Source organism: Ambystoma mexicanum, chromosome 7q (genome assembly GCF_040938575.1).
Source record: "Ambystoma mexicanum isolate Mex_15411 chromosome 7q, UKY_AmexF1_1, whole genome shotgun sequence".
Classification (NCBI taxonomy): domain Eukaryota; kingdom Metazoa; phylum Chordata; class Amphibia; order Caudata; family Ambystomatidae; genus Ambystoma; species Ambystoma mexicanum.
Window position 1 is genome coordinate 419,186,959 of NC_090941.1, and position 144,179 is coordinate 419,331,137.

The window sequence follows — 144,179 nt, forward strand, 5'->3', positions numbered from 1 at the left end:
ATGTTGCCTTTGATGGTTCTGGAGGAGAATGGGCCAACCTGTTTTGAAAGGACCTTCATAGAGTTGACAACTCCAGTGACTTCTTCAGGGGAGACAGGAGCAAAGGAAGAGAAGGAGGAAGGAGGAGGGTGAGTGGTAGGGGCATGGGGGGAGGGTTGTGTTGGAAAGGTGTGTGATAAGAATATTCAGTATATCCAGTGTTTTTGAAAAAAAGTGACAGGCGAGTGCATTACAAAGGGACTGGGAAAGAGTTGGGGCAGACGATACTGCAGATGGGTTGGCAAGTTCCCTGCAGATTTTGCAGAGTTCAGCTATAATGCAAAGCACAAGAATGCAAGTAAACATATACTCACCTCTTGCACTATTCTTCTCAATGGGCGCATGGACCGCATGGCTACGGAGGACCGGGAGGCATGACTCTGCTGGCACTACCATCCTGCGTTGAATCTGAAGGTGGAAGTGGTGCTGGAGGCTCACCATGCAGTGCCCTGGCCTGGGGGTCAGTGGCAGCAGCCATGTAGGACACTGATAAATGCACAAGTAGACTGAGGGCTTGGAGGTCACTATGCACAACCTCACGGGTTGTGTGTAGTTCTTCCACGATTGTCTGCCTCAATGATAACATCTCTTGAGGGAACAGGGATTCCCTGGGTGCCCAACCCTCTGCAAGCAGGGATGCCTGCAGACACTGCAGATCTGCCCGTCGCCCCCTGCTGTTGGCCTCCATGTGCAGCCTGGGGAGCGGCATGTGGACTGCATGACCTGCAGCTGTTGTACCATCTGTGTTGCTAGGGCATCATGGAACTGGCCACCCTATCCAAACCCTCAGCCAAACTCTCACAGGCAGCACCCTATCGGTGTGCGGAATGCACCATCTTCTGCTTTCACACTGTCTGCCCAGCCTGCACATGCCCCCCACATGTGTAGGGCCCACCTGCCTGATCCAAGGAAGCATGGCCCTTACTGTGATGCCACTGTCTCTGGCTGTAGGACTGCAACCCTCCCTTGGCCATCTGCCCCAGAACCCGAAACCAATACATGGAAGTGTGGCCTTGCAGCCGTAACCATCACAGACAGGCGTGACACCCCGACTGGCTTTGTTAAGGCACCTGACCCACTGCAGACTCACAGGCCCCGACTGCTCCACCCATTGGTGCACTCACCTCTGCCATCATTCAGGACTGCACATCTGGTTCAGCATTAGAACTATTGGAGTCCAACGAGTCAGAATTGTTTGCAGCACGGTTTAGGGTGGTCTGTAGCACCAGTGGATTCTCACGGCCTGCCACGCCACATCCTCCACTGGTGGTCTGAAGCATCACAGACTCTTCTTCCTCCTCCTCTGCATCTGATGCGTACTCACATGCACATGAAAAGAAAAAGACATGTAGAGTCATGTGCAATGTGTCTACTGTAAACATGTGTATCACATTGCTGCCATGCAACAACATCCAGGCCATGCCACCATAAGAAAAACAGCATCCACACACTGTGTACAAGAAACTATCTGATTATGGCCTATTCAGACTGGCAACAACATTCCCTGCTCAGGGCCATGCTGCCAGTGGACAAATTGCCAACAAACAGGGTCTTTAACAAGCACATTATGGCCCATGGCACAGCAAACTGTTCACTAATACCAGTGAAATGGGCATTCCCATGTGGCTTTGTGACTTGCAATTACATGACATGGCAACAAGCAGACACACATATCCACAACCAAGTCCACATCCATCACATGCCACACCAATGTGCACATGGTACAGGGACTGTACACAATGGCAACATTCCGTAAATGTGTGAAAAAGGAAACAGTCCCAGTTGATGTATGGCTGTAAGAGTACCACCTAGCCAATGTCTATGAAGTGGAGAGAGTAAGTCAATGGAGTTGTAGATATGAATAAGGTACAGTGACCCACAAAATGGAGGGGGGCATCAACCTGTGGAGTGTGTGTTGAGTTTGGGAGGCTAACGGGGATCAGGCCTCACAATTGTCTCAGGAGGCATTGCCATTTGGGCAGCAGGGATATGCATAGTCCATACATATGCACAATCACTCAGGGCACACCATAAGGCGTGTTGGTTGTCATGGGTGTTCTATGTAGCATGTGTGGAGAGAAAATCTATACCCTGCACGGCATGAAGTATTACTCATATTTCGGACACATGCACATGTCTTGCAGAGCAGAGTCACTGACATCAAGGATGCAGCTAACAATAGGGCACATTGTGGTATCATGTTGCAGATGTTTGTGGGTTTGCTAGTGGGGGATGAGTACTGTCACATGGCCATGTTCAACTGATATACACCACATGGGTTGTATCCAAACTTGTGTACACTGGAGAAGATTCATTAACCACGACATGGTCATTCGAATTCAGCCAGATACGCACCATAATTATACATCTTGGTGATGCTTCACTACACATACTCAGGATGCACAATCTTGGTCACTCACCGGACATGTCCTCTTCATTTCACAGGCCTCCCATGCTTTGTACCTGCTGCAATAAAATGAATTGTCTCATAATCTTTTCATGCTCAGTCAGCTCCTCCTCCTCTGGTGTCCCCTGCTCAGTTGCCAGAGCAGAGGCGATGTTGGCACCCAGCTTGGACGGGTGAGGTCATTCCAGTGCTTCACTACCTGTGCAGCAGTGCGCTTCTCAAACCCTAAGGCATTGATCTCATTCATGACATGCTGCCAATGCACCATACAATGAGCAGGTGTATGTGTGCTCCCCGGTTGCTGGTATATGTCATGATGGTGCATGGTCACGTAGTCCATGAGGATCTGGAGAGTCCATCATGGAAGTTCCTCTTCATCAATGTGCCAGTGTCCTGTGTTGAGCCATGGGGTTGAGCCTGTTCATGCTGTGCAGGCTTTGCCTTCTTGCCACAAGGTTTTGGTGTTGCCACTGTGTGTCTGGGACCACTCTTGGGTCCAGATGCCGGATCACTAGAGACCTGGGGCATTGCATTACCCCCTGTCGCTGGGGCAGCTGCTTCTGCTGCACGTCCCTTACCCTTGTGGGCTGGGACAGCTGCTTCCACTGCACGCGTCTCTTACCCTTTCGGGCTGGGCTGGCTGCTTCCACAGCAGGTCTCAGAACCCCTCGGGCTGGGACAGCTGCTTCTGCTGCACGTCTGAACCTGTAGGCCCTTTTAATGAGGTAAGGCTTTATTGGATTGATGGGGATGCAGAATTTACTCTTACACCAATAATAAGACCAACCCAAGAAGTTGGCAAAATATAGCTGTTTTAATAGCAATTGTCCAAAACAGGGAGTACAACGGATATCAACAGACATCTCACAGCATATCTCTCAAAGTTTTACATGAAAAAAACACCTTTATAGCAAAAACTCATCATCATTGACAACATACTACATGGCAAACTAAGAAAACTTATCTGGGATTGTGTTGGTCTATGGGAAATATCTAGGTATACGTTCTATGGGGGATAGGATTATGATTGGGTATCTATAGTTAGGTGGACAACTATGCCCACCCCTAGTGCAAGTAATCTTCTTTGTCATCAAATACATGTTTCATTTGCATGAAAACTATAGGGCTCTTTCCTACGTGGCCCTCTATAAGTGGTTGGTTACTTTGACCCTTCTGGAATAATCCACTCGCTAGCAGCATGCAAGCTGGTACCCCAGGTGCTCGTGAGTAGACTTGACCATGCCTCCCCACTCAATTAGCCCATCATTCATCATCACTCCAGTCGTCTGCCATTCAAATTGTCTTTGAACTCAGCCTTGCAAAGTATCACTGCGCCTGAGAATAGAAGGGAGTGCGAGCACGTTCTTATCTTCAGACTCGATGTAGCTTGCCCAAAGTCTATTTCCATCTACCCCATGTGACAGGAGACCATGTTTTAGCTCCTTCTTCACATTTAATACTATTAAACGAATAAAACGTGCCACTCATAGTATTTTTCCATTGCACCTCAACAGCAGCTCGCCTCACTTCTCACGTTCATTTTATCTTCTCAAATAGATAACCAGTTTCTTGGCTGCCTCATCCCTTGAAACTGGGCCAGACAAGCCTTCTCGATTCTTCCTCCATCTTCAGCTGCTTTTCTCCGCTGTGCCACACTTTCAATCCTTCTGCTATTGAGGTCCTGGTTTGCTAAAATGTGACGTGGAACATCCAGATTCTATACACATGTATATAGATTGGTGGCACTCCCTGTAATCTATTCACTATGTATAGCCAGCCTTCATAGTTACTTATTCTACTTGCATTGCAGCATTGTACAGTTATAAAGCGACTTATATTTTCTTCAGTGTTCTTTGCACGTGTAATCTTCATTCCGCACATGAAATGTTACTCAACTCGTAATCTTTGTTCCGCACATGAAATGTTGCTCGACTCTTTATTTCACCATCAGATTCTATAAGGTCCATTTGCCTTCTCTCTTGACACCTGTTCTTGGATCGTCATCTTTGCTTCATGTGACGTCACCAATCTCTGCTTTCATTGATCTTTACACTTCATCTGGGTCTTCTGCTAAGAGGCTGTCAGCTCTCTGAGGATACATGAAGAATAGTGTTCTCAATGGATACCTTGTCTCAAAGGCTTTTCTTGTTGTGAGCATCATTACTGGTGTTTTGATTGTCACAATTTCTGGTTCCTACCCTATAGGCAAGATGGGGGCGGGATTTCTGATAGAGGCATTTGGCTCATCCTCTGCACTCCCGGCTCTGATTGATTCATCAACCACTCTCCCATCAGTTTTCATGTCTAGGCATCCTTGTCTAAAAAAGTGCTTTTTTGGAGTCCATATATTCATTATTCCTTTCAAAGATGCTGCTGATTTTACATGGTCGTCAACACTCCAAGTCATGTGGGTACATTGTCCATTCGGGTTACAATAGATCCATCATCTCACATAATTCTTGTGGTTCTTTGGATACAGAAACATTGTTTCCTCAGGTGCTAGGAAGCTTGCTTCATATATTTTCTGATTTCTTCATCTGTCAGTTCCTTGGGTTCAAACCCAGGCTCATCATCGCTCATGATCTTCATTCCTACTGTTTCCTTCTTATCTTCTTGCACTGTGTGATTAATATTCTGATCACAAAGAATCCAAACATGATCATCACTAATAGTGCTCCACGAAACTTTAAAATATTTGCCATCCATTGCGGAACCCATAAGATGATTGATGCAAACCAGCTGTCATCTGCAATATCTTCCACTTCATCTTCCATCATGGTATGCAAGTTTGTTAGCAACGTTATGGCCTCTGTCAAGGTCCCATTCTCGTCATCATGAGAATGTCTGAATGTGCAACATGATTCTTTGATTTTGGCACAAACACCTCCATCCATGGCTGTAATCATGTCCATGACATATCTGTTCTGGAGGGTCATCAATGTTATGGCTCTCAATTCTTCCTTGATAGCATTGAATCCCTTTATGGTAGTGTTGATCATTTGCAGGAGCTCCCATTGAGTGATTTTAAACCACTTTGCATTTGCCATCATCTGGATCCCTGGCATAAAGATAGTTCTAAATACTGCAGCAGTTTGACTGAACAACCTATGTTCATATGCAATAGAATCAAATGCTTCTATGGATTTCACTGAACAGTAATTCTCCCTTTTTGTTCGATTGAGAAATCCAACTGATCTCCTCTTCCTCATGTGAACATCTGCTTTTGGAAACTCTTTGGAATCACCAACGCTGGAACATGATTAAGAACTATGGAGCATGTTCCTCCCCAAACCCAGGGCAATTTCATATAGGCTCTGTATCCACAGGCCCAATATTGATCCATTAGGACGGCTGTCCCTGCTTGCATTTTAGAAAATAAGCTGTAGTCTTGCACCCTACACTAGCTCTCATGTACCTTTTGCCTTTTCTCTGGAAGCACCATGTCACATTTATCAATGGTATCACTGTCATTAGACCTGATTCATCTTCCACCCATGTCAGCAATTTGGCATGTTCGGTCCGTGACTTTAAACACTCATCACTCACCTTTTGTACTTCTCGCATGTAATCTGACTTCAATAAATGAGACGGACAGGACATCAGTCCCTCTTCTCATTCTTTCTTTGTTCTCACTCATTCAGAGACTAAAGTCTGAGCTTGTTCCCAGCATCCAGGTGCCCAAGGCCTTTCTTCCTTGTCAGGACAGTCCATTCTCTTCATTCCATCTATGGTCACTTCATCCTGTCCTGTCCCTGAATACGTAAGCATCTTGTTTTTCCATGCAGGCTCTTTTTCCATTTGGGTAGTCTTGATATAGTCATCCTGGAATGAGAACGACCATCTCGATCTCCATTGCAAAGTGGCCCAATTCCCTTGAAACTGGCCTTTGTCATGCATGCTGCAATGTGAATGAGACATCTGGCATCATACTCCGGGATTTCTTTAGCAATGAAAGTTTGGGCTGCATTCCTGGCATAAGGCAAGAGAGCACACATGTAGCAACTCTCTTTAGATGTTCTCTCTCCCACTTTTTTCATGTGCTGATACCACATGTTGTTACCCAGGTGTGCTGTACTATCTAAGTATGTGTTTATCCCATCATCATCTTCCTCTGTGCTTCATCTGTGTCTCGCTCTTGCAAAGTGAGTGCTAGCATAATATTCCAGAAGCATATCAGTAATGGTCCTCCCTGCAGGGGAGATCATCGGTACATGTGCTTTAGCAATAGGCAACCTTACATGAGCTGCTGGTGTGGGAAAATCACAAATGGGCTTGGTCTTTCAGTAATGGACAACTCTGCGTGAGTCACTGGAGTGGGAAGAATCAAAGGGATTTCTACATTGCTTGGAACAATGAAATAAACAGCATGGACCAAAAGAATCAGGAAAACAACAATACATTCTGAGCATGCATATATAATGCACCAATACATTAATCCCCACCAATTATGATTCTCCACATGTCGGTGAGTTCACTCCCTTTCCAAAACTGTAACATGTTCGACGTTCCTCACTGTGCCTGTATACTGCTTTAAGGAAAGAAAAAAACATTTTAATCAGGCAACTCTATTAAATGGTCAGGTAACTGCAGGATCTATTCAACTATCGGCACAAGCAGCCTCCTGATTGCAAGGCCATTTTTAGGATCATGCAGAAAAGTGTGTATAATAACACTGTGCCCAACAAGATCAGGATAACCTTGAAGAATAAAAACAAAAACAGCGAGAAGGAGCCTATCGGCATTGGCATCTGTCAGGACTATTGAATGAACCAAACAGAAACTCAGTGAGGAACACATCTGGAAACTGCTCATGTTTCCAGTTGTCAAATATGAACTCTAGTTTTGGCATATTTATAGGACGTCAACACTTTCTAAAGTCCAATTCAAAAGATTCCTGTGACTCAAGAACTGAGTTTACACTCCTGCTATAAAATCTATAAAGTGTGTCCGGAGTGAGCCACAGTCCAAATGCACACTTGCATTTATTTAATCAGCAACCTTAGCTTCCTTCTTCCTCATCCTCAATCGGGTCTGCACATGCTGAACTCACCAGCATAAGGCTTTACATTGCTCAAATGGATCCAAGTATGTCTCCCCTAGACTTTTACTACTGAGGGAGCAATGTTTTCCGCCAAGTAAGGACCTCTAAAGTGTGGCTCATGCCACTTTCTGGTGAAATTCTGTATTAGGACTGGATCTCCAATAAAAAGTCTAGGAACATGTAGTAATTCCAAAGCTGTGGCTGCTGAATGGTGTTCATCTGTGTCCTGAGACCGACCCCCCTGGCTTTTGAGTTGATCTGAAATGACAGAGATACTAGCGGTCATACATGTCAAATAAGCATGTAACTCATTTCCTAACATTTCTGCAGTCTTCTGGGCATCACTTCTGCTCCTCGATGGAGGAGACACAAGCATTCTCATTTGCCTCCCTGTCCCTAGCTTGTGGGGTGTGAGGTGGTGGTCCAACCCAAGCTGATTCCTTAACGCATATAATGCGAGGGGCTGGCAATACAGCAATCTCTCTCCTTGTCACTCTCTTACGGTGGCTACTATCTATCAGCCTCCTCATCAGATCACCTCCTTTCTCTCTGAGTGGGCTGACCTCTCCTCCTCCCTCCTGGCCTCAACAACTCCACTGCTCCTTCTTGGTGATCTCAATATCCATCTGGACTCTCCCTGTTCCTCCTCTGTACTCTTTCGTGACCTCTGTGCTTCCCACTTCCTTTCTATCCTCCCCTCTGGCCTGGCTCACTCTGCAGGGTACACGCTTGATATTTTTATCTCCTCTGACCTCCCCCTCTAAATCCCTCTGACCACTCATCGCTTCTGGAGCGATCACTCCCTCCTCTCCTCCCATCTCTCCCTCTCTATCCCCTAGGAGAAGCCATCCCCAACACTGTCACCTATCTTCTCGGACACACGGCCCATGAAGCATGTGTCAGTTGAGGCTTTTGCCGCCACCTTCTCCCAACCTTCACCTCTGACTGACTCACATCCTGACACAGCCCTTTCCATGCTCTACTATTCTATCTCCGATACTCGTGTTGCTCTTGCTCCTGTCATGAGGACCCATTTGAAGCTCAAAGCCAAGTGCAATTCTCAAATGTAAGTGCAGGGTGGCTGAGAGGAAATTGAGGACTTCTTGTTCATTCACTGACATACTGGCCTGCCGCCTGCTCCAAAGGCAATACTGACTCTCTGTCCATACTAAGAAGAGAGCACACATCCAAGCCTGTTTCTCTGCGGCATCTAATGACTCGGCTGAACTCTTCAAAATCTGCAAGGAGCTGGTCAACCCTGCTGCAGTCTCTACCTCTCCTGTTGCCCCCCAGGCCCTTTGCATGGCCCTTGCCTCTCACTTCATCTAAAAAATCAGGACCCCCTGTCCAACCTCTCGTCCCCTGCCCCTCTTCTCCCTTCTCCTTCTGCGAACTCTGGCCCTCCTGCAACCGCCCGCCACCATCCCTCTTGTCCTTTCACCTTTTCTCCCCTGACAAGATCTCTAGACAATTCTGATCTATGAAAGTCTCATCAAAACAGGTTCTTCCCTGTTACTCCAAAACCATCAAGGAACACAATGACACCCTTGCTCCTGCCCTGGCCAATTTCTGCAACCTCTCCTTTGCCTTGGGAGCCTTCCACTCCACTGTGAAGTACTCTCTTATGCACAACTTATGTAAACCCACAACCATCTCTTCTTGCCGGGCAAACTATTGCCCGATCTCCATCACTCCTTTCCTGGGCAAACTCCTGGAAAAGCTGGCCATCTCGTAGCTTAACCTTCGCTCTGATTTTGATGGCTGTCTCTACGACCATCAGTCTGGCTTTAGAGCTGCCAGAAGCACAGAAACTGCTCTCCTGAACATCCATGAAGATCTGCTCTCCAACCCTGACTCTAACATCCCCTCTGTCCTCATCCTACTCAATCTCTCCTCTGCTTTTGACACAGTCAACCATACCATCTTGCACAATCGTATCCATGACAACCTCGGTATCACTGATCAGGCTCTGGCCAGGCTGACCTCTTTCCTCTCTGTTCAGCACTCCCAGGTCCAACTTGGGTTGTTCCTTTCCTCTATCTCCCTCTCTACCTGTGGTTTTCCCCACGGATCTAACCTCTCACCCTGGCTTCTCAACCAATACCTGGCAACTCTCGCACATCGCATTGCCATTTTCTGCTTCAATTTTGAGTGCTATGCTGATGACACTCAACTCATGTTCAGGCTTCCCTCAGCCACCTCTTCTCCTTCTCTCATCTCTGATTGCCTGTCTGCTATTCAGGAGTGGTGTGCCACTAATGATCTCTGCCTGAATGCTAGCAAGACTTAGGTCCTCCTCATCGACACACCGTCACCCTCCTTTCCTGTTACTCTCTGGCTGGCCTCCCTTGGCCCTCCTCCTACTCCCACATGTGAGGCTAAGAACCTGAGGGTCATCCTCGACTTCACACTTTCCTTTTCTGCCCACATCTCTGATGTCTCTAAAAAGTCAAACTTCCAACTGCACCTCCTCAGAGATATTCTTCCTTTCCTCTCCTTCCCCCAGAATCTCACTGTCTGTCGAGCCCTGGTTCTCTCTAGGTTGGATTACTGCAACAACCTCTTTCTAAATCTACCTGCTTCTACTCTCCGCCCTTTGCAACTCATCCAGAACAGGACTGTGAGACTTGTCCTTGGCCTCAAGCCCTGGGATCGTATGTCTCCAGCCCTGACATCTCTTCATTGGCTCCCAGTGGCTGTAAAGATTAAATTCAAGACCTTCTGCATTGTTCACAAGGCTTTCTGGGGCCTGGGACCAAAATACCTTCATCTCTCCTTCCACAAACACCGTCCCCTTTCAAGCTCTTCGCTCCTCCACCTCCAACTTCCTCAGGGTCAGTTGTTTCTCAAAGAAACAAGCTGGGGGTAGATCTCTATCTTTGGCTGGGGCCTTCCTCTGGAACAGCCTTCCTGCCACTCTAAAATTTGCGGAGAACAATCTCTGGTTCCGGAAGCCCCACAAGACCTTCCTCTTTGCTTCTGCCTTTGCTCCTCTTTTCCCCTGCTGATCTGTTCTGCTTCAGCATCAAGCACCTTGTTAACTTCGGATTTCAGGCCCAGGTACTTGCTCACCCTGCCATGCACCTGCACTGCATCCTGGCAACCCTTTCACTTTGGTCTGTATCTGTAACCAACAGCCACCCCCTTTTCTGCACTTATCAGGCACCCCATGTCTGTATCTTAAACCTAGAACTTGCTACTTGCTAGCTGCACTACCACGGTTGTTGTTTTTTATTTCCTTTGCTCAGCACGTTTCACTTTTTCCCCTCCCCCCCTGCACTTTCCCCCTTCCCTCTCCCCGCACTTGCATGTTCTCAAAGCCACAAGGCGTAGTAAGATTCTTGTTTTTGTTCTCCCTTGCTCCCCTTGCTTGCCTTGTCGGGCTCTGAAACACTTGTGTATGAGCGCGATACAAATAAAATATCAATATCAATATCCCTTCTTCAGTGCCAATTTGAGTTTTGCAATTATTCTTTAAGGAGACCTTTGCGTCTATCACAAAGCCAATTTGCTTGCGGGTGATAAGCAGAAGAAAACGTGTGCATAATGTTCAATAATAAACTAATCTGTTCAAAAACCTCATTAACAAAATGGGGCCCATTGTAGGATCTCAGCACCTCACACACTTTCCATCTGGGAAAAAATTCTCTGACTTAAAACTTCACTGTGCAAGTGGCATCAGGGTGCATACAAGGACTTGCTTCGATCAACCTGGAAAAGGGACAAACCACCATTATAATATACCTGTATCCACTACATACTTGCAGCATGCCAACTTAATCAATATGTAAATGCTGAAAAGGACCATTTGGTTGAGGGATCACTCCTCTGATTTTTTGCAGTGTATGCCCAGTGGTAAACTTTTGACATTGGATGCAATTTACTACATGAAATGAAATGTGTTATAACAGGTATGGTACAAACCAGTTCTGCGCAATAGATGCTGAAAGGCTTTCCCTTGTTACATGCACAGGATAGTGCAGCTGTTCAAGTGCTACCTTTAACAATGCTACTGGCATCATCACCTTTCCAGTGCTTTTTTGTTGTCATAATGCTTCGGAGGGGGATAAAGAAAACTTCCCTTGTTTCCAGAGCTCTTGCTCTTCCTGCAGTGCACTGCTATGAACTTCCATCAACTGTGTTCTTGATAAATGATTAAACCCTTCATTTACAATAATGATTGTGACTACATTCTCCTTTACATCTGGAGTATCAAAACTTGAAATATATGGCGAATATGCAACCCTTTTGGCCTCTATGTCTGCAGGTTCGTTCCTGCGACAGATAAAGTCAGTTTGCTTAGTATGTGCTGCCCATTTAACTATTGCAATCGCTACTGGGAGTTGTAGTCCCTTAATAATCCTGTCCAATAATGCTGTGTGTTGCAGTGGAGTGCCATCTGCTTGGCGGTAGCCCCTCCTTTTCCAATGTGCTAGCCTTGCATGCACGGTTGACATCACATAGACGGAGTCACTGTACACTGTAACTTCCTGCCCTGCGTGTATCTCAAGTGTGACAATGAGTGCAATTAATTCAGCTGGTGCGCTGAAAATTTAGATGGTAGTCTTGCACTTGCCACAACCTCAAATTCACAATTTGCTCTATGTCTCTCCACAACTGAGCCAGAATGCCTTTCCCCACTAGTATGATCGATTTTCAAATAGCCATCAATAAAGAGAATCTCACCCCTGCTTACGTATTTTCCTTTACGCATGGGATGTTATAAATGAATTCTTCATAGTTTGTGCAATCATGCACCTGCTCACCCTCTGCCACAGGCTCACCTACAAATGTGGCAGGGTTCACTATTTTCCACTTGACTATTTTGATTGCTGCATTCAATATAACCACCTCATATGCAAAAGTTCTCTGAGATGTTAATATACCATTAGGTCTTTCCAAAAGGGCAAACAAAGCATGCTCTGCAAAAAGGGTCATGGAACACCCCATCACAATACTGGTAGACTTCTCAATTGTGAATACGGCTGCTGCCAGCGACTGTTTGCAAGGAAAGTGCCCTTTCATAACTGGATCCAGAATCCCACTATAATATGCCTAGGCTTATACCCCAGTGTAGTTCTCTGTGTAAGGACTGCTGTCATTACTGTCCCATTTGTCTGTAAAAATAAAATAACTCCTCATCATAATTGGGAATTCCTAAAACTGGAGCTGTTCAAATTGATTTCTTTAGTTCTTCAAACCCTTCCTTCATTTCCTCATTCCATTCTATTTTTACCTTATTCATTTGAGCTTTCTTTAGAGCCTGCAAAAGGGGTCTTGTGTATGAACTATAATCAAACACCCACGCTCTAATGTAGTTGCATGATCCCAAGAACTGTTGCATGTGCGCTACCATTTCCGGTTTGCTGTTTTCACGATCGCATCAGCTCTCTCAGGTGTGACCCTCTTTCCCTCATGTGAGATCAACTGGCCTATGTACAACACTTCTTCTTGACAATATTGAAACTTCTCTTTGTCTACCTTATATCACTTGTCTGCCAGGATAATCATTAACTGAATCATGTCTTGTCTCCTGTCATCTTCTGTCATGCTACAAACCAAAATATCATCTACATAGTGTATCACAACACTTTTCAAATCAATATTGCATAGATTCAACTGGAGGACCATATCAAAGATCGATGGAGACTTGCAGTACCCTTGGGGAAAATTAGTGCTTTTCAGTCTAGTTTGGCAAAACGTAAATTACTTAAGGTCTAGGGAGTCCTTATGCAGCGGGATTGAGAAAAACACATTTTCCAAGTCAATCACAGGAAAATATTGTGCTTCTGCTGGGATACTGAATAATATTTTTGCCGGACTAGTAACCAAAGGAAACTCTGCCTCTACAAAATCATTAATCGGTCTCCTGTCTTGTATGAATCTCCTTGACCCCCCTTTTGATTTCTTGATAGGATACAATGCAGTATTACACAGTGACTTTGGGCCGAAATAGTCTTAAAAATTCCCTCATCTGCCTCTCGAGACATTGGGTACTGACTTGCTCGAGGTGTAATTGTTCCGAGCTTCAACTTTATCTCCCCCTTCAATAGGCCTACGTCATAGGGGCCTGTAGTCCATAAAGAGTTTGGTAAGTTTTCCAAGACTTCATCAAAAAATGCTGGATACTGCCTCATTATTACCATTCGTGTTGGGATCTCTCTTTTCTCTATTCTGATCCAATATGTAATATGCATCTTGAATATTACTTCATCATCTGATGGATCGTCTATAAACATGTCTTCATCAGTGACGTCAGTCAGTCTATACCCTTCCCCAATGGCACTCACTGTTCTCCATGGCCTGCCCCTGTCAACTGTTCCATCAAACATGGCCATTTCCCCTCGTGCTATGGATGCATTTAACTCTAGAGATATAGTCTGTCCCCCCTCTTCACCTATAGGTATCTGTGGCCTGAACAAGAATTCATCAGCATTCTCAAAATCTTTTCCACTAAGCCGGGTAGCCATGTCAATAAAATGCGTACCCCATAAAGAAAGACTTCTGGTTCCAATGGCATTAGTCGCACAGCCATTTGCCCTGTAAAAACCAATTTAAATTTGCCCACATTTATATAATGTATCCCTGTAGTAGAGCCCATATGCCTTCATTAGTAAAAGAAATCGTCATATTACACTTCGTCATTAAATCTCGTCCTAGAATGCTAACTGGTTTCTGCTGTGAAGATAATAATGGAACAGACATATCACACTCTGATCCATCTGGTGTTGATTATTCACCTTCAATTACCCATTGCTTGCTGTTTTCCCATTACTTCTCTTCTTGTCAATACCTCCCCTTCTGTGATGTACTGTGACAATTTCTTCTAAACTAATTTGGCTTCCTCAAGTTTTCTAGCATCTTCCTTCTTCCTGTTTTTTTCTTGGAACAGCCGACGGTGATGCACTATGGTCAACTGTATTTCTGACCATGGCTTTGCTTCCATTCCCACTAATTTCTTGAGCTGTCTCTGTACTTCCTCTGGCAATCCCTGACATAAAATGTAGTAAAATACTGCCAATATTTTTCCCCATGGTTCCCGCGTTTCATTAGTCCACTGTTCCTGAATACTTTGAATGTAAGCAAGCGGATCTTCATCATCTTTCATCTTACGTGCCATAATTGCGACCATGTCTGACGAGTCAGGATACTGCACCCTTAGCGGTCACCAGACATCTGCTGTACAATTTTCAAATGGCATTCCATTGTGCGCTGTGTTCTGTGCCATGACATCTGAATAACCTCCTCTTGTCAGATGTTATCAGCCCTTTCCCCAGGAATGGCTGCTAGCAGACCCTTAATGTCCCATATTGCTAAAGTATTTTCCCCAGTCATTTTCTCTAACTCATAGATCCATTTCCCCTCACCCACCGTTAAAATGGGAATTTTACATCTCAAGTTATCATATCCATTTGTGGCCAGGGAATGTACTGAGGTCTGGCTCCTCCTTTCTCCAATAAGGGGAACTGTGTGAATCCCATCCCGCAATCGTCTCCCATCGTCTGCCCATCCATAGTGGAGACAATGGTTCCTGATCGCCTTCTACCTGGCCATGACCTCAGCCTGCTCACATATGTTTGTGACTCTCCTTTCTCGCTATGCGTTCGTCCTCTAGGATGCTCTGGATATGCCATAGGCTCTGGCGTCCTACCTTTAAGCTGCTCTAGATCAGACCAGCTCACTTCCTTGTCTGTCTGCAGACATCCCTCGGACCGCATGAACCTCCTCCCTCTTCCCCGCAGAAGTTTCTCTCTCTTGGTCTGACATATCTAGCCCCAGGTAGTATGGCTCTCATCCCCTTCACCCTTATCTAAAGTCAGCCTGTCTAAGGACAAGGCTCTATGCTCGAGACTAAAGGGGTCTGTTTCTTCTCTGCATGATTGGAAGACTGATCTCCCTTCCCTTGGCTTCCCGATTTGCTACCTTATCTCAGGTCTTGATAGGCTTTATCAATCCTATCTCCTATGCTCCCTATGTAAACATTATCTTCTAGGGCTACCCTAGATGGCCCTGATATTGCTCCCTGTAATTTGTGGAACTCCTCTATATTGACCCATGATATCACTGGACTTGCCTCCATTAACTCCTTCTGATAGTGATCAATATCGCGCTCGCACTGACTCCTTTTTCGTTCCATTTCTTCCTCTAGCTCTCTTTGCTTTCTTGCTTCCCATCTAACTCTTTCCTCTTCTTGTCTTTTCTCTTGCCTTATTTCATTCGCTCTATGCTCTTCTTCTTCCCTTTGCCTCTGCATCCTTTTATCCCTTAATGTCTGCGCTTCCTCCTCTTCTCTCTTCCTTTCTTGCCTACCTCATTCTTCGATTGCTTTCTGTCTGTTTTCATATTTCCTTTGCTCCTCTGCCCTTTCTTCTTTCTTCTGCTGTTCTTCCTGATACATCTGTTTTCGCCTCTGCCTACTCTTTCTTTTATGTTCAACCTCTTGCAGTCTCTTCTCTTGTTCCCTGTCTTTTCTGTCCTGCTCGTCTTGATCTTCCCTTTGCCTGACTTCCTCAATGCGTTTCCCATCAAGCTTGAGCAATACCATCCATTCGTTCTGTACGAGCGTTACCTTGTCAGCTTTATTCTTTTTACTCCTTTCCATTTCTTAATCTCTCGTTCTATGTCTGTAGTTACATTTGATTGTTCACTTTTCTCCTCCTTGTTCTGCAAGATCTTAAGGATCTCCTCCTTTTTTCAAGTCTCTTCTGGATTTTCATCACTGCTATAAGCAGGCGGTTCATATATTGGATTACTATACCCTTTCACCGCTTTTAGTTTTTTTAATGTATACAATCCTACATTTTCTGCATTATCACTGTTTACTTCCAGCGAGGTAAGGGGAGCAGAAGGCTCAACTCCTTCCTCGTCACGATGGCTAAGCATTCATCCCTCAGGCAGTGGGTCCTCCGACTCCTCCTGGTACATTTTCCAGAGTTCAAAAATAGCTAACCTTTTCTCAAATGGTTTCCCCGTGTACGCAGCGTGCAAGTATGTGGTCAAGTGTTGCAATACTACATTCGAAAGAGATCCCCCTTGTGGCCATGGCATGAACATTTTACCTGCTGTGCCCTTTGCTCATTCCACACTATATTGTTTGAGCTTAGGCATGTGGTTTTGGAAGGGTTTTACATAGGTGCATCAGTGGAGTAATATCTCCCATTGTGACAAGTCTAAATTGACTCTCAATACTAGGGGTGTACCGAACTTCGGCTTCGAGTACACATTCGGCCGAATTCCGGTTGAAATCAACTATTCGGCATTCGGCCGAAATTGTACTTGAATCAGCACTCGAAGCCGAAGATACTACACCCCTAATTTAGTCACGTGTGTTCAATATATCAAAACGCACCTGGCAGTCACGGGTCTTGTGTTTAAGAGATTTCAGCTCAGCCGCGATTTTGTGAAAACACTCAAGGTTTCCCACCCAACTGAAGTGCAGTGTACAGGGTCACATGCTTACACGCACTTTGCATTTCTTCTATTGAAATGTCTTCATAGACTGTTTATAAATATTAATTGCAAGTGAAAACACTTCAACCAAAGAGGAAAACGTGAATGTATGTTTGGCACGACATATGGAAACTAATCAAGCGTACTGTCATCAGCACTGAGTTTTCTCTGCCATCTAAAAGGCTAAAGGCAAGGATTATCCAGTGCCCTTTGGGGTGATCAAACGAATCCAAGAGCCTTAGGAATCGGGGATTAGGCACCATTGAAATTAAACGAGACTACAAGTCCCAGAATGCATTCGTTTAAATTTTTAGTTTTGTATTAAGGGTGAAGCTGGAAGGTCTGTTGTCCCGAATTGTGAGATATTAAGGAAGGCCAGCTGAGGTGTGGATGGAAGAGTCCCGACTCGGGATGCAGTGAGGGTGTTAGGCCAGAAAAGACAACAGTCAGGCAGGGAGCCATGCAGGAAGTCAGCCCCCAGCAGGCTGACCCCGGCACCTGAGAGTAATCTGCATGCTGGAGCGCTGCGCAGGCCCACGAGGTGCCCTGACCCCTGTCCACATAAAGGCGTGATTTATTAAGTGCAGGCTATGGCAACAGGGCTTCTGTCTTCTGCGGCAGAAGCACATTACTGCGCTGGAGATTAACATGATTTCACCCGGGCCCTTTTCCAGACCAAAGGAAACTATTTTTTTAAATTACATTTTTCTGCCTTTAATTTCAAAGGAAAGGAGTACAAGTACAAAGGAGGAGACGCAAAGTCGCAGGAGCAGATTAGGCTGTTTCACTCAGGCGTCCTAGCTATTGAAACTGGCTCGCGGCACCTTGAAGCGCTCTGCGGGTGGCCTAGACGCTAGCCTGCAAGCTGTAAAATACAGCTCAGCAGGGGCCTGGGAGCAGAAGGGGGTGGGAGTGTTTACAGCAACAGTCCGGTTTAAAGATGCACGTTAAACAAAGACTTGCACAGTATCGTCTAATTGCGCCCAGTATGCGTGAATGGCAGGTTTCTTTTCATTGTAACATCACTCCAGTGTTCATTGTGTTCAGCGGCTGTAATCTATATTAGAGGACTGCCTGAAAACACCACAAACTTGATGCTATTTTCAAATAGTGTTTGACTATTTGCAAAGCAATGCAATGTTCTTGTATTTGTGTAAACATAGAGGCTCGAAAAAGTGGGGTTGGGGGCACTTACCTGCGACTGTTAATGATTAATTGCATCTGATAATGTGTGTCAGGATCACAACAAATGCAATAAGCGGAGCTCAACCAGCCCCGCAAACAAAAGCGGAACCATGCTCTGTGACTGGGTACGAGCTTCACATTTCTTCAAGGTAGTCGACTAAGGCTCAAGTTTTGAGTGGGCGCCTCTTGGTTTTCAGTTTTCACCTCAGTTTGCTTTCCATTTTCTTTCTGAGACTGATTTGTCTCAAAGGAAAATTCATTTGCACAAATATTTTTCCCTCTCACCTTGTTGCTACGAAAAATTGGGTAGTGTGTAGCGTCATGCAAAAGTGGATCTTTGATAAAGCAAAAAGTATTCAGAAAACAATAAAGACACCCAATCCCTCTACAATACCGAAGGTCAGAGCCTCCTCCCACCCTGATGCACAAGCAGTGTGCCCTGTACTCCTAACATCTTTCCCCAATTGCTAGAGGCTGCTTTCTCCTGCATGTACCCCTCTCCCTCATTCCCCCAATTCAATAGAGGAATTGGGGGACCGAGGGGTGAGGCGTCGCTTAAACCACACCATATACCCTCTTAGCATGACCAACCTGCCGCACCCCTCATCCTCTAAAGCTTAGTTACAGTTATGATCCATTTATAAGCACTATGCATGTCCTTCATCGAAGTTCTGTTAATACAAGCATTTTCAAAGCCAACAGTTTAGGCTTGTTGTATATATTGACATTTCTAGGAGTAAACCACTATTCGGCTCACTATCCGGTTCCGGCCGAATACTTTGGCCTACTATTCGGTATTCGGCCGAATGGTAAATGTACTATTCGGTACACCCCTACTCAATACTAACCGTTGTTTACATAGATACGTTTCAGAAAAACAACAAATATGAGTGCGCTCCAACCTTCGCCGCTCGAAGCCTCTATTTTTCAATGATCCCAACCTACTGTTCGGTCAGCGCCAACAATGACCTAAATTAGGCAATAACTTTTTTTATCTCTACTTCAACTTTACACAGATTATTCTTGTCGCACTTCAACACCTTTTCCTTTCAGTACACAACACACAGACAGATAGACTAGTTAACGCTTTTTACATATAAACCATGGTACTCTTTTTCATCTAGCCTCTAAAATATTCTGATTGGAGATTGAGTCATTCCCTATTGTAAACCTGTTTATGTGCCGCCTATTTATACCCCTATAAGGGTTTGAAATGACTACTTCTAGACCTGCCTTGAGGTAGGAAACTGTGCTCTTAAAACGCTCTTCGTTATAATTTAAACACTCTTCGTTATACTTTAAACAACCCCCTTTATATTTCTACATTACCACAATCCCATCCCCTTATTTTGACATTCCCCTCATTCAACTCACCATTTTCTCTTCTGCTCAAGGCCTTCAGTATCGTCTCCCCTTCTTCAGTCAGCCACTTTCACCTTCCGTCCGCAAGGCGCCTGTAGACTCAGGAAATTGGCAAAATATAGCTGTTTTAATATCAAGTGTCTAAAACAGGGAGTATAATGGACATCAAAGGACATCTCACAGCATATCTCTCAATGTTTTTCAAGAAAAAATACACTTTTGGGGTAAAAACTTATCATCATTGACTTTATACCATGTGGCAAACTAGGAAAACTTATCTGGGATTGTGGTTGGTCAACGGGGAACATCTACGTATACTTTTGATGGGGGACAGAATTATGATTCACTCTCTATAGTCAGGTGGACAACTATGCCTACCTCTAGTGCAAGTCATCTTCTTTGTCATCAAATACACAATATTTCATTGGTTCTCAAATTATAGGGCTCTTTGCTACATAGCCCTTTATAATTGGTTGGCACACGTGTACCCTTCTGGAATATTCCACTCGCTAGCAGCATGCAAGCTGGTACCCCAGGTGCTTGTGGGTGGACTTGACCTTGCCTCCCCACCCAATTAGCCCATCATTCATCATCACGCCTGCTGTCTGCCATTCAAATTGTCTTTGAAATCTGCCTTTCAAAGTATCACTGTGCCTAATAATAGAAGGGAGTGCGAGCACGTTCTTATCTTCAGTCTCGATGTAGCTTGTGCAAAGTCTATTTCCATCTACCCCATCTGACAGGAGACCGTGTTTTAGCTCCTTCTTCTCATTTAATACTATTATATGAATACAACTTGGCACTATGAATTGTGCCTCTGAGACGGATTACTGCATGTATGCCCCCAACGTCGCTCTCCATTTGTGCATTGAGACATGTCTTGAATTCAAATGTCTCACATCTTACTAGGTTGTGAGACAATTTGGAGCGTGCAAGTGCGGTAAACAAAAAGAGGGGCCTGAGGGAGGAGAAGTGCAGGACGAGGCGGAAGGGTAATGCTCAGTGCGGAGAAGGGTTAAGTGAAGTGAACAGGTTTACTTGCACATATTAGGAGTGGGTGCACAAGGGAGTGCTAGAAAAGAAGAGTGAAGGAGCACAGGCAAGGAGTGATCACAGAGTCCACCAAGCCTAGAGCAGCAGAGGCAAAGTTGTGTGAGAAATTACAGGGGGAGAACCTGTTGGAAGATACTCACCAAGAGCGGGGCTGGCCGGAGACCTCAACAGGTTATATGGGAGAGACAGGAGAGTAGGATGGAAGGGAAGAGGGGGGCAGAAGTAGGCCTGGGTGCAGGTGACGGAGAAGCACAAACAACTTCAACACCACAGCAATGCAACCACCTGGAATCAAGTGTGCAGGATAAAGGAAAAAGCTTAACTTTCAACATACAGCAGAAGAAGCAAACAACTAAATGCACATTTCCTGGAAAGGGGAAAAAACCTTGCTCTCAACATACAGCAGAAGAACCAAAACACCTAGATGTGAATTTCCTGGGAGGGGGGAAAAGCCAAGGGTTCAACATACATCAGAACAGGGCAAAACAGACAAAAGTGAATTTCCTGAAGGGCCTAAGTTCCTGAGATAGCCAACATATAAATGTAAAACTCCCACTTTCCCCAACTCGAGTTGGACAGAGATTGGGCAGAGATTGGCTGGAGCGGTAAATGCAGAGGTAATAGCTTTACTGCTGCATTATACCGCTCCGCCCAGCTCCTGATGACCCCAATAGAAAGCAGAACATGTTGCTGCAGCAGTAAAACAAGGGAAAGACCCTCTGAGAACACCAGCAGCCATGGACCAACACAGTCAAGGGTGGGCGGGAACCAGTTGTGGGCACAGAGAAGAGGAAGCCAACCCTGCCCTGGAAAGGGCTCATGGAAGAAAGGCACCAATGTGTGCAACTTACCGCAAAATAGAAAGCAGAAAGAGAAGTTGCGGCAGTGAAACGAGGGAAAGACCATCTGCGAACAACAGTGCACCAAAGCCCAATCAGGTCGCGGGTGGGACGGAACCTGTTTTATGTTATGTCTGAAACACATACGTTAGTGTTTGGCTAAAGCACACTTTAAAGATGTCATTCTCGGTATACTTTACTTACAGCAACGGGCTGCTTTATTGACCCCTAAATTGTTTATGTGCTATTTACTCAGCTGTTAAGCACATTTCAAACTTGGCTGACCAAACATTTGAATTTGAAGTGTCATTCATCAATGCCATATTCTCCTCTTACTTCCTCTGCCATTAGTTACCAAAAGGTGTGTTTTTACAGTTTGGCAATATAGAGGGTGCTTCCACTATACAAACATGAGCTGTAAAAGAGAGGAAGCAATAATCTTAAATAATTGTAAATAATGTGTTGCTCAGATAGATAAACTATAATAAACTCATTGATAGAGCTGCTACCTTCACAGCTGACTATGAATGTCCCTGGACATGTATGTAAACAAGGCATAAGGATTTCTGTTTTCTTTGTTTAAGGGCTGAATTTCCCTGATATGTCTCCAAAAACATCCAGAAAAAGTAAAACGTTCAAAGGTAGGCTCTTTGAGAGTGGTTTCAAAATTGCACCCAGGGAGATGGAGACAATCAAACTTGCAGTAGGAGGCCTCACAGCTGGGTTACAGGTGGGATCTGGCTTGCTGACCTGTAATATTTGGCTAACCAAGGATACACTCAATGTTACATTAAATGTACACTTAGGGACTCAACCACAAAAAGCTCCCCACTTACCCACCATACTAGAGCAAAGAACTGTGTAGACAACTAGTCATTATTGAAATCAATACTCAGTATTCACAGTGTGATGCATCAAAGGTTCAGAAGGAAAGTCAAGTAAGAGGAACCCCTCAGCATGATGCTGAGGGGCATTACAGTGTTATGATGTGATATGCATGCTGTGCTTATCCTGTGTCGTTCTAGAGTCCCCTATGGATTCTAGAGCGGCACAGGAGAGCCATTTGTTGTAGCCACTAAGGCAGGTAGTGACACTGCTGCCCCGGTGCTCCGGGTTCCTTTCTGTCCCAAAAAACCTCTTACCGTATTGAGCCCTCATTTCTCTGGGACTTCATTTCCTTAACAAATTGGTGGCAAGCTGGCAGATGAGGGGCATCTTTGGAGTGCTCTGGGACGGAGTGTGAGGGACCCCCATCGAGCAACCACAGCTGGCCTTGGTTGTGCACCTGCTGGGATGGTGAGCGATGGCTGGATTGTGAAGAGCACCCATGACAACGTGGTTTTGGAGGAGCCCGAGCTGTACCATTGAAACAAAGGTACAAGGCTTGTTATGCTACTACTGATGAGTGTGTATCAGTGCACACTAAAGGGAAGCACCTCAAGCTGTGAGCATGCTTGCCTCCATCTTGGTTTGTTTGTTTGTTTGTTTATTTATTTATATTGCGCACCAGACTCAAAGGTATTGGGGCGCGAAGGCAGAAAGAGAGTTGTTCAGTTTAGGTTACATGTTACAGATACGCAGGGAAAACAGCTATGGTTACATTTCTGTGGACATGCAGTGTCAAAGAATCATGGAAGTGTGTACAGTAGGTTTACAAGAGTACAGAAGTGGCAGATAAGCAGAACAGAGTAAATATACAAAATATACATGAGATCCCAAATGACATAAGCGCAAGGTTAAACATCATGGTCTTTTAGCCTTTGGATCAGGTTGGATCTGAATTGCTGGTAAGGGAGATCTTCCCTTAGATCTATTGGAAGGGAGTTCCGCAGTTGTGCCGCTTTAACATCAAAGCTACTCCCGCCAGATTTGGTGAGTTTGAATCTGGGTACTAGCAATAGGTTAGAGTTGGCTTTTCGTAAAGGGCGAGAGGCTGTCTGTCTGGTGAATCTGTCTATAAGGTATTGCGGGGCAGCCTGGTTAAGGCATTTATGTGGCAGGGAGGATGTTTTGAGGACGATTTTGTCTTTAGTGGATAGCCAGTTGGTGGATCTCCTAAGGTCTGATATGTGGGCATTTTTAGGGAAGTTTAGGGCGGCTCTCGGGGCATTATTTTGCAGTGTTTGAATTTTGGAGGTGATATATTTGTTGCTGCCTATGTAGAGGGCGTTGCAGTAATCTAGTTTCAACAGGATTAGTGCTCTTGCTAGAATGGCGCAGTTATTGAGTGAGAGGAATGGCTTGGCTGCTCTAATTAGCTTACAAGTATAAGAGGTGGCTGAGGCCATGGAATTCACTTGTTTAGCAAAGGTAAGCGTGGAATCTATATAAAAACTACTTTGGCTACAGTGAGGGTGTTGTTATCAATTATGAAGGAGTCATAGTTGGTGCCCAGTTTTTTTATATTGGAAGAGGTGCCTAGAATGAGGAGTTCGGTTTTGTCATCATTCAGGCATAGACCGTGAGCGGCCATCCTTGCCTGGATGATGAGGTAGACTCTATTCACAAAGGCCAAATCCTTGTCATAATCTCCCGTCAGCGGGATGAGGATCTGTGTATCATCTGCGTAGTTGGTGTAGGTGATACCACGACCGTCTAGATCATCAAAAAGGGGCTTTGTGAAAATATTATGAAGGGTGGGCGATACGCAAGATCCTTGGGGTACGCCGCAAGTAATGGGTGCGGGGTCAGCAGCTGCTAGGGGAGAGAAGACTTGCATTGTCCTGTTGTCCAGGAAAAACTGGATCCATGCGACAGCTTCTTGGGAGAAGCAGGCTGCCGTGACCAGATGATTGCATAGTATTGCATGGTCTACCAGATCGAATGCGGCAGAAAGGTCAAGGAGTAGCAAGAGTGAGGTTGTGCCATTATCTCTTAGTAGGTCTATTTGTGTCTTAAGATCTAGGAGTGAAGTCTTGGTCCCATGCTGTGCTCTGAAACCGGATTGTCGGACTCCTAGGAGGTGGTTTAGTTCCAAGTGGTGTTGAATTTGTTGTTAGGCAACTTTGTCTAGGATTTTCAATAGGAACGGCACAGTGGTTATAGGGCGGTAATTGGTTGGAATGGAGGGGTCCAATGTTTGCTTTTTGAGGAGGGAGAGGACCCATGAATGTTTCAGGTTGCTGGGTATGGTGCCTGATGTGAAGGAGGCGTTTATAAGTTTAGTAATGAATGGTGAAAGGTCGCGGGTGGCATCTTTTATGATTTGGGCTGGACAAGGGTCGCCCTGGCAATTAGAGGGTTTGAGGTAGAGATGACTTTCTCGACTTCTTTGGTGGAGACTTTGTGAAAGTAGAAAGAGGGGGTGTCCAGTGGTTTCAGAGTCGCTAATGGGTTTGTGGTTGCCTTGGAAGGGGGGCACTGATAACAGTGTTAGGGGCAGTTATGGACACTTTTTTATTATTGATTTTCACTTGAAGCACGGTTATCTTGTTGGCAAGGGCATTTTGGCATTTTGGCTTTATCACCCATCATTAAGAGTGCACTCACACTGGTGCCGGTACCCGCTGAAGTTGAAAAGGGAGAACTTGATCAGCGATCTGCATTCCTCCTAGCGCATTCTTCCTCGTGCCAGTGCCTTCTGGTGAATCAGCAACATAAAGAGGAGCCTGCAGCATGGACACACAAAATAAAATAAAATAAGAGAAGAGAACAAGAAAAACACCATATATTTCGCTGCCACTATCTGCACTGGTCTGTACAATAAATTAAAAGTATAAAGACAAAACATACCTTAGACACTGGGATTTGCAAAGGACTTGGAAAAGCAAAGCATAGACGAACAAGAGGCTGTTGTGGGTAGAGACTATTTGCAAGGTAAAGAACATCAAGTACTGCAGGTCTTCAGTGGGCTGCAACCATGCAGAATGCACCAGCTCCATGGTCATTCCTTGCCTCCCCTATACCTTGGGAACAATGGGTTGACTTGTTTCAAGTATATCCTCATGCCAACGGGGGTAGCAAGTCAGTGATGACTTGAAGGAGGCATCACTATTAAACTGTTTTGATACTGAGGTCTTGAGATTTTTCTGCACCCTCCCTTACATTTTAAGTCAAGAGGGAGCAGGGAACTCAGGTGCACCAACAACGACCAGGAAATATGATTCGGCATTGGCCAAGTCCGAGAAGCATTTTGGGAACAAGACAAATGTCATTCTTGAGTGGTTCAATTATTTTTCAAGGAAGGAAATCAAAAGTGAGTCAGTGGACAATTGTATTGCTGCACTGAGGGGCCTTGTTGTTTCTGGCAACTTTACAAGTGTGGCAGATGGATATCTCAGAGATCAACTTGTGCTGCACACCGCTGACCCATAGAATCAGCATAGGTTGTGGCAGACTAAAGAACACATGTTGGAACATGCCATCCACTTGGCAAGAACAATAGAGTTGGGCAAGAAGTGCATGAAAGTCGTGCAACAAGAGTCAGTTGCTTCAGAGGTGAAGAGGATAGAGGAATGTAACAATGATAGTGATGAAGCAACAGCTACATTAGTGAAGAAGAATTCAGCCTCTGCAATACAGTGTACAATAAATGTTGGTGACAAATTGAAGAGCGAAAATTCCGCCGACAAAAGCGTGCATTTGGCTCCACTGAGGATTTGTAGATGGATGTTGGAGATTATGCAATACAATGCCAGAGTTGTGTATACCCCAGGGAAGGTAAACATTATCGCTGCCTGTTTCTCTAGGTTGCCGTGAACTTGTGGAGCTGTACAGTCAGTGCTGGAATATGCTGGGGAGAGTATCATCGCACACATTCAGCCGGGAATTGTGAAGGAACAATGGATTAAAGATTTGGCGGAGGAATCAGAACAGTGTCTACTCAGAAGAGCTGTTCATGATGGGTGGGAGACTGTGGGAACCTCACCAGGTGAATATGATCAAGTTTGTTATGAAATTGCTGAGAGCACAGAGTGTGTGCTCACAAGGGATCTCATAATTCCATCGAAAATCCATGAGAGGCAATATTCTCAGTTTGGCACATGAAGGGCAGTTAGGAAGGAACCTTACAAAGAGAAGATTGAGGGAACATTACTGGTGGCCTGGGACGTTGGGAAAGGCTAAAGAGCTGTTGAATTTGTGCCATTCTTGTGCCATCAGCGACAAAACAAAAAAGACAAATGTCACGCCTCTTCAACTACTACAAAGTTCCAGATTCTGTATGGAAGAAAATAGGGATGGATATAACAGGTCCATTTGAGGGTTTGGACACCACCAAATTATACATTGTGGTACTGATGGAGTACACATCAAAATGGGTTGAATGGTGTGCTATGGAAGAGAATGCAACCACCATAAAGAGGGTAAGGTTTTTAGAAGCAGTGTTCAGTAGAGAGGGAGATCCGGAAGAATTGGTCACCAATAATGGAGCACACTTCATTTCTGAAGATATGCAAAGATTTCGGAGAGATCAGGGAATTGAACATAAGTGCATATCATTGTATCGTCCTGTGGCAAATGGTCTTGTTGAACGCATGAATGGTTTCATGAAAGGGATGATTCAGTTGGCAGTGGCAAATTCTTTTCCCTGGAGGGACACACTAAAGGAGTCATTGGGCCTCATTATGAGTCACACGGTCTGGAAATAACGGTGGTGGTAAACCCGCCACCACCGTTGTTTCCGGACCGGGTGATCTCGAGTTCTGGAGGCGGGAGGTGTTATTCCCGCCAGGTCACACCTGGCAGGTTTAACACCACCCACCTGCAGGCGGACGTGGAAACACTGGCACCATCACGAAATGGTGCCGGTGTTTCCACTTCCCATTCCCATTGAGTCCTCAAGATGACTTTGTAAATTATTGAGTTATATCCTTTGCAGTTGCCCTTCTGACAGTTTGCTTCTTTCATTTCCCTCCCCATCCTCTCTCCGCTCCCCCTTGTTTGTTCCTTCCATTTCTCCACTGTCTGGGGGGGGGGATGTTATGATGTTATATGCTGTGCTTCTCCTGTGCCATTCTAAAGTACCCCATGGATTCTAGAGCGGCATGGGAGAGCCGTTGATTACAGCCACTAATGTAGGTAGTGAGACTGCTGCCCTGGTTCTCCGGTGGTCTTTTCTGCCACGATAAACCTCTTACCTTATTGAGCCCCCATTTCTGTGCGGCTCCATTTCTTCAACATACAGCAAGTCAGTGGTGTAACCATTTCTGCATTGCCATGCTTCCGGGAGAAACAGGTGTTGCGTTAATCAAGAGTGGTTTGTTCCATATGCAATCTCTAATGGGAAGCGATCCTTAGGGCCCTGTGTTATGTAGATGTGTGAGTATGCATAGAGCTGTAATAGCTGTAATGTGCTCATATCCACGACCAGCCACAGCAATATTAAAAAAGTGACATTTGATAGGCATCTAAGCCTATGCGCATTCATAAATAAAAAATGATACGATTCTGACAGTGGACAAGAAAGGCGGTGAAGTAAAATAATGAGGCGTGTGACAGGTCCTCGAGAAAGCCCCAGATTTACCTTGTGACAGAGGCTCATACTCGAGACCCTGGTTAACTAACACAGGACGTTGGGCCAAGAATTGGCAACCACCTTCACAGAAACAGACCTCAGCCTATCCGGGATTGTGGATTTATGCAGCGGTGACACAAATACTCACTTCCAAAGAAGAGATCCTGTCGGAAGAGAAAAAAGTGGCAAATTGGGGCTCTCTGGTAGAACAGAGTGACCAGACTAAAGAATTATGAAAAGAGAAGCCCCCCTTCATCAAACAAAGCAACAAGTCTGTCTTGTTGTAAGCATAAAGGGTTAGAATTTCGTTGCTAAAAAGTTTTATTTTGGGAAAGGTGTGTTTTTTCTTTAATAAACCTGAGTTGTTAGTTAAAATAGCTTTATAGATTGGTGGAGGTGTCATTAACAGATTGATAATGGCCACTCTTGAGGCCTATATGGCTATTAGCACATTGTGGTAGCAGCAATATATGTTTTGGAGTTTTAGTGGTGAAGCTTATCAAAATGTTACTTTAATAGTGAGTGAAGTAAATAGTCGACTCAGTTAGTAAATAAACTGATTTGTTTTGTAATAAAAAGGTTATATTCATAAGTTAACTATTTTAATTGTAAATATAGTTAAACTGGAATGGGTTTAACATGAGAATGCATTAGGCATTGTGATTATTATTATTATTATTATTATTAGTATTATTATTATTATTATTTAATTATTATTATTATAAGAAATGTAATGATTGTTGCCATGTTTTCGCTTTTTCTTTGGTATGTTAAATAGGATGTTGGAGTGAGAAAACAGGACCTTCAATAGAAAAAGTGTTGTGTTGAAAGACATCTTGCCTAGAATTTGCATCATTGTTTCCCTGTTTGCTTTTGAAGTCAGAATGTTTACAATGCAGTCAACACCAGTAGTTATTTGCTGGACTCTGAACTGGCTGAGAGGAAGGAGGTCAGTAATGATCTCCATGTGCAAACTGGAGTTATTAAGCTGCTATGTGTTTCAAGCTGCTACATGCAAAGTACAATTATTCAGAATTGTACATCTTTTTGCGATCCCGCAACCAGATGCCATTGGCACCCATGCGGCCTGCTATCCGCTAAATTGGCCGTTCCATTTTAGATCTGTCCACTCTTCCACATCGCAGCACCTCTGCGCTGCTGATTGGCTGCCTGACTCGCATTTGACCCAATTGGATGCAGCCGGCAGCCGAAGTCGGCCTCACGACACAAGGCCTGAGACCAAGGCTGCTGACAGAGCTCAGGAAGTCAGCATAGCCTTCTCACCCCGAGCAGGATCTCGCGTGCATCCCGCGCTGCAGGAGCAGCCCCCCCTTTCCCCACCTCAGATGAGGTAAGGCCTGGGGCAGTCCCTTGAGCTGCCTGCCACGTTCCAACTTGTGCTGCTTTCTTGACGAAATCTAGTAGCTGGATGCTATAATCAAGCAGCACCATCACCCTGGCCTGCAAAGTACAATTATTCAGAATTGTACATCTTTTTGCCAATCCCGCGACCAGACGCCATTGGCACCCATGCGGCCCGCTATCCTCTAAAATGGCCGTTCCATTTTAGATCTGTCCAAACTTCCGCATCGCGGCACCTCCGTGCTGCTGATTGGCTGCCCAACCCGCATTTGGCCCAATTGGATGCAGCCAGCAGGCGAAGCCGGTCTCACGACCCAAGGCCGGAGACCAAAGCTGCTGAAAGAGCTGACTGAACATGCCGCGCTGCAGGCTACACCAGGTCCCTGAGCTCTGCAACTTTTCCTTCCAGCGCCTACGCCCCTCCATGTGCACATTTGCAGGTACTACTATACGGTGTATCCATAATCACCCTTTGGCCTCTGTTCACAGGCCCCTTGTTTTGCTAATAGTGTAACTCGCCCAAGACGCTGTGCCCATGAACCGCCGTATATGCCTAACAAATTACAGCAAGCATGTATCTGCTATCAGGCGGCATAGCCATTTTGCCGGTACCCCAGTAATTTGCTGCTGATTGCTTTAGAGCACTACCTTGTATTCAGATAGCTCACCAGGCTGTAAGCCCTAACTCGACTGAACCCAAAATGCATTCTTGTAGTAGTGATGCCCTAACTCGTTTTGCTGACACTTCTTAATTGCACCTTCGTAGGTTTACCCTGATGTTCCGTCTGTACTGTTTTACTTAGCTGACCTATCCGAAATTGTCTTTGAGTTGTGATGCTATACCCCCTATTAGCCCACCCCTACAAGCGCCTCGCGGTCATCACACCGTATTGCATGTAATGCACCTATGACGGTAACTGTTTGTAAGCTCCTGTTAATATTGTGATTCTTGTGTGATTCTCCGACAACTGCTTTGTGCTCCTGCTTAGGTATACTTTTATGCCCTCATTCTGTCTGTACCGCCTACTTAGTGGCACCAGCTAAACTGCCCTTGAGTTGTGATACTGCGGCCCCATTAGACCACCCCCTTAAGTCTCGGCGTTCTCACACCTCAATATATGTACTGCATATCTAGCTAGCACAACATTGCACCCCGCTACTGTATCCCCACGCTGCCCACCCTGCGTGATTGCGTGATTGCTCTGCAGCATTTTCTCTAGACGACCTACTTGTTATGATCATTCATACAATACTGCTCTTCGCCTTATATGACTAATTGCTTGTATGGTCCTGTTATCTCTTGCCAATATATCCCGTCTCCAACAGATACTCTCCCCATCCATCTTGCTCACCCCACGCTATTTGCACTAGCCTTGGCTACCACACTCTACTTCACCTTCCATTTAGTACATGCACTGAACTACACCACAACGCTGTCACCATACTTACGTAACACCACAATTATGGATACGTCCCCCCATCACATTAATCCCTACCTCAACAACCCAGCCCTATGGCTCCAACACTTTGCCAGACCTACCCCAAACCAACCTTGTCCACTTGTTCTGCGTAACACCAGACTGGGCTCCAGACTCACCCGTGCCTCTCATACCATCTGAGACCCAGTTGCCAAAATAAACACCCACAACCCATTGCCAAGACCGTGTCCTCTCCTCACACAATGACCACCATATTTAACAACCCCTCTGCAAACACTATCAAAGGGGCTCTAATTAATGTTAGAACCCTCACAACCCACACTCCAGAGGTGGCCGATCTCATCCTAACTCAGGACATGGACTTTATGGCTGTCACAGAATCTTGGCTCTGTGATGCATCTGGACCTTTGCTCTCCCTAGCTATTCCCACAGATTACAATATCATTAGACATGACCGCAATACTAATGAATCTAAAGGTGGTGGCATTGCCATCATCCACAAAAACTCCCTAAATTTTCGTCTTTACACTGCACATCAAACTTCCTCTATGGAAGCCCTCACAGCCAAACTCGCTCTCACCCCTAACCAGACCCTCTCATTTCACCTACTCTATAGGCCTCCTGGGCCTCTTTCCACTTTCACAGAAGACCTTTCCAACATCCTGACAGACAATACTAAAATGAACTCCCAAAGTATTGTATTAAGCGACTTCAACTTGGGTCTGGCCGACCCTAACGACACTGCTGCCCTGATGATTGACAACTTGCTTACTAACTCAGGCTTTACTCAGCATATCAACTCACCCACACATTCCAAGGGCAGAATCCATGATTTGATAGATGATTTAAACTGTGGAATCAATGTGATTTCCAACCAACTCTGTGCAAGGACTTACCACCATTCAATCACCTTCAACATCCCTGCCAAAACCTCCAGTCCCACTCCCAATGTCGCACCTGCTATTCCCACACATAATAAGCGTGACATAAGCTGTGACAAACTTCTCCCTCTCATCCTTACGGTCCTTATTGAACAAGCACGTTCATGCACAGACCCTACCGTCCTGGTTGACACCTTCCTGGAGAAAATCTAAACCTCAAGCTCACCTCAACTCGTTGTTCACACCCCAACTTAGAACTGTACACAAAGAAAAACGTATCCCTGAGTCTCATTGGAAAAGTAACCCCTCAGAAACTAATAAATCTGCATCATCCTAGCAACGTTAAATTATAAGGAAGCTATACTTCAGGCTAAAAAAGACACTTGCAACAAACGTATTGAGCAAGCCAAATCCAACACTAAAGAACTTTTCAGAATCTTAAAAGAATTCGAAACCCCTGTCACGGCACCTGATACATGCATCAAAGATTGCACTTGGTGCACTAATATCCAAAATGCACTCCTTGGTAAAATCGCCACCCTACAAGTCAAAATCAATGACAAACAAACTAACTTACAATACAATCTGCAACCAAACTCTCTCCCTATTGTAAACAACCCTATCCCAGATTCATTGACTCCGTTCAATTTCTCATCACTATCTATTACGGAAGTGGAAAACATTATCAATAGCTTTAAACCGTCCAACTGTCAAGGGGACCTCTGCCCGGCACCCATCATTAAGGAAGCAGCCCATGAGCTAGCTCCTTTTATCACTACACTCATTAATTCCTCCTTTAGCACTGGGATCGTACCGAACAACTTGAAGGATGCTTGGGTTATCCCACTCCTAAAAATGCCAACCTTGGATGCTAATATACCTACTTACTACAGGCCCATCACCACAGTGCCCTTCCTCCTAAAAATCCTTGACCGAGCTGCCTACCGACAGATTCAAGACTATCTCGTATCTAATAAGCTCTTAGGTCTAAGGTAATCGGGGTTTCGGCCACAACATGGCACTGAAACTGCCCTCATCGACCTCAAAACGCAGATCGAAGACCTCAGAGATAAGGGTAAACTTGCTTTACTACTTCTTCTTGATCTCTCCGCTGTGTTTGATCTTGTCAACCATCAAATACTGTGTCGACACCTTAAACTAGCTGCACCTTTCTCTGATAAAGCCACAGCATGGATCAGGTCATTCCTGGACAACAGATCGATGCGTGTATTCTCCCCCCTAGCAGCCGCGTCACCTTCACCTGTCACCTGCAGGGTACCATAAAATTCTTTTGTCTCTCCTACATTATACAACGTGTTCACAAAACCTTTATTTGATATTTTGGACTGTCTGGGTGTCACATACACCAATTATGCTGATGATACCCAGATACTCATTCTAATCTCAGGAGACTACGCATCTGACTCTCTCTCTGTGAACACCATCTACCAAGTCATCCAAGCCTGGATGGCGCAGCACGGACTCTGTCTGAATGACAAAAAGACAGAGCTCCTCATTCTCGGCTCCCCCAAAAACTATCCAAACTAGCCCCTACGTTCAATTCATTCATTATCGATGGTAACATTATCAAGGCCTCCAAGGACACCAAAACACTAGGGATTTGCATCTAATCCACCCTTTCACTGGCAAGACAAACGAATGCAGTTTCATCTGCAGCTGCATACACCTGCAAGCTTATCACAGCTAGCCGCCCCTTCTTATCACCAGCCAACTGTGTCACTCCTGCCAGGACTCTTGTACTGTCAAAAATTGATTATTGTAATGCCTGGTGCGCTCTATAAATAAAATAAATACAAATACGTGTTTTCAACATCACAGGCGTTTGGCTCCTTTCTTCTTATCCTAAATGAAGTGTGTTACAAAAGCTGTGACATTATGACACATTGCACCTGAATGTAACCATAATGTAATGTTGTGAAAAAAATAAAGCCTCACCTAGGCCAAACTCCTCTAACATGGTGCCCTGATAGGCTACGTTGGAAGCAGGCACTGCAGCCTTCCTGAAAAACTGTATAATCCGCAGCGGCAGAACACTGCGAGAAAGAGAAACATTAACCTTAATGTATTCCGGGGTAGTAGACTGTACAGGACGTAGTGGGGCACCTAAGCATCGTGCATGGCAAAATAACACCAACGACTCATTACGTACATTTTCCTGTAGCTTTATGAAGACCATCTTTATCAGACTTGACAGAACAGGGCTAGCCCTGTGGTGGAAACCCCCGCAACTTCATTGCTATTCTGCTCGCATGTTTGTTTTCATTAATGTCTGCTCCAGTTCATAAGCCGGTCTAAGGCAGGATCAGAGGCCTCTCCAGTCTGTGTATGAACGGCGCAAAGCTGCATTCTTCCTGACAACCTTGCTCTCTACAATTTGCAAACACATTCTTCTGGGGAGTTGTAATTACCCCAAATGAGCTTTACTGTTGCAAATTACTTCGACCTCCCTCCCCCTCCCGATTTATCTTTTGGAAACACACTTTGGAAAATGGCCATTCTCATTAAAGTAATTGTTAATAAGGAATCAGTCGAACACAAACAAATTGACATGAGAGTACACGACCGCCCGTGTGAAAGGCGCATAATAGTTGCAATTCTTGTGCGAGGTATCCGGTTTCCAGAATCCACACTCTGGCAAGATGCTTCACTTCTGAAAATACAGTAAAAATGGTTCAGAGAATAAAAGGCGCCTCCCATGTGCTAGAGTCTCCTTTCAAAAGATGGCGTCACTCCATGCGTAGGCATGGAGGGCTCTGTTGTCCACAAAAGATCACACATTATTCATCGTTACCCGAGTGGAAGCCTTATCAGAAGCTCCAGTTGTTGTAAAGAAAATTGGAATTAAGCACTGGGAGGCTTTTAGTTATCTCGTACTTTTTTTCCCTACAAGATTTAGAGTATACGGGCAGGCCTTTGTGATTCCCTGAAATGGTAAGTTGGTAGGCTGTGTAGGAATCACTTTTTACCTTTTGTGGTTCCGTTTGTTCTTAGATTAGATTGGTATTGGTATAACTAAAAAGCTTTGATTAGGCGTACATTCTTTACATTTTCTATCTTGACGTTTGACAAAGTAAGAATTGTGACGTACAACGTGCGTAAAGGCCTAATAGGTGGACGATGATCTAGTGTAAATATACCACTGTTCTACATTAAGCTTATTCGATCATATAAGCCAAAAATGTAAATCCCAACATTTGTTTCCCCCTCTCGTTTGTCTTTATCATGCTATTTCTTTCATTCTCTTTTTCCTGTTACTCGTGTTCTCTCTCTTCCTTTCTTTCTCTCTCACTTTTCCAATTTCACCATTGCTAGTACACCGCTTCTGCAGCACAATCGTCAACAGCCACACCTAAGACCAGATGAATCTAGCCATCTTTGAGTGACTTTAGACATACGGAAGTGTGATGACTGGAAGATTGTCATTGAATCAGTACCTCTACATATGCAAACATTGATAGCGCCCCACCAGCGTTTGTAACACCTTTGAAGTGTTAACTACTACAGTTCGGTACATTAGTAAATAAGTAGAACCTAAATACTTTTTTTTTTTTTAAAGTGTCTTTATTGGTGTTGTCCTTTCACCATTGCATGAGTGGCAGAACCTGTAGACAATACATTTCAGTGTCCATCATCAGGGCTGGTTCTGTCAACATTGACACAATAGCACTGGTGAACTTGCCTGATATCCAAAGGGTCTAACAATGAAAGTTCCCAGAAAATTATATTCTTGGGAGAACCGATCTCCTCTAAAGAGGTTTTAACAGACAACTGTGAATCAGTATCTGTTATTGCATTGGGTAACCCTGCAGAATATTTCTGTTCAGCCTGCACTGCCATTGCAGAAGGGGAAATACCCTGTCAGACCTGGTCACACCCCAAACAGTGAGGCGTAACTTGGATCACTTGTTATGGCAAGCACAGGACCCACATCTGGTGATATCCATCCTACACAGGGTGACTTAGCAAAAAGGAAGTGTGATGGTGAGAGATTTTGAATGAATCATGACCTCACGCATTGCTTAAAGAAACCATTCAGACTATTGTTTTTCAGCCTGCCATGCCATTACATAATGGGAAAGACCGTAGGCAATAAAACCTGGTACAAACCCACAAGTGGCTGTCCAGCACAAACTGTTATGCCAGATTCCTTCTGCACAAGACTACAAGAAACCTCAAAGAAGTGAAGTAATGTTCTAATTTTGAAAGTATTCTATAATAAGGATATTGCAGTAAAGATATTGAGGGGGTAATTCATGGAATCAAGCGCAGATGTGGCGCACGCAGCTGGCGCACAGAGGGAGCGTGCACCAGCTTGCACCAGCCGCGTGCACCAAAACCAATTTTCATGTACCGCGTATTCATGGATTTCAACATCCATAACCAGCCGTGGGGCAGCAAACCTGCAGCAGCGCCGTCAATCCCCCCTTGTGCCAAAAACAGCTGCCCAAATCCCCTACATGGCGCATGACCCCGACTCATGTCCCCCCAACAAACACGTTGTCACAATACAGCTCCATGTTACAAATGCAAAACCCAAATCACACCCCACTCTGCACCACCCCAGTCCAAACACACCACCAACCATTGTACCCGCTCCTCAGTAAATGCCCCATGCCATGACATTCAGAAAGGCACACGCATGCACCCAAAGACATGTCCAAGAGAGACACACAGCAGTAACACATGACTGAGCCAATGCTGATCGACACATGCACAAAACCAATGAACGTAGACCACACCAATAATTAACATTTGTGAAATGTATTAAAATAAATAAGAAATGACAAAATTAAATGAAAAAATGAAACAGAAAAAGTCATGAAAGTTCAAATCATAAATTATGCACAATACGTGAAAAAATAACAAAATGCAAACTGCAAAGTGGTCCATCTCCAAAGTCCAATAAACTCAATCCAAAATGAAAAGTATAACAAACCATTCCTTAATAGGATCATGAAAACAAAAGTATGTACAGGTCCTGAACTATTTACATTGAAAGTCCGAAGGGTCCATTATCCCATGAAAACAATGAAACCTACAAAAAACCCTGTGTAAAACACACCATATACAAAAAGTGGAGCAAAGTCTGTATACTCCAAATCATAAAAAACCAAATGAAACCTAAACCTAAAAAACAATATACAAAGGTGGCGGGCTAGTCCGAGGCTCATTTTTTGATGTTCCGGGCCAGGGCATAATCGAACTCCACGTCGATGTCCTGGAGGCGGGCCTGTTCCGTGGCCTCGAGGGCTTGCAGGGATCTTGCCATGGACTCCTCCAAGTCCCTGCGAATGCCACACGTGCGCAAAGCCACACCGACTAGGACAGGCTCAATATGGTCAAGGATTGCCACGTCGGCAAGGAGCAGACGGCCAGTTGTAGATGCATCCCCTTCCTGCGGTTGGGCCTGGACAGAGGCATCCTTGCTTTTGTGGGATGATGCAGTCACAGGATCAGGGACAGGATTACACACAGGCACCTCTGCGGCGACCTGTGCTGCCTCCTGCCCCTGCCCCTGCAGTGCACCACTCACACCAGTGGAACCACCACCTCCAGGCCCCATGCATGGAGCTGATACGGCCTCCTCCTCAACCACACCCCCCACCAACCTGGATGACTCTGTGCCGTCTTCCTCAGTAAGCCCCTGTGGGGGCTCAGCTGCACCTTCTGCCTCCAACCTTGGCTTCTTGGACCTCCCCTCGGCAGCTGCGACCATGGACGCGGCACCAGACTCCTCACTCCCGGAAGATATTATAACCTCGGAGGGGAGCTGGGCCCTGCGTCTCCGGCTGGCGGTGGCATCCCTGCCACTGGGCTCCATAGCACCGTCTCCGCCCTCTTCATCAGTCGACGCTGCAGACAGGGAGAGACAGAACACAGGCATTAGGACACAGTACAATGGTCTGCTACACACATAACAGTTGCACATGAGTGTCAGTGTCAGACTTCACAGATGGCATCACACTCCCCAACACTCATGTCATTTGAAACCACACACATGCACAATTAAACTGGGATTGTGCAACAGGCATCTTCATCTATTCACATAAACATGCATGTACATCCCAAGGGTGACAGGAAGTTGCAAGCATCATGGGGTATGACAATCACATGCACACATGCCACTACACAGACATGCTTATGGCCATCTCAGCCACCTGTCACAGTGCAATCATCACCAACTGTCTCACATCAGCCAATCGGGCACCCTGATGTGCGTGTCACATGCATCCATGGCATCTGGCAGTCACACACATTCTAAACAGACACACGCACATGCACATCATGCAAGTAGATGAAGTTGGGAAGGGCACCCATGTGTCACACAACAAACATGGCATAGTACACACCCAGACATGCAAACATGCGTGCATCAACACATGCAGGTGTGTATCATGCATCGGAATACATGCACCACTGATGTGCACCACACATGACTTGGCACACATGCAGCACGGTCATGTCCCTGCACACAGACATCCATGAATGGGCCATGTCACACATATGTCCAAGCTGCACACCTCTGTCACACCTCAACATGTACTGCTTGGAATGAGAATGCACAGACACTTACCGCTCGACTCCAGATGGGTCTGCCTCTCGAGGACCTGGTGGTGAAGCACTGGATAAATACGTTCCAGCACCCTTATCTGGTCAATGGTAAGCTGGACCCGGCACCCCACTGCATCCACTGCGTCCAAGAGGCACCAGGCCTTCCTGAGGGTCCTGGACTTGAAGTCCTCCCAGCGCTTCTGGACGTGTTTCAAGTTGTGGGTTGCCACCCCCTCCGCATTGATGGCAACCATGATGTCCGACCAGATCCTCCTCCGTCCTTCCTTGTCGACGCACAGTCGTCTGAAGAGGGCATTATAATGCCCCAGGACTTGCACTACCAGGATGCCAACTTTTCTGGCTGAGATGCTGACATCCCTCTGCCTCACTGGCTGGGGGTTGCCAGTGATCCCAGATGGAGTTTTCCCCAACATGGCAATCCCCGAGGCAGGTGTGAGTGGGAATCTGGGTCCTGGGACTGGGCTGTGGAGCGATGGAACCCCAGTCGGAAGTCTTCTTTTCCAACAGGGTGGTCGCAGCAACTGGACCCCTGGAGATGGCTTATGTGCAGGCAACAAATAGCAGGGCACGTGGGCAGCAGGCAGGCAGGCAGCAGAGATGGCTCGTGGGAGGCTGCTCGGCTCTCTGGGGGGCAGGAAAATGGCCTTCTGGGCAGGAGCGTGGTCTTCCGTGTGTTGTCGCATGGCCAGCTTCATACAGAGTGAATCTGCACGTGCAAAAACAGCAAGTCAGTCTGAGATTGTGTGTAATTCGAGGAGAGGGCCTTAGCGCGTAATCACGTAAGTGACGTGACGCGCACGGGTGTTTCCCTCGGCACGGGTTAAAAGTGAGCACGGGCCATCAATTCACTGTACGTGGTTTTCGTAGAGATTGACGTGTTTGTTTTGCTCCTTCTTGTTGTTTCACACGCCATCACTTCACAACGGATCAGGGACGTACCTCTTCTTTTGGCGGGGGTTTTGCCTTTGCCTATTTTTCTTTCCCACGCTAGTCAGACGGTGAGTCGCGCACGCTATTTTTCCCACTGTGGGTCCACCTGTGTATCGCGTACCTGTTTTTGAGGTCATAGTAGCCTGTGTGTCCCACGCGTATGTTTTTTTTGTATCCCTGGGTGTTACCGCATACTGCGGGAGGTTAATTTTACACACGTGGGCAACCGGGGGTTGCGTGCACAGTTTTATTGTATATTTGGGGTGCCTGAGCATTGCATGACCCATCATTTTCCCCCAGGGGTCACATACAGCCTTGCAGGAGCACAGGGATGCTGTTTACATCACGTACCCCGCCCCTTCACCCCAATTGCCCAGGACAATTGTTGTGTGAACATCCCATTGGCACTTATACATCCGTGCAATGGTTGGGAGGCCACAAAAGGTGAGGGGCACCTCAGTTGGGCACCCTCCATGTGTGGCCATGGTCAGGGACGTGGCCGGGGTGACCAGGGAGAGTCCAGGGTCGCTAAGGTGGCTGCAGAGGGTTAAGAAGCAGGGGTGCGCTACTTGGGCAGGATGTTCTACCACGTGTTGGTGCAGTCATGCCACCACCCCCTGCGGCTCCGGGAGATGCAGCTGTTGTATCCGACACTGGAAACCATGTGACCCAGCAGTCAGTTTCATCTACTGTCATAGGCCCAACGGTAGTGGTAGCTGCAGGTGCGGCTGTGGCGACCACCACCCAGGCTCTGGGTCGGCCAGCGCATGATGCGTTGGCACCGGAGGACTCCTACGCTGAATTCCAGGTGGTCAGGAGGCACAAGCAATGTGCGCGCAGGGATGCTCTGACCAAGGCACATGTCCCTGGTGAGTGTTGTCATCTGCTGCCCCAAGCAGCCGGGTGTTGGCAAATGCATGGACAGATGCAGCCAACACCACCCCGGCTGTGAGTCTGCCAGCCAGGACAGTGTCGGTCACAGACCTTGCCACTGCGGCAGTTGCTGCACTGGGTCCTGGCAAGAGCACCCAGCAGCCACTTACGCAAGTCAGGGCTTCTGTCCTGGTTCCACCAGCCACTCCCTTGGTCCAGTCCACCATTGCCACTGCTCCTAAAGATCAGGGTGGCATTTGCCAGTCATGGTCCGTACCACTGCCCAAGAGAAGGAAGGTTGCTCCTGCGCAAGACACAGCTCCGGCCTCCAGCATGTTGAGTAAGAAGCCTTTCCAACAAGCAGGAACTGGACTTCCTTGTGGGCTACGAGTTGGAACACGAACACAATATACTAGTGGTCCCAAATTGCCATACTACGCATGCCCAGCGTTGGGAACACTGGCAGCATATTGCGGATGGTGTTAATGCATTTGGATATCAAGTGCGCACAGCTCAGGACTGCAAAAAGCTTTGGGATGACCTCCGATGCTGTGAAAAGCAAAAGCGTGCCTCCAATTATGCCATGTCTCAGGTGACTGGCAGTGGGCCACCACCGGAGGAGGAAGAACTCAATCCACACGATGAGATCGTTGCAGAGTTCATCCAGGCAGAATTGATCCAAGGATTGGGAGAGATGTTGGATTATGATGCATCATCCGTGAGTGTTGTTGCATTTTCCTCCAGCCCATGGGTTGTTTGCTTGTGTGATGTGTTTTGCTTGACTGCCACTTCATGCTGTGTGTACATGGTTGTCATGTGAGAGTCATGCAATGCTTCACTGATGCATGCCTGTTGTGATGCATGCTGCACATGTGAAGCAGACGGGGACTGTCCAAATCACCACACATGCACCCTACTCACATGCTAGTTGCTAGTCACCCGGCTGCCCCTCCAGTCCATGTTCAAGCTCACTGACCTGTCTGAATGTAGCCTGTGGTGTCTTTCCACTCAGCACACAGGCTATGTCATTGCATTACTGACGTGCATGTGTATTCAGCCTGCATGCGGGTACTCCATGTGGGTATGCTTCCTTGCCCCTCCACTCCCCTGCACCTCAATTTCACCATGGCACTGGTAGGTAACATGTTGGACTAATGCAATGGCCTGTTCCACACCCTTGTGTACATGCACACTTCCTTTTACAAACCTGCAAAACACATACTGTGGGGTACATCCTTTTTCCTTGATGCAGGGTGTCTCACTCAGACTGTCCAGAAGGCAGATGCTCCCCGGGGACATGAGTGCCCATTCATGCTCCATGTGCCCCTATCTGTCCTTGGCAGGATGATCATTGTAGTACTTTTCTAGGATTACATACGTATCATGGCATTTGGTCATCCATTCCATGCTCACTCTGGCTTAGTCCTGCATCACGCACATGTTTAGGGTGTCATTGTCTGTGTGGGGCACAGGCCTCCCCCTGTTGCAGACCCCCTGACTCTGTTCAACTGGTGTAGTGCCTTCTGCATGAATGGGTGTACTACTGAGGGTTCATCATGTGTCCTGCTTACTGTCCCATTCTCATCTGCTGTGGTGTCAGTTGACTGAGATAATGCAATTAACGCTAGCCAACACTGTCTGCCAATACACACTTCTCTGGTCAAACTTTCATTGCCATGCAATGTCTCCCTGCATTTTCACTAAGAGGGGGGAGAAGGGGTTAACTGTAGCCATGCAACCTATGCATGCACATTACACATGATGGCTGAACTTGCCCTTACGCTGCCGTCATGTTAAGTGATTGACATCAAAACGTACTTGTTGATGTAGATTTTTGGTTATGTACACATGTACTCCACTGCAACCACCCACTTCTGAGCCATGTTACACTGTTCTACATTCCTACTTACTGCTGCAATGTCAAAGTGACCTGGCATGTATGTTCAGATGTTCATCCCTTCACTGTTATGAAACACACTAGCGCAGGTGCATCCTGTGACACATGTACTCTGTATTAGAACACCCTAGCAGGTGTTTAGCACAGTTGATTGGTCAATCTGCGGGCTATACTAACTGGTATAGCCCGCAGATTGATTATAGCCCGCAAATCTGGCTGTAATTACCGTGGAGCTGCCTGCACGTGTGTATGTGTACACTTTCACATACGTCAAAGCAAGCAGCGTTGAAGCTGCTTGCTTTGCTGTATATGAAGGTGTTCATATACACCATACAGGTGTATATGAACACAGGTGTATATGAACACTTTCACATACACATATGCAAGCAGCTTCAACGTTGTGTTCTTCAACATTGCTGCTACTTACTTTGGTGTGTGTGAAAGTGTTTATTTACACATGTGTTCTCAGCAGCATTTTTGTTAAATAACTAATATATCGTTATTTTACAAAAATGCTGCTGCGATTTCAGCATTGTGCCCATTATGTTAAACCGGCACAATCCTGATGGTGCTCTGTTGTGCACTATGAGTATGCCCAGGCCCACTTGAGAATACTGGTGGAGCCTCACCATAGTCATGTGACGCACTCATTCATGGTTGTTGGTACATTCACTGCACAATATGCTGAATCAGGCCCTGAAGGGTGTTCTAAAAGCATCATGGACCGGCAGCTGGACCGTACCGGGCGATATGGTCCCTCATACCTCGTTGAAGGCCCTCGCTTTGCTCGGGACATTAACTATGTCTTCAGAGCCCATGAAGCCCTGTACGGGCCGAGCTGCAGATCGATGAAGCTATATTGGTGATGATGATTTAGTGATATATGTCTACATGCATATTACATGTGTCATGGTGTGTTTTGATTCACTTGCAGCTGTGGCCATTTGGCTGTTCAAACATGCTCATGCTATGTGCCATCGCTTTGTTGCTGTCTGTCATTTCTGCCTGTGATATGTGCCTGCCAGAGGTTGTGTGTGATTCAGGTGATATACTACATTCAGTACATGTGTAGGCTTCGCAATTTACACGCATCCTTTTCTGCTTTTGGATGCCGTTGCATATCAATGCCACTGGATGCATGCTGGAGTTTGAGTTGTGTGTGATATGTGTGCTTCATGTGTTGGCTGTCGATGTAGTGATGTCTATGTGTGTGTGTGTGTGTTATATGCTGCTGACATGTGTGCTCATGTTTGTTTTGTTCACGTTACAGGTGATGACACAATGGAGCCAGAGGATGAGGATATCATTCCAGATGCAAGGTTGATTTTACATCAACAATCTGGCACAACTGGGGGTCATGGGGTGGTAGGCCACGAGAACCCATTTGTACTCCAGACCGTCTTGTCCAGGGGTGGCAATCAGTCAAGCTCTGATGAACACTCTGAGCATGTTGTTGAATTGGATGCGCATCATGACAATTCCTCGCTGGTGAGTGATCCTGATGTGGATGATCTTCTGTCCACGACACCTGCAATGAGGGGCCAGGCAGTGTTGGAACATCCATCGTGGTGGTTCTGGGTGCACGGTCACACTCCACACCAGTTGCTGATGTGCCTGGGGCATCATGTCGATGGAGAGATGCATTCCTGCAGCCACGGGCAGTGTCAATACAGCAAGGACCATGGCTCCTTGGGTCCCGCAGGTGTAATGTCCGGCAACACGGTGACCGTGCTGGGGAGCAGTGAGTGGGAGCATGCAATGTATGCCAGTTCACAGCAACAGGGGCCAGCTATTGAGATGATTGCTCAATGCATGGAAAGTGTAGCCCAATCCATGCTCCCGGCAGGTGGAGCTCCAGCAGCAGGCAATGCAGTCCATGTGCCGCTCACTCAGGCTGGGCATAGCAGCCTCAAACATGGCACGCCTGGCTATAATGGTGTCTCTGCGCGAAGCACTTGCTGCTCAGGCAGAGGCACACAGGGAGGTCCTGAGGGAAGAACACTATTACCTCAGATCTGCTCTGGGTGTGCTTTCGATGTCCCAGAGGCAGCAGTCAGAAGTGAGGATGGAGCAGCTTGAAAACACCATCTCGGCTGAGCTACATGCAAGCCGGGAGGTGCTCCAAATTTCATATGAGGCCATGCAGGCAGAACTCTGTTTTACACCTGCTAACTTGCAAGAGGAAGCACGCGTATCACGTGAGGTGCTGCATGCTGACCTACGTGCCATTGCCACACAGGACCGGGCTTACCAGATCCACCTGCTTGCTGCCATGGAGGGGCAAGCTGTGGATAGGCATGGTCAGGCAACTGTGCCACGTCCACCTTCTGATTTACATCCAGAGGATGAGTAGAATGATGTCTTATCTTCCACACAGGTCGGGCCGTGCAAGCTTTGAGCCCATGGAGTTTTTTTTTATCTCAACATCATTGCATTTGGGTGTTGAGGTGCACCCTGTACCTCCCCCCTCCTGGGTGCCCCCTCGACCCTCGGGTTATATGTGGCCATTTTTATTTTTTTAAAAATATTATTGTTTGTCTAGTGTGCATTCATGTGACGGTGTGGTGCTTTGTGGCATTTGAAAGCATCCACTGTGTGTTCCAGCTGGGCCCATGCAAGCTTGTCACGTGTATATGTTTGTGGTTTCGGGTCCTGACACATATGCCACTCCTACCTCCCCTTTCCATGGGCTTGCAAGGATGGATTGGTGTGACAGCAAATTACACAGGGTCATTGGACTTTTGTCATATCTGTGGCTAGTCTGCAGTCCTACTTGTGTATACACCCATAGTGGGGATTATGGATGTTTTGCTCCACAGCATGTCTGCAATCAATTTTGGTCAGTATATTTTTGAACTGTGCTTTTTTAAGTTAATTGTGATGTTTTTTCATTACTTGCCTCTATACGTGCTTGATGCACTTCATGCTGCAGATGGTAGCCTGCACCCTTTAGCTGTCAAAGCGACACTAATAATGGGAGGGGGCCATGTGGTGACAATGTCAAGTTGGTACACTTGGCCTACAGTGATTGGTCACTGTCTGACACTGTCAATTTAGGATACTATGTACATGATGTGTTCTGCTGGTCAATGGATGTTCCTGTGTTGGGTTTACTTTTCAGGTGTCAAGGGATTGGTGTGGTTTATCACACTGGGGGGTCCACAAGGGCAATGTTCACATGCGATGTGTACAGGACACTGAGGGTCACTTCATTTCACATGCATGTATTGAGTGCATCTCCCTACTGACACACACACTTACAGAACACACCACCACACATACAACCACCCATCCATGCCCACACATGCACACAGATTGCCTTCTCTGCCATTCTGTGTCCCTGCAGTGCATGATCACTTACAATTTTTGGAATGTGTACATGCCTCACAAGGTAATTTTTGTTGCTTGTCCTTTTTGTATGATGCTTAATCTATATCCCCAATGCATTGGCCGCTCACTATGCTGTGTGCTGAGCGGTGTGTTTCAGGGGACACACATACAGCACACAGTTTTGGGATTTGCGAATTTGGATTGCCCAATGTGCATGCCAACAGGCATTCTGTCTTTTGTTGATGGTACCGCTGGTGGCATGCATTTGTGTATGACTTTTGTATGGGAGGTTGTTGGTCTGTCATTTCATCTGATTTCATGTCAGGTGTAATTGTCTCAGGCCTGTTTTCATTCATCACGTGGCACTTTGTGACAATTTTGTCATGTGTCGTGCATTTGGTTTGCTCTTTTGCTGTTGCATGTCATGTTGTGGCTGAAGAGGGTCATGGGGGATGGGAGGGTTTGGGTGACATACAAGTGATTTTCATGGCCTGTTTTGCATGGGGGGTTGGATATGCACCTTGCATGCGTTCCTTTTGGTCACGCGGGATTGGTTATGTTTAAGTAGCTACGGATGCACACAATGTAGCACTTCCATGGAAACATTCTCAGGGTGGTAAGGTTGTGACAGTTGACTGTACCTTTGTCATCATCGATTGTCACCTGGTATGTGCCAGGCCTGTGTGCACTCCACAGGGGTGGAAGTTTAGGTGAAAAATGTGGCCACAAGCTGGGTCCGGGCTGCCTCACCACATGCCCATTCCTCTCCCATGTGCAGCACCTGGGCTTGTGGCTGGGGATGTGGGGGCACCACCATGTCCACCGGTACACCCTGCTGTGTTGCAACATTGTGCAGGACACATGCTTCCACAATGACCCTGCACACTACTAGCGGTGCATATAGTAGCTGCTCGCCAGAGCAGTCAAGGGAGCGGAAGCGTGACTTGAGCACTCCGAATGTGCACTCCAGTATGGCCCTGGTTGCAATATGGGCTGCATTGTATCAAAACTGGGGGGGTTTGGTGGGGTTCCGTATTGGCATCATCATGTGGGTGCTCAGAGGGTAGGCACGGTCCTCTGGGGAGGTGATGATGGTTGTCATTAGTTGGGTTTGTGTATTTGTGTGTGTGTGTGACATGCATGAATGTGCACAGACATTTCTACTCACCAATGAGCCATGTGTTGCCATGCTTCCCAGCTTCCAAGGCCAGGCTCAGGGCAGACATTCTGTATATGAAACTGTCATGGGTAGACCCAGGATAGTTTGCATAGACAGAGGCGATGATTCCCATTGCATGCAACCTGTATGTTGATGGAATGCCAGTGCTTGCGGTTGCGGTAGATGTTCTCAGTGGCACTAGGTGGCCGTAGGGCCACATGTGTGCAATCAATGGCACTGAGCACTTTAGGGAATTGTGCCACCTTGTAAAAGTCCTGGACCATGGCCTACCTTTCTGCAGGTGTTCTGAGCATGTATATGTTCCTGCGGACTGAGGGGTGCACAGTCATGATTGTCAACACCTGGTGTAAGCAGTGTGACTGCGTGGCCTGTGCGATGCCCCCAACTATGGCAGTTGTCCGCTGAAATGACCAAGTGGGCAAAACATGCAGGACATTGAACACCTTTTCCAAGGGGCTCAGTGCTTGGGAGCACAAGGTGGGTGATGTGAGGTCATCCTCCCACTCAGTGACCAGGTCTAGAATGATATGAGGTGGAAACCTATACCTGCCATAGACCTGGTCATCAGGCATCACAAAAAGGCTGGTCCTGGGCAAAGAAATGCCGGGCCTGGCTATTCTCCTCCTCCTGCCTTGTCCCACAATCACTGCTGTGAGAAATGGGACATTCATTGTAGCTATATTTGGGTGTTTGTTGTTTACACACACTTTTATACTGATCGTGGGTGCTTCCGCCTGCTTTCGTGTGGCGGACGTGTTTACGCCTGTGCGTGTCTTTTGTTTTGGTGTGCGTAGGTTTTCCCTATTCGATTCCATGAATACGTGTTGTTCATGAGCGTGTGGGCTTTCCATGTATTTCACAGCAGTACTTTCCCAATTGTGCCCTCATTTTCTCACGTTGTTCCCCATTCCGCATGTTCCGCCCCTTTTTGGTGTGTGCACTACATGTTGTGCGCTTTCGATGTGCGCATCGCACACGCGTTCGTGATGTCACAGTGACGTGTAAGGTAGGCACGGATTAGGCACACGTCCCAGGAAAAACACGTGCACAGAATTCCATGAATCATTTGCGTGCGGATCGCACGCATGCATTGGATTTTTCAGCGTGCACAACCGAATTTGCCGCACAATTGTCCCATGAATTGGCCCCTGAAGTTCTACATGTATTGTTAGAAAATAAAAACATGTACTTACACGGATATTATAGTCCACTATGTATTATAATAATAGTAATGTAACAATACATTGGATACCACTCTTAACATAGGGCGTCCCCCCACTTAAGAAAGCCCACAACACACCACTGATTCGGATTCAACACGCCCTGTCATTCATCATATAGAGCCACATTGATCCCTTCCCGTGTGCTAAGAATGAGCCAAGAACCAGTAAGAGGTAAAGGGAGAATATATATTTATTTACAATTCATGTTCTATGAATCTTTAAAGAGGATACCGGCAACCTTCTCTAGGGCACACAACCAAACTTAAACAATAAACATGGAAATAATACTTGATTAAGTCTGGAGTGAAAAGAAAGCACAGCTTTAATATTAGAGCATGTTACACATTGTACATGCCATCCATTGATTAATTTCCAGCACTCTTTAAAATGCTTGCAGTTTTGGAAACACAGATTAGAACAAATGCATGTGGCAAATAGCCCCCTGTTTCCCTTTCACCCAAAATAATCTAAAATCGTTCTGTTAGCAGTGTCACTCACTCTCAGGAGACCGTGTACATTGTTCACTGAAAATTACCCCAGTTTCACTTTGCAAAATTTCTTTCCCCCAGCACCAAAAACCCAGGCATCAATGATATGCAGCACCCCTCTGCTTCAAAGCCAAACCGAGGGAGTGAGGACAGTTTAGGAATTTCTTTTGGGGCCAAGGGCACCCCTTTGTTTAAATACAATGTTTAAGGAGTGGTGAGAATTGGGAATTTCGTCTTAAGGACAAGGACTTTTTTGTTTTAAAGGCAAGGTTTGGAAATGGTGACAATTACAAATTTCATTTTTGTGGCCAGGAGACTCTGATTACTTTATTTAACTATAAAATGATTCCCTCTAGAAGATAGGGTGAATGTTTTAAACTCTTCCAAACTCACCTCTGCGTCAATCTATTTGGGAGTTTATTAAATCAATACACTGTCAAATATGCTAAAGGTCTACACAATCTGACCCCAACCCACTATGAAGGGAAGATATTAAGGCAGGCAAATCCCCCACACACTTGGTTTTAAATGGATCAGTTCTATTTACATGGGACCTCGGTTTTGGGAGGCTCAGGAAGGAAACTTGAATCCTCTTTGGACAGCATAGGGTCTGGTCACTTCAGTCAGAGCTCATCACCTGCTTTCATCCTTCATCTAGCTTCTCCTTAAGGATCAGAGCCTAGTCAGCTGTTGGCTTCCCCAAATTCACTCTCCCAGGCAAAGTTTAATTAAGGCCTCTCAATGTTAAGACCTCAAGATGTCAGGCAGCTGTCTCAAGATACCCCCTTGAGGATTAAGGGCAGGTCCTGGAAGATGTTTGCAGCTCTCCCCCAAGGAGGTTTTTTAGGCAGATTTTTCCCTTGTATTATCCCTGACTTCATAGAATAAATGTGTTTTAATGTACAAGCCACACAGTTACAAGGTGCCGGTTTATTACAGTTACGAGTTGCCAGTTTATTGGTGCTAACGTTCCCATTGGGGGATCATTCTCTCATCCTCCTCCCAAGAGCCAACCCCTCCCTACAGATGCAATAGGGGAGTTCTGTGATGGAAGTGAAGTGGGTACACCCCTTCTGTGATTTACACATTTCTTTACCTGTCAGCTTTCTACCCAAAAAGTCCCTACAATGCAACATTTTGTAATTTACCAATACATGCCATGTTGTGTAGATATTAGTATTCCACTCCTCATGGTGAATCAGTGAAGCTTACTTTTATTTTGGCATATTATTGCATGAGCACGCTATGGTTTTTCCCCTTTCTTTGAAAACGATCATAGTTGGGAATATGAAACTTCATAATCAAATATCTAATTTAAACAGCCTGTATCTTTCAAGTTTCCAACATGTACGGGCAGCTAGAAACACTTTTTTGATTATCACAGGGTTTTAAACAATTGAACACAGATAAAAATAGCATCAGCACTATCGCCTTAACAACAGCTTTCAAATGAAATATGTTCCAGTGCCTGTGTAAGTATTATGATCTCAAAGGTATTGAATAAAAATAAATGTTAAATTAAAGTCAATGACCACATAATTTACATGGACAAATGGTGGATTCAGCTCTCCATTTCCCTGAACTCATGTGGTTCAGGGCTGTGCATTAGGCTGTTGGTTCAGGTTTACACTAAAATCATTAATCACTCTTGTGGAGCCCAAAAGTTGAGCTAAGGCATGCAGCAAATATTGTATCTTCTCTTTATGCCATGCCATCACCCAGTGAAGCCAGAAATTAGTTCACAAAATGTCTTCAATTTGGGGTATTTTTTCGAAGTTCAGCTTCACTTCATCGCAGCCTCTGTTTATACAGCCCACCAACCAATACTAGTCATGCTCTGGCTACATACTTCTGACTGGGCTTGAAAGGGTCACAGCAATTGTTGATCAGCTGGGGACAGCTGAGCAAAATCAGGAGTGGGGGAAGTTTGTTTTGACTATCCATGTTTGAAGTCAGCCCCACTGTCCATTAGACATGTCATTTCTGCTAACCCAGAGTCCTCCATTGTTTCGAACATATCAATTTGTATTAATCAGCAATTTAAATTGAAGGTCTGCTGATGTATTGCCGTTTCAATGGAAATGCTGTGTTTATTTCTCAGACAGCAATGCACCCTTTCAATTTGCAATCTGATTATACTTTTCTGCATACTCCTATAGAAAGACATACACTTTCCTCAATACACTGCTCTTTGTGTCATCTTCAGCAAGACAGTTATTTTCACTCACAAAGCCCTTTTGTTGTGTAAATCTTGTATGCCTGTCATGTATATTTCAATGTGTCTTGCCATTAGAACAATGTATTTCACAATAAGGCCTATCCTGGCCTTACAGTTCATTTTTACTGGGCAGAAATTATCCCACACCTCCCCCGCCCCCAATGCTTTTGTCTGTGGATTCCCATCTGGGTCAGAGCAAGGAAGAGAGGGATATTTTTCTTTCATTCCCTTTCCCAAGGAGCCCGTCCTGCTCCTTTTCCTTTCGTAGGAAGTGGGCGTCCTGCACTCCCTGCCATGATTTTGGCCGTGGGGTATGGGATGAAATCCCTCCTCCTTTTATTTCCCCGGTCCCTGGGGTCCTACCCAGACTCTCCTCCTGCCCCAAGGCTGGAAGTGAATTAAGTTAGTCATTGTGGAGATTGGAAGAAAAAGAGAGGTTCAGTATTTGGTACAAAACGTATTCCTGCGGAAATGTCACAGAGAATTAAAGACACAGTATTTGAGAAACACATAGAATAATAATGCATAGCCCAAAAACAAATATGCACTGCAGTTTAATGACAATTTTAAACTATACTTTCTTTTTATTTTTCATTTTTCATGGATATTTATTAAATTACTCTGTTATATATATTTTGGTCTTCATCCAGGGATTTCCTCCTCTTCGCTCATTCCTCAGATAGTTCCTCAGCTTAACCTTCTTTGGGATCCTCAATCAGTCATAAAGCTTGTCTGGGATGACAGCTTTTCAACTGATTGTTGTGGACCCATTTGCATTCCGTCTGTTCTCCTTTTAGGATGTGTATCCAATGCCAAAATGGAAGGAATTTCGATTTCTTGGTCTGGTTCCTCTGCAAATTGTACACGTAAAACTTGTCACCTACCTCATAATCCTTCTTTGTGGTCGTCCCTTCAGCCAACTTTTCTAAACTCATGCTGGAGGTGCTTCCTTAAATTTTCAACCTACTTAGGAGTGGTGGACGGATTGATCAGTGTCTGCTCCTGCGTTCTGTAACACCTTTTCTCATCAAGTCATAAGCTCAAATGGAGACAGGTTAGTTACAAAAGATGTGTAGACCTAATGGCCGTCAGGACAAGTAGTAATTGAATGTCCCACCTGGGTCCAGAATCTGACATGAACTTCTTCAAGATGCTCAGAATTGTCTTTTTGTATCTCTCTACCCCCTACCCCGCTCGAGGCCAGTCAGTTGGAAATTTGGAGTTTTCATTTTACCCCTAGGATCTCCCACATCTTTGCCATCACCTCACTGGTAAAATGACTTTTTTGATCCGACTCAATCCCTTGGAGGAGACCAAAATGAGACAAGATGTGATTGATCATGAGTGTGGAAGCTGTCTCCCCCTTACAATTCGAGGCTGGAAGTCATTCTGCCCACTTTGTGAAAATGCATGTTATAGTCAACATGTACTTGTTTCCTCTAGAGGAGTGAATCACTGTTTAAAAGATATCGACTTGCAAACCTGACCAAGGCATTATCATTCCCCTTTTTTGTGGAGGAGCTCTGGGTGTGAGTGAACTGGTCTGGAATTGGGCACACTCAAGACACCCCATTAGGTAAATGTTGAGGAACTGGGCAATGTGTGGCCAGTATGCAATCTCGCAGAAGATTTCTAATGTCGTATGAAACCCCCTATGACCGCCAGTGGCTGTGTAATGGGCGTGGTTCAACATCAGGCTTTGGAATGAGGTAGGTACCAGCCACTGGTTGCCTCCACATAGGGCTCTCTGTACCAAGAAACCTTCTTGTATCAGGAACATCTAGGAAAACTTCATCAACACCAGGAGATTCACTTTAATGGCATAATCTGATTCTGTTAGAGGGAAAGTCACAGGGTTTTCAATGTGTCGATGTGTCAATAGAATTTTCTGATAATCGGGTCATCTTTCTGTGAAGTGATCAAACCTGCATCTCTGGAATTTTTACTCCACTGAGCAGTCCTGAGTTCTGGTGACAGAAGCGACTTGGATTTCACCAGTAGAGATTCTGTTTCTATGAAATCCCCCTTCAGAGTTCTAGTTATAGCCAGTTGGTCAGCCAGGTCATTCCCAGTATTATCTGGCCCTCTATTATCAAACAACCCCTTATTTTCTTCCAATAGATGATAATCTCATTAGAGGTCACAAGATTATCAGTTGACTAGATCAATTTTCCATGTGTTAAGGGTTTGTGGTTGGCACACAGCATGCCTTGATTCTTCCTGTTAATCAGGTGCTCAACAAACCCATTCCTGACATAATCAGAGTCAGTGATTATGGCCAGTTCTTTGAGTTGGTGGTGCACTGCAGTGAGGATGGCTTGATAAACGGCCATCAACTCTGCCACCTGACTATGTTGGGAACCTATTTTGGACCCAACAGAGTGCCGTGGGCTATCATTCACCCAGGCATTACCAATGCCAGACACTAGTTATTTTTCCCCATTGGGATCAACATGTTAGAAGCACCTATCCACATATACTTTGTGTATCCCCTAACAGGTGTCTTACTCATAGACCTTGTGCAGGGAAATTAAGTATGCCTCAATATTGTTGCTGGTCATTAAACTTTCGTCCTCAAGACAGTTTTCTTGAGCAAAATCATGCAAGTCCACCAACCCTTGTGCTAAAGGACTCTTCTTGTTTTGGCCATATATGACCTCCACAGGAAAACCTTTCATGGAAAGAATCCAGGAATTACTGATGTTCCTAGCCTGGATTCTGTCCCTTTGTAAATATTGCAAGCATTGGTGAGGAGTCTAGATGATGATAGGCTGCCCTGGAATTAATGGGTGGTAGTTTATTAATGCCCACACCGTTGCCAGTAGTTTCTTTTCACAGTCATCAAATTTTTCCTCCACAGAGGACAGAGTTTTGCTTGTGTGCGAGATGTCTTTGTTGACCAAATCATGCTTTTGGTACAATGCCTCTGTTAGTCAAATATCTGAAAACCCTGTCGCCAAGAAGAACTTGTTCTTTATGGGGAAAGCCAAACAAGGAGCCTGGGAAAGGCATCTTTCCAATTGTTAATTTGCCTTGGATTGTTCCAGACCCCACTCCCACTTGAGTCCAGCCTTTAATGAATGGATCAAAGGTCGAGTGACCTCTGTATAGTCTCCAATGTTCTTTCAACTATAATTAGTGAGTCCAAGAAGGCTTCTTAATTCTCAAAGAGTAGTATGGTCTTTTCATTTCAATAATGTATCCACCTTCTTTGCCTGGGGATTAAGACCCTCATGGGTGATCATGTGCCCTAAAATGGTCACTAGGGCCTTACACCACTGTGCCTTCTGAAAGGACAGTTTTGCTCCAGATTTCTGCAACAGGGTTAGAACATGGCAGATTTCTGCTGTATGTTCCGCCACAGTTGAGATCCTGATCAGAACATCATCTACATAGGCCAGGTTTCCCCTCTTGCCCAAATCGGGCATGACCTTATGCAGAAAGATGTTGAACTCATTGCCAGAGTTTCTGTATCCAAAAGGGGTTTGGGTCCACATGTATTGCTGCCCCTCCAGAAGGTAAAGTCAAGCTTGTATTGGTCTTCCAATCTACTTGGTACTATGCAGTATCCAGTAGTGAAATCAATGGTGGTGTACACCTTTGACCCTTGGATCTTTGCCAGCCCTTGATAAATGTAGGAGAGTGGCCATCTTGACCTGTGGACCCATTTGTTTAACTTCTTCAGGTCTGCACATAGCCTCCATTGACCATTTGGTTTTAGTTTCCACAGTAGGGGGTTGTTAAAGGTACTGTGGATTGGACAGATTATCCTACAAGATGCCCAGTTCTTAATCTTTTTGAGTGATTCCATGGACACGAGAGGTAACCAGTATTTTTTAACAAATACTGGAGCTATCTCGGGGTCCGTGGGTATGCTGGTTGAATGAATAGATGTTTGTCCACAATCATATGAGTCTACTGAAATGATATCCTAGAATTCCAGGAAGACTTGTTTCAGATTTTGTCTCCACTCCTCGGTCTCACAGGCATCTGCAAGATTGATCCATTCTTTAAACAACAATCTGCATTAAACCTGGAAAGACCTTGGGCTTGGAAATGTCAGCGATATCCTCCAGTTGGTTGGAGAGATCTTTTTATGGTGTTAACATGGACAGGAGATTCCAGGGATTCAAGGCAGTGGTCCATGACTCTGAGTACTACCTCATCCCTCCTGATATCGCAGCTACTTCTTCTGCCCCAGAAGGGCAGGAAGAGTACATCAAGATATTCTCCAATGGCTGGTAAAAACCTTTTCTGGAGGAATACTGTCGCTGATGACGAAACAATCATTTGGGATTGGTCTAATGATTTCATTACCTAAATCAATAGAATAATGCTGGGCACCAACCGCCATTCCAATAAGCGTGTCTGCGCCCAAACTGATACTTTGAGGGTCACTGTTATCCACCAATATTCAAATTTGGTGTTGGATTTAAAAACAAACCTTGATGTTGGAGATGGGATTTCAAATTTATATAGGCGTCCTAATGTTTGATATTCTGTCCTCGCTTAATTTGGAGCGGAATTGTCACGTCTGTCCTGGGATGGTAACCTCTTCTCACACTTGAACTTCAACCGCATATGGCAGCAATTGAGCTGACCGCAATGCTTTTTCACTGTTTTCAAAGTGCATGGGTTCCCGCCCAAGTTATGACCAGGCTTCATTATCAATTAGTATTCAGTGAGGGGGATGTAGTGGCCGCCCAGCCTATGGGGGGGGATAAGAATGCGGGTGTTACCAGATGGTAATCCTGCGTCCCTGAACCTCCTCTGAACGGGCAGCTATTATCTCCCCTCACTGGGAAATGAGGTGTGTCTTCTAACACCCGCCCACACTTCTCTCTCCATTGCGTTCACTCCCGATCTGCGACAGGCCACCATGGAAAGGCAGAAGGGAGAAGGGACTCCCTTTTCATCGCAGCAATTTTGTTTGTTTACATTTTTATTGTTTTCAATATCTGCCATGGAAAGAGTAAACAGACTTTGTTTTCCCTTCCATGGTGGCCATTTCTTTTGTTTACTTTTTCCCTTTTTCTTAAAATGGCTGCCATGGAAAGGGAAAATGGACTATTTGTAGTCCCTTCTCCCTTTCCATTGCGGAAATTCTGTTTGTTTACTCTTTTATTGTTTTCAATGGCTACCATGGAAAGGGTAAACAGGCTTTGTTTTCCCTTACTGCTGGACATTTTTTAAATGTTTTTTTTTTAAATATGTTTTTATTTGCATTTTTAACATCAAGACAATAGCAATATTGGTTACTTCAACAAAAATCCCTTGTATTATTTTCATGTAACATATATATAGGAAACATAAAGAGGGGAGAAGTGCAAAGCAATGATGAACTTTAGTCTTGTGTTTCTGATTCCCCTCCCTCCCCTCCCCGGCCTCCCCCCACCCCCCTCCACTCGACACGGTCGCTTTGTACACCACTCTAAATAAAAGTTCAACACCACTTTAGGCATTACAGCATTGCATGGGCTCTGCAAGTTGCTACTAAAAGAAAGGAAGAAGCCCCTACAGGGCTTGGGGTAAGCAATCGTCCGGTGGCATAGGGCGATGCCCTGATTCCTTTGGTTGGCTGAGATGGTAAGCAAGTGTTCTTAGTCTGTGGGCTCCCAATATGTCGTGTAGTATTCTAGAAAGGGCAACCAAATCATTTCGATATTTCTACGAGATTCATTTATCGCTGCCGTTAGGCTTTCCATTTCGTATATTGCGTGGGCCTTTATTAACCATTCTCTCTTTGATGGTAGGACCATCGATTTCCATTTTATGGTCAGGCACACTCGGGCTGCTAATAGAAGATTGCGTGGTAGGTACATTAGAGATTCGTATGTTTCATCATCTTCCGACTCAACTCCAAACAAAACTAGTGTGGGCGTTGGGTTTCTGAGGACCCCATCTATGTCTCGAATCCAGCCCAGCACTTCCCGCCAGTACACCTGGACTCTGTCACAACCCCACCACTGGTGCCAGTAGTCACATTGCTCTCCGCAACCCCTCCAGCAGTAGGGAGATGTCCCGGGGAACATTTTGGATAGGCGAAGGGGTGTGTAGTGCCATCTCATCAGTAATCGCACATTGTGCATTTTGTATTGCATGGAGACCGATGATGACCATACCGCTCTATATATTCCTTTCCATACCTCCCCTTGGGTACCTATGGATAGGTCGGTTTCCCATTTCACTTCTGAAGGTGAGCGTGGACTGTGACCCCTCGTGACTAGTGCTCTGTACAACTTTGATATGAGACCTCTCGATGCTTGGGGGGAGCTTAAGATTTGCTCGAATGGTGTCAAAGGGCGCTTTAACGAATTGCCCCACCTTGGGTCGTGCATGGCACTTCGCAACTGGAGGAAGGACAAAGGGGAGACACTTGTGCCCTGCAAGTCAGCCTGTAATTCCTCCCGGGTTGTAAACACCTCATTTTTCCAAAGCTGTCCCGCCCGACTTAGACCCGCTTCGTACCATGACTGTGACTGCTGGACTGCTCTCAGTGAGTTTTGAATAGGTGGGGACCAGATGCAACTCAAAGGAGAGGGCCATGTTGGGATTCCCTGCATGGCACGGGATGGACGCCAGAGAGACCATAATACCTTCAGAATGGGGTGCTGTTTAATCCTTTGTGTCATGGCTGATCTTGGGACCCACAACCACTCTCCCAGGGTGACCGGATCAAAGATGTCGTTCTCTATTGCCACCCACTGTTTCTCTGGGTTTTCCCACAGATGATCTGGGAGTATGCGGAGTTGTGACGCTCTATAATATTCCCCCAGGTCTGGAAAGCTCATGCCCCCCATCTCTTTGGGTTGGATCAGTGTGGAATATGGGATCCTTGCTCGTTTGTCTGCCCATAGAAATCTTAACAGTATGCGCTTTACCTCTACTAAGAAGTAATCGGGAACAATGACTGGGAGGGACTGAAATAAAAATAGGAATCGTGGGAGAATGTTCATCTTGATGGCAGTAAAACGCGCCGCCCATGACATGGAGAGTTTGCGCCATCTGGAGATGTCATTTTGGATGGCTACCCACAGTGGTGTGTAGTTGGCTTCGAAAAGGTCAGCCAGGGAGACCGTTATATTAATCCCCAGGTAGCGGACTAAGTCGGTTTGCACCTTGAAATCCCAATCTGTCTTTAAACGTAGTGCTAGGTCAGTATTGTCTTTCAAGGGGACAGCTATGGTTTTTTGTAGGTTGACCCGAAAGCCTGATAGGGGACCGTATCGCGACAACTCTTGGAAAAAAGCGGGGATAGAAGTAGAGGGTTCGGTCAGATATAAAAGGATATCGTCGGCAAACATCGCCAGTTTGTTCTCCCTGCCGCCTCGCGGGATTCCTCTGATGCTCGGGTTGGACCTGATGGCTTGGGCGAAGGGTTCAATGACCAGGGCATAAATGAGAGGGGAGAGAGCCTTGTCTTGTACCTCGAGTAAGGTTGAAGGTTTGCGATGAGATACCATTGATCGATACTTTGGCCCGGGCAGATCGGTATAGTGCTTTCGCTCCTTGTGTCCATGCAGCTCCCAACCCCACCCACTCTAGAACAGCTCTCAAGAAGGACCACTCTACACGGTCGAAAGCCTTTTCGGCGTCTACTGATAACAAGAGGGGGTCCTCGCCGGCCTCTCGGAGAGTTGCCATGAGGTCTAGGGTTTTTCTAACGTTATCTGCCCCTTGCCGGCCTCTTACGTACCCTACCTGGTCAGTGTGAATTTGTTGCGGGAGAATCTGGGCGAGGCGGGCGGCCAATATGCTGGAGTAAATTTTTGCATCTACATTTATGAGAGAGATTGGCCGGTATGATGAACACTCTATGGGGTCTTTACCTTCTTTGGGGATTACTATGATAATAGATTCAGTGAAGGAGTCGGGAGCTCGACCCGATTCTAAGATGGAAGTAAATAGTTTGGCGAGGAATGGCGCAAGTGTGCCGGCGTTTCCCTTATAAAAGGCTGGCGTGAAACCATCCTGTCCCGGGGCTGAGCCAACCTTGAGGGCTGAGATCGCTCCCTGCACCTCTGTTGCCGAGATTGGGGCATTTAGCATTTCTAGATGTTCTTCCGTGATGGGTGGGCGTGACATATTGGTTAGGTATTCTTTGATGTCGGGGAAGGTGCCATCAGTCTCAGCAGCGTATAGGTCTGCATAAAAATTGGAGAAGCGAGACACTATGTCATGGGGATTTGTGAGTGGGATGCCTTGTTCATCGTTTACTTTGTGGACTGCTCCATCTGCCCTTTGTTTGCGGAGTCTGTTCGCTAGCATGGTGTGCGCTTTGTCCCCCTTTTCAAAGAACTTCTGTTTGAGGTATTTAATCTGAGTGAGGGCTTTGCCTTTCCATATATCTTTTAGTTCCTCTCTCATTTTCCTAATTCTCATTTCTGTATCAATATCGCTAGTGGGGAGCTCCCTAAGGGAGCGTTCCAGTCGAGTGATCTCTTCCTTAAGTTTTTTCTCCTTGAGTAGCCGGAGTCTTTTTTTGGCGGCCCCCTCTGATATAAGAATGCCCCTTAATGTGGCTTTACCTGCTTCCCACACTGTGTTCAGTGACATACCGTCAGTGTCGTTGATGTCAAAGTATTCTGTGATGGCTTCCGAAAGGAAGTTTTGAAAATTGGGTCTCTGCATAACAGGTCGTTACATCGCCACCGGCGGTCCAGGGCTGGGAGTGGGCCCAGGTCTAATTCTAGGCCGCACAGGTCGTGGTCTGACCAGGCTACTATTTGGATGGATGTACTTAAGATGTCACCCTCGTTTTCCGCCCCCAGTAGTAGGTAATCAATCCTGGAGAAGGAGTGGTGTGGTGGAGAATAAAAAGTAAAGGCTTTTTCCCCTGGGTGAGTTACACGCCAGGTATCTATTAAATGATGTTCCCTGAGCTGACTTGCGAATCTGTCGCCCTGTAGCGTGCTTGGGGGTAGGGAATTTGGTCGAGCTGAGTACCAGTCGCATTCACGATCTATAGCTATGTTAAAGTCACCCCCGCAAATTAGTGAACCCTCCCTCCATTCCTCAATGAAATCGAACAGGGGGTCAGTGAAGCTTGCTTGCCCCTGGTTGGGGGCGTAGACTGCGCACAGTGTGATGGTACGTGTTCTCAGTGTCCCCTTGAGTGCGACATATCTCCCGTGCGTGTCTCTGTGTATATGAAGAACCTGCATTCCCAGGGACCTACGCAGCAAAATGCCCACACCCCCCTTCTTCTCCGGTCCAGATGCCCAGAATGCTTCCCCTATGTCTCTCCCTAAGATCTTTCTTTCTCCACCTTTAATATATGTTGTTTCTTGTATGAAGAGAACATCTAGTTTGGATTGCGCAAACTGACAAGCCCTTGACATTGAGGGAGCCGAAGACTATGCCCTGTGAGTTAGCCATATTCTAGGGTTTGGATAGCATTTTTCGTATTGTGGCTTGCTTGACCCCTTTGTTCCATATTAGAGTTAGTGAATAGCTGCCTTGTGTTGTGGTACTTTTGAGTTGGTTCTTTGTGCTTCACGAACTTGCTTTGTCGAGTGGTTAATTGGACCCCCCCGTCCCTTCCGCCCCTTCCCTAGTGTGGAGTGCTATACGGGACATCCTCACCCCACGGAAAGGGAAGAGAGTAAAGAAAAAAGAAAGGAGATGCCCTCGTTCAAAGAGGGCCACTTTAGGAGAACCCCTCTTCAAGCCCTGGGTGTAACTTTGTTCTTTGTGCAGGGACAGAATGCATAGGAGACCGTAATGGTGGACATAGACCTAGAGTGTCTCCCAGCCCCTAACCCCGTCTAGGCAAACAAACTTTAAAGAGAAAAAAAACTTCCATGGAGCTTCATGGCGACCATTTCGGCCCAAGTTAGAGCCCCTAAACAGTGTACAGACACAAGGTGCAGTGTAGGCAGTTCAAGGAGTGTTCAAACGTTTGAATTTCCATTTCTGTTGCGCACGGCCTCTTCTCGAGGGCTTTTCAGTTGGATCTCGGCGCGGGCGCTTCGGTTCCCTTCGGCCCTCTGCGTCTGAGTCTCTTGCTGGACCTTGTAGGTGGCGACGAGCTCGTTCCGCCTCTTCCACCGAGGTAAGCCTGTATTCTTCGCTGTCAAACTCAAATGTGAGGGAGAATGGGTGGCCCCATCGGTACTTAACGCCTTTCTCTCGGAGCCAGATCGTGAGGGGACGACACCCTCTTCTTTTTGCGAGGGTCATCGATGAGAGGTCTTGGTATATCTTGACTGTTGAGCCACGGAAATTGATTGTGTCCTTCGTTCTTGCTTTTTGTAGGATGTCCTGCCTTTGCATATAGTAATGACATTTGATTAGGACCGATCGAGGGCCTCTCGCTGAGCCCCCTGCCCTGTGCACCCTGTCGAACTCAAGGGTCGGGGGGGCGGATTCATCATAGAGAGACAAGATTAGGGATTTCACCGTGCTCTCCAGGCTTGACTGTGTCTCTCCTCACTCTTCTTCCAGACCGATTATGCGGATGTTGGAGCGTCGCTCCCGATTTTCAAGGTCGTCCACTTTTGATTCCATGTCCCTTTCCTTCTGCTCGAGGTCTAGTAGTCTAGCCTCGTATTGCATGGTGGCGATGTCTCCTGATTGTTGGTTATTTTCAACCGCTTCCAGGCGGTCCTCAACTTTGGCCACTTTCGTTTGTAGGTCTGATACTATTTCAGTTAGGTTATTTCGCATTGATCTAATCTCCCCAAGCAGCAGACGGATGTCCGACTTTGTTGAGCTGTCGCCGTCATTGCCTGGAATATCTGAAGTGCTTTGGGCTTCTTCCGCTTCCATGGTTGCGTTATTACTTTCTCAGGGTTGCCAAGGTTTGTGGATCCAGCTTTGATACCTATGGAGGCTCCAGGCTATTGTTGCAGTGAGCAAGGACCGCCGTGCCGAGGTGTGCTTATACCCACGATCGTGATTCTGTGGTTGGTTGGATCTTCGGGTGGAGACACTCTCAGCTCCGTGGTGGGCTGCCCTGGACTTCGTGGCACGTTGCCTGCGTTTTTGCCCTAAGTGACTCCGGTGCGGACTCAGTATCGCCCCCACCCCCCAAAAGCACTGCTCGGGTGGGTCGGGTGCCTCGCTGTACGGCTGTCTCTGCGCCCCGCAAGGTGCGTGGAGGGCCCTTGATGGTCCTTAGGTTGGCCGCAGGCTCCGCTAGTGGTGACGAGCTACCACAGGGTATGGTACTCGTGGGGGTCCGTGATGTGGGAGCGGCGGATCGGAGCTGTTGGGGTAGACTTTGTGGTCACTCTGTGTTTGGGATTGCGGGAATGGCCGCTCTCTTGATGCTTGGTGAGGAGGGGGGAGCCTCGGTTGGGTGGAGGAAACACGGGCCTCCTTCCGCAGGCGGCTTGGTGTCTGTGGCCTACTGCCGTGTACGGCCCCCTAGGAGAAAACCTATAGTGGCTGTGTGCCTGGGCCCTCGAGAGTTGCTGAACGGAGGTGCGGCGTGGCCCGAGCGTGCAAGTGTTGAGGTGTGGCGTGGGTGGAGGGATATGACCCTCGCTTGCGGTTCACGCCGTAGAGTGGGACTGCAGAGTCTTAGGAGTTGGCTCCGATGGGGGGGGGGGACTGGCTCCCAAGCGGAAAGGCCCGCTTGGGGCACTGCTTACCCGCACCGGGCCGCTCACTCCGGTTGCTGCCTGCCTGGCCGGTCGCTTAACCTCCTCCGGTAAGCCGGGCGCTACGGACCGCTGTGGCTGTTCTCGTGGCTGCCGCACCTCGTTGTAGGGCTGGAGTTCTCCCGTTCGCTGGGCGCAGGATGCTACTGGTGGGCTGGTTTCAGTCCTTGTCGGGTTTCTTCATACGCGCGCGGCGCGTATCTCAGATGACGGCGCCATTTTTTTTTTTCTTTCTCCCCTCTCCTCGCTTTTCTGAGTACGGGCCTTCTGTGCTGCCCGGGGGCTTCCGATCGGAGGCTGATTTCTGCTTTTCCTCGCAGCCTCGTCCTGGGTTATGGCTGGGTGGGTGCCAGGACGCCTTATCTTCTTCGTCTGCTGGTTTTTCCGTGCTTTAGTTTCCCCTGCACTGCTCGAAAAGGCGATTTAGTCGGGCTTGAAGAGGGAGACGGTGGCTCAAGCGACCATCGCGTCTGCGCCCCCTGGTGGTCTCCCCTTTAAATGTTTTTTTATGTTCCAAAACGCCAGAGCATTTTGGAACGGAAAAAAATATATTTAATACCTTGGTTTTATGGCCCGGACTACTAATAGCAATAAGCCCCTGGCAGGGGGCATTACCACTTCAGGTAGTGCCCCGGGGCCTTCGTTCGGCCTCTGCTCGGGACTGTAACTATGGGCCCATGGGCATTACCTGAAGTGGTAATGCCCCTCCTGCCCGGGGCTTATTGATTAATTAGGTCCAAATTGATTGTGAATTGGTTGAGAATGTCACTGCCTAAAACTTAAGGAGGAAGGTAATGCCATGGGGCCTTCGTTAAGGCACTCATTTCATGCAGGACTGTAACTATTGGCCCCTGGGCATTACCTGAAGTGGCAATGCCCCGCTGCTCAGGGCTTATTGATTAGTCAGGTCCAAATTGATTGTGAATCTGTTGAGAATGTCATTGCCTAAACAAAAGGATGAAGGGACATCTCTCATGACGCAAAAATTATGTTCTATGCTTTTATTACCAAAGGATATTTTAAGCATACACCTGCTAGACAGTAGATGTTTGGAAATGTAATTCCCATCAACATTTTGTAGTTGTCTGGGAAGTGGTGTGAGGGGAATTTGGTGACCCTCCTTGCTTCCTGAGTGTAGTTGGTCAAAGGCCTTTTTGGACAGGGGGTGGCTTGGGATCCAGTATCCAACAGAGCTGATAATTCACACTGACCATGCACCTTGACCGGCACATCAAATCTGCCTTCCTTCACCTCTGGGGTCTAAAGAAAGTGTGAGTTATTTGTCAGCTCAGCGGTCATTTTCTTGATATTGCACTCCGACACTGTGTGACCTTGGGTGATTTTCTGCATCGGAGATTCGGAATCTGTAATGAAAACTTTAAAACTTACAATGGGAGGATTTGAGGAATCCTTTTTCTCCACGATTTCTTTGCTGACACCCTTTACCTGGAGGTAATTCTCAGAACATGTTTGGAGGAAGGCCACCTCAGTTTCTACCTTGTCTGACTCGCACTGTTGGAGTTGAATAGTTTCCTGATCTGGATCAGTTTCCATACCTTCCTTGTCCAACTCAAGGTTTTTTGGCACCCATTTTTCTTTAGGAGGGATTCCCTGTTCCTGAAAGAGAAAGTTTGCTTACATGAATACTCCAGGGATTCTTCTCTTTCAAAGGGGATGATCTTAAGTTCCTCCACAAAGCAGGTTCTTCTTTGGCCGCTCCTTAACCTTTGCTCTTTGGCTTCTAACTTGCTGGGAGTAGGAGAATCCATTTCAGGCTGAGAGGATTCCAGGGGTTCGGTCTGGGGAGAAAGGAAACTTCATCCAGGGCTTGGCATTCTCCCCTCCACACATTCCCCCTCCTCATGGACCTTTGGCTTGACAGACACTTTCTCCTGTCATTTCCCCCTCCCCACGGGCATCAAGCCTGGGTTTTGGAGAATTCTGGGAGAAAACAGGTTTATGTTGAGGGTTGGACTGAGCCCTCAGCATGCACCCGAGATCATCTGTCAGTTGCTGGACCTTTCGATCCAGCTTTGAGACTTTTTCTGGGTTGGAGGGGTTTCTCGAGTCATACCTCTGCTGCTCCCAAAAAATGTAACTGTCCCTTCTCCTGGAGTAGATCGGGTACTGGAAATTTCCCCCATAATTTTCCATCCTGAGTCTCGTTTCACCCGGTTTTAGGGATCCATTGTCCTAGAACCGTGAAGAGAGAGAGGAGGATTGTTCTGGAAGTTATGCTTTGGGGGTATTTGCAGAGAAGGTTCAGCTTAGGATGTAAAGTGATACGTATAGAGGGAGGCTCCTGGGGCAGTACTTACCTGGTTGGGTCCCCCCATCCTGGGGGAGTGTATACATAGGTGTAAGGGTCAGAGGGATCATTGTTCTGAATGCTTGACTGACTATCATTCGATTGGGCCAGGGCAAAGTGTCCCTTCTGCCTTCCATGTTGCTTGTTGGTAGCAGGGTTATTTTTAGGCCCCCCCATCTCCAAGTTCAAGGGAGGCATAGCTCTCACCTCTACCAACTTCGCAGCAGCAGATGTGTTAGATGATTTGGGGAATTAGGGGTGTTTTTACTCTCAGTGGGCTTCTGAACCTCATAGATCCTGGTGGCTTGTTCAATTACCCAATCCAGGGTCCTGTGCTCATAAAAATCATACACCAACTGAGTAATAATGTATTTGGGGAGCACATGGAAATAGGTGGTCACAAACTCCCTACTTGGTGTGTTCACCTGCCGGAAAGTCTGCACAAATGCACACTTCAGATCCTGCACAAACTCCCCAAGTGCCTGATCCTCCCCACATAGCAAATTAAATGCAGCCTTATGGGCCTCTTGTGGGTTTCTATGTATAGATAAATGTTCTAAAATAGCTCAGGGGCAATATGTTTGCCTTGAAAGCAAGACAATGCAGCGGAACACAGGTTTGAATCTCGATACTGTGCTTTGAAAACACTTGTTCGTATTAATTACGTTATAAATGAACAATTATACAAAAGAAAAAACATTCTCAGGTGAGAATGTCTATTGTGCAAATTGATGCAATTCACATAGTTTCTGTTCTAGAATGATGCCATCATTTACTCATAAAGTTCCACGTGCTCTAACACCGAATACTTGGCATTCTTGTGCTATGGGTTAAGAAGCTCTTTAAGATCTTGATCTGTTTGATGGGGTCCTTAAAAAAGCTCTTTCTATGTATTGCTTCCTTTTCTTCCTCTGCACCTGAGCCCATTCATTTTCAGACTCGGAGATGCTATTTGGACTGCATTACTTGTCCTCTAGGTGCTCCCTATCTCTGTAAGATTGGGAACATCTCCCAGACTCATAGGATCTGGACTGCACTCACCTGGACCGCAGTGAACTCTCAGTGTCACTTTGCCGGTGATAACTTTTAGGCCCAGGATAAAACACAGTTTCTTCAAACTTCCTTCCAGGGAGTCTGGGGAAATCCCCCCTCTCCTGAATGTATGGGGTTTTCTAGTATGCCCTTCCTACGGTGGAGCTCGGGTTCCTCTCCTTCAGTGAAGTGGGTGAGGTGGTCTCTTTGTAGTCTCATCTTCTGCCAATCTAACTCCCTGCTTTTCTCATCAAAGGAGTTTCCATGGTCTGAGGTACTCACAATGTTCCTTGAAGTCTCCCAAGACATGCTGGTTTGGCCCCATTCTATATGGTAGATATGAATACTCATCAATATTGTGACTGGCCTTCTGAATCAGTTTGGTTAAGCCTGGGTAATTTTAATTGCATCATGTCCCCCTGTTCTTTATCAGTGGCATGCATGAGGTCAGTTCCCATTGGTGCATGGGAAATGGTGGGTATCTGGCCTGAGGTCCCTAATGGGAGGGGTATCGCTCCTTGATCAGAAGTTCCCCATATCCTGATTGGTCAGGGTGCTTCAAGGCCTGTTTATATTATTACATTTCCTTTATAAAATGCTTACACCTACTTCTTTCTCTCTGTCCTTATTTCCCTTGGGTATTCAGAGAGTTGGCTTTTTAATTCTGACACCAAGGCCTGACTAGTCTGTAGCACCCTACTTTGAACCACCAATCCACCCTTCCTTTGCTATAATTCCTCTAGAAATGCCTATTCTTCTTTCAGGGAGTCCTGTATTATTCTTTCAAAAGACTAATCTCTTTCTCCGACGCACCCCTACAATGCGCTGGCTGTAACAGGTCAACTACTGCTTGCTTCACACTCGCCACAAGATCCATGTTCTAGTGCCTCATTCTGGTGATTTCCTGAGAATCTGACTGACCGTCTCTGCATCCCTTTCCAATTTGGGTGCATCTTTGTCTTTACTTAGTTGTAAATTATGTTGCTTCAGAATATTTAATCCTGAAGTGCTTTGTCAAACGACTGTTGTGAGTCCTTCTCTTTGATGATGAACTGACTGTCATACCTTTTTAATTCCCTAATTTGTTGTTTAGAGGCCCATAATATCATCTAACAACGTTATATTGACCAGTTTGATCATTCAATTCACATTGAGGTCGCTCACAGTTTCTTCACTCTCTTTGCATGTGTCTTTCGGGGCATAAAACTCTATTTCTCACTCTGCACTGACCTGTGTGTGGGTTTTCAACTCATTTTGTAATTATTTATTTATAGTTTTAATATTTATTTTCATTTTATTCATAGAAACACGTACCATAGACAAATCAAAGGAAAAATAAGGAAAGCAGAATAATAATAAATCTCTCCATAAAACAGCACAAATCACAAACAGCGCTCCTAAATGATATAAACAATTCAATTTCAATCCCCAACCCCTCACCCAGCCAATGAAGAAAATACAACAATAATGAAAATAATACTGATCAAGAAAAGAAAAAATGAAAAAAAAATAATCTTAACCAAAGAACAGCACAAACAAAAACAAAAATCTTTATATATATGTACAATTAAAAACCAATTACCCAGCCCCATCCCACCCACCCACCCAATGATAAATTACAGATACCAATGAGACTAGTACAAGTCCAGGAACCTCCCCCATAATTTCTCGAAAAGGGTATCCTTCCTGACCCTCCTGTTGATAATCTTTTCCATGTTTGCAAGCATATTCATTTAATCGAACCAATCACTAACTGATGGAGAGACCCTAGTTTCCACCCACGTAAAATCATTTTCTTGCCAATTGCAGCACTTCTGAGAAGCCATTTCTTCTGAACAATTGATAAGTCCTCCAACAACTCATCCCCACCCAAGATCAACATATTAAAATCAAAGTCAATTCTCTCACCAAGCACCTCCTCACAAATTACACACATCTCCTGCCAGAAATCACACACTCTTAAGCAAGACCACAACATATGTTCCAGAGAACCCACCTGGTGTACACAGCCCCAGCATTCATCAGTCAGAAAGACCTCTTTTAAATAAGTGTTCAGGACTCCAAAAGACCCTGTTTAAGATGTTAATTTGTCTTGATCTATCACCCAGGTTAATAGAACATAGACTGACATTTTTGCACATGCCTTGCCAATGTTCAGTAGTAATCTCGCAGCCTAGCCTCCTACCCCAATCTTCTCAGAGATTGACATTTTCCTTATACTTTGTCACAATCAACATGTAAATCCTGCTTGCCAGCCCTCCCTCTCCCTTTTTGAGTTTACTAGTAAAGAAATCTAGATCCAGACCATTCATCCATTCCACCTTTCCAACTGCTCTTTTCCATTGTCTATAACACTATTCAAAAAGCCAAGAATCACCCATTTTGCAGCAACTTCCTTAGCCGTTAGACATTTTCCATTTTTCCCAAGATCTCCAATCCATTTCACCCCTTCCAGGAACCATTCACGCCAGAATAGCGTTCTCCCATTGTCTTTGATCGCAGAGTTATACCAGATAGAGGCATTTGGCGCCTTTAAAGCGTCCACCCCTAACAGCCCAAGTAAATCTTTCCAACAGTTATGAAAAAACTCTGTAGCAAGGTTTTTATTACCACCCGGAATTGTCGTTGTGGATAGGGATGCCTTAGGGGTCAGTGGACCCACACGGTCCGCCTCTGTAATTGTCCAGTCGTCTGGTTCATCATTAAGAAATGCGACACGGAATTGAGCAGAAAACGCCAGATGATACGCCTGTAAATTAGGTACCCCAAGGCCAACTTTATCCAAGGGTAACTGAATCGTCCAGATTTTAAGCCTTGGTGGCTTTGGATCCCAGATAACATTCTGTATCATCCTGTCTAACTATTTCCAGTAGTGTGGGGCAACTTTCAGAGGTAGCATACCAAGTACGTATTTAATTCTCGGAGCAGAGGTCATTTTAAGAGTGTTTACTTTACCCCATAACGACACATTTAGTATTGTCCATCTCTCAAAATCCATCCTGAAATCTTTACAAAGTTCCTTAAGGTTTTCACCTACCATGTCCTCAACCATAGGCATCAGCCAGTTTCTCAGGTATTTTAATCTTTGTTCACACCACCTGAAATGCAAAGCCGTAAGTGATGATTTACTACATGAAAAAGTTAAAGGTATTATCTTGGATTTTGCCCAATTAATTTTATCTCCGGATACCTCAATAAATCTGGGGAAAAGTTCCATCAAAATGGGCAAAGAGTTCCAGAGATCCCACTGGATCAACAATAAATCATCTGTGTAAAATTAGATCTTCTGCTCTACTTCCCCGTAGCTCACCCCACTAAACCCGCACTCACATCTGAGAGCAATGGCCAGAGGCGCAGTCGCAATAATGAACACAATCTGAGAAAGAGAGCAACCCTGCCTCTTGCCTCTCTCTAAATTGAAAGACTCCGACCTAAGCCCATTGGTTTTAATGTCAGCCATTGAATTAGCACATAAGAGAATAATGCAGGTTCATTTTGCGTAAAACAGCGTACAGGTAATTCCAGTTAATGCAGTCAAATGCCTTTTCAGCATCCAGAGATAATACCACAATATCATCCCTAGAGTCCATGGCTTTACGAAATAGTCTGGATTTGTTTACGGATGTTGCTTGAAGTTCATCTAGTTTGTATGAAACCGGACTGGTTTTCATGAATTCATTTTGGAAAGAGATTTCCGAGTTTCATGCAAGAATCTTGGAGAGAATCTTGTTATCAGTATTAATCAGACTAATGGGGCAGCAGCTTGAAGGAAAGTTCTCATCCTTCCCTTTCTTGAGAAAAACCGAAATCATGGCATGATTGGTGGTAAGAGGCAAGAAACCATCCCTCCGCGATGACTCAAACATGTCTTTCAATAAAAATAAGAGCAGACTCAGGGAGGATCTTATAAAATTCGACTGGGAGCCCATCCAGTTCTGGTGATCTCCCTGTATTCAATCTACTTATTGCTTTCCTCAAGTCAACGATCATCAAATATTTCTCAAGATACAATCGATCTTTATTTGAAATCTTAGGAATATCAAGGTTCCCAAAGAAATGTTCTCCCACCCCAGATATGTTAGGCTCTTTGAGATACAAGTTTGTGTAATGGTTTTTAAAAATCTCATGAATCTCTTTGGGATCTAATAATGTGGTCAAGCGATTAGGACCTGAGATCAATTTTATGGCTCTATCATTGTTCATTTTCCTGAGTCAGTGTGCTAACCATCAATCACACTTTTCCCCTTTTTCAAAATACAAATACCTCAAGAAATATAGACCTCTTTCTGCCCTTTCAGTCAAAATAGAGTGCAGTTCATTTGTCAACTTCCAAAGCTCTCTCAACTTACCTGGGTTACTTTGATCCACCATCAATTCTCTTGAGAGATCCTGGATCTTCAAATCTAAATCTTGTCTTCCTCTCTCAAGTTTATTTTTCTTACTGTTGGATAACACTAATAGTAATCCTTGCATAGTGCACTAAAAGCTCCCAGACAGTCTTTGCATTTAGTTACCCAGTTTGATTGTCTCTCACAAAATAATACATTTCCGAAATAACTTTTTCGAGAATATTTTCATCATATATAATTGATGTGTTCATTCTGCAAGTGAACGTCCTACAAAGTTTGAAATCTAGCTTCAAATGCATGATCACTGGTGCATGGCCTGTTAGTAAAGTATTACCAATTCTGCTAGAACGATGACTTTCAGTTAGTTTACCAGCAGTAAGCAGCATATAAAGTCTAGAGAAAGTGTCATGGGCAACAGAATAGAAGCTGTATTCTTTATCGAATGGATGCTCCAGTCTACAGTTATCCTTCAAATGATGTTCTGTAATTAGAGCAAGAAGCAACATGTGATCATTGTCATTTTTCTTATGCAATCTGTACCTACTTTTATCCATAGCAGGATCCAAAACTGCATTAAAGTCACCACCAAACAAAACATTTTGAGAATTCAGATCTAAAATCATTTGAGCTACCTGTATGAAGAAGGACCTGTCGTCCACAGATGGTGCATAAATATTACAAAGAAGCATGACTTCCCCCTGAATTTTCACAAGCAAAACAATTATCCGTCCATCTTTGTCCAAACATACTTTCAAAACCTGTAAAGGCTCATTCTTATGAATTAGAATCGCTACCCCTCTAGATCGGGCACTAAATGATGAATCAAAACCTTTCCAAATCCATTCTTTCTCCAAGCTGCTAATTTCATCTTTCAATAAGTGAGTTTCTTGCAGAAAGCAACTGTTGACTTTCATGTTGTCCAATTGGTTAAAAAGAAAACATCTTTTCACTTGATTGTTTAATCCATTTACATTCCATGTCGAAAAACACAAAGAGCTCCCAGACAAACCAAGCATTCCCTGATCCATACTCACACATTCAAGAAAAAACACTAGTCTCAGTATTCAATAAAACCCCCCAAAAAAAACTCCACCCTCTTAAGAAAACACTGGAGACCAGCACAGCCCTCAGTGAAAGAAATGTACCAAATATTTTAACAAACCCTATGCCCTAGGCACCTCTCCTAATCATTAATAAACTGTATCAATGGAATAAAGACCCAAATTTAAACGTGTACTCCCTAAACACTCCTTGCTGGGACCTGATACCTACTACTTAAAGAAAAAACAATGATCTAAACGGATAACAAGTTCATAAGTGAAGGCAGGCCTGCCCTAAAACCCAAACAAACAATGTGTCTACATTTAGATAACCAAGGTTAAATGTGCAAACCCCACATTTGACTAAAGGTTATAGCCCAGATATAATGTAACAAGGACATACAGAACAACAAGTTAAGTAAATCATCATAAAACTGACAGGGCCCGGAAGTTCATCCCTCCCAAGTTTCATATGCACCAACACAATCATAGCTAAGAGACCAAATTCACTATTTGCTTTGAGAGAACAGAACGCTATCTATACCAATGAAATGTTCAAACCTGAAATAAACATCCCATACATCTCCCAAACCGATCCCCAAATCACCTTGTTGAATTCAGAATGTAAATTATTGAACTGCACAGTCTATACGAAAATGAATAAAGCGTAATAATTAACAAGTATACCCCAAATACACAGGTGATATCAACCAGTATGCATGTGCACGGTTAGTTTAGAACTTACGCCCTTTTGAGCCCACATCAGCCAGACAAACCAAGTGTAGAACAGGATAATCTTCACCATGAACGCAGACGAGATCTATTAGTTATATACCAGCACAGGCCATGACAGCATACTCATTTCTCCCAGTCAACGTTTCATATAAGATAAGCAAGTAACACATCATACAGTTTGGGACTAATGTCGGACACTAATAGTGTAAACACCATAACATGATACATATCTTGGGAAATCAGGGATTAAAATGCCCGTAAATATGGCAACTGAGTTAAGTTATAAAGAAATAATGGACAAATCAAAACATGGAGGTATATGGCCAGTTACGGCACATGAAATACACATCTAAAAGCTAGATGAAGTGTCATGGCCTCAGATAAGCATATGTTCAAAAGGTCCCGGTTAAAATATGGTAAGACCGCTACACAAACAAACTAATACAGAGCCTAACAGACCAACTAAAGCACCCCCCCCAAAGTGTGCGAGGCTCTGATTTCGAAATGTGATGCAAAGAGGAACAAACACAGACATTTGTAATTCGTACATTCTATTTCACCGAGCACAACAAAGCATAATAAATATTTAAGAGCAGTCGACCATGCATGTAAGACTATACATGAATTCAGAGCTGGCACCAATTCTGACAGCTCCTTCATATAAAAGTGATGTAGAGATAGGCAGAGTGGTGTTAACATATTTTTAAATAAATGTTACCGCATGTGACCCCACATTTCTTGATAAGGAAGCAGGGCACATTGAGTGCTAGGTAGCACTGTGACTGCAATAATATTTTAACTGAGTTATAACTAACTTTACAAAAAGGCTGTGAGATGAACAGCGTTGCAGGAAGCAGGTAACCTTGCAAACCAGAGTTGCCTAGAGGTGATGGTGGACCTGTGTATTAGTGGCATGTATGTTAATTAGCCAAGGCTGATGTGACCACGAAATGCAAATTCAATGTCATGATTTCCACCATATTTTATGCAGTTTCATTGTATACTAGTTAAAAGAAAGCCCAGGCAGCCTCTGTATTTTCATTTCGGATGAAGGGAACTGCTTTTCTTTTTGCTTTGAAAGTAAACAGTAGGAAATTTGGACAAGCAAGACACATCAGTACATTTGTGGGGTGAGGGGAATCAACGAGGGAACAAGGTATAGAGTCATATTCCTTCCACTTTGAAATTTGGGGCGCCGAACTGCTTCCTCTTCCACTTGAGCCCAACAAGCAGAGAGCAACAGATGTAGAGCCCACCCCTACCGAGTGGAAAGTGTTTGGCTTTGACGCATCAAGTGCCGGGCAGGATGGGGGTCGGGTGCATGGCCAAGCTGCGCACTGGTGAAGTTGTGCCCTTTTCACACTCAGCCTACTCGCACACAGGTCCTGGCATGCACAACCTGTTCACAGCCAAACACGTAGTTCAAGTTCAGATCGTCCAGCATGGCTTCCGGACCGTGGAAGACATCCTTCTCATGCCGAGTGGCCATTACGAGCAGCGCAACACTATGCAACATTAATCATTAATCACAGCGTACGCAGGAGCGCAAAATCAGATGATCATGAGATGCTTAGACATCCTTTACTCTAACTCTGCATGAAAAAAAACACACACAGACATAAACAATGGAGACGGTTCACCATGTAACACTGTTGACATTTGAAGAAGGGTCGTTTAACCGTCTGGATTGATCAAGCGCCATTTTAAAGGCACTTTATCATGAAACCTTGTAAAAAAAAAATGAATATATATTTTTTTTTTTTACTTGAATTCTTAAAAAAAAGACATTTTTATTTTTACAAGGGTTTTTCCCAACTTAGAGAATCCCAAAGCGAAAAACGAGTGCTTCTGAGTCCAGATTCCTTTCCTCACAGTCTCTTTTCTTGTTTGGTTTTTACGCGATGCAGATGCCTCCCTCTTTGCCTTTGAGCTTTAGTCTCCTGATTTCAGTGACTCTCCCGCTGAACCTAGCTGGTTTATCAATCTAAAGGCTGCTTCTATTAGTTTCACCAATGTCAAGGACCAACATGTTGTCTCTCCTGAGATTAGCCTGTTCCACAAAACCTCTTCCTCTACTGTTGTTACCCCTTGGAGTCGAGGTTGAAGGTACGTGGCTCTGCTTTGTTTAGTCATCGGGCATTGGAGCGTCAGATGATTCAAGGTTTCCACTTTGTCCATGTTCTTGCATAAGCGGCAGCTGTTTTCCATTGCCGGACTGCAGATGGCTAAAATTTCGTGCGTCATTAGTAAATTGAGTCTAGCCTTCAAGATCATACATCGCATGCCTTTGTTTGGAAATTTCAGGAAATAGTTTTGCGGTTTTTTGACTTTGTTAAATGTTGGCGGGAGGTGGGCCAGTAGTTTGTTAGTACTGGCTTTTTCAATTGTCGAAATCCAGTCCTCCATTCCATTTTCCATTTCACCCGGTCCGGATTGGATATCAGATCTTCTTCTTTACAGGCTATTTCTGTCAAGATGAGTTGGAGTCTTGTAGCCCACATCTTGAAAGCCTTGCATTAGCCACTCTTTAGTTCTTCTGCGATAATGTTGTAAATGGTAGGGTGTCCGACATCAAGATTTTTCTCCATAATCTCATTTTGCTTTGTTGTACCAGCGAGGCTAGCGAGACAAGGCCTAGTTCCCACCTGATCGCGGGCATGGAAGTTGACTTCGGTAGACCCAAAACAGACTTCCAGACGTGTCCTTCCAGCTTCTGCCACACGCTTCTGGGGATGTTTAATGAAGCTTCCATGCCGTAAATGATCGATGGGACCACCTTCCCTTTATAAAAGTTGATGGCCGGTAGCATAGAGAATTTTCCAAATTTTCTGTCCACCGCTCTCGTCTGTGCTGTTAACATTCTCACCTTGCTCCATAGGTGTTCTTGCATTGCTTTGTCTCTTGCTGAACCATCAATGATCACCCCCAAGTATTTAAACTCATTCACCACCTCAATTTTTGTTTTGTTCAGGTAGCATTTTGGTGGTCGCGCCGACTTTTTTGTTGATTTGTCGAAAACTAGCATTTTGTTTTTGCTATATTGATTTTCAAATAGTTTGTTTCCATATATTTTTCCAAGTTTGTTAATTTGCGCTGGAGTCCAATTTGCGTTTGATCGATGATGATGGCGTCATCTGCATAGAGTAGTCGTGATATTTGTGCTTTACCTATCCTGGGGGGGAAGGCTCTGATTTGTTCCTCCTCCGATTGATAGTCCCCCAAAAATGTGATAAACAAAGCCGGAGCTAAGGGGCAACCTTGCTTAACGCCACGCTTCACCTGGATCTCCTTTGACAGGGCACCTTGTTTGTTCAGTTTCACCCTGATTTTCGTGTCGGCATGGAGTACTTTGATCGGGTTCAAGACTGCAGAGGGGCAATTCCAATGATTTAACTTATCCCAGAGTTTTGCCCGATCTATTTTATCGAAGGCTTTCGACAAGTCTACAAATGTAAGATACACTTTTGGGGCGCCTTCTCTCACTTTGGCCTTTAGTATGTTGATCAATAGGATGTTTATAGAGGTGCTCCCGTTTTTCTGGAACCCTGTTTGAAAGGCATCGTTGCATCGAGCTGTTTTGGCCCAGGTTCTAAAATGGTTCAATAACTGTGATGCAAAAATCTTCCCCACGATATCTAGCAAGGCTATGGGTCTATAGCTTTCTGGATTTTCTCTGCCACCTTTTTTGTAAATGGGGACGATTATAGCCTTCAGCCAGGTTTCGGGGATCATGTTAGTGTTCCTACAGTGGGAGAAGATTTTGCTGATCACGCCCGCCCATACTTTTGGTGATTTTTTCAGATCTGCTTTGGTCAATCCATCCTGACCGGGAGCTCTTGAGGTTTTTAGTTTGAGGATGGCGTTTTCGATTTCCGCCACGTTCGACACGTTTACCCACTCTGCTGTGGCATCTTCGTCACTCTCCAGTGCTCTCTCTTGTGGTAGGTCGAATTGGGCCGTTAAATATGACACCCATTTCTCCTCTGACACTGAGTTTGCAATTTCTGTGGCCGTGTTCGAGTTCGTAGTTTTAATTAGTGCCCAGAAATTTCTTGACTTTTTTGTGTTGAGGGCTCTCAACATTTTCTTGGCATCTTGTTGGTATGTTTGGAGTTTGTGATGTTTTAACCAATGTTTGTACTTTTTTGCTTCCTTTTGCCACTGCTCCCATGCTTCTTTGGTGTTTGTTTTCTTCGCAGTTCTCTTTGCTTTGCGAACAATTTTCCTCTTTTCGACTACCAGTTTGTCATAGGTATGTTTAGGATGCGTCGCCTGTCTTTGTTTACCAGCGACTACTCTTCTAAATGGAAGCAACATCGGTAGATAGTTTGGACGCTCAGCGCTGCCATTAGTTGCGTCTACTTCAGTCGGCCACCCATAGTTTCTGGATATCTTTATAATATCTGTTTCCGTCAGGCTTAATAGGGTTTGCTGGATATTCACCTCCACTTGAAACTGATATGTTGGGTTGGCCGGCTGCTTCCCATTCCATGCGCACATCACAAGGTTATGATCACTGTGTGTGGTTCTTTGTACTTTGAATTCCAGGATACTCGTCAGAAGACCTTGGGAGGCGTAGATGTAATCCAAAGTGGCTTTGGAGGACAGGTTTTCCCAGGTCGGATGTTCACTTGGTTAGGGAATAGTGTTTCGATGTTATGTAAATTTCGCGATTTGGTGACCGTCCTCCAGGCCTTTCTCCGTTTCACTGTGTTACCTTGTAAGGCCTTGTCTTTTGTGGTCCTCTGTGGTTCTGCACAATCAGCGTTCAAGTCGCCACACACGATAATCTCAATCTTTTCGAACTCTGCGTAGATCCAGTCTATTGTTTCACCCATCTTTCTACAATATGCTTTTGTGTTTGTCCGTTGGGGGTTCCAATATGTATTTATTATTGCTAGGTGAATAGTGTCTTCCTGTTCCCTCTGTGTCATTTGTTTGTTCCACGTTGTGGTAGTCACCAGCAACTCGTAAGATTCCATTATTTTCTTTCGCTAAGACAAACTGGAGCCCATTTTTATTGCGGTCAACAGGCCCGACGATGGACGACCCAACAAGCCTTTTATGGCCGGTGATATTTCCACTTCAAATCCATCTAGTGACAGTTTCTCTAAAAGCCATGTCTCTTGGAGACACACAATATCCATGCTGGTTAGGTCCACGTCGCTCGCCACTGTCAGGTGAGCGTGACCTCGCGTGTTCCACGAACCTAGGGTTATTCTTTCGACGCTTGCCTCTCTCTGTGTGTTGACTGTTCCTGTCTGCGATTGTGCCATAGACAAATTTCGCTGCTATCTCTGAGTTTTCGGGTTTAGTGTTGCTTTTAACCAAGACCAAGGACCTTGTGGTGTTGCAGCTGCCTTTATTTCTTCCAAGTTTCTCATTTGATTTACCTCTGGTGACTTCCTATGCATTATTCTTCTTGGGCTAAGGTTTGTTGCCCTTTGAGGGTCCTCTCTGTTCAACCGTGAGTTATAATTTTGCTGATTACTCTCGTATCTTTCTTTCTCTCTTTTTTCTCTCTTTTCACCGGGGGGCCCTGTTTTCGGAGGTATAGTTGCGATGGTTATACCGGTGCTCCAGGTCCTCCTGGCGGGTATATCTGTGAGGACTGAGCGCCTTTTTTCATGCCATTCTTTGCCCAGTCGGTTTGCTTTATATCGCTCTTCCGTTCTAGATATGTATCGCTGTGTTCGTTCCTCCCTGTCTTGTACTTTCCTCGTTGTATCTTCGCTGTAACTTATGGTTTTTATTTCTGTTAATGTAAAGCCACTTTTTTCCAATTCTCTCACTGCGATAGGGTTAATGTATTGAATTCCCACCGCCTTGACATGGAGGTATGCCTTTGCTGAATTCCCTCTATGGTACGGCTCCACTAGTGTGATGTCTTCCGACTTGATGCTTTTTAACGTTGTTGTTTTGCTTATTATTTGAAGGATAGTTCTCCTATTCAAGACTATGTAGTCTTTGATTGCTTTAGTTTGTTTGATTTTGAATGTGCGTTCTGCATCGTCTGTTCTTACATTTTTGCTTTGCTGTCTGCTTGCGTTTTTGTCCTCTCTTCTTGGCTCTGGAGTTGCTAGCCTTCTTGTTCTGTCTCTTTTGCTGCAGAGTCGCTTCTTGTTTTCATTTTCCTTTGCGTTTGGCTCCTGACGATCTTTCAGGCCTGGCCGTTCCTTGTTTCCATCTGCTTCCTTTACTTCTTTTCTGCTTGCTGATTGTTCCTTGACTGAAGTTTTTATATCTTCGTCCTTTTCGATGATAAATACCTCCTGGTCTATGTCCCCAGGGTTTTCTTCCCAATGTTGCGAGAGATTCATCAAATCTGAGTCCTCCAAAAACTCTTCGGTTGCAGGTGGGGAGCCTTGGTTGTGGGGCCTCTGTTTCAGTGATCCCACAGTTTCTACGGATTCCTTTTTTTGGATCGGGTTCTTTGGGTAGTCCTTCTTTGGTTTTTGCTTCGCTCCTGTGGGTGAACGAGGCAGCATGATCTTCAAGTCTTTGCCTGATGTTTTGACGACCCTTGGGTCGCTTGCGGCTAGGAGGCTTGGTTCTCCCAAATTCGGTGCTGCCGCGTCAGGGTTCTTGATGAGACCCTGTTTTTCTCTTTTTCTTGTTCTTTTGACTCTTGCCAAGCGTCCAGTTCTTTCAGCCTTTCTCTGATGTCGTTTTGATTCCGTTGTGTTTGGTCTGTTACTGTTTGCCTTTTCTTCTCAGCTTGGAGCGAGTCTACTAATTTTTTAAGATCTTTTTTGAGGTCATCTACTTTTTTCTCCCAGCATTGTTGTTGGTTGTTATTTCTCTCTTCTAGGGCGGTAATGTATCCTTCAATATAGGTCATATTTGTTGTTAAATTAGCCAGTATTACGGTGTTATCTTGTACTCCTTCTTTTATCGCCTCGTACAGTTTGCAAAAAGGAGCTAGGGCGATCAACATGGCTGACATGACCGTTTCTATATCCGATTTTTTGCTAGGAACTTCTTTCAAGGTTGATGAAGGTGTTTCACTGGTCCGTCTGGGTTTCAGGGATGATGTCAGTGTCGCTTGTCTGTCGGCGTTACGGGGGCCCTCCCTTTATGCGTTCTCCCTTAGATGCTTTCCCGATTGGTCCTGGTCTGACCTGTTTGCTGACGTGGATCTTCTTTTTTTGTGCTCTAGATGGGCATTTGGGTTTTGGGCCCCTGATCTGGTTGGAGTCAGAGAATCTTGATTCCTGCTGATGTGATTTTTGGTCCAGTCCAGGTAATGATCATTTATCTGTAGTGCTTTTGTGCCGTCCACCTGTGTACCTGGTGGCCTTTCTATATTTGATGACTGGTCCTGTCGGCTTCTTTCCTCGTCTTGTGTGGTCTTATTTCTCTCTCCCGACAGGTCCTTTACAATTTGTTGTGAAGCAGCTTTTACCGCATTACTCTCTTCGCCTTGTTTCTCCCCACAGAGTTGGTTCCCTGCCATGGCATCTGATGTGGTGGTGTCTTTCGGTGCTTGGTTATTTTCTGTATTTTTCCCTGTGCTTAGTGCGATTTGAGGTGAGCCGGGATCCTTTGTCGGTGGGATTGCAGCATGCCATCGTACTGCATTGGTTTTACGCAATTTACTGACCGGCGAGATTTCCTGGACAGCTTCCATAATTTCTGCGTCTGACAGTTCTGTTTCTGTGTCTAATTTTCTTTTCTGATGTTTACAGAAAAAAGCTTTTAGAGTGCCCGACATCAGGGGTGTGGGAAGCCATTTCAGTTGCACCTCACTTTTTTCCATGGTTTTTGATGCCTGCTTACCGCCCCTTTCCCTTGATTTAATTTTTCCTTTTCTTGATTTCTTCTTTTTTGTGATTTCAGCTTTGTCGTGCCCGCTTGAGCCTTTCTTTTTGTTATTAGTTTATCCGCATTTTTTGTTTTGGCGTTAGCCAGCAGTTGTTTGTCTTCTAAGTCTGAACCCGACTCTGAATTTTTTTCTTCGTCGGATTCTGTGTTAGTAGATTCGCTCTCATTTGCTTCCATATCGTCATCACTTTCCTGGTTTATCGGTCTAAGAGACCCTTTGTTGTTGTATTTCATCAGGTTTTCAGGTTTTTGTCTAGGAATTCAGCTTTCCTTCTCAGTAGTTTGGTTGGGAATCTTATCTGCCAGACTGGACTCCCTGTGTACTGTGGCCGTGATGCATGTCTTCTCTCTCTCTGTTTGTTTGTTCAGGCCTGCATCTCCGGCCTGTTCCCCATTCAGAGGCCGGCCTCCGCCCCCCACGCCCTGCGACGCCGTACCTGGAGCGCCGGCTCCAGCGCTACTCACACACGGGGCCGACTCCACCCCCTCAGGCAGCGTGTCTGCAGACGACGGCATCCGTACCTTCGTGCTTTCCTGGGGGGCCAGGAGGGCCGGCGCCTCGGGCGGTGCGAACGCCACAGTGTCAGCGAACGCTGCAGCACCATCACCCGTGCCCTCCCCAGCGTTCGAGACCGGCGCGCCGCACCGCTCTGGGTCCAGCAGGAGCCGTCCTCTGGCTGCCCCCGCTGGGGACCCGCTTGCCATGCCGGCGGTCAGTGGTGCGCCACCCGCAGAGTCAGACGCGTCTCGCAATGGGGAGGGTGAGTGAGTAGGGGCCCCGCTGCTTGCTTTGTTGATTTCTTTTCTATTTTGAGGGGCTAAGTTCCGATTTCTTTGTTGTTGTTCTTGACTTTCTCGGATGTCGTCCTGAATTTTATCCTCATCCGTCCTTTGCTCTCCTTGGGGCGAGATCTTAGAAGCCTCCCCTGGCCTGACTGGTTGGCTGTGGGTAAAGCAGTCTTTCACGTTTTGCGACTTTGTCTTTGCGGTCGAATTTGTGTTAAAGTTTGTTATCATGTTTTTGGTGTGTTTGGTACTTCTGAGTCGGCGAGGACTCAACTCTGCGTCCCTCTCCGCCTCTGAGTCCGTGTCCACGTTTGTGGCAATGGCTGTGACTGTGTCATCGTGCTGCTCTTTCTCCGCTCTTGCGTTTTTCTTTTCTGGGAGCTTTTGATGCTTTAAGGATTTCCCATTAGGCTCCATACCTCGCTAGATCCTCGCGGATCCCGCGGACTCCTGCAGACTCCAACTCTCCTCACAACTCCGCTCACCGCTTCGCTCAGGATGTGGGTTTTTAAGTCCTCCCACACTGGTAGTAGGCAGAGTAGAAAGACTGTTGAGACTCCTGCAGACTCCAACTCTCCTCACAACTCCGCTCATTACATATAAATGAAGAACATTAAAAGGTAAAAATTAAACAGACTAGCAAGGAGTCAGGAGAAGCAGACCCAGATTATGTATGCAGACAATCCCCTTTTAGCAAATCCAGCCATTGAACAGCCTCCTTAGGGTCAGAAGTCGCTTTTTTCTCCATCAGGCAAGCACAGAGTCAGCACATTGTTCCTATACAGATAAGCTTTAATATTCAAAAGTTTGGCCATTTCCTTAACTCCCTTGAAGGATCTTCTAATCAGCAGAATTTCTTTGGGTTGATCTGTGTACAGGAAAACTGGATTCCCCTTATAATTGGCACTACCCTTCATCCTTGCAGCTTTCAATACATTTGGCCTCATTACAACCCTGGCGTAGGACCATGGTGCTATTAGCACCATGGTCCATGCCGGATTCTGCCATGGTGGATGGCGGATTTACCGCCCCATTCCAAGGTTGGCGGGGCGGTAAATCCCCATTCACCATTGCCCCTTCCCCATTCCCATTTTTGCCCCATAGGGCTCAATGGGGAAGGTGCTAATTACAGCACCATAAATTACGGTGCCGTAATTAGCACCAAGGTCGCTTATCGCCTTGGACTTTAACACCTGCAAAAAGCAGGCGTTAAAGTGTGAATCTGGCGTTAAGGGTTTAACGGCGCTGCAACTTTTTACGACGCCGTTAACCCCTTAACGCCAGGGTTGTAATGAGGCCCATTTTCTCTTGTCTTGAAGTTTGTAAAAGCAATCAAATTATGTCTGGTCCTAGGGCCCAATTTCTTCCGAACTCTGAAAGCGTAGTCAATATCAACTGTATTGGTTGAGTTGAAATCAAAGCAGTCCTTACAAATTTACATCACAAAGGGTATTAAGTTCTCACTGTTGGATTCAGCCATCTCTACAATCTCAACCAGCCTTAGATTTTTACTTCTCATCTTCAAGTCCAAGTCAAGGTATTTCTACTTCTCCTTTTGAAGCTCATCCTTAATGTTGTTGTAAGCTCTGAAGCGTCTAGCAATTTCAGTGATCATGGAAAATGAGTTATTTTCCAAGTCAGTGACCCTTTTATCTAGCTGGGGCACTTTAAGGTTGAGATCAGGCATGGAAGCCCTGACTTTGACAACATCATCTGCAACCTGCTGTAGGAGAGTGTAAATGTCTTGAGAGTTCGGAGTTTCACTCATCTCTAGAATCTGCTTAGGGACTGGGTTCTCTGCTTTTTCAATCTTTTTCTTAGCGTTTATAATCTTCAAGTATAAATCCTCTAGGAGAGGGCCCAAGAGCTGCAGGATCAGGCTGCTGCTTCAGAGACCAGCATTCCGGTATCCCCAACTTATTTTGTAATTGTGTAATGAAGTTTTGTTGTTTTAATTCAAACATGTGACTCTGTTGTGCCCTATCTTCTAACTGTTTGATTTCCTTCTGAGCCTCTTTCAAAATCTGAGTCTGATTCAGCACACAGCCTCCCTAGTTTGCACTCGCTCTTCCACTAACTATAAGTGTAAATATAAATATGCTGTGAGCTGGACCATTTGACTCAGTTCTTCCCAAGCATTTTGGGTCATGCAAAATGCCTCCAATGCTTTGTGTAATATCCCATCTTCCAGCCAAATGTCCTGCTTACTGATGTAACTTCCTGGACCATTCTGGTTTGCCAGCTCCCGGCTTCGCCCCACTCCATTCTCCTCAAATGAGCATTTTAGCCAGGATATGTTTCTTTGCATCACCCACTTCTATAGTAGTCATTTTAATCTGGCATTTTGCAACTTTTTAACACTTTCTTGGAGCAGGGGTAAAATCACCCTGTTCAGGCTTGATTTGGATACGCAATGACAAATCAAAAATCAATTCTAATCAATCTGCTTTTTGTACTGGTACTCTACACAATCTTATTTTCTGCACCTATACACCTGGAACCAGGGGAGTTGCTAGGTCTGGAAAAGACCCGGGGCTAAGCTGATGTGAGAACTGTTTGGACTGGGGGCTAGCTAGTCTTTTGGCTGTAGCTCCTGAGATTCTATCCGGGGCTACAACCAAAAGATCAGGGGCTATAGCCCCCTTAGCCCCCCCCTAGCAACGTCCCTGCCTGGAACTCAGGGGTCAGGTCCTTGTGGTACCTTAACAGAGAAAAAACAATATTCTATCCACCTCCATGTGCTTACACCAGAATGAATAATCTTTCTCAATGCACTTGTAATGAGATAAAAGACAGACAGCGAAATTCCAGACAAGTCCCCACTAACGATATATTGGGATACCACGCTAAACATAGGGAATCCCTCCACATAAGAAAGCCTACAGCACGACATTGATTGGGATAAAACATGCACACCCTATGTATGACTCATATGGAGACATGTAGATCCCTCCCCCGTACTAACAATGAGCCAAGAACCAGGCAGGCGAAAAGGTAACATATATATTTATTTATAATTTATGTTCAATGAATCTTTAATGAGGAGACACACCACTTTCTCTAGGGCACATAACCAAACTTCAACAATAAACAGGGAAATAATACTTGATAAAGTTTAGAGTGAAAACAATGCACAGTTTTAGCACCGGCCTGTGACAGGAACTGTAAGTAAGCTTCAAGACTTCTTTTTCTGCTTCGCCCAGCTGCCCAAGGGCTTGGTGTGCATTATCAAATTAATAAACAAACAAACAAACAAACATGAGGGAATGACGTTCTTTCATCGCCTGCAATTGCAGGTATTTCAAAGTGCATATTATAATGAAAACGTTCATTGTATTTTTTAGGGGGGGAAAGGGCATGCAAGGGGTTGGGGGTAGGGAATAGGTAATAATGGGTGTGGGGTTTCGGGGGTAATCCACTACCACCAGAAAAAAACAGTCAATGAACGTTTTAGTTAGAATGTACACATTCTAATGCCTGGTGTTGTAATTGCAGGCAATGAAAGAACATGGAACCAACATGAGAACACGTTACACATTGCACATGCTGTCCTTTGTTTAATTTCCTGCACATCACTTGCGGTTTTGGAAACAAAGATTAGGACAAATGCATGTAGAAATAGCACCCTGTTTCCTTTTCACCCCAAAAAATCAAATATTGTTCTGCTAGTAGGGTCACTTACTCTCAGGAGAGAGTGTATATGGTTGACTGGAAATTACCCTAATTTCACTTTGCAAAAACGCCTCTTGCCCGCACAAAAATCCCAGGCATCAGTGATATGCAGCACCCCTCTGTTTAAAAGCCAGGTCCAGGGAGTGGGGACAGTTTAGGAATCTCATTGTGGGCCAAGGGTATCCCCTTGTTTGAATACAAAGTTTAAGGAGTGGTGACAATGGGGAATTTTCTTTTAGGAAAAGGACCTTTGTGTTTTAAAGGCAAGGTTTGGGAATGGTGACAATTAAACATTTCATTTTTGTGATCAGGACATGCCAGTTGCTTCATGTGACTATAACATTACCCCCGTTAGGTGAGAGGGTGGGAGTTTCAAATACTTCCAAGTTCCCCCATGTTTTAATCTATTTAGGAGTTCATTAAATTAACATCCTGTCAAATATGCCAAGGGTCTGCATAATTGTCCCCGCCACCCACTATTAAGGGAAGATATTAAGGCAGGCAGATCCCCCAGACACTCGCTTTCAAATGGATCAATTCTACTTAGATGGGTCCTTGGTTTTGGGGTGCTCATGAAGATAATCAGACTCCTCTTTGGACTGCATAGGGTCTGGTCACTTCAGTCATAGATTGTCACCAGCTTTCATGTCTCACCTGGCTTCTCCTTAAGGATCAGGGCCTATTCAGCTGTTGGCTTCCCACAGTTTCTCTCTCCCAGACAAAGTTTAGGGCATCTCCACCTAAGATGTCAGGCAGCTGTCTTAGGATACACCCAAGTGGATTAAGGCCAAGTCCTGCAAGATGTTTGCAGCTCTCCCTCAAGAAGGTTTTTTTTAGGCAGCCTTTTCTCCATGTCTGATCCCTGTCTCTATAGCGCAAATGTTTTTTATATATAAGCCACACCTCCACTTATTACATATAGGAGGTGCCAGTTTATTGGTGATAACTTTCGCATTGGAGGATCATTCTCTCTTCCTCCTCCCGAGAGCCAATGCCTCTGTGCCGATAGGCTAGGGGAGTTTGGTGATTGAAGTGAAGTGAAGAGGTACACCCCTTCTGTCATTTACACATTTCCTTAGCTGTCAGCTTTTTACCCAAATATTCCATACATGGCAACATTTTGTAATTTACCAATACATGCCATGATATATAGATATTAATATTCCCCTCTTCATGGCGAATCAGTAAATCTTACTTTCATTTCGACACATTATTTCATGGGTGCATTATTGTGTTTTGCCCTTTCTTCCAATACTAACATAGTTGGGAATATGAAACTTCATAATGATAGATCTAATTTACCCAGTCAGTAGCTCCCCAACTTTCAAGTTTCCAACATTTCCGGGGCAGCTAGAAACACTTTTTTGTTTAGAACAGGGTTATACATAATTGAATCCAGATACAAATAACATCAACACCATCACCTTGCCAACAATATTGTGATCTCAAAGCTATAGAATAAAAATACATTTTCAATGGAAGTAAATAACCACATAATTAACATGCACAAATGCTAGTTTCAGTTTTTGAGTTCCCTGAACACACATGGTTCAGGGCTGTGTATTAGGCTGTTGGATCAGGCCTGCAATAAACTAATCAATCACTCTTATGGAGCCCACAAGTTAAGTGAAGGTATATAGCAAAGATTGCATCTTCTCCTTATGGCATGACATTCCCCTGTGAAGCCAGGAATTTGCTCCCAAAATATCCTCAATTTGTGGTATTTTTCAAAGTTCAGCTTCACTTGATCGCAGAATCTGTTTATACAGCCCACAAATAAATCCCAGTCATGCTCTGGCTACATCCTTCTGCTTGGACTTGAAAGGTTCACAGCAATTGTCAATCAGCTGGGGACGCCTGAGCAAAGCCAGGAGCGGGGGGAGTTCTTTTTGAATCCGTGTTTGAAGTCAGTCTCACTGTCCATTAGACATGTCATTTTGGCTAAACCAGAGTCTTCCTTTCGCTTTGCACACAGCAATGTTTATTTATGTGGCAAACTTAAATTGAAGGGCTGCTGTTCAGTTTGGTCACTCACACATATATTTTTTTATTTACATGATGTCCATTTTTGTGCTGAAAAGTGGCCTTAGTCACCTGAAATGAAAGATCCTAGCATTGTTTTGAATTTCACAAGCAGGGCTACTTATCTGCTTACTCCTGGTACATAGCACTTTGATGTGTGGCAGATTCATTTAAAATTCTTCATTTATTTCTGAGCCAGCAATGTGCCTTTTCAATTTGCAATCTGATTATACTGTTCAGAATATACTGTGTAGAATGACACACACTTTTTTTAATACAGTCTTCCTTTTGTCATCTTCAGCAAGACTACTATTTTCACTCACCAGGCCCTTTGGTTTTGTTAATGTTTTAGGCCTGTCATGTATATTTCAGTCTTTCTTGCCCTTAGAACAATGTATTTCACAGTAAATCCTAACCTGGCCTTGCAGTTAAGTTTTCCCGAGCTGAATATTTCCCACAGTAAGGGGATGAAAGTGAAAGTTACTGAGGACTTCATGCACAATGACCCAGAGGAGATGACTTAAAGGATCCAATGGAATGCTATCATTTTGAGTGCAATCATACTGATAAAGACTCACAGGAAAAGTATGTATACAACTGAGGATAGCAAAAAATAATCTCATGCGTCTCAGCTTCTATTACAATTCGTGATCACATTGCATCTCTCAAATTTAGCGGGCACTCCTTGCGGTATCAGGTAATAAAAATGCGGCAAAAATGTTGCAGGTAAAAAATATCACAGCAAAAAATGCTGTGGTTTGACCCGTTAAAGGTGTACCCCATTATACCATTTAAGGGGAGCAGGGATTGCGGGGGTTTCCCCACTCCCCTTAAATGGTATAATAGGTCCGGGGGTTGCAGGGGAGTCCCCCGCAACCTTTACATGATATTGGCGGCAAAACCACAGCATTTTTGCCACAATATTTTGTAGTCACAGCCATTTTTGCCATTTTAAGACATGCAACCCTCCCTATCGAGTAAACAGACAAGTAAGTACATGGTTGACACTGTAAAAAGAGGAGGTCAATGTTAACTTTTACGTAAGCTGATTAGGAAGTTCCCATATGCCAAGCAGATTCTGCACCAGGTTAGTCCCTCAAATTTGTTGAGGAGAAAAGTATGATTACAGATATGAAATTTCAGAGAATATGTGCTAAATTCTGCACTCATGCTTTTCCTCAATAAGGTCTGAGTGCCAGGGTTCCCTAAGAAATACTCTGACCCTTACCTGTCTAACAAACACTGAATGTATTTCAACCCTTCCTTCTCTCACAAAAAGCTTGTGATTGGGCCTGTATGATCTTATAGAGTGGAATCTCAAACCACGCAAATTTTGGGTGCTTAAACCAAGTTGAACATCAGATGATCTATTAAAGAAGTTCAACTCAGTTTGACCTCATGTGCTATAAAGGAGAAAACATGACTGGAGATAATTTTCAATCCTAAGCAGCTTTCAAGAAGCCATGAGTTTGTTGCTGGAAGCAGGAGTTGGAAATGTAGGGAAGGATTAGTAAACTGGACTGGAGATGGAGTAGCTGAGTAGGCAGAAGTGTGGGGAAAAGTAGTGTGTAATTGGGAACTCAAAGTTAAAGCCCTGAAAGTGAGAGCTGCTTGGGTGACCGTGGGAGACACATGTATGTGACTATAGATTTGTAGTGGCAGTTATGGAAATCTGGAGACAAAACAAGGGATTGTTGGAGGCATGAGGAGATATCAGTAATTCTGTGGCCTCATGTGACTGTAAGTGTAACATGTGCAATAAGAAAAAAGAAACCCAGTGTCCAGTTTAAGTTTCACACTTATAATTGTTAGGAGGATCTGAGAATCGCTGCGGGTGAAAGTAGCAGAGTTCTAAGGAGGCTGGAGATACACAAGAAAGAATTTAGTCATTGAGACACATGCTATCGGGTGACACTTCGGAGAGGAGAAAAAGGAGCTATGAGGACCTAAGGGTATGTTGTGCGAGAATCCTGCTCATTAGTTTTGGAGAAAGTAGTAGAAATTCAGGGAGGAGGGAGATGCATCAGTCAGTGTCTGTATCTTGAAGTGCGAGAACAAGAAACATGCCAGCGGGGAACCCTTGAGAGGAGGAACAGAAGGAGCAGAGAATGCCTGAAGGGAGAATGAAGGAGATTTAGGTTGCTGATTGGGCGCATTAGGGCAGATCTCCCCTTTTTTCTGGAACCATGCTAGCCCCCTTTAGACAACCAGCAACAACATGCATTTGCATTATGAAGCAAGTGGTTTTAACTCACTGTGTAATAATAGAAATATAGTAGTTACATTTGCAAATAATCTAAATCATTTAAACTATTTGCAAATGCGAAGAATGTTGTTGTCGATCATGCCCTATATAACACTTTAAATGGATTAAAGCTGGTGAATAAAACATATCTGCCTTCACTGTACAGCTCTGTCAAAGGCATTAGGTAGGCCAAGGTTGATGTCCCTACCTTCAGGATGCTTCAGGGGCATTGGTAAACCAGAGTATGAAGCATCCTGATTATCTAGTCACCACTCCCTCTACCTGTACACACTCAGCCCTCACACTTCTACAAACCAAGAGGCAACACAATCATGAATATAAAACAGGTACATTCAAGAGATATACCTCCTTCACTTTTTGTGGAATCACAGGCCGAGGTAAGACTATACTGTCAAGATGGGTGTGAATGTGGTTAAATATCAACCCAAAAAGTGAAGTATAACAGTCCAAAATAAATTAATAAAGAAACAAAGGTCTATAAAAAGATACACTTTAATCAAATAAACCATGCACAATAATAACTAACTAGAAAACACTGTGAAACTCCTCCCCTATAGAAAGAACACTAAATATCAAAGATAGAATAGAAGCAGCACTCTGGATAATGAGACAGAATGATGAAAGGCAATTAAGACCAAAATGTTCGAAGGATATGTTCTCGAGGTTGCAAAAGGGATAAAATGACCTGTGCAGTTTCTAGGGCCCACAGATGGACAGGGGGTATAGATTAGTAAATAATACCATTGCAGTTCTTGGTCGTTCGGTAGCACCAAATCATACTTCTTGGCACTTATGCAAAGATCGGAGAATGCAAAAGGGTGCAACAAACAGTCCTGGTGGTTCAAATGTGTTGAACAGTTACGTAAGCATGGATCCAAGCAGTTCAATAGCAAACACTGGGATCCTGGCTGTCTTGGCTCTCAGGGTGCTGCGAGTTCCACTCCAGGGACTCATGGACAAGATGGGTCCATCTTCTTGTGCTCACAAACACGGGGGAGGCTGGCACGCAACTGCAGGGGTTCTCCAACACATTGGGCCTCATTACAAGCCCGGCGGTAGCCATACCATTAAAACCGGCAGGGTGCCATCGGACTTGTGAACTTTGTGACTTGTGAATTTTTCTGGCACCTGGCTTCCCAAAAAACACTGGGCTATTATGACCCCAGTCAGGCGCCGGAAAATCGGTAATCCCCATTCCCACTGAGTCCCATAGGACTCAATCGGAATTAGGATGACGGAAGCACCAGCACTGTTAATAATGGTGCCAGTGCTTCCGTGAAAGTCTGCAGGAGTCTGGCGGGCAGGACGGCAGCCGCCAGCAGACTCAGAGTTTGCCTTTCCGGTGACAACAGTGCCGGTAGGCTTATCGGCACCGTTGTTACCGGACCGGCACACTCCTATGAGGTCCATTGAGGTCCTGTGTACCGCTGTGGCTAGCAGAGAAGCAAGTCTTGTTTATCAGCAGCAGGTTCACTCCCAAATTCACTGGGTATGATTAAGGGACAGAGCTAGCCTCTGCCTTGGAACACCTGCCTTCACCTCTCAACTGGAGGACTCTGTAAAGGACCACTCTCCCAGCAACGTCCAAATTAAATCTACGTCAAGGGGTGAAGTCCAAAATATGATTGAAAACACTGGTGGGAGCAGGGGTGAGTGAAATGTTTGCACGCAATGCAAAAAGTGCAGAATCTGCACTGGAATCCGATTCCGCCAGTTCTGTGTAATCAGCATTATGGTTCCGCCGCGACTGAAATTTCGCAAGGTGCACCGCATGGTATTTTGTTCCCATGTCAGTTTCATGTAGCATGAAAAGAAACTTTGCAAAGGTCTTTTTTTCTGATCGTTGTTAGTTTCATGCAGGTACACGAGAAATTTTGTATGGTTTTTACATTTCGGTTTGTGTAGTTTCATGAGAAACTTTATGTGAGTCTTTTTTCAATCTGTGCTAGGATCGTGACACAAACAACTTTGTGTGGTTCTTTTTTTGATCCATCCTAGCTTTGTTTAGCAGTGCGAGAAACTTTGTGCAGGCCTTTTTCGATCTGTGTTAGACACTTCACACGGTTTTCCACAATGTGTGCTAGTTTTGTGCAACAACACGAGAAATTTTGTACAGGCTTATTTTAGATCTGTACTAGTGTCACATTGCGGCACGAGAAAATTCACACTGTTTTTTAGAACAGTGCTAGGTTTGTACAGTGGCACGAGAACATTTGCACAACTTTTTCCTTGATTCATACTATGTTCCTGCAGCAGCATGAGAAACTTCATGTCGCTTTTTTCAATTTGCGTCAGATTTGTGCAGCGGCACAAGACACTTTGTGCAGCTCTTTTCAATTCATGTTAGGTTCACACAGAGGCACGAGAATCTTTGTGCTGCTTCAATCTCTGCAGAGTTCGTGCAGTGGCATGACAAACTTTATGTGATTTTTTTTGTTGTTGGTTCATGAGACAACACTAGAAACTTCATTCCACTCGTTGCAGCAAAACTGATCAAAATCTCTGGGTGGAAGACCCCTTCGTTAGAGGAAAAAGTCCCCACGTTATGGGACTAAAGCTAACCTGCTTTAGGGGTCCAATTCCTATTCTTAAAATGAGTGGACTTTGCCCTTCTGATTTCACATCAAAAGTGCTTTGATTCAGAGAAAGTGGGGGTGGGGGCAGGAAATAGAGATTCAGAGAGATTCCTTATGGAGGAAGTTTCCATCTCTTGAACCAAGTTCCCCTGACTACTAAACCACCCTACTCCCTTCTCTCTTAGAACAAACACCACCAGAAAAGTGGCACCCTGGTGTAATGCCTGGCTAGATGTGAATGGGTGTGCCTATTAGTTCATGTTCCCAGGACATATTCCTGTGAAGTGGTTGTCCCTTGGGAAAGGGTGTACCCTGCCCTTATGAAGGAACAAAGAGAATCAATCCCCCCAAGGTTTCAGGGGTGCATATATTGGGTTAGAATCATGACTGTGCATATTTTAAATGGAGCATTTTATGAAAGCAAATGTGAAGGCAAAATTACACTTGTTATTTTACATGGAGCTCACAATCAGGTCCATGTCTGCATGTTTTAGAGATCTGGTGGGTGCAGTTTGAATGATTTAAAGAAGCGAGATGGTTGCATAACTGTTTGTGTGAATGGTGTGAATGTGTATATGAGCTCCATGTATCGCAAGAAATGTGTCTTTTCCTGATGGAAAGGAACTTTTTGTATTTGCATGTAATTCTGTGCCTATATTTATATCGAAGGAGAATATAGAGCTATAAGGAAAATGTCATTCCACCATGGAATTCCAATTTTCTTATTTTACATAGAGCTCACAATCAATCCCCAAATGTGTGTGTGTTTCTGCATGGATTTGTGACTGGTTGTTTGAATGGTGTGAATGAATGTGCATATGAATGGTGTGAATGTGTACATGAATTTATGCATCTGAATGTGTATTATGTATGTATTTGAGTGTGTATTATGTATGTTTTTGAATGTGTATATGAATGCTGTTATTGTGCATCTTAACGTGTGCTACTGAATGTGAAGGCTGGGGCTTGGAGGGGGCATTAATACAGAGGAAAACCAAGGTAGGAAAACATGCTCTTGCTTATTGCATGAAGTGCACACAAGCCAGCAAGAACATTTCTTCTTCCTATGGCATGGCATTTGTTTCTGAGCATCTATATTAAAGCAAACATTATAAAGTGTTATTGAATGGTTAGGTTGGCATATTTTGGTGCAGCCAGTATAGCGTTGATTTCTTACTGTGAAATGATTTTTTTTTTTCTACTGGGCATAAATGTTAAAGAAAGCATGCTAATTGTAATTACCTGCCTAGACAGCCTTACTTTCAAGCAGAAATGTTGGACATGTTTTTATTTTGACATGTTGACTTTAATGCCATAGTCAACAGTAGTATGTTCTTATGAGCTAATATTGACATTATGCACAAAACAAACATGAATATGTTTTTGTTAATGAGAATACTGGCAAATATTGGTGCAGCCTCCATGGAAATGTATGGCCACATACAAGGAGAACATTTTGTTTGCATGCTGGCATATATTGTGGGGGGAAGGCATCATGAAAATGTATTGGGATATGCTCCTGTGTGCTGTTGGTGACCTACATCTATTGTATTTTTCCATCAGTTACCCTATACAATAGATTGCAAGCTGTCTAGCTTACCCTATTTTCCACAGAATGTGTGCTGTATAAGGTAACATGTTAACCCATTATTCAAAACATGTTCAGTTGCTCACCAATATAAAAAAGATAATCACCATACGATGCCGGTGATAATCACGCTTGTGTGATTTTTCAGGGGCAAATGGAACTGATTCTAAGAAGAGGAAATACAACTGTCAGTGTCTGTCTCTTGACATGAGTGAGGAAGAGCTGTCCCATTGGATGCCACTTGGGAGGAGGAGAAGAAAGCACATAGAATGCCTGAAGGGAGCTTGGGTTAAAATCATGAGTGTGCAAACTGCAAAGGGGGGATCACAAAGGAGTGTAAGAGGTGGGGATAAAAAAATGAGTGTCTGTCTCTTCAAGTCAGCAAATAAGACATATACCAATGGGTAACACCTACGAGAAGGAGCAGCAGGAACAGAAAATCCCTGGGGGTAACTTTGTGGAAGACTCATGCTTGCATGATTTGGTTTAGAGGAAAATAGCAATGATTCAGACTGGTGATGATCCACCTGTCAGTGCCCATATCTTGAAATGAATGAATAACACTTGTAACATCATCAGATGCTTGAGAGGAGGAGCAGAAAGATTAGAGAATTTTTGAGGGGTAGCTTGCAATTTTTGATGGAGAGAATAGCAAAGATTCATAGAGGTCCAAAAGTCCATATCTTGAAGTGGACAAACAAGACACCAGCAATCAGGTGATGTTGGGGGTTGCTTGTGACCCCCGCCGCTGTCCGTAAACCCCGGACCCCAAAGGACTCACTCACACACGTCCTCTCGGTTCGGGCTTCCCGGTCACTCTGACGCGGTCGGGAAACGCCCTGTTTATTTATGCTGCATGCGGCGGCGTGAAACGTCACACCGCCGCGTGCGCGCCCCGTCATCGGGCAGCGCCACACTCCTCCTTTTTCGGGAGGACAAACAACAAACACTCAAAAACTACACACTGCAAACCAAAACTTACTACACCTCTAAAATTTCAAATGCCCCGTTCTGAACTTCCCCCTTATTAACATCCACCCGGGTCCCCTTATTTAACAGTTCTCATCGCCAGTATGATCAGACAAATGTCCCAAGAAGTAGTCGCTGAGGTGAGCAGGTTTCCCTCGCCCAGCCCACTGGGGGTACCTCCTACTCACCTCTGGCACGGGAGATCAGGCAGACATGGTGTTTCTCCTTCGTCCTCAGGAACCACCTCTAAGTCCGGATCAGGGGGCGGATCAGTCCTTGGATCCCGTAGCTTCTTAAAGAAGCTCATGTTGCGAGTTACCGCAGACTGGCCGTCCGAAGCAGTCACCATGGATCCCTTGACTGCAACGACATCCAGCGGCTCCGGCTCATACAGTAGGGAGAGCTTTCCATGGGGTGTCTATTCCGAATGAGGACCTCATCACCCGGCTCCAGCTGCTGCGGGCGAAGCCCCCTCCGGATGTTCTCCTGCTCAATCCTTGTTCGCCGGTTTGTCTCGACTTGTTGGTTGTCGATCACCCTTGGTTCTTTCTCTCCCAGCTCTGGTAACAGCCCTCAAGGGCACCGTTTGAACAACGCTTCTGCCGGGGCCACTCCGGTGGATGCATGCGGCGTGGTACGGTACACCCTCATGAACTGATAAAGGGCTCTCTAGAGGAACTGTCCTTGGCCCTGGGCGATTCTGAAGGTCTTATTTAGAGTCCTCATCATTCTTTCAGCTTTGCCGTTTGCCCTTGGCCAGAGAGGCGTGATCTTCCTGTGCACCACCCAGTAGCTCTCCATCAGTTCCGTGAACCGTTCACTCTGGAACGGCACCCCGTTGTCCGAGCCCAGCATGTGTGGGAAACCATGGGCCGCAAACACCTTTTCCACGGCCATCACGACGTGCTCAAACGCCACTGACTCCACGCACTCCACTTCGCTGTACCTTGAGTATTCGTCAACCAGCACGAGGAAGTGGGTGCCCATCGTGGTGGAACCAAAGTCCCCATGAACGACTTCCCAAGGACACGACCCCCGAGGCATCGCTTCTATGACGGGCTCACGCTGCAGGGGAAACGCCGCCTGACACCAAACACAGGCCCCACAAAGTTGTCCACCTTCCGCTCCAGTTCCGGGAGCCACACTTTCAGCCTTAAGCGGGCCTTGGTCTTGGCGGCGCCCTGGTGACCACGGTGGGCAAGGGCGATCACGTCCCCCACCTTCGACTGGGGCACAACAATTCGATCTCCCCGGAGCAGAAGGCTGGATGTTGAAAACGATAGCTCCTCCCGGACCTTCCATAGCTGCTCAAGTCCAGTTCTTGCCTCCTGAGTACGCCCCGCCAGGGCCTCCAGCACCGACTTCCAGGATCCCTGTTGCATGGAGTGCCTTAGGATTTTGAAGCACTCATCATCCGCTGCAGCTATCTCAAGCTTCCCTAAGGGGATGGCATTTGGCGTGGCCGCCTCCACCACCACCCGGACATGCTCTTCGGCCTCCGCCGCACAGGTGTCATCGTCTCCCACTCCTGGCACCCCAGGGGGTCTGGAGAGATAGTCTGCTGCGCTATTCGCTCACGACCGGTACACCAGAGTAACTCCGTATTCCAGGAAGGCGAGCATCCACCTCTCGATTCTTGCTGGCGGCTTAGATGACGACACCGCCTGGATGGGAAGCAGCGGCTTGTGGTCCGTCACCACCGTCACCGGGCGTCCAAGGACGTAGAGCCGGAAGTGCCTGCAGCCCCAGAGCACGGCCAACGCCTCACACTCAATCTCCGAGTACCGTTGCTCCGCCTCCGATAGCGCCTTGCTGGCATATGCCACCGGGCAGACACCCCCATCACGGCCAATCTGCGTCAGCACGGCACCCAGGCCAAGCAGGCTGGCGTCGACAATGATCTTTGATGGTAACGCAGGATCAAAGAATGCCATGGTGTCCTCTGCTGCCAGGGCGCTCCTGATGTAGTCAAAAGCCGCTTGTTCGAGCGGGCCCCAGTTCCAGGTGGTATTTTTCCTGGTCAGTGCTCTGAGCGGTTCCGACCTGGAGGCAAGATTCTGGATGAACCGTCCACACTACGTAACCATACCCAGAAAGCTCTGCACATCCGACACAGATTGTGGCGGCCGCGTCCTTTTAATGTCCTGGACCTTCTTGGGGTCAGGTGACAACCCCCCTTCTTTGAATACAAAGCCAAAGAACTCTATTGATGGTCGCAGAAATTCACATTTCTCCTTGTGGAGGGTGAGGCCCAGGGACTGCAGCCTCTCAAACGTTTTCGCCAGCCATCTCAGGTGGTCTACCTCCGTTCTGGCAAACACCAGGATATCATCACTGATGTTTAGGTCGCCTTCCAGATCTGCTAGGGGGCCCTGGATGATGTTTTGGAACACCTCCGCCGCTGAGGACACACCGAAACTCAGTCTCTTATAACGGTACAGCCCTCAGTGTGTCGTAAAGGTGGTGATATACCTCGACTCGGGGTGGAGGACAACCTGGTGGTAGCCCGCTCGAGGTCCAGCTTTGAAAAGAAGCGAGCGCCCTGTACCTCGGCAATGATATTGTCTATCGTCGGAGTGAGGTGTCTCTCTCTTTTAATTGCTTTGTTCGGCAACCTCATGTCAATGCAGATTCTGACAGCATCCGGTTGTTTAGGCTTGCGTGCCACCACAATTGGGGACACCCACGGGGTCAGACCTTCCACCTTCTCTATGATGTCGAGATCGACCGAGTTGTCCAGCTCCTTGTCGACATGTTCACGAAGGTGAAAAGGTACCCTGCAATGCTTCAGGGCGATGGGCTGTACAGATTCATCAATATGTAACCTCACTGGGTCACCAGCCATCTGTCTGATCCCCTTGAATAGTGTGGCATACTTCTCAAGCAAATCATTGATGTCTTCAAGATAGACGGAGTACGCAAAACTAACGATGCTGAGGGCCTCCGCCACTTCACAGCTCAGCAAGGTATTGGTGCTCACCGGTGTCACATAGATTCATGCAGTGATTTGGGATCTATCATGCTCCACCTTCGCCACAAAAACACCGTCCAATGGGATAGGGTCCAGACTACCAAACGTGAAAACACGGGCTTTGGGTGTGACCAGCTTTGGAGGCCCGTCCATAGCATCATAGTGTCCACGGTCCATTACATTGACGGACGCCCCCGTGTCCACCAGGACCGGGACTGGAGATTGGTTTACTTCCACCACGCACCTTGGCTGTCTCCTGTTCTTTCCTCTCAGGACCTCCACACTCGAGACAAAGAAAATGTTCTCTTCCTCCTCTTCCTCTGCTTCTTCCACCTGGGCATCCTCCTCACTCTGGTCCACTTGAGCGACATTGGGCGGTCGACCCTGACGAATGAAGACAGGCCGGGCCGGGCCTCGCGGCACCAACACAGGCATCGCCGCCTTGCACACTCTCGAGAAGTGGTCTGGCAGCCCACACCGTCCACAAGTCTTTCCGGCCGCGGGGCATTCCGTTGGGTGGGGCAAGTCATACCCACACTTTTGGCATGCCTCCCCTGCCCTCCCGGCTCTATCCCGGGGACCGCCACCAGGTCTTCTGGTGCCCCTGCCACCGTGCCACATCGCACATACCTCCTCCACCCAGCCTCCATTCTAGCTGCCCTCGCCTGGGACACCTCATGGCACCTCCCCAGTTCAAGGATGCGTGGAAGTTTGATTCCGGGCTCCCTTAATACTTGGCGCCTCAGCTTGCCTGAGGAACACGTCGGGATGAGCATAGTCCTGATCATATCTTCTGCATCACCCCAAGCACAGGCCAGCGACAGGCGCCTCAGGTGCCCATAGAAAGTGTCCAAAGGCTCGTCCTCTTTCTGTTTGGCAGACAGCATCACGAAGCGTTCATAGTCCACGTTGGCAAGAGGCAGGAAATGAGCTTGAAGGGCGGCCTTCGCCTGACCGTAGGATCCATCCCCCGGCGGAAGTGATTCAAAAATCTTATGAACAGAGGGCCCTGCCGAGTATAACATGGTTGCCAGCCTGGTGTCATCATCAACAACCTGGACAGCACGAAAGTACATGTCCAGGCGGTCGACCCACCTCTTCCATCTAGGCCCCAAGCTGGAAGGTGGGCCCGAGATATCAAACTCCGGGACGGGCTGCAGGGCTGCCTTTGTACGTGCCTGGGCCATCGCAGGAGGAATTGGCTGGACAGCCGGTACTACCGCCGGCTGCACGGGAGGCAACAGACCTGGAGGACCTGCTTGAACAGCTGGAGGCTGCTGCACCGGCTGCACTGGAGGCAATGGGCCTGGAAGCACCACTTGAGCACATGGAGGCTGCTGCACCGCTGCTGGTTGAGCACCGTCTTGATCCTCAGTATCACTCATGAGCTCGAGCGCACAGGCACCCCCAGCATGGGAAATGGGGGCCGCAACTCAAACTCTGAGCCACCTCCAGGCAGAAGAACAGTCACTGCAACCCACCTCTGTGATGATGAAGAGGATGAAAAACAGTAGGGCCACCAGCATGCAAACTGAAGAAGAACACTGCAACACACCTCTGTGATGATGAAGAGGATGAAGAACAGTAGGGCCACCAGTCTGATGATGAGGAGGATAAAGAAGGCCCCAGCCTTCCACTGTTCCAAAAATTGAGACAAGAAAGAATAATGGGCCATGCAGGCCCAGCCATTGTAGCCCTGCTCCTTGCTTGCACTCGACGTAGAAGACCCAAGAAAATGAAAGTCACAAATTGGGAACATGTGTATGCAGGTATAGCTGCCTGCTGACAGGATTTCCAAAAATTAGGTCTGGATGCACTTCAGAGCCCGAACCGGAGCTCTGTGAAGTTCCACAGCCTGATAGGTAAAATGGCCTCCAGCCGCGTGGGTGACGCACGGCCTGCGGCTCGAAACTAAGTCTTAGCAGGACTTCGTTTCAGTGAAAAGAATTGCAGAAATGTTCACCGCCGGGCCCAGGCATCGTCTCCCCCACTTGTCACCACTGTTGGGGGTTGCTTGCGACCCCCGGCGCTGTCTGTAAGCCCCGGACCCCAAAGGACTCACTTACACATGTCCTCTCAGTTCGGGCGCCCCGTCATCGGGCAGCGCCACAGGTGACACCTACGAAAAGGAGCAGCCGACACACAGAAAACTCTGAGAGCAGTTTGGGTGAGACTCAAGCTATTGTGATTTTGGAGGGGGAAGCGAAAAGAGATTCTGGCAGAATATACATCAGCCAGGGTCCATCTCTTCAAGTAATCAAATGATACACGTGCCATCAGGTGACACTTGGAAGGAGGAGCAGGAGGAGCAGTGAGGCTTTGGGGGAAGAGTTTTTGTGAAAAACACATTCATACGATTTTTCACTGGGAAAGTAATAGAGTTCTGTTGAAGGAGGAGCAGGTGAAGCAGAGTATCCCTGAGGACATTCAAGCTAGAATCATGCAAGCATTATTTTTGAAGGGAGGAAATGACTAGGTATTTAGGGAAGTGGGAGAAACGCCAGTCAGTTAATATTTAATGAAGTGAGCAAATAAAACACCTGCTATTGGTTGGCAGTTGGGAGGAGGCACGGGAGGTGCATAGAATCCGTGAAGGCATCCTGTGCGAGATTCAGGATCATGTCAGGTTGAATAGTAATAGAGATTCAAGGAGGCGGAGACAGACCAGTCAATGTCAATGTCTTGAAGTGGGTGCATGTGACACCTCAGAGTAAAGCTGCAAGGGTTTATTGTGTGAGAATCATAATCTTGTCGTTTTTGAAGGGGGAAGGAACAGAGATTATGGGAGATGGAGTTACACCCGTCCGTGTCTCTCTCATGAAGTGATTAAACAAGATAACTTGCTATTGGGTGACACAGGAGGACTTAGCGGAGCAGCAGAATCAGAGAATCATTTGAGGAAAACATAGAGAGATTCAGGGAGGTAGCTGATATAACCAGTCAGTGTCTGTCTCTTGAAACAACACATGTGCCAAATGCTGATACTTTAAATGAGGAGAAGGAGGAGTAGACAATCCATAAGAACAATATGTGAGAGACTCATGCATGTGAGATTATTGATGGGGTATACAGGCAATATTCATGGAGGCATTATATAGACAAGTCAGTGTCCATCTCTTTAAGTGAGCAAATGAGGCAACTGTCATCGGGTGACGTTTGGGAGGAGAAGCAAGGGGACTCCCTATGGAAAGATTGCTTGAGACTCACACTCACATGATTTTGAGGAGGAACATAGCTGCTGTTCTGAGGGTATGAAGCACACCAGATATTGCCCATCTCTTGAAATGATTGAAAGAGGCATGTTCCACCAAATGACACTTTGGAGGAGAAAAAGCACGAGAAGAGAATCCCTGAGAAAATGTTGTATGGGACTTATGCTGTTGTGAGTTTTGAGGGAGAACATTGCAGAACATACCTGCCTTAGCACCCCCCAGTATCTCCATCATCTCCTCGCTTCCACCCCAATGGCGCTTTCTGTTTCTCCTATCTTTTCCAACTGCTTCTCCATTGACTATCCTTCCCTTCTAAGTCTGGTAGGAAGAAGTTCAAAAAGAATATCTTGGCCTCTAACCCTGGTCTTCCTATCACAGGCACCTACTTCAATGCTTCTGCCAGACAGACCCTCACCGACATCCTCTTTTTCGTTCCTTCGCCAGATCTATGGACTCCTCATATGGTCTCTGTGCTCTGCCCTATCTCCTCCTCTCCCATTAATGGTGGCACTTGCTGGGAAGTTCTCATGGCTTCCTTCGACTCCTCTAAAGTAATCATTAATGTCTACCTAAATGGCACTGTCATGGTCCAAGGCCCTCAGGCCAATCTCCTCCTCATTGATATGCGCTTCCCTCACCTCATCAATTTCCTCTCATCTCCTGCTGTCCCCTCCTCTCCCCCTTGGCTACCTTGCCCTATCTTTCCCCCTCCTCCTCTGCCTCTCCTAGTGCTCTTTCTCCTCTGCAGTGTGTACCTCTGATCTATATCCCTCCCCAGAAGGTCTTTAAGGCTGGCAACCTTTATCATAGTGCCACTCTCAACTCTCGCTCTGCTCTCAAACACTCCTCTGACATCTGCCACCTCCTTGAAGAACTAGACCCTGATCTCATTGGTCTTACTGAGACATGGTTCACAGACATCTCTGTCACGAGCTTTGACACTCTCCTCCCTGATGGCTACAAGACCCTCTCAGCACCCAGATCCTCCCTGTCCGGTAGGGGGGTAGCCCTGATCTTTCCTGAGTAGATTCCTGCCTCTATCATTCCCACTCAGACCTACTCCTCTTTTGAATGCCTTGTCTGCAGGCTTTCTCTGTCGCCTACCCATTCTCTTACTATGGTTACCATCTATCGGCCTCCTGGTCAAATCACCTCATTTCTCTCTGAGTGGGCAGACCTCTCCTCCTCCCTCCTGGCCTCTACCACTCAACTCCTCCTCTTCAGTGACCTCAATATATATTTAGACTCTCCTTGCTCCTCCTCTGTACTCTTCTGTAACCTCTGCGACTCCCTCTCCCTGTCCATCCTCCCCTCTGGCCCGACTCACTCTGCAGGGCACACACTCGATGTCTTGATCTCCTCTGATGCCCCGTCTCCATCCCTCTGACCACTCCTCTCTCCTGGAGCGATCACTCTCTCCTCTCATCTCTCCCTCTCTTCCCCCAAGCCATGCCTAAGCCAACACTGCCATCTATCTTCTAAGCCATCTGGTCCATGAAGCGTGTGTCATTTGAGGCTTTTGCCACCACTTTCTCTCCCTGCCTCCACCTTTGGCTGTCTCACATCCTGACACAGCCCTGTCTCTGCTCTACTCTTCAATTTCTGACACGCTTGATGCTCTTACCCCTGTCATGAGGATCCGTTTGAAGTCCAAAGCCAAGCGCAATTCCTGGTATGACTCTGACCTAGCTACACTTAAACATAAGTGTATGTCGGCTGAGAGGAAATGGAAGACGTCCTGTTCATCCTCTGACAAACTGGCCTGTCGCCTGCTACAAAGGCAATACCGACTCTCTGTCCTCACCAAGAAGAGAGTCCACATTCAAGCTCGTGTCTCTGTGGCATCTAACAACTCGGCTGAACTCCTTAAAATCTGCAAGGAGCTGGCCATCCCTGCTTCAGTCTCTACCCCTCCTGTTGCCTCCCAGGCTCTTTGCCATGCCCTTGCCTCTCACTTCATTTAAAAAACCCAGGACATCCTGTCCACCCTCTCCACCCACACCCTCCTCTCCCCTCTCCATCTGTGCTTGCTGACCCTCCTTTAGCCACACCCACCATCCTTCTTGTCCTTTCCTCTTTTCTCCCCTCACAAGGTCACTAGACAAGTGTGATCTATGAAAGCCTCGTCCAAACAGGTTCATCCCTGTTCCTCTAAAACCATCAAGGACCACATTGACACCCCGCTCTGGCCCTTGCTGATTTTTGCAACCACTCCATTGCCTCGAGATCCTTCCCCTCCCCTCTGAAGCACTCCTTTGTGCATCCTCTTCTCAAGAAACCCACAGCTGATCCTTCTTGTCCAGCTGTCGCCCAATTTCCATTACTCCCTTTCTGGGAAAACTCCTGTAAAAGTTGGCCATCTCTCAGTTTAACCTTCATTCCAATTCTGTTGGCTGTCTCCATGACAACCAGTTTGGCTTCAGAGCTCCCAGAAGCGCGGAAACTGCTCTACTGAACATCCGTGAAGATCTGCTCTCCAACCTTGACTCTAACATTCCCTGTGTACTCATCCTCCTCGATCTCTCTTCTGCCTTTAACACGGTCAACCATACCATCCTGCTCAACTGTCTCCGTGAAAACCTGGGTATCACTGATCAGGCTCTGGCCTGGCTGACCTCTTTCCTCTCAGATCGACCCTCCCAGGTCCAACTTGGGTCCTTTCGTTCATCTATCTTCCTCTCTACCTGTGGTGTCCCCCAGGGGTCTAAACTCTCGCCCTGGCTTTTCAACCAATACCTGGCAACTCTCGCCCACTGCATTGCCACTTTCTGCTCAAATTTTCAGTGCTACACTGATGACAATCAACTCATTTTCAGGCTGCCCTCTGCCACCTCCTCTCCCTCTCTCTTCTCTGATTGCCTAACTGCCATTCAAGATTTGTGTGCCGCCAATGATCTTTGTCTGAATGCCAGCAAGACGGAGATCTTCCTCATTAGCACACCTTCACCATCCTTTCCCCTCACTCTCTGGCCAGCCTCCCTTGGCCCTCCTCCAACCCCACCTGCGAGGCTAAGAACCTCGGGTCATCTTTGACTCCACCCTTTCCTTTTCCGCCCACATCTCTGAGGTCTCTAAAAAGTCAAATTTCCTACTGCACCTCCTCAGAGGTACTCTGCCTTTCCACTCCTTCCTCCAGAAGCTCACGGTATCCCAAGCTCTGGTTCTCTCTAGGTTGGACTATTGTAACAGCCTCTTTGTAAATCTACCTGCCTCTACTCTCCGCCCTCTGCAACTAGTCCAGAACAGGACTGCAAGACTTGTCCTTGGCCTCAAGCCCTGGGATAGTATCTCTCCAGCCCCGAAATCTCTCCATTGGATCCCAGTGGATGCAAGGATTAAATTCAAAACCCTCTGCATTGTCCACAAGGCTTCCTGGGGCCTGGGTTCAAAAGACCTTCAGCTATCCCTCTGCTAATGCCTCCCCTCTCGAGCTCTTCACTCCTCTACCTCCAACTCCCTTAGGGTCAGTAGTTTTTCAAAGAAACAAGCTGGGGTAGATTTCTGTCTTCGGCTGGGGCCTCCCTCTGGAACAGCCTCCCTACCACTCTAAAACCTGAGGAGAACCATCTCTGGTTCTGGAAGCACCTCAAGACCTTCCTCTTTTCTTCTGCCTCCGCTCCCCCTCCCACCTGCTGATCTGTTCTCTCTTGGAACTTTGCACCTGGCCACCCTTTGTCCTCCGGGCCCAGGTACTTGCTCACCCTGCCACCCTCCCGCACCGCCTCCGGGCCACCCCTGGCACTGGGGTCTGTATCTGTACCCATATAGCCCCCACCCCTTTTCTTCCTGCACTCATCAGACCTGCCCTGTCTGCTACCTTAAACCTAGCACTTGCAAATTGCTGGCTGCACTACACTGTTTGTTGACTTTATTATTTATGTATTGTTATTTATCTGTTTCTCCTCTGCTTTGCACTTTCCACTTTCTCCCCCCTTCCATGCACTTTTCCCCTCCCCCTCTCCCATGCACTTGCGCGTTCTCAATGTGACTGGGCCTAGTACGATAGCTGTTTTGTTCTCCCCTGTTCCCCTCCCTTGCCTTGGCACACTCTGAAACACTTGTGTACGAGCGCGATAGAAATACAAAATATCAATATCAGAAAGTCAGGGAGATGAGAGATGAAACAGTAAGGGTCAGTCTCTTCAAGTGAGGAAATAAGACATGTGCCATCTGATGACACTTGTTAAGTACAGCAGGAGAGTAAGAGAATTCCTTAAGTCAGATTGTGCAAGATTCACACTAACATGATTTTTCAGGGGTATTGTTGCATAGATATAGGAAGATGAGAGATACAGTAGTAAGTGTCTGCCACTTGAAGTGAGGGAATGAGAAACATCCCATCAAGTTACAATTGGGAAGAATATCAGTAGGGAAAGAGGATCCCTGTAGGCAGCTTCTGTAAGACGTGTGCTTGTGAGATTTATTGGGCAAGAAAGAAACAGAGATTCTGGGAAGAAGGAGATACATTAGTGACTGGCCCGCTCTTACAGTGAGTGAACATGACACTTGCCATTAAGTGTAACTTGGGAGAAGAACCAGGAAGCAAATCCCTAAATGCATATTGCACAAGACTTGGAATCATGTGATCTGTGATTTGTGAGGGTGGGAGTAGCAAATATTAATTTAAGTGGGAGATACCATTCAGTAAGTAAACAACATGTTTGGTCAACACATCTGGAGAACCCAAAGACATGCAGAGACTAATACAACTCAATGCAATGCTATTGCACCAAGACAATGAATGGCCACTGAGACAGTGAGAGAAGGTTGCACTTTCAGTTTCATCCACTATCTGAGGGGCATAAGGGGGATGGCTGCATATTTCTTCAGCTAAAAACAAGATAGATAAAGGCAAATGTGTGCATAGTGTAGCTGAGCAGCAGAGAAGGTTGGAAATTCCAAGATTCTATCTCTGCTTCCCCTATACTCAAATTAGTCAGACAAAAATGATAATTATGACAGTAAGATGAAGATTATGTCCCATCAGAGTGCATGCAGGAGTTTGAATTGCTGCTGGAAAATAGTGGTACAAATGAGGAGGAACATTTCAAAACAGATACTGAAGCTGTCATTTTTAACAGAAGCTTGTGCACAATGTGTGCAGAGTCTTTCTGAGAAACAGCCTTCAAGCTGCTAATTGGGAAGTATGTTGATTCATTAAATAGCACCCAGAACAGCACCCCACCATCAGCAGCATCATGACAAGGTGAGAGCAGCCTGTGATAGGCCACAATGAGGATGAAAACTATGGCAGTACTTCGTCAGAATACACAGCAACCAAAGTTAGCCACTTGCACACTCACTGTTCTTTGCGAAGGGAGGGATCCACTTGTGTGCCACATCTATGAGGATGTCTGTCACAAATCATAAAGTTCACTTTCCAGATTTCTACACTACCTAAATTCTGTCTTTACCACTTAGTAAAGACATATAAGAACTTAACAGAAATACAGTTGGGCAAAGGCTCTAAGCAAATGACTGGTGGTTGATTCTGATTCCCCACCCAGTGTTATATTTCTTTTCCAAAAGGGGCCACTCACCACCAACTCTTCCTTTTGTTCATGTTAGTTCAATAAATGTCCCTTTTTCCCTGCCCTGATGTTACGCTCACCTGGTCTCTGCAGAAGCGTTGGGGCACGGTTGCAGCCCTCCCTGGACTTGCCTCCCCTGGATCAGGCTTCTTCCCCTGCTCCTGTAGTGTGTACTGCACTGGTTGCAGACACTGCACATGAGAGAATACAAGAGGCAGTGAGGATGCTGTGGTTGGACTATGATTTCACTCAAACCCTTCTTCCCATAATGAGTTGAGCATGCGTTTTCCCATATGGTCTCACCTTTTTATTTATGAGGATGAGCTCTCCATCCTGCTTCTCAACTGCAGGGGTGCTTTTATTGGATCTAGTTTCTTCACTGGTCCGCATGCGTGACAGCCCAGACTGGCTGTGGTTGATCCACTTCGAAGGTAAGTGTTTCTTATCAATGATTATTGTCCTATCTTTTACAATGTCTTTCTTCAGTGATTATTGTCCGTAATCCTTGTAATGTCTTTCTTCTCCCCAGTAGGTGATGAAGGGCCCAGCAGAGTCGCTGTGTTGGGAGCGAGTCCGAATGGAGGCCAGAGGGGTTTACGAGATCTCCAGTAGAAGGTAAATTGGGTTCTAAGGTCAAGCGCAAAGGATAAATTGCACTCGACCTTAGCGTTAAGTCTTTATGTGTTTCTAACCTTGTTTGTCCTTTTCTCCTGCAGGGATGGCCTGGCCACGTCTGACGAGAGACAGCTATCCGAAGGCCCGCCAGCGGTTGCTGGATGGATGGATACACGAGGCTGCTGGTCGAGATGGGCTCCTGCGTAGCTAGACGCCCGGAACAGGTGAGGATGCGCCTCGACTGGGATAACTACTAGAAACAGGTAAGATGCGTTGCAGGCGATGGGATGCGGAGTCAGGTTAGATGCGTGCTGCAGATGATGTTGCTGGAGTCAGGTAAGCTGCACTTCAAGCAATGGTATTGCTGGAATCAGGTAAGATGCGCGCTAGAGATGATGTTGCTGGAGTCATGTAAGCTGCACTTCAAGCAATTGTATTTCTGGAATCAGGTGAGAGCGCTTCAGGCGGCAGTGAGCCAGGACCTGGTCCACTTGGACCCTTTAGATGATGGCATTAGCGTTCCTTGCCCGGTGGCCATGACAGCACTCCCCCTCAAGGCCCCTCTCACGGGCGCTCTTCCCCCTGGTCCTGGTTTAGCGGGATTGTTACGATGTAATTGTATGACTAGCCGTGAGGCATGGACAAATTCAACAGGTTCCCATGTATGGTCTTGAGGTCCATAACCCTCCAAGTCAATCAGGTAATACAGTTTAGATCGTACTATCTTGGAATCCAGGATGGCCTTGGTTTCATATTCTGGTTCTCCTTCTATGATATCAGGCTTGGGTGGTGCTTTAATTTGAGTATCGGGTTTCATTGGTTTCAGAGGAGAAACATGGAATACTGGATGGATCCGCATATTGGCTGGTAGATCCAATTTCATGGCCACCGGGTTAATGATGGGTTTGATGGGATAAGGTCCCAGGTATATGGGACAGAAGGCTCTGGGTCCTTTCAGTGGTATGTTCTTGGATGCCAACCACACCTTATCTCCGAGTGGGTAATGCGGCGCCTCTCGTCGATATTGGTCTGCAAACTTTTTGTGTTGTTCTTTGGCTCGGGTCAGGTTTTCTGTTGCCTCTTTAAGGATTTGAGTAATGGTCTTATGCAATGTGGTGATTGCTGGCATTTCCAGTTCATCAAGTGGATAGAAGGAGGACGGTTGAGGGTGCTGACCGTGAATAATGGGGTTTGTCCGGTGCTAGTGTGGATAGAGTTATTGTAGGCAAATTCGGTTAACCAGAGGATACTTTTCCAGGACTCCTCAGTTTGTTTCAACATACATCTTAGGTATTTCTCCAGGGTCTGGTTGGTCCATTCCGTTTGACCATCGGTTTGGGGATGGTGACTTGTGAATAACTGAAGTTCAATTTCGGCTATTTTACAGCAACTCCTCCAGAGAGCTGAGAGAAATTGAGCTTCGCGATCTGAAATCAATACAGATGGGAAGCCATGTAACTTGACAATTTGCTCAAAATACAGTGGCAAGAGTGGAAGCAGTAGTAAGGCCCTTCAATGGAATAAAATGTGCCATTTTAGAGAATAAGTCTACAATGACCAGGATTGTGTTAAAGCCATTGCATGGTGGAAGATCAGTAATAAAGTCCATAGACAGCGTATGCCATGGTGCTGGCGGTACAGTCCACGGATGCAGTAACTCTGCTGGACTTAACTTCTGGGATTTGTGTTGCACGCAGACATTGCAAGTCGCAATAAATTGAGCAACGTCTTTTCTCCAGGTTGGCCACCAGTAGCTCTTTTGAATTTTGGCCCCAGTCTTGGCAATCCCAGGATGTCCTTCCACTAATGATTTGTGGTAGTTTGCTATTATTTGGTTTTGCGTTTTCATATCCTGAATATATAGTCTTCCTTGAAAATAGGGTAGGTCATCTTTGATGGAGTATTGGTCCCCCTTAACCATCCACTTCTGTTGAGCTGTTTGGTTCATTCAAGATTTGAGATCGGTCTTTAAGTCCTCCCAACCGGCGGTTGCAGTGATCTGGTTTAGAATCCGTTCTTCAGGGATAATTGCCACTGGCTCACATGTTGCGAATGCGTCTTTGTCCTCATCCATGCGTGAAAGGGGGTCTGCTTTCCCATTATGTATTCCAGGTCTGTAACTAATGACGAAATTGTATTCAGCAAAAAAGAGAGCCCAGCGAAGTTGGCGCGAAGATTGTGCCTTGCTAGTTTTCAAGTATTGTAGATTACGATGATCTGTGATGACAATGACCGTGTGTCTTTCCCCTAGAAGGTAGTGTCTCCAGGTTTTAAAGGCTCCTTTGATCACTAGTAGTTCCTTGTCAGTAATTGCATAGTTTAATTCCGGCGCGGAAAATTTACGGGACCAAAATGCTATGGGATGTAATTGCCCCGTGTCCGGGTCCTTTTGTGATAATTTTGCTCCCATGGCCACACTGGAGGAGTCTGTTTTGACTACATAAGGCAGGTCGGGTCGGGATGCCACAGAACATTTGCTGTGGTGAAGGCAAGTTTTAATACCTGGAAGGCCTTTTCTGCTTCGGGGGAAAAGAAGAATTTTTAATTTTTTCTCAGTAGGGAGATGTTTGGATGAACTATTTGTGAAAACCTTGGGATAAACCGTTGATAAAAGTTGGCAAATCGGAGCACACTTTGTACTCCTTTTGTGGTTGTTGGGGATGGCCACTGAAGGATAGCATCTACCTCGCGTGTGTCCATGTGAACTCCTCGTGGGGTAAGCATGAAGCCCAAAAATGCAACTTCCGTGACATGGAAGAAGCATTTTTCCAATTTGGCAAACAGCTGGTGCTGACAAAGCTTCTCCAGAACTGCCCTTACATGGCCAACATTATCCTCCTTGGACGTTGAGATGATAAGAATGTCATCAATGTAAACGAGTACGCAAACGTCCAACAATTCGTGAAGCACACCGTTCATGAAGAATTGGAACGCCACCAGTACATTACATAACCCAAAGGCATGACCTGATATTTGAAAAGTCTGTATTTGGTTCAGAATGCCGTCTTCCACTCGTCTCCCTTTTTAACGCTCACAAGGTGATAGGCTCCTTGTAGGTCCAGTGTTGTGTAGATTTGGGTATTCTTCACCTGATCTAGCAGCTCCGGGATGAGTCTCAGAGGATATCTGTTCTTTACTGTGATTTGGTTCAGTGCTCTATAATCTGTACAAGTTCTTATGTCACCCTCCTTCTTGGGTATGAAAAAGAGAGCCAAGGAGGCAGGAGACTTAGATGGCCGGATGAATCAGTTAGCTAGGTAGTGATCCAGGTAAGACTTCAGATGCTCTGTTAGAGCGTAAATTCGACTGGAGGGGATTTGTGCTCCAGACACCAGATTGATCTGGCAGTCGTAAGTTTTATGTGGAGGCAGGGTGTTTGCTTGTTCCTTTTGGAACACATCCAGGTAGTCCTGATATTCAGGGGGTAGGGAACCAGAGAGCCCTAGAATAGATTTTGTCATGCGTTCTAGGCTCTTCCCGCTTTTGTGGTAGCAGCTATTGGTGCATTCTTGAGGAAAGGTTAGCACTCGTGTTCGCCAGTTGATCCTGGGGTTATGGGTTTCCAGCCAAGGCATTCCTAAGATCATCTGGAACTGGGGAGCCCCGATAAGATCGAAAGAGATGTCTTCCTGATGACCATCCTGACACATCAGCATGACTTTATCGGTATGTTGTGTCACTGGGCCGGAGGACAACTGAGAACCATCCACGGCTGTGACGTTTTCCGATTGTAGTTTTTGCTGGAGGGGAAGGCCTATTCGTGCAGCCAGATCTTGATGAATATAATTTCCCACCGCTCCACTATCAATATATGCCTCCAAGGCATGTACCTTTGATGGTTGTTGGTGGTTGACCAAGAGTACCAGGATGACCAGATATGAGGTCTGTACAGATTCCTTCTTTTTGCTCGACAAGTGGACCCCTACGCTTGTGGGGCGTTGGAGTTTTCCAGGTTTTGCTCTTTCTCTTCATTGCCGTTGTCTGTTGCACCTATTTTCTTGGGGGGTTTTATCTGGCATTCCCGGAGGAAATGTCCTGCTCTTCTGCAGTATAAACAGTTGTTGTTGTCTCCTTTTTTTTCTCTCCGTCTTGCAGATAGGGGCCCGTAATCCCCAAATCTGCATGGGATCAGATGGTTCGTGGGCCTTGATTTGCATGTCCCAGGATCGCATATAGACCGACCTCCCTTCAGTTCTTGTGCGATCCATTTTTTCGGTCCTGCAACCTATGGTCCAGCTGTACTGTCAGATTGATGTACTCCGCACAGCATTTAGGAGGATTGACCACTTGGGCTAGAACATCCTTTAGTTCACCACCCTAACCCCGATAAAATAGTGTGGTCCTCTTTTCTTCTGGCCAATTTGTCTGTGCTACAAGCCGATTGAAGATGGCAAGTCGGCAGATCATGGTTTCCCTGTCTGAGGGCAATAGTTTGTTATCCAGGGCATGACCTTGGGTGTGTCTAGCAAACAGTTTTTCCGATTCCCGTTGGAATTCTCCAAAGTTTCGGAGTAGAGGGTCATCCTGATTCACTAATGGTATCGACCAGTCTGCTGCGCTGCCTCCCAAGTATGAAAGTACAAAGGCAACTCTTGCGCTATCGTTAGGAAAGGCCCCAGGGCGACACAAAAAGTGAAGGCGAGATTGGTTCATGAATATGGCATATTTGTTAGGATCGCTGGTAAAACGTTTGGGCGGGGCCAGTGGCACTGCCCCTGGGAGCACCACTTGGACTGGTGGTGATGGCTGTGGTATAGGAGTCTGTGCAATTCCAGGTAATGGAACCTGCCCTCCGTGTGTCTGAAGCATCTGCCTTGCCAGTCATCAGTTCATTCTCGGGCTACAATAAGGTCCCTTCTTAAGACATTTGTTTCTTGTCTGGAGGCATGTACTTCAGCCCGCAATTCCCCCAGCAATTGGGCCAACTGGTCACTTTCTGAGTTGTCCATAATGCCCAGGCAGAGGTTCAGAGAGACTTTGCGTTCTGTTACACTCACCTTGTCTCTGCGGGGGCATTGGGGCACAGTTGTAGCCCTCCCTGGACTTGGCTCCCCTTGATCAGGCTTCTTTCCCTGCTCCTGTAGTGTGACTGCATTGGTTGCAGACACTACCCCTGAGAGAATACGACAGGCAGTGAGGAGGCTGTGGTTGGACTATGATTTCACTCAAACCCTTCTTCCGAGAATGAGGTGAGCATGCGTTTTCCCATATGGTCTCACCAGTTTATTTATGAGGATAAGCTCTCCATCCTGCTTCTGAACTGCATGGGCGAGTTGCTTCACTGGTCCGTGTGTGTGATAGCCCAGACCAGCTGTGGCTGATCGACTTCGAAGGTAAGTGTTTCTTAACAGTGATTATTGTCTGTATCTTTTACAATGGCCCTCATTACAAGCCAGGCGGTGGACCATGGTGCTATTAGCACCATGGTCCATGCCGGATTCCGCCATGGTGAATGGCGGAATTACCATTTGCCCTTCCCCATTCCCATTTTTGCCCCATAGGGCATAATGGGGATGGGGAAGGCGCTAATTATGTCACCGTAAATTACGGTGCCGTAATTATCACCAAGGTCGCTTAGCGCCTTGGACTTTAACGCCTGCAAAAAGCAGGCGTTAAAGTGTGAATCAGGCGTTAAGGGTTAACGGCGCCAATGGCGCCGTTAAGCCCTTAACGCCTGACTTGTAATGAGGGCCAATGTCTTTCTTCTCTGATTATTGTCCGTAACCCTTGTAATGTCTTTCTTCTCCCCAGTAGTTGATGAAGGGCCCAGCGGAGTCGCAGTGTTGGGAGCAAGTCCGAATGGAGGCCAGAGGGGTTTACGAGATACCCAGGAGAAGGTAAGTTTGGTTCTAAGGTCAAGCGCGAAAGTAAGCTGCAATTCAAGCGATGGTATTGCTGTAATCTGGTAAGATGCACGCTGGAGATGATGTTGCTGGAGTCAGGTAAGTTGCGCTTCAATCGATGGTATTGCTCGAATCAGATCGCTTCAAGCGGCGCTGAGCATTACGCTGCATTAGCAGGCCAACGCAAAGCGCATGCATGCGGCTGGGGCAGGCTTAAATAACCTGGTCCCAGGCCCCTTAGCTTTGCCTTGTGGCTCCACCTTGCCACTCCAAGAGGATGCTGCACGTGCAGCCCAATGTTTCCCTATGGCCACGCCCGACCTGGATGCACGTGGGGAAACTGCAGGAAAGGAAATAATACGTGCACCAGAAATAATGTGTGCAGAGCACACTTTCTCATGAGCCTTGCACCAAAGGCACCAGACCTGGGTCCACTTGGACCCTTTAAATCATGGCATTAGTGGTCCTTTCCCAGTGGCCATAACACCTGGGCCTGGTCTCTCGCCCCACCTTGGAGTTGGCAGTCTCTCAACCTGCCTTGGCGTTTTGATTATTTTACCATGCCTTGAATTTACAACTCTCTCAGTCCGCCTTGGGGTTTCATTTCTTCTACATTGGCTTGGGGTCTCAGGTCTCTCACCCTGCCTTTGGGTTTCATTAATTCTTCCACACCATGGGGTATCAGATTTTTGACCTCACATTGGAGTATTGTTTCTTCTACCCTGCCATGTGGTCTCGGGTCTCTCACCCTGTCTTGGAGTTGTCTCTGGTCTCTCAACCCAACTTGGGATTGTGTCTCTTCTTCCCCAGCCTAGGGTCTTGTTGGTCCAGTCTGCCACTCAGCCAATCATTTGGAGACACTGCATACCTCTATTTATGTATTGGTATCTGCAGGGAGATGTTGCTGTTTTTCTTCATCAGCCTCCTCCAGACATTGAGTTCCTGGTAGAGCTTGCCCTCTTATCAGTTTGGGCCTCCATCAGGGCCCTGGGTTGATCATCTCCCCTCAGCAGTTCTCCACTTCTCCAGTGGATGCAGTCTCATTTCCCTCCTTCGGGTCATGACTACATGACCCTGCAGTGTTAGGTTTGGCAGTGTTTTCCGTGGACTCAGCGACAGCCTTCCTTACAACACCTGGCATACATACCTCATCTGTCCACACCACCAAGGTAGATGGTACTACCCATCAGTGATTCTCCTTGCTTCTTTCTCTGACTCATTCAGCAGGACTGCCTCGTTATCTTTCCCTCTGCAATGTGGTGGGCTGCTCCAGTCTTTCTTTGCTTCCAGCAAGTCCCCCGATATGTGTCGGTAAGAAACCACACCAGCCAGCCCAAAAGGATTTTCCCAATCATTCACACCCATGTAGTCAACACAAGTATTGAGACTTTGACAACAGGGATAATCAATGCAATCCATATCATGGAATCTACTATCCCCAGAGGCGGATCACAACCAGTGGGATTCTGCTCACCCTGTCCCCTTGGAGCTGCTTTGCTTAATGGGATCCCCTTCCTAGTTCCAAATGGGGTGGCTCGACCCTTGAAGAGAGGGTAAGAATGCTCTGGATTCATCACAGGTCCCATATATACCAGCTCCATGTGCAGACATGGGACACAGTCACAATATCTGAGGTACAACCCTGCCCATACCATCATTCAAGCAGCATACCATCAATAGTCTTCAAAATTACACTTGGGAAATACTGCATCAGTATCTCTGCTTGCAGCACCAAGGCCCACCTTATGTACCATAGTAATACATATCCGTGATCCCCCATTGTGTCTGGTCAGTCTAAGGGAATTGTTTGAGAATGGACAATAATATCACAAATCAACTTACAGACAGGGGATGTGAGCAGTGCAATGTCATTGTAGATTACTGCAAAACTCACAGCAGATCCATAGATGGGGCATTATTCACACCAAGCCAGTGACAGCAGCTGACTGATGTCAGTGATGCTGTGTGTCCTTTCGAGGAGTAAGCTGGTTAGCCATAACATTGTGCCCCTCTCAGTGAGCTTGCCCCTGGATTAACCTCTTGATTTGAAACTGTCCAACATGGCAGGCATGCACACAGCTCAGGAGGAACCGGTGGTTGCCAGGACAATGTGGCGACACCACCACCCACACGTTCAATCTGCAAGAAACGGGACAAGAAAAGAGATGCATAGAATCAGTGAGTTTGCTGAGCCCAAGATTGTCCGCACACCAGCGAATGTAGGATTCCTGATCGGATCCCCTATAGGCTCAACAACGACCGTGCGCCCTACTACATGGGCACTCGGTGATTGCGTTGGAAAATAGCATGCAGGAGGCCCCGGTGCCTCGTCCCCTCTGAGCACACCAATCCATAGTCCAAGGCAGCTGACATACCTGGGACATGCAAGCCACTCATCATATGCCAATGGTACAAACAGACACATGTGCAAAACACTACTCTGCAGGCTGTGCACACAGCCATGTGTAAGAACAGATATGCTCCAGACATGTTTGACTGCATTTTCAACCATCTTCCATGCTCCCATCCTCTTGCCCTGAAGAAGACCTATGTGACCACAACTTCCATTGTCACAGCGATGGCCGAATCATACTTAATCGAAAAACATTTGACCTTTTCGATTTGAACACATTTTTTAATCGTGTTTCTTGTCCAATTAAATCAAATAAATACATTAGGAAGGGTAAGGAAGCTGGTGAAGGTGTGGGGTAGGTCAAAATGGAAAAGGTCAAAGATTTTCAACCAAGTAGACCCAAATCGGCCGAAACTTGAGTTGGCATCAGCTGATGAGTTCTTTATGATTAGCATTTCTCCACTGCTTGAGGCAAGTTTTGTTTATAAATAACTAATGTAGGTGTTAAACTCTCTCAATCACCACGAGTGTTCATGATTGACAGTGCTTGCTGTATTTGTATAACAGACAATGGGCGCTAATCAGATTACTCAGCTTCCAACTGACCCTTCTAGGTTTGTTTTTGTTCTTGTAATGGTTATTTTTCTACATTTGGTCTCTTACATTTCTGTGTTAGCTATCTCTTATATGTTTCTGTGTTAGCATGTATTAGTATGAATAACAGTGTGGTTGTATGAATGTTGGATTGTTGCAATAGCTCTCACTGGATAAACAACATATCCTGTAAGGGCCTGGGGGGAGAAAAACAAACTAAAACAAATAAAATCGTTATGTTCTTTCCATGCAATGTCATGCTCCCCAAGTTCTTATGTGTGTTTGGTATCTATGAGATATTTTGAATTTATAAAATCCTTTTGGTTAAAATAGTGTCATTGAAAATCATGCAGTTTTGACGTTTCATTGAATTGATAAATGAAAAATGAATATTCTGCAATTCCACGTTGTCAAATAGTACAGTGGTCGCTCTCTTTTTGTGTAGTTGCCGTGGCCACATGGGCCCCTGTATCTAAAAAATAGTGGGTTGGCCTCCATTTTGGATGTTATCTGAGGTCCTGTTCTTGGCAGGTGAGGTATATCTGGCAGAGCTTCTGAGGGGCCTACTTGCCACATTGAATATGCACAGATAGTTGGATTTAAATGTGACACTGAGTACCTTCTGGCTTCCATTATAAACCCAGGTTTCACTGTGAAGATGGCAAAATCGCAGGTTGATCTTGCTGTGGGATTTGGGGTCACTCATATCTATTTGTGCTTCAATCAGAAGCCTTGAATCTGAGGTCAAATATCAGGCACATTTGTTGCGTTCATTCAGCCAATCAGAGTTATCAAAATTCCTCAAGGAAATTCAGGGTTCCATAAAATGCACAACTCCATTGTCAATCCTTTCTGGGTTTTGCTAGGCTGTATAGGTTGGTTATCATCCTTCATATAGCTGTGGCCTCTGAATCACTGGCACGTTCTAGAAAGTACTCCTTTTGCATGTAAGCTATTGAAGTGGAAGTGGATCTATGTTGTACACATTGGTATCCCAGGAAGACCACAATATTTTGTTTTTAACTAAGCCAGAATGTTCAGTCTTTCTGATAGCAGATCCTGATCATGACAGCATCTTCTTTTGGATGCAGTGGCAATAAAAATACTGTTTTTTGACCCTCAGGTCATATTGCCCGGGAACTATAGTTTAAGAGTCTGGGTTTAAATGGCAAACATGCCCCATGAGGTACTTAGGCATCCTATTTTATGCTAATACGGATACATATATATCTAATTTAGTTAAGTGCAAATCTGCAGACAATTATGACTTACTTTAGATGAAGTGGTCTAAATATTTCTTGTGGTGGGTTTAGGATGAGAATATTAAAATTATATCTGCACCTGTCATTAATTAAATACCTCCTGACTTCCATGAGAAACATCTTATAGTCCAATCTGTAACATCAGGAGGACAATGTATGACCCATATTTAAGATCTCTGGCTGCCAACACCAATCTGTGGTTTCCCCAATATTACTGAAGGGGAATTTATGTTTCTCTTCACATTTATTTTGTTTCATTGGAGATGTCACAAGTAATCTGCACTTCTGCAATGGAAAGTGTTTTACTTGCACTTTCCAGCTCTTTACCATCTATGTCTGGAATTTAGTCAAAACCCCATCATTTGCATGCTATCTAGATTTTCTACTATCATTGGCGTGATGTATGGACCGAGAAGCTGGCTGAAAATATCGACTAGGTGGAAAATATCCCCCGCCGCAGCAGTTAAAGAAACGCACAACCAAAAAGGGATCCATACCCTTTATCAGGACTCCAGCCCCGTCCTCCAGATTGCCAATTCAAAAGAGATCCAACAATCCCCAAAAACAACAGAAGACTGTTTTTTGACGACCAACTAATGAACATCAGCCAACACCTTAACAATGACTCGGCAATCAGCTTATCCACCAGAAATGAACATCCTACGGAGAAGGTGTCAAATCCTTCCCCGCCCCGACAATCAGTAAGCCCTCCCTTCCGTACTCTGGAAGAACGAAGGACAAATGTCTATCGTACCTTAAAAAGAAAACCAGCTAACAATGTCTTACGGAAAGTATCGTTTTCCTCAAGAACAAATTCACTCGCAAGCCTTCAGAATCGGAACACTGGCCCGAAAACAGAGAAAGGGGTAGAAATCACAGAAAAAAAGTTCCTTTGCGAGTTTCTACTCGAAACTACTCAAAACAACATCCAGTCAACATTTACAAATCTAGGACTGAAAGTTACCACGACCAATGAAATTCCATTGAAAACCCCTTTGGGATTTTAAAAATAGAACAATGTGCAGAAAATCGTGATGAAATCATTCTCAACAGAGGAGGAGTTCTAACCTTGTTCGGTCTCATCCCTGCTCTTAGAAAGATTAAATCAGAAGATCTGAAGATAGTGGACCCCTATCATTCTAATTGAAGAGCCAAGACCTACCTGCACATTCCATCAAAGAGGACTCAGATTCGAATATCTGAAGAGGCAGACAAATTATTCAAACTAGGCTACGCGGTGACAGGTAAAATGCTGCTTCCCAGCGAGCATAGAGAAACACGGGCCAATGCTTACACATGGCCCCTACGCTCAGCTACCACCAGAAACAAGCAGGAGGAGTACTCACATATGAGGACAACGATTACACCGAAAAAAAAGAGAGAGATATCGACCTTCCAACTGAAAAAAGAAGAAACAAAATACACTCCCCTGCCTACCCAAAATCCAAACAGGATTCGGCCTCAAACCCGAAGAGGAAGTGAAAGGGGCCTAACAATCGTAAAAAATACAGATTCAAAACACAACAGAAACACATGTAAATTAAATAAAAAAGGCCTCTCTAAAAAAGCCAGCAATTTGAACACTGCGTAATGACATTACAGAGGGAAAAAAGTTGCCAGTCAAATCATGACTAAATCGTGACTAAAAGACAATCTTCAGGGTATTTGGTCTTGGCTTCCAAAAGCCCTCTCCAAAAACCATAATAAATATCAAATCGAAGGTCGTAAGATCGACGATAGTGACATCTCACCAGCCAACCTCATCTCAACTGTAATAAAACTCTGTTCTTGGAACACCCGAAGACACAAGAAACATGGCTAACAGACAAACCCATCTTGGACGGCTACGATCTGGTTCTGGCTCCCTCCAAAAAAGGCCCGTTACGTCGTCCCTCTTCTGGTCTTCGCATGGCCTGCAGAAATTGAATAGGCCTGAAAATAAAAGAAATTTTGCAGACAAATGTATCAATCCTGGCAGTTATTTTAGATTGGTAAGGTCTCCCAAAGGCCCAAAACACAGAAATAGCAATTTTAAACACCTATTGGAACCCAGCAACCATAGATCCAAAAACCAACATATCCATGATGGAAAAAGCAATTGACGATATACAGTCAACGCGCCAGGTGTTTTACCTTATAATTTGCGGAGACCTCAACACAACATGCAAAAAGTCATGTGTATCAGATGGGAAACCAACGGCAGCAGCCCAGAGAGGAAACCTTTGATCCAAGCTAATGTTCTCCACACATATGCTAAATCTCGATTCTATCTTTAAGGAAAAAGACCGTCCAACTACATCGGAAAAGGGAGTCCTGAGAGCAACAATAGACTACATCTCTGTTTCTCGTCCTTTCTTGGAAATTATAACAGCTTTCGAGGTGTGTAAGACGATAGACAGTGACCACAACCAACTAATAACAACATGGTAGACCACCTTTAACACCCCAAACAATGCGTCTTATGGAGTTGAAGTAAACAACCAGGGAAACTGACTAAAACTTACGGCAGCTGCAGTTAATAAACGGACACATAGATACTCTGAAACAGGTCAGTCAGAAGCAACCCCTGAACCAGACTATGTGCCCCTCCTTGTGCCATTCTCTATGAAAAGGAAACTACTCTTATCTCCGGTGTCCCCCATAAACATACTTATGATGCTCAGTTGGCTACAAAAAGACGTGAACTGTGAAAAATCATAAGAAAAGTGAAGCAAATGGCTTCTAGTCAAACGGAGGCCAACATCTTAGTAGTTTCCAGAAACTAGAGGAACTGGGTAAAAACCATTGTTTCCATCACTACCAGCAAGGCTCAGAAAATGTCTTGAAAGCGATTTGCGGCAACAAAGCCAGGGAATTTTGGTCGCTCATGAAAACCACAACACCTTTGAGGAAAAACTCGATCATTAACTCTATGGGGGAGCAGAAATGGATTGACCATTTCAAACTTCTTTTCGAATCTCCATCAGAGTCGGTCCCTAGTCGAAAGGACAAAGATTCCTCGAGATGGCTTCCCTTCGACGACCAAGAAGACATTTTCAAGCTTCTAAAAAAACTAAAAAACTCTCGAGCAGTCGGCCCGGTCGGGATATACAACATGGATCTCAAAAACAACCAGACCGAGTGGACAAATCTTCTAAAAAAGATATTTGTGAGATGTGCTCAATCAAAATCTATCCCACCGTCATGGACGAAGGCAACCATTGTATCAATCTACAAGAAGGGGGATGTCAGTGATCCATCACATTTCCATCAAATAGCCCTTTTAGACTGCATTGGAAAGGTCTTTGGTGCCCTAGTGCTAAAAAGATTTCAAGTCTGGGCTAAACCTGCCCCATGTCATGATCGAATCCGAACAGGATTAAAAAAAAATGTAGGCACGACTGCCAACATTTGAACCATCAGCACTCTAAAAAGTAAGGTCATAGAGGGGAACCAAGAAAATTTGTGGCCTTCATCGACCTCTCTCAAGTGTTTGACCTAGTGGACAGGTTGTGCCGTTGGACAAAACTTGAGGGGTGGAAATGCCCCAAGAGGATTCTTTTGCCAATAAAAGCTTTGCACACGGACACCACTCTTAGGTTGCGCTTAACCCCTCAAGGCCATCTTTCGGCAGAAATCCCTACTGGAAGAGGGGTTAAACAAGGATGCCCTCTTGCTCCTGCCCTATTTTTGACGTGCATTGGCGACTTCGACGATACACAGGACTTGACCAGAACTTTTCCTCCAAAACTGGCCAATGCACAAATCAGTTGATTTATGTATGCTGACAACCTCATCCTCTTTGACCAGACCCAGATAGGGCTCCAGAGACAGCTAACAAACTTACTTCGTTACATTGCAGAAAACAACCTGCAAATCAACAAAGACAAAACTAAAATACTGATCCTGGAGTCTGTGCCAAAAGGATCTGACAAATATAAATGGTACTTAGGAGACAGAGAGATAGAAAAAAGAAAAGAGTTCAAATATCTCAGCGTAACTATTGACAGCTGCAGACAAGAAAGTGCGATGCAAGAAACCCTGAAAATGAAAATCAAAAAGTTGGCATCACAAGACAAAGCAATAGATTGGAAATTTGGTACATTTTCGACTATTCCAGCAATCAAATTTTACAAGAAGAAAGTCGTGCCTTCAATCACATATGGGGCAGAAGCAATGACATTGATTCCAAAGAAAGTTTGGCCATGGCTCGAAGACCATTTCTGGAGGACAGTTTTGTCCCTAACCAGCTCAACGTCGATTCCTGCAATTCGGCGCAAACTTAGACTCCTCTCCATAGGGGGCACAATAAAGATCAACTCGATTCTTCTCTTCCGTAAGTGTATTATTCAAGGCAGACAAGAAATGTACACACTGGTAGGTGAAGAAATGCAAGCAGACAAAGTGAAAATGCTAACAAGTTGGAAGAAGAACAACTTAGCCCTACTGAGCTCAGTGGCTTGCACGGAAGATGACTTGATTACAAAATCCGGTCAGAGTGACCCAGAAACTGAAAAATCTCGATTGGTCGCAAACACAAGAGGAAGCAGCAGCAAACAAACTTTTAGCACATCTACCGCAAACATTTTGCAAAGTCAACGAACTCCAGAGGTACATAAAAAAATGACCAAGTAGATCTTCTAGGAACTACCTTCTCAGGGCAAGATTGAACTTAATCAAAACCAACGAGATTCGCCAAATATGAGGTATCTCGGACACAAGTGAGTGTGTCTCTGTGGTGCAGGTAAAGAAACTATCCACCACTTGCTTCTGTCCTGCCTGAAAAATCATTTGATAAGGTCAGCTTACCTCGATAATTTTTTTGGCTCAATGGACACTTCAACGATGATCAATGGTGGCACAAAATGATCGGAGGAGACAGAATAACTTGGCAAATCGCTTTGGTGAAGATTCTACAAGAAACTATGAAAATGCTGGGCTGACGCCCCCAATAACTTTGGAAATACAAGAAAAACATTTTGTAAAGTTCCTTTTTGGAGAATACACACAAAAATAAATGGCGTGATGTATGTGGACACCTCATCTCCACAACCTAACCCACATCATCATACATCCCATCACAACTCCAGCATCCACGAAAACGGACGCTCACCAATATCCGCTCAGCATTCAACCATGCAGCTGACATTGGCATTTTCATCACTGCACCTGACTTGGATACCATCTTTATTACTGAGACCTGGAAGACATCCACCTCTACCCACATCCTAGATGTGCTCATCCCCAATGGCTACACAATTCTACAACAAGACCGTCCAAACAAGATCAGCGGAGGCCTTGACATCATTCACAAGGTATCATGTCTGTACCCAACAGCACATGACCACCATTGGCTCTTTTGGAAATCTATCCTGCCACTTCTTGCCCTCTACAACAGACAGTCATTTCCCACCTCATTTACAGTCCACCCAAGCTCAACACCTGCTCCATTGAAGAAGTCACAGACTTGGTTACCGCAATGCCTCTCACACAAGCCAACATTGTCCTCAGTGCCTCTAACTTCTCAGATAACCCAGCAACCAAGTCAATGTGGGAAGATCGCCATTGCCTACTTGACACACTGAACCATATGCAGCACACAAAAAACCCAACTCACAGGAAAGGTAATATCCTGGACCTCATCTTCACCACCTACCGCACCCTCCATCAAATCTCTATTCCGCTTGACTGGTCTACCATTTGGCAATCCCTTTTGAGATTAGTTACACGTCTCAAGTGAACCTATTGGAAATCAACAAAATAAGCTTTCAGATTCTTCAAGAACTTCCCATTGGAGGCTCTCACAGAAGAACTCAGCAAACTACACCTCACATGGGCTGATCTACCTCTGATGAACCTGGACTGCAAAACACTTGTGTATAGGCACATTACAAATGCCATATCATATCATATCATATCACTTCTCCACAAACTCAATACCACTCTCACAAACAACATCAGCTGACATGTCCAAGTCGAATGGTGCATTCTCAAGCCTAAACCTTCTGCAACTTGGTACACTCAAAAACCCAACCTCAACAAAGAAACCATCAGAAAAAAAAGAAAATAATTAGTGAAAATTCTGCAGTGCATCCAACCTTGATCAATGCTGCTGAGGCCAACTACTAGCAAATCACTATATCCAAGACCAACAATGAAAGCAAAGCCCTCTTCAAAGCCATCGAGCATTGCAGCAACCCCACTGCCCAACCAACTCTTAGCACACTGTAAAGACTCGAGGGGGTGTCTGTACTTCTGCTCTCTATATGGTAGAGGAGAGGCACAGAGGACCCCAGCCAAGATTCTCTATTACGGTTGCAATGGACGAGCAATCAAGGCCTAGCTTGTCAGGAGGTGATGCAGGCTGGTTCTTAAGTACAGTGTAGTCCCCAAGCCCCCACAAAGGAATGTCTACACACTGTATTAGTTCAAACACAGTCTTTATATAATTAATATTCAAGGTTATGTACACTATCACAATAATTCACTTTGTGCTCAGAAAATCAACAATGATAAATATATACAGTACTAAAGTGATACCACAATTATTATCAGATCTCATTAAAGTGCATCAGCTATACTCTTGGTAAAATGTCGCACAGATCACTTACTAAAGGCAACCAACAATAGACGTAGGAGGAAAGCAGTTGGTTAGAACAATTGGCAGAATACTGGCCCCTACCACTAGAAACAGTTCTGTGTGGAGATCCCTCCACCTGGGCAACCTGTAAATAAAGAGATATAACAAGCCCAGTCCATATATTGTTCTACAAGTCTCATTTCCTTCTATAATGTTTCTGCCCCCCCAATGTACCTGGTAGAGCAGAGATATATCTGAAAAGGCGTCGATGGATCCTTCTTAGGTGACTCCCTTTAAAGCAGGAGCCACGGATTATCGAGAGGCGTCGAAGAAGGTGAACTTGGCATCAACGACATTGATGAAATGTTTGAGGGTGCTGAGACCACGGCGTCGATCCAGGTGGTGCTCGTCAATGACGTTCTGTGAGGATGATTTGTGCGGGGCACCTCGGCTTTGGATAGTTTCGGAATGCAAAGAGTTTCTGAAGAACTGTGGCCCGACAAGGGTGTTGAGTCGTCAAAGTCTTTATGGTCTTTGGGTGGTGGGGTAACCCACCAGTGGATTATCCTAGGCAAGTCAGCTTCCTCAAATTTCTCTGGCAGGATAAAGCGGTCGACGGTGCGGACAAGGGAGTCCTTTGATTCAACAGTCTTAGACAAAGGAGAGGGCGGCTCAGGTCATCGACGGCACGGGGTCAAGCGGTCCCCTCTACTGGGCAACACGGTTTCAATGGGCCTCCAGCGGTTATGGTAATACTCCGAACCCTGTTCGACGGCAATGGACTTCGACAGCGTCGATTTCCGGGTGCTTCACTTCGTTCTCCTCGGCGGTCCTCGTATCTGGTCGGCAGCCTTTTGAGGGTCTGTCTTCCAGGGAGCTTCAGTGAAGTTTGGTGGTGCTCAATGGTCCCTCAGAGCATGGGAAGAGGGCGCCTAACCAAGTCCTCTCTCGGATCAGTCCTCGATGAATTCGACAGCTTTCGGATCGGGTCAAAGCAAATGCTGCAGCAGTTCTTCTTCTTCCAGCTGGGCGTCGAGGATAAGCAGTTCCAGTTACTCTTCAAGTGTTGACTCAGCTTCTGAACAATTTCCAGTGGTGAGAGGTCCTCAGATATACTATTCTGCCTCTCATACACACTTCTGGGTCACACTCAGCAGCCAATCATACAGAAAGGCATTCAGGCAGTCAGTCAGCCAATCAGGCATACAGTGCATTCAGGCCATACTCCTCCCACTCAGACACTCACAATAAGGAATGTGTGTTGGGACAAGTAGCTAGCCATTCAACACTACACACTGCATTCATACCAGTTTTGGGCAGGGCTGTCTCAGTCTTTGTCTCTCATACCAGAAACCAGACAACCACAACAAGAAGTGCATATTGGTCACACACTCCATTCACCCAGGTCCAACCCACAGGGTGTACCCACAACATAAAGTCACTGGGAAGGCTCCAGCCAGTCTGGCGTGGAATTCCCAACAACACCATATATGGAACTTCCAGCCAACAGCCAGTCAGGGGGAAGGGACAGAGCCAGGGCTTCCAAGGACTTTGGGAAATCAAGGTAACAGGCAATAGAAAGCAAGAGGCCGCAGGGGCCATCTTGTTTCCTATCAGGAATCAACTGATTCCAATGGCAGGGACTGGGTTTCCCAAAATGGAGGATACACAGAGCACCTGTCAAATTCAGCATGGAGCTGCCACCAGCCCATAACCTGCTCTGTGAACCATACACAGGTACCCGAAAACATATACTAGGGGTACAGGGTTGCACCCCCACCCATGGGTGCCATGAGGGTATACCATGGGTCTGTACACCAAACCAAAAACAGGAAGAGCTGCACTGCCAGGAGTCCCACATGGACCCCTGGGCAGAAAATAATACAGAACCCAAATGAGAAAGGACTACAGGACAAGGACAGGGAGGCCCTGTCCCTCCAATGCATTTCCAGCATCACACACACGCCATTGAAAAATCGCCAGCTATCAACTGTTCCTTTGCCAACAAGATCAACATGATTCACCAACAAATAGACACCAGCACCACAACTGACAGCAAACTACACATGAAAAAACAAGAGAACCTAGGCTTGTCAGCCTACGGTGTGGGCTGCACACCCTACAGTCCATTCAGTGGCCTCTAGTGTTCGTGGTTGTGTGAAAAAATATTACAAATCAAAATGTTGAGCACCAATAATGGTTTATTCACTAATAAAGGTAGTCTTAGTAAATAGGCTACTGGTTCATTTCATCTTTTGAAGCAGATGTACTTTTGGTCCATGCATTCCGGACTGGTGAAGTCCTTCGTCACGATCTATATTGCCATCTGGGTGAGTTCCAAATTACAACATGATTAGTGCCAACATAATTAGTCACAACAGTAGAGCATTAACAACATTATTGCAACACATTTAGAAAATGCGTGTTGGTACCATGTTTTACAGGCCACAGACATCAGACAAAAAAAAAAAAAAACAACCAGTTAACATGACATAAAGAGAAAAAAAGTTGAAAGAGCAACATTAAAAGAATCTCTTGCCTTCGTAATGTCAATTACATACATATGTTTCATTATATAAAGGGGTGTTCTTATGTTTATTGCATTCATAACAATCGTATGTGCCTCAAAAGGACACAGTAACAAATCTCATTTGTTGCATTTATATACCTCAAAAAAGGACCAAGTAAACAGTTTAGAAAAAGTTACTATTTTAAAGTGTTATAGCTTATGCTGATCTGGCGGTGCTTTGAAAGTGAAGGATTCTGTATTGGGAAAAACAAAATATCAATAGTGCATTCCTCTGTCAAATGATGGACTATATCTATACTCTTTAATACGGTGATCGACAAGTTGAATAGTGCTTACTAGGGCTGTACCGAATAGCATATTTATTATTTGGCCGAATACCAAATAGTTGTCAACTATTCGGCCGAAGCCGAATATGAAGCCGAATAGTTGCTTTATTTAATAAATCATTTTCCAAACTTCAAAAAACACACTTATTAAAAAACAAATAAAGCACCATTTTAAACGCATTCTATACTTTTATTTCTCTTCATTGTAATTAATGTAGCATTTTTAAAGTATAAAAGCCAGAAATAAAGCAGATTTAACCAAAATGAAGGGACCAAATGTACAGAAGAATGTTGCATATTCAGTGCCAGTTAAAGTATGAGGCTTCACAAATGCAAAAGGACTGGCTTTGTGAATCAGATGCATTGCATTCTGTATTCCCCCTTCCTGCACACAGGAGTCTGTCCTGATACATTCTGGTTTCACCATCACCGTCTTGTGCCCAATGCTGGATTTTACTTTTAAGGACTTCATTGATTCACGGTGCGTCACCCTTTCTCAACTCTCATGCTGGACTTTCTTTGCATCTTGTACTCATGGTGGCCCTGAATCATGCTGTTCCATCTTCATCTTGTATCCTGGCTTGCAACATTATGTGTTACTACTGACTTCTGCAATTGAATGTGCTCTCCTCTCTTGCTTCTCCACTCTTTTTGACTGCTTACTCTCTGTTTTCTCCTCCCCTCCCCTCTCCCTTTTCCTATCTCCTCCCCTTACTTTATTCTATGCACTTACTCTATCATAATTGTCCCTGGACCTACTATGATAGCAACCTTGTCTGTCGCTCCCCTATCCCCTTACTGTTGCCCCCCTCCCTCCAGCACTATGTGAAACGTTGTCAGGCCTAGTACGATAGTCACTTGTTTTGTTCCCCCCCTCCCTTTCTGCACCCCTCTCCCTCTCCTTTGTTTTCCTCCGGCTCTAACAGTAATGTCGTCAGGCCTAGCACGGTAGTCGCCTGTCTGTTTCCTTTTACTTCCCACTCTCCCCCTCCCTTCCTTCTCTATGGCTTAGCACTTGCACTATCTGAAATGTTGTCAGGCCGAGTACGATAGTTAATTTCACATCTTTACTATTCATGGCCTGTCAGAATGTCGTATTTTCCCTTGTTCCCTTCCTTGCCTTGAAGCGCTTTGAAGCACATTTTGTGGAGGTGCTATATAAATAAACTATCATATCATATCATAAAGTCGATGTGGTTGAGTTTCAAAGATTCGCAGCTCACACAGAAGTGTATAAAATGGCGGCTCATGCAGGACACAAGTCAAGAGGAAATCTGAAATGCGTGAACTCCATCTCACAACTATTCACCCCACCCAAACAAATTCTGCTCACTTTACACTTATCTTAGCCACTCATTCTCGCCAATACACAAACATATGCAACTTATAATTTCCTGATAAAATATCAGATAATGTTCAACTCAGGACTCAAGTCCTAAAAAAAAGAAAAGGGGGCCTATGAGGTACGCAGTGGGAAGTGACATGACAGGAACTGAAAGTATCTATGCACATTTCTTTCAGTTTGTTTTTTCCAACTGAAAAAAGTGCACATATAATATAAGCATTCACCAAAAGAAAAGATATTCCTGTATTGTTGCAGGCTAAGTATAAAAGATGAGCACATTTTTTGTCTAAGAATCTGTAACAAAACATGCTCCAAAGAGCAGATTACAATATAAGATATTTTTCAGCTGTGTGATAGCAATTTGTCTGGTATAATTATATTCAGTTCTGCAAACTGAAGTCTATATTTGCCTTTCTGAGTTCATGTTGCATTGTATTCAAATTGTATTCAAATGAGAATGTCAAAGTATTCGGCAAGAAACTATTCTGCCGGAGCCGAATAGATTTTTTTTCAGCCAGAATTTGGCGAATACTTACTCAAAGCCGAAGTTCGGTACACCCCTAGTGCTTACCGTGAGAGCAATGGCTCTAATCCTCGATAATCTTTAGCTTTCGCCAGCGACTGCAAGTGCGAGGAAGGCTGCCACAGTAAGAGGGGAATGCTGCCACGATGAAGCTGACACGTTCCCTTCAGTTTATAACTTACTCTTCTGCCATCGGTCTGTAAAATATACAAATCACAGTAGATATTACCTTTGTTCTCATGCGAATCCTGGAGTGGTAGGATAGTAGAAAGTTATCTAAAAAATGTACTGCACCTGTTCGTGTCTGTGTCAGCGCGTGTGTGTATGAATGGGTAATAACAATGCAACGACCTGTTGCCTAGTTAACTGCAGGGTGCTTCCATCTCGGGAATGGCCGTCTTGGAATGGCTGTGATTGTAGACTGAATTCATGGTGCTAAGTGTAATACGATTGCATGTGTGCGTGAGTGTTATGAACCCGCTCTTAGACTCAATCGATTCAGTCATCCCAGTCGCTAAACCAACCAGAATAGGAGGAACCTTCTTTCTCGGACAAAAATCCCCCCATCTGGTACTCCATTTAGCATCCGCCACTTATAGGACAACCTAGCTTTTCAGAAGGCACTCAAGACATGTATCTGGGGGCACTGATGAGTCTCTTGAGGAGACAAGACAGTACCTAGGGCGCACAGAAAGGATTCCAGTTGATCTATATGATACAATCTGCATAACCTCATCACAACTAGATATCAGCCTTGACTGTTGGATATGTATAGCACTCCATCTCAATGGAACACAGCTATATCCCTCGCGAGCACAGCCGCCCACCCACATACATCTGCAACAACTCACTATTCAACTTCATAATGCACATCACCTCTGGCAAAAGAATTCAGTCCAGCTGGGCACATAATCTGTCTCCTTGATGCGCCTACTCTCTTCACAGCCTATCACAGCACACATCCACTAATAAGATCTCCATGGGTCACAAACAGGGACTTAGCCACACTACCTACCTGTGTGCTAGCTAAAATGCACACACGCATTCCAAAATTCTCCTTTCAGTTCTCACACCTCGGACTTCTGTCCTCAAAGGGTGTTTATCCAATGTCATTAGGCACTTTACAAATGCCATATAATGTAACAAAACATAACAGCTAACCTTACTGTATAAACTGGCATTTTTATTTAAAAAAATAATGTCAAATGCATTTCATCCAGTTTTCCGTGGAGACTAAGAGACCTTATATGAATCAAGGGTAGACTGGGCATTGAAGGTTTGGGGTGATGGTGGTTTAGAGCATGCACCAGACAAATACGCAACTACCAAAGTACTACCATAGGAGGGCAAGTACTTGTCATTATCTCACTGTTAATGGATAGTGTGAAAGCTGAAGGAGCAGGAAGAATGGTTAGCACATATGACTGAAAAAATATTATGCAGCTGTTACTTTTAATTATTTCAGTATGATCCTACTGAAAACAGCCTCAGCATTGGTGAGACTGTCATGGTGAAGAGTCAACAGGTGTAAAATGCAGCCTGGTTTGCATTACAGGGCAACCATTGTTCAGAATGTACTTGCTAATCCTTGACAAAGATGATTCTCAGGGAGTATAATCATGGTAAAATGTAAGAATTGTATTGCACACCATTGTCAAATTTGTACATGTGTGTACTCTGTAAGGAGAAATGCTTCGTTTTCCTAAAGTTCATAATCTGATATTAACTCTCAGTGCTGATATTATATGCAACCAGCTATAATCCGAAACTGGAAACTTTTGGGAAGGAATTATGTGTGTCACCTCCCTATGATATATTCAAGTAGCTTGTTGATCAAAATAAAGGCGGTAGTGAATAAGACTGCCTTAACCCTACAACCCTTAAAAGGCACAGTCACATGTTTCTCCTTGGTCTTGGATCAGCTAAACGCAACTGCACTCTTCTTGCAAACACATTCGATTTTACACACGACTATATAAACATCTCAGGTAGCTTGCACAAGGCGGAGAGGTAACTCATGTAATTGTGATCTTTCTACTGACCAAGAATTGCTGACTGATTGGCTGTATGGCTTCCAAATGATCTGAGCAATGCGGTTGCAGATTCAAATCAAAGGCATGTTTAATCTATCTCAGCAGCTCACTGCATGTGCAGATATGTACCCCGCGTAAGATAATTATATAGTAGAAATCTGCTTCCTTAGCTGTTTGCCACCGAGTGGCTGTTGCATAGTCAGAATCTCAGCACCAATTAGTTAAAGAGAGTTGGGAACAATCCGCATTTGCAAAATATGGTGCCGCACTTCTTGAATCAAAATGGATTTTGTAGTGCTCCTACATTATATATAGAAACCAGAGGATTTACAGCCAATTGATCACTAGTATGCTCAGAATGTCTGTCCATGTCATTATTTACAGCACAGATAGACGCCAGGCATTAATCACATGACTAGGTAACATTGTGCTCTAAACTGTACAAAGATTCCTGCAGAAACGCTATTAAGGAAAAAATGACATCACTTGGCCAAACACCCTACGTTCTTGCTGGGATTTTTCAGCTAAACAAGTATTTAATTGGGGTTCAGTTTGTAGCAGGGTCGAAGCTCACTGCAGCATTGGCATGCCTGCAGACGGGTGTTATGGAGATAGTCTGGTCCAACTATTGCTTTAAGGGCTACTTGCAAAGAAGTTTAAATCATCTTGCGTGGTTCCTGTAGCACTGTTGGAATTCAGAGGAAAAAATATGATACTGTCACTAAAGGAGTAAATAGCAAACAGGGTTTATGGGGCCTTAATTGCATGCAGCTGAACACTTGACCGGCTTCAGTAAAAGATCTAACCACTTTCTTTTCTTTTTGTAATTTCTGAATTTATTGATCATCTGACAGCGGTACCAGGTCAATATATGGCAATCAAATTAGAGAAGACATCATAAACTTGAATACATGTCCCCCAACAATATTTAAATCATTTTGCCACTTTTTTAAACTGGTGAGATCTTCTACATTCTTCCTTTCTTTAAGCACAAAGAAGCAGTAGAAATGGCCATGAAACATAGCATAATAAATGCCCTGAGTTTTCTGACATGTCTGCAGTCGATGTTGGGTCATAATATGGAGGTCCTACACCCATTCCTCACCCAAGTGGTGTTTGCATTGGATTTTCATCCTCCACTTATTATGTAAATTGAGACATTACTGAATATTGCAGGCTAAATCAGATACCAAGGAACTTTTTGCAATTCTAAAGGAACTGGAGAGCCCTATCCTGGTAACTGGCAACTGTGTCAAAAATAAAATGTGGTGCTCTAACATACAGAAGGTACTTCGTGACAAAATTGCCACTCTCCAAGTTAAAATTTATAAGAAAAAACTAAACATACCACCCGCTACCGCCCAAATCGACAAACCACACACTGTTGCCAAACCTGAACTGTGATTCAACTTTGCTAAAGTATCTATACTGGAGGTTGAAAAAATAATATGATTGCTTAAACCATTAAACTGTCGAGGAGATAATTGCCGCGCACAAATTATAAAAGACGCTGCAAGAGACTTATCTCCATTCATATCTAAACTTATTAATGCATCATTCACCTCAGGTACCATACCGAGTAATCTCAAGGAATCATGGGTCATCCCTCTTCTTAAGGAGCAAATATTGGACCCGGCTATACCCACCAACCACAGGCCAATCACTACAGTGCCATTCCTCCTAAAGATATTAGACAGAGTGGCTTACTTGCAGATTCAAAAATTCTTGGAGATGAACCAACTCCTTGGCACCCGGCAATCAGGTTTCAGCCCAAAGCATGGCTCTGAAACAGCACTTATTGATCTTAAAGTTCAAATCGATGAGCTGAGAGACCAGGGAAAAACTGCCTTACAACACCTCTGGGATCTCTAAGCAGCATTTGACTTGTTGGATCATAAGGTACTCTGTAACCATCTAGAGTCAGCAGCGCACTTCTTGCCTCAAGCCATAACATGGATCCAATCATTTTTAAGTGAGAGAACTATGAGGGTCTTCTCCACATCAGCAGCTGCAGACCCCATTCCTATCAATACCCCAGGGATCATGTGTTTCCCCTACTATGTATAACATTTTTACCAAGCCCATGTTTGATGATTTGGACTGTCTAGGTGTCACTTATACTAACTATGCAGATGACACCCAGATTCTCATCCCACTTTCTGGGGATTACAATCAGGATTTGGCCTTGGTGAGTAGGATATACCTCATCATCTAGGCATGGATGGCACTTCATGGTCTATGCCTGAATGATGACAAAACGGAACGCATCATTCTGGGGACTACATCCAACATTAAGAAACTCAGCCATAAATACACTTCCTTTGACATAGATGGCAATGCAATTAAGGACATTAAGTAGGTCAAAACACTAGGTTTTTACCTCGACTCTAGCCTTGCCCTGGCAAAACAAGTGAACGCGATGGCATCTTCCACGGCCTACACATGTAAATTGATCAGATGAGCAAAACCATACCTCTCCACAAACATTTACACCACTTTGGCAAGAGCACTTGTGCTGTCCAAACTGGACTACTGCAACACTCTCTACTTGGGATCTAATAAACATATCACAGAGAAAATTCAAATACTTCAAAAAAACGCCTTGAGAGCAGCCCTAGGAATGACCAAAAGAGAACACATTTCAGCGACTAGAAGACAATCTAACTGGCTCTCAAATATTGACAAAACTAAACTAAAAACTGCATCCCTAATCGTCAAGTGCCTCAACAATGCAGCACATAGCTACCTGACAGAGAGGTTCAAAAGAAAACTTACGTCCAGACCCACTAGAGCGGCTTACACAAACTGCTTATCAATTCCCCCATTCAAAATGACCACAATTGGTGGGAATAGCTTCCCTGTCAAAGCTGCCCAACTTTGGAATTCCCAACCACCTACGTTAAGGTCTGACCAAACTCACCCACATTTGAGATTAAATATCAACCGGCTTAAAGAAAATGATCTTTAGCTCTTGCATAACCTGCTATTCCTTTACATTTGACCAGTAACCCACAATGGATCTTGCTGTACATTTGTATATCTATACATGTAAGATAACATGTATCACTTTCTGTATTGTTGTATTTCCCTAGGTAACCATGTAACTATGTAACACTGTAACTATGTAACTATGTAACTATGTAACATTGTAACTATGTAAGCTTAAAGTATCCTTTTGTTCTTGCGCCCTGATACCCTTGGGTCTGGTACACGCTAAAAATAAATAAACAAACAAACAAACAAACCCTATAAGAGCAGAGGGGCTGTAGCGCCAGGGAGCATTGCAACAGTAGGTGGTCTGCATGGCATGGGACAGGGAATTAGCACACAGGGTGGACTTGGCCCAACAGTGCAATCTTAACCAGTCATGTTTGGGACGGGGGAGCATCAAGGGTTTGGGGCACCCTACGGAAAAGGCACAATAATACCCCAGCGGGAGCAGGTGTCGCAGGTCAGAGTCAGCCTAGCGTAGCAGCAGCAGAAATGGGAGCAGGCTCAGGAGGGATGCACGGATGTGGGGTGCTTACTCCTGCATACACCTCTGTAGGGGGTGTCTGGGCTCGCTCTAACCCTTCACCAATCCATCATGTATGCTCACATGGCACATATCACAAAGTAGAAGGACAATATTTTGAAACATAATGTCATTCGCCGTCCTGTTTGGCGTTTATATCCGCGTTGGCGGTTACGCGCTGGAAGGGCGAGCGAAGGTTCCGCTACGTGATTTCTCCTTTACGCACCCTACGGTCTAGTGGTTTTCCAACATGGCGCCGCTGGGAAGTATTTCTTTCCTCCTCTCCCAGCGATCGCCGCGTTGCAACCCCCTTTACTGCGCTAGCTCACTTCTTTGGGTTTACACGCAGTTTTTCCAGCCTCGACCGCCACGGTCACTTCTCTGTACCTTTGGTCCGCCTCCCTCGGACTACCTTTCCCTCTCTCCCTCTTTCCTCGCCTTGCCACTTCTTTCCACTTTCTCCTTACCTTCCGGCTTGTTTCCTCTTTCGGTGCGCTGTCCTCCGCGCCCGCCTTCTCTGCCTTACCTTCGGCTGCGCTGTCATCCAGCCGCCCTGGTTCCTGTTGCTCCGGAGTAGTTTTCTCCGCTGGTACCCTTCCCGGTGGCTCTCCTTTCTCTCCGGGTCCTTCTCTACTTTGGATGTCCGGCTTCGCCTGCTCCCATCAGCTACCTGCCTCAAGAACTCCACTACAACTGTTTGCTCCGGATCCTCTCAAGCCGCTGCACTCCTCGGAGGGTTTTTTCTGCCTGAACAGGCTTTTTCCCTTCGCACTGTATGGTCTCGGGAAGGGGGCCCCAGGTTTGCTATACTTTAGCGCTCACTGTGGCTTCCTCTCGAGACAGATACGTTCTACACAAAAAGGAGAAGGACTACCTCTCTCACAGGCAACTGCAACAAGAGGATTTTGAATCAGGTGAGGAGAGTGGGGAGGAACGGGAGTTAGCGGAATCTTCCAGCCAGGACAGATTGCAACGCCATTCAGAAGAAATGTCGGCACAAGAGCAGATACAAGAACTATGGAAGGCCATTCAGGGAATGTCCCAAGAGTTACAAACTGTTAAGGCAGAGAATGTGGTCTTGAAACAGATGATTACTGCCCGCGAACCACAATCCCAAGAACTTCCTGTCATGGCTCTTTCGGCAGGGAAGTTCGATGGAACTCCTAAAAAAGTCAAAGAGTTTTTGGAGGCCTGCTTAGTATATTTTACTTTCAGGCCCTGGTTGTTTGCCACCGACCAGACAAAGATCGGGTTCATGATATCGAACATGACCGGCAATGCCCTGGCATGGGTTACTCCGCTGGTTACCGGGGCTAATCCCATCTTACACGATTTTGCTGGTTTTCAGACCCTGTTGAAGCAAACCTTTGAGAGGCCTGAACTGACTTACACCGCCTGCGAGGACCTGTTGGATATCCGACAAGGGTCATCGGATGTTCTATCGTACATTTCAGAGTTCAAGAGATTGACTTCGGGTGCTGGGTGGTCGGAACAGGCACAATTTGCCATATTCCGGCGAGGCCTCAAGGAGGACCAGAGCATCCAGGCCGCCTTCTTTTCGGGATCTGCTTTCCGCAGCCTTACAAATTGAATATAGACTACAGGAGCGACGGTCAGAACGCTGAAAACAACAAACAACTGTTCATTTTTCTGATTCCACCTCATCCTCCACCGTCTCCTCCTCTCCTTCCCATACTTCAGACGAACCCATGCAGATTGGATCTACTAGAGGACCTCTTTCCGCGGCTGAAAGAAGAAGAAGGAAGGAGAAAGGTCTATGTGCCTATTGTGGGTCGGATCAACATCTCCTCAAGGAATGTACTGAACTTCCTCAGAAACGTCAGGGAAACGGTTTCCCTCGGCGCCAGTAGGGACCTGGTTCCGAGGGACTTCTGAATCATCCACCAGTCCCTATGTTTCTCTCTCTATTTCGGCTCCTTACATCCCTGAGGATTCCAGGCTTATGGTTCTACCTGTTATTATAAAGATCAACGGCAGAGCAGTTGAGTGCCTCGCACTTCTGGACTGCGGGGCCGCCGGATACTTTGTCGACATCATCTGGACCAAAAGAATGGGTCTCCGCACCCTGCCTCGCAAAGAAGATCAAAAGGTAGAAGGGGTCGACGGTTCTCCTCTCTCTTCAGGACCCATTACTCACACCACCGAGGACCTATCGGTTACCATATTTAAACATTCCGAGACAATCCGGTTCGACATTATTCGAGCTGCCCATTTTCCGGTTATTCTTGGCATCACATGGCTCAGAAAGCATAACCCTCATGTCAATTGGGCGGACAATCAACTACAATTTTGTTCCTCATACTGCAAGCTCAACTGTTTTTCTGACAACAGTATTCCTCAGATTGTTACAGGGTCTACCAAACAGCTGGCTGGGGTTCATGCTCTACCTCTGTACTGTTCCCCTTACTTGGAGGTGTTCGTCGAAAGAAAGCCAGCGACCTTACCTCCCCATAGGCCAGAAGATTGTACCATAGACTTAGAACCAAATGCTTTGGTTCCCTTCTCTAGGATGTTCTCTTTAACTCAAGCAGAAAGAAAGGTTCTAAGAGATTATCTTGATGCCAATGTTCAGAATGGGCTCATTCAACCTTCCAAGTCTCCTGCCGGAGCGGCTTTGTTCTTTGTCAAGAAGAGGGACTCTACTGACTTGCGCCCTTGTATCGATTACCGAGGCCTCAACAAGGTTACCATCCGGGATCGGTATCCTATGCCATTAATACATGAGATCATTGAAGCTGTTCAAGGTGCACGTTGGTTTACCAAATTAGACCTCAGAAATGCATACCATTTGTTACGCATCACCAAAGGAGATGAATGGAAGACCGCTTTTCGCACTCCTTTCGGCTTATTTGAGTACCGAGTCATGCCCTTTGGTTTGGTGAATGCTCCTGCTGTTTTTCAACGGTTTATGGATCGGATGTTTTCAGACTTATTGTCTGTCTCCATGATCATATACCTGGACGACATCCTGATATATTCCGGCAATCTAGAGGATCACAAAACCCATGTCCAACAAGTTCTGGAAAGGCTTAAAGACAACCAACTTCTTGTCAAACCAGAGAAGTGTGTTTTTGCTGCCACTTCAGTGCCCTATCTAGGGTATCACCTTTCTGAAAGAGGTATCTCCATGGATCCCAGCAAGGTAGCAGCTATTCTGGACTGGTCTTCCCCGACATCGATCAAAGAGGTCCAAAGGTTTCTCGGGCTCTCTAATTTCTATCGCTCATTCATCCCAAACTTCTCTGAAGCAGTCCTCCCTATTACTTCTTTACTCAAAAAGGTCAACAATCCCTTTCGCTGGACTTCCGAAGCAGAACAGTGTTTTCACGATCTCAAGAACCTCTTTTGTACTGCTCCCATTCTGCGCCATCCTGACCAGAGCAGACAGTTCATCGTCGAGACTGACGCCTCGGCCATGGCCATTGGAGCTGTTCTGCTACAAGTTTTCGAGGAACGGGAGCACCCCATTTGCTACCTCTCTAAGACGTTGACTCCCAGTCAACTGAACTACTGCGTACTGGAAAAAGAATTGCTGGCTATTAAACAAGCATGTGAGACTTGGCGACATCTACTGATGGGAGCAAGGCAGACCGTTTTCATCAGAACGGACCATAAGAATCTCAAGGTCCTTCAGAATATGGAGTGTGTCAACTCCAGGCAGGCTCGCTGGGCATATTTCTTTGCCCAATATGATCTGCAAATTACTTACTTGCCTGGTACCAACAATACGCTTGCGGATGCACTCTCTCAAAAGGGTCCCAAATGTGAGGAGAAAAGACATACCCCAGAGCCGATGTTCCACAGGAATAGGATCCTAACGGTTGCCAAAACCTTTTTGGAAGAGGTTCGAACTGGTGTTGCTTCGGAAGGTACTGTTCCGCTACCCAGAGGAGAGACATCCTACACCAAAAAGAAGGGTTTGCTATACCTCAACCATCGGTTATACATACCTTCCGGTCCACTACGTCTCAAGATCATAAATTGGTGTCATGATTCACTCACTGCAGGTCATCGTGGAAAGCTTAATACCACAGAATCTATCACTCATTCTTTTTTTTGGCCGGAACTCAAGAAGGATGTAGAGGAATACATACTCAGTTGCCTGGTTTGTGCCATGACTAAGTCCATAACTGGCAAACCCTTGGGTCTTCTCACCCAACCTGAGGTACCCTCTCGCCCTTGGGGTTTGATTTCTACTGATTTCATCGTAGAACTTCCTGTTTCCAACTCCTGCACATGTATTATGGTTACAGTTGACACCATGACCAAACTGGATCACTTTTCCCCATCTCCTGGTCTTCCTACCGCAACTGAGATGGCTGAGGTTTTCGCCCAGGATATTTTCCGTCTTCATGGTCTCCCTGACAAGATCATCTCTGATCGTGGCAGCCAATTCGTTTCGAAGTTTTGGAAGGCTCTTTGTTCTCACCTTGGTATGGAACGTGCCCTGTCGTCTGGTTTCCACCCACAGACTAACGGTCAAACTGAGCGCCTTAACGCCACATTGGAACAGTACCTTAGATGCTACAGCAATCGTCTTCAGGACAATTGGGTTTCTTTGCTTCCTACGGTGGAGTTTACTTATAATAACTCATTTCATACAGCCATTGGACTCTCTCCTTTCTTTTGCACCTATGGGGTACACCCAAGATCTCTTCTTCCCTACATTGCATCGCCTACCAATTCCCCGACGGCTGAAGAGTTTCTGCAGTCTATTTCTGATGCACACGTCACTGCCAGAAGGTGCTTGGAGAAGAGTCGTCAATACAACAAAACCCAAGCGGACAAACATCGTAGGTCTTGCCCTGAATGGAAGGAAGGGGACAAGGTCTGGCTGTCCACCAGATTCTTGCCGCGATGGGTTCACCCTTCTAAACTCTCTCCACGCTTTTTGGGTCCTTTTCCCATTCTTTCCAAAATAAATCCTGTTACCTTTTGACTTAAACTACCTTCTTACCTCAGCCGCATTCATCCTGTCTTCCATGCCTCTCTTCTCAAACCTTTCATTCCGGACGTCCACCATAGAGCTGTTCCCGACCAGCCTTTTCCTCAGGTGGATTCCTCTATGGAGTATGAGGTCTCCACTTTACGTGACTCCCGCCACTACCGTGGTAGGTTGGAGTATTTGGTGTCTTGGAAGGTTTACCCTAGGTCGGAGGACTTGTGGGAACCAGCTTCCAACATTCATGCCCCTCAGTTGTTGGCTCAGTTTCATGCCCGCTTCCCCTTTAAGCCAGGGGTCCTACGCTCTAGGAGGGGGCATACTGTCATTCGCCGTCCTGTTTGGCGTTTATATCCGCGTTGGCGGTTACGCGTTGGAAGGGCGAGCGGAGGTTCCACTATGTGATTTCTCCTTTACGCACCCTACGGTCTAGTGGTTTTCCAACATGGCGCCGCTGGGAAGTATTTCTTTCCTCCTCTCCCAGCGATCGCCGCGTTGCAACCCCCTTTACTGCGCTAGCTCGCTTCTTTGGGTTTACACGCTAGTTTTTCCAGCCTCGACCGCAACGGTCACTTCTGTGTACCTTTGGTCCGCCTCCCTCGGACTACCTTTCCCTCTCTCCCTCTTTCCTCGCCTCGCCCCTTCTTTCCACTTCCTCCTTACCTTCCAGCTTGTTTCCTCTTTCGGTGCGCTGTCCTCCGCGCCCGCCTTCTCTGCCTTACCTTCGGCTGCTCTGTCATCCAGCCGCCCTGGTTCCTGTTGCTCCGGAGTAGTTTTCTCCGCTGGTACCCTTCCCGGTGGCTCTCCTTTCTCTCCGGGTCCTTCTCTACTTTGGATGTCCGGCTTTGCCTGCTCCCATCAGATACCTGCCTCAAGAACTCCACTACAACTGTTTGCTCCGGATCCTCTCAAGCCGCTGCACTCCTCGGAGGGTTTTTTCTGCCTGAACAGGCTTTTTCCCTTCGCACTGTCTGGTCTCGGGAAGGGGGCCCGAGGTTTGCTATACTTTAGCGCTCACTGTGGCTTCCTCTCGAGACAGATACGTTCTACACAAAAAGGAAAAGGACTACCTCTCTCACAGGCAACTGCAACCAGAGGATTTTGAATCAGGTGAGGAGAGTGGGGAGGAACGGGAGTTAGCGGAATCTTCCAGCCAGGACACATAAATGTGTGGAAATATTCCCTCTGCTGAATTAAACAGTATCAGAGTAGGATAAGGATGTGAAGGTGGAGACAAGGGAAACAAAGGTGAAATGTGTTGCACACGCAGATGCACTAGCTCTCAATGGATTCATCAAAATAGGGTTTCTGAACATCACCCTAATGGACCTGCACCCTCACCCAATGTAAGCTTGTACACTATTTGTAATCCAGCACCATTTCCTACAAGGAAATCAGTCTGCAGTCATACTGATGAATCCACTACATGCACTGCATGTCAGTAGGCTCATCACAGACCAGAATTGTATAATATCAGCAGAACACTACTATGCTGGTACAACAATGGGGAAGTAAGCAGACAGACCTTGGCTGGCTATGTCTCATTGTCTGTGTCTGTCATACCCCTAACACAACACTGTACAGTCACCCTCACAGTCTGTAATGCAGCAACTGAGCAACACCTGCGGGCCAGATATTACACATGCCACCAGGCTCCATACACCTTCCACAGACAACCCTACCTGAGACAGTGTGAGCTGCTTTCCTCAGTAATCTCCCCTGGTTGCTTTCTGTGTCTGTCATACCCCTAACACAATACTGTACAGTCATAGCCACAGTCTGTACTATAGCAACTGAGCAACACCTGCGGGCTAGATTTTACACATGCCACCAGGCTCCATACACCTTCCACACACAACCCTACCTGAGACAGTGTGAGCTGCTTCCCTCAGTAATCTCCCATGGTTGCCAGTGCATACCTTGATGAGAATACACCAGCACCCCTCCCCCGTAACTTCACCCCTCAAGTGTGCGCCTGGTACCCTAAATATGTACATATCCCTATGATCATGATGTACTCCATAGCTCCCTGTAATCAATGTAGACACACACTGAACATCAAAATACATCAACCTGTTGCAAGTGAACGCACCTTGAAAAATGAAGCAGATAATCACAAAAATGACACAGCTGTCACAGTGCACATTGCAACAGACAATCACACTTTGTATGCTTACATCAGCACTTCTCAAAATACAGCATAACTCATTCATCCTGAACATGCAAACATGTGAAAAGTCAAAATACTGCTGCTGCATGTTACAACAAACTTCTCCTTAAGTGGAAGGTGAGACTCAGGTGTGTAGGATACAAATGCACGATAAAGTGGCTGCTTGACAACAATCATGGCAGGGTATGGCATGCAATTCTCACAGTACATGACAGCTAATAACCTAGCAACAAACAAATAATTCAATGTATGTCCTGGCACTAGAAACACGTGCACATATGAAACTTCAGTGAACAGACTGACCAGCATGCTGCAGAGATCAAAACAACATCCACAATCATGGACATGGGACGACTCACATGCCCATGTACTGTGACAGTCACCCACATATCACCAGATTGAAACTTTCAAGCACAACCCTACTTGTGTCACATCATGCTACTGGAATGCATAGGTCAACAAACATGCAAATGCATGACAGTGTACTCCCTTATTTCGTGTAACTGATGTTGTGCTGTGTATCCCTTACCAACTCCATCTAACACTGTGCCTCCTTATTTATTTGTATCAGGAGGGTAATTGTCCAGCAGAGGGAATTGAGAATTGGATAGAAGGAGAGAGATCTGGGTGCAGTCACAGGATGGATGCGAACTGAATGTGCAAAGTGACCTGAAATGACAACAAAGACATGTTCTGTAGAGTGCAAGGACCCTGTCATACATACAATGCACATCATGGGTCAACATACTGTTTACCTGAATGTCCAATCATGTTCCTCAGTCAATGAGTATGTCAGTTATCCTCACTGTCCATGTCAATATGTACATGCCACCTGAAGTATCACTTGCAAAGTACCATTTTAATTGAACCAACTGCACATAGTGCATCACGGCAATGTATGTTGAACAAAGAAAAGGAGTCCACCTTGGACAGCAAAAAGAAAATATAATTCCAAAATCCATCACTGTACTCATAGTCAGCAGGGGGTATGTCGCTGCGGCGTGGTAAGTTGAGTTGCAACATAAGATTGGTGTGCAGAGAATTCTGAAATAGCAACACTTGCAAAATGACTTGCTAAAACCGACTCTGTGGAGCATCCTGGGATGGGGGACCCTGGCCCCACAAGGACAATGCCTGGCCCTCATTTGCCACATGTCACACTACAGCATGCAACAGTGCACCAATAGCAACTAGGTCCTGATGACTCTCCTTGCATGTATCCTTCATGTCTGTTTGCATGGCAACCCTTGTTGCATCCATTTGGATGTTCAAAGTGTTCTCAAGGAGGACATCTGCTGACGTTGACCCTGCCTTCAGGACTGCATCTACTCATTCAGAAGTAGCCCCAAGTCTGACATCTACTGCCTGCTTTGGTCCCTTGAGGTTTTCATCTCCTCATGTATGCATTGCCTCAAGGCAGAGATCTCCCCACATAATAGTTGAAATTCAGTACATATTTTGCCATTAGATGAAATGATATTGTCTGTCAGGTGATGCATGTCCCTGCTGATCTCCTGCATGACCTCACCCTGTTGAACAATTTAATGTAGCACCTCTTTGACTCAGTCTAAGCAGGACACAGGCATATGTCCCCCATGTGTGTGTGGCCTACAAAACCGGGATGGTACAGTGCAGTCCTGGCTCAGTGAGTTAACTATTATGGGATGCTGGTCTACATGCCTCCCACTCCCATTTCACACCTCTGCTGCCTCCAGGATTGGTGAGGGTAACTTTTCTGACACGGTGCATGGTTCACCAGTGGTAGAGGCACAGTCTCCTGTGTCCTCTCAGGCTCAGTAGCGTTCAAAATCCCAAGGAGAAAGATGGGATCTGGACTGCTGAGTGCTAGTTGTTCCACCATCTGCCTCAATATGGCAGCAACATCAGCCTCATCCACATCTGATGATGCGTGTGCAGGCCTGCTGAGGATGGTCTGTAACAACAGCAGGTTTTCACCACACACATCAGCGCAGCCACTGCTGGTGCCTGGTTGTGCCTCCTCTAACAACTTCTCTGCCACCTGCACCTCCTTTGCTGCATCATCACCTACAAAAAGGCAGGCAACACTAGGCAGAGTGCTACATGGATATACATGTATGCCTCACATGAAAAGCATGAAGATCAAATGAACCATCTACACATGCATCACACTCCTAAACTGGGCATATGGTCATGTTCAACATCCATGCAAGCCTTAGCAGAAGCACCATGCCACCCCAGACACCCCAAATTTGACATTCTTGCTGGCAGTGTAATCCTAATGAGTAAGGAAAGCGGTTACCATACAACTTGGATATGCCTTGAAAGTCATCAGGATGTTCATGGAGCCCACTGACAGTGACCTACAGACATCATTGTTAAATATTTTGGTGATGCAAGTGCATTGTCCAATTAAGCAAAGATAGTTTGCAAAAAAGGTTTTAGCAGACTTGTCATTATTGGCAGGATTTGATGTGCATGGCACCATGTGCATGTACGAGTTGGTCTCAGAATTTAGACCTGTGAGAAGCATCATGTAGCTAAACTGACAGAGGAAGGAACAAAGGAATGTTGCGGCTTGTTAAGGATTTCAATCTGGCAATACACTCGCGTCTCACCTAGCATGTAATACACAAATGAAATATTTATTGTGTCTATAGGTTCAATTTTCTGAGTGATATACCACTCGTATCACAACCTTCTCAAAATACCCCCTAAGTCACACTGGACCAGGAATCAAGCTGGTTGGTAAAGGTATTATTTATTTATTTAAAATTCAAATCAAACACAAATTAATAAATGGGGCAGCAATCACCAATGTGGTGACAAAAAAAAAATCAGAAAGTAAGTAAAGCAATTGAATTCACTTATAGCAATATTGAAAAGAAAACACAGGAAAAAGAACAGTTTTGGCTTGTGAAAAGATAGCGCTTAGGTTAAAATGTCCCCCTTGCAAAGTTCTGAATTCACAAATGAGCAATTCTACACAGATATAAGTAGGCAGCAGGTATTCAGGAATAAAAGAACAGTGTATAGGTTTTGAATGTAGTCTTCCCTCCCCAAACAAGAGAGAAAGGCATTTTGGGAAATTTTACACTTTTAAACCGACAGTTGAAAATGGCTTTGAAAAACTATGAAAACTGTGCAAAAATCCTTAAAATGATATAGATTCCTATGGGAGCAACACTAAACAGGTTCTAACCAACATGAGCTACAATATGAGCAATAGAACACACTTTAAATCAGAATGGAAGTTAAGAAGCACTTTGAATGGGAGGAGACACGTGTAAAACTTTTGCAGAAATGTGAATTTGTGCCTAAATTTCACTATGTGATTTTTAATAGAAATGGGTAAAACACATGTTTTTGGTTGTGGATGTAGCTATAGGTCCTAGGTATAATTGAGAGTTGAAATTCACAGGCCGATTCATGGAATAATTAGCGCGGCGCAAGTGGCCAAAAACGTGCGATTCGCAGTAGAATAGCGAAAATCGCAGTGCAAGTGCAAAATTCGCACGAAAAGCAGCGCACATCGATTCATGGAAGGCCGTGCGTGAGAAAACCATTGGATGTGCGCTAAAAAAGTGCGCGGCGCACGTTGGCGCACAGGCCATCTAACGGCGTGCGCCAGGTCACAGCGAAAATCGCACAGGCCACAGCGAAAATCGCACATAGCGCGGCGCACACAACAAAAGTAGGCGGAACACGGGGCGTAACACTCGGAATGGGGAACAACTTGCCAAAATGTGGGCCTCACGGGGGAAGTACAGGGTGCAAGTGCGCGGAACGCCCACACGCTCGCCTACAACACGTATTCATGGAATCGAATAGGGCAAAACAGCGCACGGTCAAACCAGCGCACAGGCACAAACACGACCGCCACAAGAAAGCAGGCGGTAGCATCTCTGCGCCTGGAATAAATGTGCGCCAAAAGGTCCGCCAACAAATAGCACCTATATACAGCTATGATGAATATCCTATACTGTGGCCCTCCAGGACAAATGACGTGCAAAGGGGTACCCACAAACACGGACACCCGCTGACTGAAAAATAACGTGTGCGTGTATTTCGGGGTGCGCGGGAACTTTCACACGCAATTTGGCAGGGTACGTGGATTTCAGGGGTGCGCGGGAAGTTCCACACGCGATTTGGCCGGGTACGTGGATTTCAGGGGTGCGCGTGAAGTTTCACACACAATTTGGGCTGGGTACGTGGATTACAGGGGTGCGTGGGAAGTTTCACACGCGATTTGGCAGGGTACGTGGATTTCAGGGGTGCGCGGGAAGTTCCACACGCGATTTGGCCGGGTACATGCACGGGAATTTCCACACGCGATTTGGCTGGGTACGTGGATTTCAGGGGTGCGCAGGAAGTTTCACACGCGATTTGGCAGGGTACGTGGATTTCAGGGGTGCGCGGGAATTTCCACACGCGATTTGGCTGGGTACGTGTATTTCAGGGGTACGCGGGAAATTCTACACGCGATTTGGCTGGGTGCTCCCAGGTATTCCCTGTACACCCTCCACGGCCCCTGCAGGCAGCCGACACCACAGGGACTACCCTGCACACCTGCTCATGTCACCCAGCACCCCCACCCCCCAGCACTGTGGGGCACCCTCCACCAGGCCCCCACTCATGTCTCCCTGCACCCCCACCCCCCAGCAGTGCAGGGGCAGCCTCCACCAGACCCCCACTCATGTCCCCTATCACCCCCACCCCCCAGCCACAATGGGCAGCCTCCACCAGGCCCCCACTCATGTCTCCCTGCACCCCCACCCCCCAGCACTGAGGGGCACCCTCCACCAGGCCCCCACTCATGTCTCCCTGCACCCCCACCC